Source organism: Tachypleus tridentatus, chromosome 3 (genome assembly GCF_004210375.1).
Source record: "Tachypleus tridentatus isolate NWPU-2018 chromosome 3, ASM421037v1, whole genome shotgun sequence".
Lineage (NCBI taxonomy): Eukaryota > Metazoa > Arthropoda > Merostomata > Xiphosura > Limulidae > Tachypleus > Tachypleus tridentatus.
Window position 1 is genome coordinate 34,275,525 of NC_134827.1, and position 144,179 is coordinate 34,419,703.

At 34.9% G+C, this 144,179-nt stretch overlaps 2 protein-coding genes across 2 annotated transcripts; one reads left to right on the forward strand and one right to left on the reverse strand.

Annotated features, from left to right (window-relative positions):
- Positions 1-3,534: 3,534 nt before the first annotated feature.
- Positions 3,535-36,777, forward strand: LOC143246673 (RCC1-like G exchanging factor-like protein). Its single transcript, XM_076493748.1, is given in 14 exon segments — positions 3,535-3,713; positions 7,455-7,496; positions 9,173-9,766; positions 16,069-16,195; positions 20,466-20,591; positions 22,637-22,755; positions 25,982-26,066; positions 27,337-27,447; positions 29,474-29,544; positions 31,805-31,892; positions 34,027-34,200; positions 34,939-34,995; positions 34,998-35,023; positions 36,544-36,777. Coding segments are annotated over 12 exon segments (1,374 nt in total). The 5' UTR covers positions 3,535-3,713; positions 7,455-7,496; positions 9,173-9,454; the 3' UTR covers positions 36,622-36,777.
- Positions 36,778-37,358: 581 nt separating this feature from the next.
- LOC143246672 (salivary peroxidase/catechol oxidase-like) lies at positions 37,359-106,786 on the reverse strand. Its single transcript, XM_076493747.1, has 15 exons — positions 106,667-106,786; positions 72,673-72,764; positions 70,797-70,905; positions 66,837-67,054; positions 66,579-66,749; positions 56,276-56,443; positions 52,895-52,996; positions 51,434-51,556; positions 50,999-51,240; positions 50,154-50,286; positions 48,496-48,623; positions 47,974-48,176; positions 45,867-46,036; positions 42,262-42,370; positions 37,359-39,280 (listed from the first exon to the last, which is right to left on the reverse strand). The coding sequence occupies exons 1-15, from the start codon at positions 106,696-106,698 to the stop codon at positions 39,193-39,195; spliced, it is 2,088 nt and encodes a 695-aa protein (XP_076349862.1). The 5' UTR covers positions 106,699-106,786; the 3' UTR covers positions 37,359-39,192.
- Positions 106,787-144,179: the final 37,393 nt, after the last annotated feature.

Here is a 144,179-nt window from a genome sequence, read left to right on the forward strand (position 1 = left end):
CATGTTTGGCGCGAACCCGCGACCCTCGGATTACGAGTCGCACGCCTTACGCGCTTGGCCATGCCGGGCTTATATTACGAACTCGGTCTTTCTTCTGTGGTGATTTGGACAGTTGAAACTCGTATAATAGATTTTCATTGGTTCCTTTTGTTTGTTACATAATGCTGCAAAGAAAAAGCTATTTGCGCATGACCGTCCTTACTTAATTTTAAATATAAGGAAGCTGGTGGCGCCGTTAACTCTTCGGCCACTCGTTTCGTGTTCGAATGGTAGGATTTTACTGGTATTAGTAGAGAAGAGAGGATGGGTTTTTCTGGAACAGGACAAGAACAACGAATCGTCGAATTACAAGTCTAAGAACGCCACCGCTAGACTTGGCGATAAGCCACGCCTCACCCATTAAGTTTAGACTTATGTCGCTGTGTACAAGTGTTCGATAAGAAAATGATGAATGCTTATTTAAAACTTACGATGCATTCTGAACATTAGTTAGAAATGTACACTCGCAAAATGGGATGTTCAAAGTGATAATAACGTATGCCGATACATGAATCAGAACTAGATTCACTTTAATTATTCACAACAATTATAAATGCGGATTTTGTTACGTAGAGTGGTAAAGTTGTCAGACATAACGATATGACGCACAAGGTAGGGTAAAATTAGTTGGAAACAGGCACAGGCTTAGAGTTATTTACTAGAACTAATACTACACTAATAAATATATTGAATAAACATTAATGAATTTATATGTTGAAGAAATACCTATAAAGAGCCGTAAGTTATCCCATGACTTACAATTACTTAGTAGAAGTTACAACACAGTAATAAATATATCATAGATTTATTGTTGAAAAAAATGTTTGTGACTTCTTGGACGTTAGAACATGAGTTGTAACTATTTCCTACAACTAAAATTGCACAAATAAACACGAAAGGGGTTGAGCTTAGCTCTGTGAAGTGCTTTACATTTTGATTTCGTAAATTTGAAACGTTCAGGTAATGGAGGCAGAAGAAATGTTTGATTGTGTTAACCTGTCTTTACGAGATCTATAGAATAGTTGTTTTCGTTATCATTGCGTTTAAGGGTCCACAAACAATTAGGAAGCGAGAGAACTTGGACTCTGGATCATAAGTGTTGAGAGACGACGTATGGAGGATAAACAGCCTACAAAACAATCATGATTCATCCTATATGTGCCAAACGGACCTCAATGTACCTGAAGTTGTTATCTGTTAATGCAGTTGAATAATGTGTTCCTTTACTCAAAGGACACGTTGCACCTTGATGATGGCCAGGCTGAGTTTCAGTTTCGCTCTAAGTAAAGACTTTACTCTGCTTTGGAGTTATTATTATTTAGCTGAATGGAGCCACAGCGAGCTCAGCGGAAAAGAAAATGTGGTTGTCAATTGGGAATTCCTTTACCATAAAAATATTTGTATCTTGCTGATCCATTTATTGTAGTGAGGAAGAAGTTGATAACTGTAACGCTTATTTTGATACGGTTTGATGGATGTGGTGTGCATTGTTGGATGCTTATTTAATGTTCTCTAAATATGTGGAACATTCTTGAAAGTAAAAGTTAACGATACTTATTTTACGAAAACGCTAGCGCGTTTTAAAACATTGTTGAAACTTCGAGAAACTCACGTAATTCGTATAAAACCAGCTGAACGAGAGACAGTAATAGAAGAATATTATCATTCAGCTACAGTCAGGCCTCGGAAGTTATAATTGTGGTAAACGCTTATTAATCGGGATAAAAATCTTCTTACCATGAGTATCGAAACCCAATTTCTAATGCTGTACCACTGGGATCTACAGCTAGCAACATTAACATCAATCTACAACAGGTATACCACATTTAAACATAACATAGAGACAAAAACTGGGCGATTTAGTTCTTCAAAGTTGTCTTTGCATTCCATGGTCTATACCTGCTTTTTTTTTTTTCGGGAGTTCACCGATTCCTTTCTTAAACTCGAGTAACATGCTGACCTCCACTGATACCGACGGCAACTCATTTCCTAAGCTAATCTCTCTGTTAAGAAACAAAACTGCCTTAACTGGAGCTCATCCTGTGTTCTTCGTCGTCCTGTCACCTTCATCGTATAACGCAAATAAATCAGAGTCTATTATTCTACCAATATCCCAGTTACTCTTGAAAACTTCGATTAAGCCAAACCTTAACTTTTAGTTAATAATTTAATTTACCCCTACGGTTAACGTCCTCACAGTTATCCTAGTAGCCCTCTAGTAGTAAATAAATGAACATTTTTTTCAGACAAAGAGTATACAGTGTTCAAAGTGAAGCCTAACTAAGAATTTGTATAAATGAAAAATTAAATCTTTTGATTTATAATAAATATTATTATTATTATAAGTATTCTCTACAATTTTATTAATTTTACTGATGGAAATAGACCATTACCTGTTTGGCGTAAATGACTTATCTATCGTTCTTCTAAATTATTTTCTTCAGTCATGGTGTTGAATGAGTTACCATGATGCAAGTTATAACTAAATGTATCATTTCACACCGAAATTTTTCTTGTCCGTAACTTTAATATCTTCTGCTATACCCTGTTCTGTTTTCGTTCCTCTTAAAATATTGCTTCTCAGTGACTCAGCGGTATGTCTGCGCACTTACAACGCTAAAACCCGTGGTGGGCAGAACATAGATAGCCCATTGTGTAGTTTTGTGCTTAATTCAAAAAACTACAACAACTTACAATACTTGTAATGTTATCACTTAATTTTTTTGCTCGCCTTTCAGAAATCTCTTTAATCTCGATGTCAGTATGTTGCATACGGCGCCCGAAAGTCTCAACACCAATGAATTATAAACAAAATTCTTACAATCGTCTGCTTTTAACTCTTATTATAACAAGAACTAAACAATAATAAAATGTTCACTCACAAAATAAATTAATCAAGTAAATGTAAACTAAACAGTCTTTTATCTCATGGCAGGTTAGAATGCTATATTTCAATTTGAGACCAAACTTAAATTATTCTTTACATAATTTAAACATACTTCGATAACACCTTTAGACTGAAATTCACAATTTAACGATAACGATCCAAATTTTCGACTTTCACAGCGAAACATGCTGATTATGTCTGGGCTTGAGATGTATAATTTAATCACAAATTCATAAATACTTATTGATTCGAAATGTTTCTTCATCAAATTAAATCCTATTATCTTGAAGTCATGGTTATCTACCGGCGTTCCACTTGCTCGAGTACATTGATGGATATGCAATTACACAAAAAGAAGTAAAGCCATGAATAACATGATGTAGTTCGATGAGGAAACACTTCGGATGAAGGAGGTTTTATATTTTAGACTACGTGTTTAGGACAAACCGGTCAACAAGGGTATGATTAATTACATGCAAAAATTGCATGGAAATTTAAAGACCTGTTACGTCAATATACCCAAATAAAAACATATCTTACACTATTTATAGGAGGATGAAATTTCACCCGTTATATGCATACAATATAACAAAATATCTTACATTTTAGAGTTAATTAATTTGTGATTATAACACGAAATTTACTTGTGTTGTGGTGCTGCAGTAGTGAACCTGATGCAACATGAATTAACGTTTCAATATTTGAAGTATCTTTAACGTCTTTACAAAATGTGCGGTACAGGTTAACGTGGTTTTTAATACAGTGATGCTGACAGTTTTAATTCCGAGTATTGGTTAAATTTTAAAAATCATTCACACGAATGTTAGATCAGATTTGATAAATTATTGCAATTTTGAGTCTAAATAGGTTAATAATTTCTGGTATTATTATTAGTAATAACTATTAACTGTTACTTTGTGTACTTATACTAGTTAACCCCGGATTAAGGCATGTGGTCATAGGGCTGGAGCCCAAGGCCTGAAACTATGGTAGTAAATGTATTACATGTAGAGGTTTTTTTCAAGGGAACCTCTATAAGTTGAAAAGCCTAGGGCCAATAAAACCCTTAATCCGGCTTTGATACTAGTTATAGTAGAATTATGTTGTGCGTCTGTTACGTTAAGGAGGATTTGTAATTATATAACAAAATTTTTTAAAACTGTAAGTTTTAAGAGTACTGGAACTACAAATTAAAAAAAGGTTTAGTGGCTACGCTTGTAAGTTTTACCAAAATTTCTAATGAATGAAGGTTTTAACGTTGATTTGTTTAGTTATTAAGACACTGGGCAAATATTTTATCGTATTTGTGTTGGAGTGACTCGTTGCTAGAGAACAAAAGATACTATTTTATTTTATGTAGAAATGAGAATGGTTAAATATATGTACTTTAGCATATTGAGGTTATCCTTCCAAACGTCAAAGTTAAATCAACTTAAGTATACTTGTTTACTTGGATATATTCATGTCTGGCAGATTTAAATTTCTCATGATGTGTATTAAAGTAATCCTGATACATGTACCTTTTAAATGAAGCTTTTTCAACTTTATAACTTCACTTATTGGTGTTATAGGTAATCTAATACATCTCAGAAACATTGTTTTTAAAACACTGAAATCATGTCTTTCTAATTCTGCTTTTCTCCAAAACATGTCTCCAAGTTTCAGTTGTTTTTAGGTATGAAAAAAAAAAAGTCACATACTTCTGAGTTCCATTCTACAAAATATACTAACCACTATCAGAATTAATGTTGAAGAAAATTGTGATGAGACTACAGAATAATTAATTAACATGTAATTTATTTCTCCAGTTCACAGCAGGAATATGTACAGGAAAAAGTGTAGCAATCTGCCTATTAAGTTTTTATCTTGTTAACAAATAAAAATTCTTATTTTTGAAGCAAGTGAAATGTTAAATGACCAGCCTTTTGTGGAATGTGTAATCCTTCTCAGTAAAGGAACTGAACAGTTTGGAAAAGTAAACATTTTAGGGAATTCATTATGATTGGATCAGACTATTAAAATAAAAACAAAGTATATTAGAATCTGTTGTTACAGTAATATATAAAAGTCCTTTAAAATTTACTGATCTGTGTGTGGGGTTCTATATTACATAACATGACTGGTTTACAGGTTTGTCAGTTTTAATAAATGATAATAATGTTAAGTAAAATAGTATCATTAAGAAAGAAAATGCATGAAAATTGATGTTTGACAAATATTACAAAATGAAATAATGCTGTGTTATTAATTCCTGTTGTATACATGTGATTGTAAATGATTTAAACTTGGTTACAGTTACAATTTACATAGCAGAAGTTACTGGATGGAAGAAAGCACAAGGTTGTTATAAATGGAGTTTAGTCAAACTGGATTAATATCATAAGTGGGGTACTACAGGGCTCAGTCGTAGGACCATTGGCTGTTTTTAACATAAATTTCTAGATGTTAAGTTCTTGTGTGTTGGTGGCTGTGAAGAGGATACTGCTGCTTTACAAAAGGATTTAGATGATTTAGTAAGTTGGACAAATAAATGGTAGATGGGTCTTAGTTATAATAAATATAAGGTATTGCTTATAGGTTATCAAAATTTGAATTATAAATATAATTTGGATGTGAATAACCTTAACAGTACCATGAAAGAAAGGGATCTTGGTGTAATAATCACTTACTCCAGCTATAACTGAATCAGTAGTCTATGCAATGAACTTGTTTTTGATATATTTATGGACAAAACCTAAAATCCTATCTGTCTTAGCACTAGCAACAGTACATTGGATGACATGATATAAAAAGTAATCACATTGACTTTGAATATTAGTAAACAGAAAACAAAGTATAATTCAATTTATATCTGCCTTCACAGTTTTAAACCTACGTTACGAAAATGCTGAAAGAGAATTTTTTTTATTAACTTGTCTCATGTTACGGTTTTTGCTGTAGGTTTGGTTGTCATTTAGGTGTCTGTGCGAATCCCGCATGCGACGTTTCGTCTCAGTCTCAAAGTCACGGTTTTCAGACGAAGTTTTATTATTATTTTAATAATGGACTGCCAAAATTTTTTATTTCAATCATTTTTGTCCCTCAGTCCAACCATTTGCATCATTAAGTGTGAGAAAAAAATGATGCGTCAGTATTATCAATTCTTTTAACAATTTAACCATCTCAATTAGATCCCATACAACTGAATAGAATATTGTTTTTGTGACTTTAACCTGTTCTTGTATGACAACTTTTCCACCTCGTATCATCCTAATATCCCTTTCAGAACCCTCTCCAATAACTTGGTTTTATTTCTGAGGTAAGGAGCCCAAGACTGAACACAATATTCCAAATGTGGCTAACCAGTGACCTATACAATGACATTATAACCACTTTAGATTTGTATTCAGTATTTCTGTAAATACAACCTAAAATCCTATTGCTCTATAATTACCAACAACATACTACTTGGATGGCTTTAGAGTCTGATCAAAACCATTATACAGAGAATCCTTTCTTTTATAACATTGTTAAGGTTATACCCATCCAACTTATAAATCAAATTGTGATAACCCACATGCATTATCTTGCAACAATTATAATGAAAACCAATCTTCCATTTATTTGCCCAGTTCATCAAGTAATCTAAATCCTTTTATAAAGTAGCAATGTCTTACACACACACACACACACACACACACACAGACCTTAATATTATAAGCAAACTTAAGTAATTTGTTGATCATATGTTTATCATTGATATAAATCAAAAAGGTCTTAAAACTGAGTTCCTCCATTTGTGACATTTGTTCAGTTTGACTGAATGCATAATAAACCTCTTTTTCTTCCATCTAGTCCATTCTCTATCCAATTATCTAACTAATACCCCATACCAACAGAGAACACTTTTAACTATTTTTTTATGTAGCATGTAGGTACATTCTGAAAATTCCAGTTCCAACCTTGTAAACACATTAGCAATAACATTATCTAAAAATGTCTGAAGATTAGCAAGTCAAAATTTTTATCTAGTGGGACTTTGTTGACTCTCTAACAAAATTTTATTAAAGTTTATTAAATAACTATAAAACATGTTTGTGATATAAGGCTAACCGATGGCCTATTATAGGACCAGAGATAATTTTCTTCACTTACCTTCAGAAGAGAAGTAATGTTTGTTAACTTCCCCTCTTCTGGCTTTTACTTTTTATTTAAACTGGTTAATTTTTAATTATGACTAATTTGTTTGGATGAAGATATTTTGATTAGTGTTGTGTATATTTTACTTTGAGATGAGTGCCTTTTAAGTGCTGCACAAAAGATTAACTGGAGGTTTAGGAACTGAGAAAATGCTTATAGTTGATTTGATAGTGGAATGAGTGTTGCAAAATAATCAATTTTCTGGTTAAAAATGTGTCTAATAGGAGTTTAATTAGCAACCTTTGTTACTTATTACTTTTGTATGATTGTAAGTCAAATTCTTCAAAACATTGCAAATAGTAACATAACTGGATACACTGAACTTTTGTATGTCCTTTTTTTTATTTAGAACTTCATGTGGATGTTACAAAAATAAAGAAAATATTTTAAAGTGAGTGGAAAATGGTTTGCTGTGAGCACGTGATTCTTATATGTATGGAATAGTTCAGATTGGTATTTCTGTCAAATGTTTCTGGAAAGTTTAAAAGTAAAAATGCTATTTCTGTAGCTCTTTGTAAATGGAAGAATAATACAATTTGTTGTACTCATTACTGGTTATTTATATTTTAAACTTTTATTTAAGTACACAGTTTGCTCTAAACAAAAGTTAACACTAGTTATTATTTGGAGGCTCAGTTTGAGATTATATTTTGGTAGAACCACCTCCATGTTAAATTTTAAAATTTAGAAACATGTACACATGATGATGTAGTATTTGATGTTAGTTTAAATGTATTTAAACATTAATGTTACCAACATGGACCAAATGACCACAGTCACAGTGCTTGTTTTTACATTCTTTATGGTAGTTGTTGCAATTCTTGCTTTTAATACTCATCTTTGAAAATAGTCCCGAGAGTAGTTTTAGTTCTGAGTTTGACATTTCTTGCTTTTAATACTCATATTTGAAAATAGTCCCGAGAGTAGTTGTAGTTCTGAGTTTGACATTTCTTGCTTTTAATACTCATATTTGAAAATAGTCCCAAGAGTAGTTTTAGTTCTGAGTTTGACATTTTGAAAGAAACTTGAGAAATTTCAGAGTAAACATTTCCTTCTTTGTACAATGAAAACTCTGTCGTCCTTGTATCTAATATGTTAATCAGGCTTAAGACAGGAGAACAAAATGCAGTTAATATTACATAGAAGATAGAGTTACGTGGAAATGTATAGTATATAGAGATTTTATGTGCAATTCAATTAACCGTGATTTTCCAAAGATTATGGAAGTGCATTACAGAATGTGAAGTAAATACTAGAACTGAACATGAATTTAATTGTCTGTAAAATCAACAGCTAAACTGTGAAATATCACACGAGGATAACTCATGTTCAAATAAATACTTTTATTATTAGAAAGTTTGAATTGTTCAAAAATGTCTCTAGTATGTTAACTTTTAGTTGTTTGTAGTGAATCTTGGGTTAAAATCCTGTCTGAACAAAAGTTGAAATTCCCATAAAGGGATGCACTTAAAGCTTTAGAGAATTGTTAATTTGAGGCATTGTGGGAAACATTTCGAGATTCTCTTTACTGCTTCATGTGTTTTTGAAAGTTGCTCCTTATATAAGTAAGAGTTAAAGTAAACATTGGAAGATTTTCAAAAGATAAAAAAATGCAACTTTTTTTTTCCTTCGTTGCATCATTATTTTCCAAGTTTTAGTTTCTGACTTGATGGCATTTTTAAAATTAAAAGTCACAAAAAAAAGCATTCTTTGTTTTATAGCTGTTCAAGTAGCAACTCGGTGTGATACCTCTAACAACTAAAGAATACACAGAACTGACCACCTCATGACGTGTATTTCCTACAGTGTCTCAGTCTTGTTGAGCTTGTATTGTTATATTTCTTCACAATTTTCCTTTTGTCCATGTGATGAAAGAAATGTGAAACAAGTGTGCAGGTGTTAGGAATCACAAATGTCACATTTGTGGTGTTGATGTTTCTTACAGTTTTACGTTAAGTGACCTGTTGAAAGACTTACATGTGTAACAACTCAATATTGTTTGAAAAAGTACGTAAAACTTTTGTTTTTAGATCCATTTATACTGTATTTATATTTTTATAATTTCAGAAGCATATTTATCGTCAAAGAGGTCCTTACCACTGAACTGAGTGAGTTTGTTCTTCAAGAAGTCTGTAATTACAGCTTGTGGATGATTGTTGTGACTTGGCATGTGTAGGAGAGAGAGAAATTATTAAAAACACAATGAAACAAGCTGCACTGAACGTTTTTCAGAGATAATACTTGAAATTTGTTTAGTTTTTACATTTGTTATTCTAACTATTGGTAAATGATTTGTAGATGAGAATTTTTGTGTATCGCGAACCTGTTCGTTTATAGTCGTGAGTGACAATGCATGGAATAAACCTTTGTGGAAAGATGGTTTTGTTTAAATCCTGTGCACTTGGGCAAAATAAAACCTTTTTTCTTACTTGGAGAACACTACAAAGATTTATGGCAACTCGGGCATTTGATGCCTCAAGTGAACTCCCTGTGTTTCAGTACGCAACCGAAAAAACAAGAAGGACAACTCGTGTGTACATGTGGGGACATGCTTCATATGGAGCTTTAGGAAATGCAAATTTTATCAAACCAAAGGATGGAAAAAAAGTTTTAAAACGCCTTTGCCGGCCTTATAGATTAGAATTTGCAGAGACACACAAGGTAAATTTGATATTAAAATAACTTATTATGTGAACATCGTTTCTAAAATTTTATTTAAATAGTCAAGGTTTTTGCATTATGCTTTTTTAGCTTGTTCCTTCAGGAAACACATTAAGAGATGTACAAAAATATTAAAAAGATGAGTCATGTGATTTTATAAAGAGAGAGAAGAAGTAGAGAATAGTTTAATATTAAAACAATTGTGAGGGTTTTGATGAAGTCTTTTCTTAGGTGGTTGGTTTATATTATGTAACTGAGGGTTTTGATGAAGTCTATATTTTATGTGGCCCCTCTGTGTAGATTTCTGTACATGGTAAGGGGACCTTCCAGGGAAGGCTTTGTTCTTTCAGTTTACCTCCTCTGGGATCTAAACATCCACCCACATATTTCTCATGTGTGATGACCTGTGAAGGGGTCACCACATTGGCTTTGAATTTCTATAGATGGGCAGTCTTTGGGTGGTGCCTATAGGGTCAGTTGGCTGGTCCATTTGGGCAATAGTCAACCAAGTACCAGTGTTGGATGTTCTTAACAGATGTTGTGGATATTGTATCTGATGCTGGTGTTTGGGTGTAGTGCTCACAAAACTGTGGTGTTGCTGCAGTGTCCTTGTTTGACATTGTAGTGTGTCCCATCATAGTGCTCCATAATGGATGGGGTCAGTGGATGCTAAAACATTCTTTTTTTTATTATGGATCCCCCTAATAAAACTTATCTAAAATAGTTGAAAAACAGTCCATAGATAAATGATCACATCTTGAAGATTCTGACCAGCAATCTTCAACAATTGTAATGTTTGTGCCTCATTTTCTTATATTACATTCTCTTTCAGACAAATCTGTAGGGTAAATATCTCCCTTTTTTATTCAGAAGGGATTAGAGGACTTGGTGGCTCTCCAGTATCTGTTAAAAAACTTCATTCTGGTGACATATTGGTGGAAACATCCACATCTCAACACAGTGAACTCCTCTTGCATTCGAAGGCAGTTGGGGATATACCTATTGAAGTTACTTCCCATGCTACTTTGAATTCATCACAAGGAGTTATTGTTGAGAGGGATTTAAAGAACATCCCTGAGTCAGGGATTCTTGCTGGTTTCTCCACTCAAGGAGTTTCTGCAGTGAAGCGTATCTCCACTTGCAAAGATAGAATTATGATGCTGACCAATGTCCTCATTTTAACATTTACATCACCTTTGGTCATACCATCACTGTTTGTTCTCTCTGCCTGTCTCCTGAAGAGACACATGATCAATCAAACCTTGATGCTCTCATTGAACAGTTGTCATCTCCCTTTTTAATCCTTGGGGACTTTAATGGACATAATTCCCACCTGGGGAGGTACTGATATTGATAAGAAGGGTCACTTTGTAGAGTGTATACTCTTAGATCTCAATCTTTCTCATTTGAATACTGGTTCTTGTACTTATTTTCATTCATCTAGTTACTTTTATTACTGCTATTGATCTCTCAGTTTGCTCACCTTCACTATTCTCCCACTTTTCATGGAGGGTCAACAATAAACCATGAGGCAGTGATCATTTTCCTATACTTTTGAGAGAGATTGGCTGTGGTCATTGGTACCTGACCTTTTGCTGGGTATTTAGCACTTCTGCTTCATCCTCCACCTTAGCCATCAAGACTAGCAGAGCGATCACCTCTTTCTTTTCAGGCTGATTGTCTCTTTGACTATGATTGCCCCTTTACACTGGTAGAACTCAAACTGGCCCTTCATCTGTCAGACATGATGATACACCATGAGATGCTGCACCATCTGTCTCCTGCTTTTCATACTATTATTCTGATTGTTTTTAACCAGATCTGGCAGGAGAACGTTATGCCTGGTGCCATGCTATTGTCCTACCATTCTCTAAGCCTAGGAAGGATCCCAAGATTCCTTCAAACTACTGTCCAATTGCTTTGACGAGCTGTCTGTAAGACCTTAGAGAGGATAATCAATGCTCATCTTGTTTGGTTACTCAAATCAAACAATATCTTCTCTCCCACCCAGTATGGGTTCCACAACAGTGCTCCATTATAGACCACCTGAATCAACTTGAAATGTCAGTCAGAGAAGCCTCTCTCAAAGGACATCTCGTATCAATATTATATGAACTTGAAAAGGCTTATGATACTACATGGAGGTGTGGCATTTTGCAAGACTTCCATTTATATGGGTTACATAGTCATATGCACATTTTTATTAAAAAATGTTTAATGGACAGGTTTGTTTGGGTTCGACACTTTCCAGTTCTTTTCTACAGGAACTCGGAGTCCCTCTGGGCTGTGTTTTGAGTGTTGCACTTTTCAGAATAAAAATTAATGCCATCAATTAACAACTACCTCTTACTGTTGCAAATGGGCTCTATGTCGATGACTTTCACATCTCATGTCAGTTGTCAAACATCAGGTTTATTGAGAATCAGCTACAGACTGCTCTCAGCTGTTTACTGAAGTGGACCACAGCAAACGGTTTTAACTTCTCTCTTTTTAAAACCGTTTACATGCACTTTTGTTGCCAATGGGGTATTCACCCTGATCCTGAACTCAGTATCAGTGAGGTTGTACTACCTATGGTCCCTGAGACAAAGTTCTTGGGGCTTCTCATTGACCGTAAACTGACCTTTATACCACACCTCAAGCAGATATGAGTCAAATGTACAAGAGCACTGAACATCCTCCGTGCCCTCTCTTTCACTACTTGGGGATCGGATCGATGTTCTATGCTGAAGATATATTGTACTCTAATTCGATCTAAACTAGACTGGTCTGCAGGTCTGCCAGGACCTCAGCCTTAAAGATGCTGGATCCGTTCATCATCGGGGACTTCAGCTCTGCACCAGGGCTTTCTGCACTTCTCCAGTTCATAGCTTATATACAGTCTTATGAACTTTATTGCACCTCTGCTGTTTGCAACTGTCTTTACTGTATGCATTGAAATTCCGTTCCTTACCAAAGCATTCCACCTGGGTTGTGTTTTCCTTCCTTGGTGAGCCATGCTTTTTCAGAGTAGAAAATCTGCCATTGTTCCCCTTGGCCTTTGTATCCAGGTGCAGTTGGATGAAATGGGTCTGTCCAGGATAACACTGCTGTATCCACTGGTTAACCCACCCCACCATGGCTTATTACAGTCCCTAAATGTGACCTATCTTTAAGTCATATGAGAAAACCAGACACTGATTGGAAATACTGTCTGTTATTTGCTAAACTTTTTTGAACCATCATTCCATTCCTATTTATACAGATGGTTCAAAATCAGGTGACTGTGTGGGCTCTTCCCTGGTTTGTTGTGATTCAGTGGTTGTGTGCAGAATCCCCTCTACAGTTTGTGTTTACTGCAGAACTGTATGCCATTTTTCTTTTTACTTCATAAATTAGACCTTTTTTTAATGTGGTTCCTTTTTAAGAATTAAAGTACAACTAGTTCAATTTGAAATTAGAAAATGGATGTAACATCAAATAACTCAAAACCAGGATTGGAAAGCCCAACTTGAGGTGTTTAACACTGATGTTGGTATTTGCCCGTTAGTCATCCTGGTGATTTATGATGATTATAATTATGCTACAGAAAGTCCTTTACAACTTGTATTAATGTAGTTTCTCTTTTACTGCTGCAAACTAGATATAAAAACTGTATTTAATGTTATTTATGTTTTAATTCAAAATATTAAACTTTGTTTTGTTTTACCTTGATTTTCTTTTATGAATTTTAATAATTTTACTTTTAATTTTAACTTTTTTTGCTGGATATTTGGCACAGATAGCCTAGTTGCTTTGCACCATAAAATCTGAAAACAACCAATATTTATGTGGTTGGTTTATATTCTGTTACTGAGCATTTTGATGAAGTCTGCCTCTTTTGTGGTTGGTTTATATTCTGTAACTGAGGGTTTGAAGAAGTCTATCTCTTGTGTAGTTTATATTCTGTTACTGAGCATTTTCGTGAAGTTTGTCTCTTGTGTGGTTGGTTTATATTATACTATCGATGGTTTGATGAAGTCTGTCTCTTGTGTGGTTGATTTATATTATACTATCGATGGTTTGATGAAGTCTATTTCTTGTGTGGTTGATTTATATTATACTATCGATGGTTTGATGAAGTCTATCTCTTGTGTGGTTGATTTATATTATACTATCGATGGTTTGATGAAGTCTATCTCTTGTGTGGTTGATTTATATTATACTATCGATGGTTTGATGAAGTCTATCTCTTGTGTGGTTGATTTATATTATACTATCGATGGTTTGATGAAGTCTATCTCTTGTGTGGTTGATTTATATTATACTATCGATGGTTTGATGAAGTCTATCTCTTGTGTGGTTGATTTATATTATACTATCGATGGTTTGATGAAGTCTATCTCTTGTGAGGTTGGTTTATATTATACTATCGATGGTTTGATGAAGTCTATCTCTTGTGAGGTTGGTTTATATTATACTATCAATGGTTTGATGAAGTCTATCTCTTGTGAGGTTGGTTTATATTATACTATCGATGGTTTGATGAAGTCTATCTCTTGTGAGGTTGGTTTATATTATACTATCGATGGTTTGATGAAGTCTATCTCTTGTGAGGTTGGTTTATATTATACTATCGATGGTTTGATGAAGTCTATCTCTTGTGTGGTTGATTTATATTATACTATCGATGGTTTGATGAAGTCTATCTCTTGTGTGGTTGGTTTATATTATACTATCGATGGTTTGATGAAGTCTATCTCTTGTGAGGTTGGTTTATATTATACTATCGATGGTTTGATGAAGTCTATCTCTTGTGAGGTTGATTTATATTATACTATCGATGGTTTGATGAAGTCTATCTCTTGTGAGGTTGATTTATATTATACTATCGATGGTTTGATGAAGTCTATCTCTTGTGAGGTTGATTTATATTATACTATCGATGGTTTGATGAAGTCTATCTCTTGTGTGGTTGATTTATATTATACTATCGATGGTTTGATGAAGTCTATCTCTTGTGAGGTTGGATTATGTAAATATGCTAATAATGTGTATAAGTATCACTCAGTGTTTTAAGTAGAATTATATGAGATTTTAAACTTTATTATTTGTAAAAAATGAGTTATTGATTCATGACACAATTGTAGCTGTTCTGTACTTAAATATTGTCAGAATAAGTACCAGTAGCAGTATTGTATGATGTAGGGAGGGAGCCTACTTTACGTTCTCATTTGTCCCAGTAAAAATGCATCAAAATGTAGAAAATTACATTCAGGAACACCAGGATAAGTAAAAAGTTTATTCCAAAATCTAAGAACATCCAGGGCTCTGAGGTTAACCTTATATTCTGGAACATAATGGATGCTCCTGTGGTACACATTTCTTCATTTTGACCCTATATTTTGGACATAATGGATGCTCCTGTGGTACACATTTCCTCATTTTGACCCTATATTTTGGACATAATGGATGCTCCTGTGGTACACATTTTCTCATTTTGACCCTATATTCTGGACATAATGGATGCTCCTGTGGTACACATTTCTTCATTTTGACCCTATATTTTGGACATAATGGATGCTCCTGTGGTACACATTTTCTCATTTTGACCCTATATTTTGGACATAATGGATGATCCTGTGGTACACATTTCCTCATTTTGACCCTATATTTTGGACATAATGGATGCTCCTGTGGTACACATTTTCTCATTTTGACCCTATATTTTGGACATAATGGATGATCCTGTAGTACACATTTCCTCATTTTTACCCTATATTTTGGACATAATGGATGCTCCTGTGGTACACATTTTCTCATTTTGACCCTATATTTTGGACATAATGGATGCTCCTGTGGTACACATTTCCTCATTTTGACCCTATATTTTGGACATAATGGATGCTCCTGTGGTACACATTTCCTCATTTTGACCCTATATTTTGGACATAATGGATGCTCCTGTGGTACACATTTTCTCATTTTGACCCTATATTTTGGACATAATGGATGCTCCTGTGGTACACATTTCCTCATTTTGACCCTATATTTTGGACATAATGGATGCTCCTGTGGTACACATTTCCTCATTTTGACCAAATTATCGCATCTCCGTCTTTTCCTCCACTTCTGAGTACTAAACATTGTTTCAAAGTTTAAAGTGAAAGAAGTAAAATTACATTTAGTATAAACAGATGTTTGTTTGATTAAGTTTATGATAAAATGTTGTTTTAATCGTGTATAAGCATCTGTTTGTTTAATCTTATAGTTACCTAAACAGAATAAGATAGTCTGGAAATGTTTGTCATTTTTTCAGCTTTGTGGTTGGTTGTTTTCTACAGGTGTTTGATGTAGCATGTGGATATGGCTTCACTGTTTTGGCAGCATTTAGCAGAGAGTCAAATTATCGGGCATTTGGAACTGGTCTGAATACAGACTCGCAGATTGGTTTCCACATGGTGAGGAAAGGTGAGAGTTTTCTTGGAGAAGTACAATCGGGTTGTTTGGTGTTAAACAGTGATTTTAGTGAGGTGTTTTGAAGTTTCTATGAATTTCTCATTTTGAAATCTAAGAACAATATGGATATATACAGCAGCATTAGTTTATTGTTTCATATTTAACTATTGCTAAAAATATTGTTTGTTTTTGATGATTTAGTGTTTTGATTTAACATTTTATGTTGAGTGCTACTATATTTTAGTGATGACATGATTTTCACAAGTGTTTAGTGTTGGTTCTATAGTAGATACAAGTGTTTAGTGTTGGTTCTATAGTAGATACAAGTGTTTAGTGTTGGTTCTATAGTAGATACAAGTGTTTAGTGTTGGTTCTATAGTAGTTGGTTTGGTTCTATAGTAGATACAAGTGTTTAGTGTTGGTTCTATAGTAGATACAAGTGTTTAGTGTTGGTTCTATAGTAGATACAAGTGTTTAGTGTTGGTTCTATAGTAGATACAAGTGTTTAGTGTTGGTTCTATAGTAGATACAAGTGTTTAGTGTTGGTACTATAGTAGATAGCTTTTTGTATTTTAAAAAATGGAGAAACTTTTCTCACCCATTTATGCAGTAGGTGTATATATATTTGATGTGGGTACTGGTGCTATTATCAGGAGTTACCTCTGATTTTTTAAATCTTTTTAGAAATATATTGTGAGGATATATAATCACATTTCTATAATGGAATTTGGATATCAATATAACCATGTTATATTTATGAATAATTAGTATTGCACTTGTACTAAAGGGCAAAGTTATAACACTAACTTATGCAACACTGAGAGTTACGTTCTGAATGTTATGTTTAATAAAGATAAAACTGATAAAATATTGGTATTACAGTTGGTTATGGGTGTTTCATGTAGCATCTGGAAACAGCTTATAGTTCGTGTAACATGTAACTAATTAATATAATTTTACCTTTGGAATAAATAAATAAATAAACATCATTTTCAAGAATATTCCTGAGCCTGGCTGTTACTTAATGCAGAATATCATAAGCTTTGGAATGACAATAATAAATTTTAATTTGTCTAACCCTTAGAAGGATTTTTAGAACACTAGCAAGTATTCTTCCTACATTCGAGAGAAATTTTGAGTATCAAATCAAAAACAATTCGCTGAATTGTGTGGTAATTTCTCTTTTTAGAATAAGTACGAAACAACATTTTAGTACATTCGGTGTTATTCAGTTTGAAACTGTAACTGTGTGTGTTTATGACTGGTCACAGAACCCGTAACAAATGATTGGTATTATTGTAAGTTATAATCCAGTAATTTACATGTTAAACAAATAGTTTAGGTACCTTTTTAAATACATATATTTTGAAACGTAGATAATCCATATAAAAAGTGTGTATTGTTTTACAGTGGATAAATTAGATTTTGAACACAAATAACATACAGTGAATATGCTTGTTATAATACTTATTTGTCAATTTAGGATATCATGAAATGGTTAAACACTGTAACTAGTCTTAACATTAGTAAGAAAATAGTTCAGTAATAGCAAATAAAATAAGCATCACTTCCTTATTCAAACTAGGCCTAAAATTTTGGATTCATTTGTAACTTTTTAGCACACTTTATACAAACACAAATATCCACATATTAGAGCTAAACTATCTGTGCTATTTATGAATTAGTGGGGTGTAACACATGGCTAATAAGATAAGTTATTTGTTAGATGTTTTGTAATTAGTCCACAAACATGTATATAATCCTGTGTTACCAACCACTATATGATTAGAACTTAGAGATGGCTGCGTTGTTTAATTACAATAAAACTTTCAGTCTAACAATTTGCGAGTGAACTGACAAGAAACAAACATGGCTCGAATGGTTCATCTTATCACTTTGTACACTAATGTATTGTGAAGTTTCAACAAAACCTATGTTAAAATAATCCTTTTATCTAATTTAATATTTATTTTTGTATGTTGCTTTGTTGAAAATCTGATGAATATTACTTGAAATTAAAGCTTGGTAAATAACTTCATATATCATGTTTCTTATGAGCATCTATAATACCACATAAATTAATCAGTTAATCTCTCGAAAAATAAAGTAATTGGTTAGTGTTTCCAGTTATTCCAGTTATCCAAGTAATTCAATTATTGATGCTGTAATTTTTCATTATGTTCGATAATTCAGTTATCCAGTTTCATCTCTGTTTATGTAAATAATCACCAACACAATTAATGTTTACAATTATTAATATTTTTTAATTATTTTAACTTCCAGTAATTTAATTACTAACTGTTATTACTTCTTGTAGCACAACTTCCAGTAATGTTGTGCTTGTACACAATCATGAATGTGAGGGTGTGACTTAGTGTCTGCTGATTACATTACTTGCTAAAGTAATACCAGTTATTTCTGCTTTTATTGTATTCTGTATAAGATTGGTTTTATAAATGTTATGGCTAGTTAACATTCCCTATTTTTTATTCACTCCAAAATGTTCATCACTGAAGAAGATCATTATGGTATAACCATGTTTGTTACAGATTACTATATGTGGACTGAGAATGAAACATCGTTAAGTCAAATCTATTTACATGAACAGGACACAGGACTTGTCTTTCATTTCAACTAGCTCTAGTTAGATAGAAAGCACTGAAATGGAAAACTGAATGTGACTGTTATCATATAAAAATGATTGTTTGTCTTAGTGTTTACTTGAAATGTTGCCAAGTTAAAAATGATTGTTTCTGTCTTGAAAAGTGCTTATTTGAAATGTTGCCAAGTTAAAAAGGATTGTTTCTATCTTAAAGTGTTTACTTGAAATGTTGCCAAGTTAAAAATGATTGTTTCTGTCTTGAAAAGTGCTTACTTGAAATGTTGCCAAGTTAAAAAGGATTGTTTCTATCTTAAAGTGTTTACTTGAAATGTTGCCAAGTTAAAAATGATTGTTTCTGTCTTGAAAAGTGCTTACTTGAAATGTTGCCAAGTTAAAAAGGATTGTTTCTATCTTAAAGTGTTTACTTGAAATGTTGCCAAGTTAAAAATGATTGTTTCTGTCTTGAAAAGTGTTTACTTGAAATGTTGTCAAGTTAATAAATTATTACCATAGTTTATAAAGATATTTTTTGCTATAAAAAATAATTGTATGTGTATGCGTATGTATGCATGTACTTTCTTTTCCCATGTGAACTGCCCCATTTTCCAAATTTTAGGTAAATACTTTTCTGTATACACTTTTGTGTAGACTCAACTGTAGGTGTGTATAGTTGGGTTTAAGTTGTGTTCTTCCCATTTCTGAAATTAATAACAACCAAATAAAATTGAAAGTGTAGAAGTAAATCAGAACTGTGGTGATCAGAGTACTGAACATACCTTTTCAGCCTCTAGGGCATTGTAATGTGATACCCAACACCACTATTAGGTGGTATTGACTATTTTACTCCCTGTTAGTATATCGCTGCTAAATTAAGGATGGCTAGTACAGGTAGTCCTTTAATAACTTTGCAGGAATTAAAATAAGTAAAGACTGAACCATATGATGATTGATATGGCATTAAATAGAAAATTCGGATAATACTAAAATGAATGACATTTTGAATCATGGAATCTTTTGTACTGTTGCAGTTGTTTCTTTTTAAAATGATGTGGAAGCTTTGAGAGCTTTTCCCAAAAATATATTTTTCAGGCTTTTAATGTGAGAGGCCTTGCATGGCCAGATGGTTAAAGCACTCGACTTGTAATCCTAGGGTTACAGCTTTGAATCCCCATCATGCCAAACATGCTCACCCTTTCAGCAGTGGTGGCATTATAACATGACAGTCAATCCCACTATTCATTGGTAAAAGAGTACCCCAAGAGTTGGCAGTGGTTGGTGATGACTAACTACCTTCTCTCTAGTCTTGCATTGCGAAATTAGGGACGGCTAGCACAGATAGCCCTCGTGTAGCTTTGTGTGAAATGAAAACAGCCAAACCAAACTTAAAGTGAGTGCTCATATTTGTATTCAGTAATTGATTTGGACTGTGACTACATTTTTTAAGTTAATGCACAAACTATTGGCTCAATTACCTAAGCCTTCTACAGATGTGAGAAATAGATTAGAACTTGATTCATAACTTTTATATTTTGGTTATGTTAGTATGTGATTCCTGAAAGCAAATAAAGCCTATACCTCATTTATGGTTTTATTTCGCTGACTTTACAAGAATTAGTAGATTAATTAATTCTGGTAACTGTTAGAGTAAGCTTTCGGTTATGTGACGTATCAATCTTTCAGGCCATCCCCTACAGCAGCTAGCTCAACCAGTGCCGATACATCTACCTCTGGAGTATTCTTCAACAAAAGCTGTAAAAGTGGCCTGTGGACGTGCTCATACTGTAATCCTGACCAATAAAGAAGGAAGTAAGTGTTGTTGGTGATTTGGATTCAAATTGAAAAAGTTAATCTTGTTTTTTTTATTATTTATTTGTGTGTGTATTTTAGCACAAACTGGTGCTCACTTGTTATTATTAACTCTACTTTTTGTTCAAGAGTAAATTTAACCTGAACAGCTTTCTGGTGTATTTAGTATTATTGAAGTAATCTTTGTTAACTTAGTATTTTATTAACTACTGATCTATTCTTTATCTAAGTTTATAAATTCTGGCTTGTAACAGAGGTAACAAACAGATTCAGCCACAGTCTGACTGGCAGAGTCTGAAAATACAAAGAAATGGTTAAAAGTGCAAATAGGTAAAACATTAGTGCACAGTTTTTTGACTAGCTGATTCCCATTGAGGTTGCACAAACTTCTAACTTGCATTTTATATTAGTACGAGAAAATATGTTACTGAAAAGTATTCATCCTTGTAATACGTTTTAATGAAAATAATGTTGAATCATTTTTAATCAACTTCAATAATTTGTTATTTTTTTATTTATGTATTTTTAAGTACAGCCACTAATTTTGGTTTTTATTTTTCTTGTATTTTAGTTTAAATTTCACAGGGTTAAACAATAGATTTTAAAATCAAGCATTTCTGCCAAATGTGTGTCTGTGAACATACAAATCCTTTATTGAGACAGTTTAAGTGAAAAGCAAATTTCATGATAAGAATAAAAATCTTACTATTTTCATTTTTTATTGACAAATTCTAGAACCTTACAACTGAATATCAAAAGATCTTTTTTGAGGGGTGGGAACTTTATATCCTATTTCCTCTATCCTAACACTGACTGCAATGAAATCACCAATATACAGTGAAAAGAAAAGTTAAAAATATGGAATAATTTTTTTTCTAGAGTCACTGTAGATTGTAATGAACCATTAGAATTCTTTGTTTTACCAGTGTAAGCTTATAACCTTGTCCCATCTATTGTTTAATATCATGGTTTTATCACTGTGGTTTTTAGGCTTTCTCTCTGCATGAAAAGAAATACATCAGAGTGAGGCATTTCCAATGTAGTTTAGGGTAAACACATGATCAGGTTACAGCCATGTTTATGATTTTAAAGTTGATCCAGCACCTGTTAATTTATAAAAATGAAATTTTAGGTTTGTTATCTGATTTAAAAATTTCTTATTTTACATTTTAGTTACATCTATTATGTCCTATAATTAAGAAATATGCATGAGAAAAATGAACCTGTTTGTATTAGAGTGCTGTGCTGAAGCACTGAGTATTCCTGCTCAGTATGTTGGTTTTACAATAATTAATGTAGCTTTGATCATCTAATTTTGAATGCAAAAGGCACTAAAATAGAATGTTATAAAATTAATGTAATTTGCCTGGCTTGCGAAGTAATATATAAATCTCTTAAATTTTCATAACTGTTCATCACACAATAAGCTTTACTTGTGAACTACCAACTATAAACATTTAATAAAAAAACAATTTAAGATTTTTGTACATCATAATTTTGATTGGTTGTGAAGTGTCCATTAGACAAGTAGATGTGATATAGATAAAGGTTTGAAACACACAGAAAGCTGGGGCTTCTTCACTGGCTTGACAAATTTATTAATGTCTCAACATATCAAAAATGTGTTTTATTATGTGTAGTTTGTGTTTTAATTGGTTATAAGTCTCAGCAATTTCTAATGCTAGGAAATTGTGAAAGGGGAAAATAAAGTTTGGACATGTCACAGGACAAAGAAGAGTGATCACTGAGAATCTTTTTAATGTTTTCTTTTAAAATTAAGAAATTAAAAACTTAGATAATATTAATAGTTGAATTACAAAGTGTGTTTTGATGGTGAATTTATCAATATGCATTTATAGCATAGATATTTAATGATCAGAGAGTCTTCAAAAGCGTGTGAATGTTCACCTCGACCTTGTATGCGTACTGTTAAAGTTACCATTTTGTGAAATCATTCTTGTTTTGTTGGGAAATTAATATTAACTTTAAAGTTCTGTGACTGGTCACAGATTAAAGGTCACTGAAATATTCTTTTGTTATTTTAGTATTTACATTGGGAAATAATGCTTTTGGACAGTGTGGCAGAGTAATAGTCGAGAACGAAGTCTACGAAGGTAGCACAAGAATAAATAAAGTCAGTGGAATTGATGAGGAAGTGACAGATGTAAGATTCATGTTATGAATAAATATATTTTCAGATATCAAAATAACGTGCCCTTAATATAGGAAGTTTTGATGAACGTTTGATTTCTGCCACTTGTACTTGCCGTTACTGTGCTTATTTTTATTTATATGTTTAAAACATTCAATAATAGTGTGTGTTATCTGAAATCCTCATTGTAATAGTCCTACATTTGTGGCCACATGGATTGATTGTGAAGGTGTTGAATCTTAGTTTCAAGTGTTATGTTTATTTTTTAGGGTGGTGTGTAAGTGTGATAAAAATCAAAAGAAAAACAATTTTGTGGGCTGAGTGAAAGATACCTTGTTTATCAAGACACACCATCAAAACCGTAACTGCAATACTAGAATTTTCAGAAAGTTGAAAAGTCATAAATATTAATTTCAATTCTAATTTCTCTAAAAAAAAACTAACGTTTTTTCTTCATCTGTGATACCAAGCAGCAGTTCTATAATCTTACTTATTGAGTCATATCACACCAAACCTATCATCAGAACCATCATTTTAGTTCTCAAGAACTACAAAATTAAATGTTTGTGATATTAAGAAGCTGCTGTAAACCTGGAAAGCCTTTTTTAGAATCTGAGAGGAGGCATCTGATTGGAATTTATATAATTTGCCAATTAGTTTATTATTTTGGCCAATAATTGTTAATTTTTTCTGGTAATACTGCTGTTGGGCTTTCACTAACCCGGTCCTGCTGTCTCCAATCAGACTAAGGATCCATACACATTGGATCTCTAGGATCATACAGGATTGACTGAAAGAAGTGAAGTGTAGCGACTATTTTCTTCAGCACATTTTTCATTTTATGTTGTGAGTGACATAACTGTATAAAATAACATTGCCAAAAGTAACATCATCTCAGCCACTGGTATTATAATAATACATTAGTATTATACAAATTGAAAACATCAGTGCACCCTTTGATAACACTATCAACAACTTTATTACACCTTTTGACATTCTCAAACCTAACCCTTCGATAACACTGTTCTTTCATCAAGTCCAGTGCACCCTTTGATAACACTGTTCTTTCATCAACTCCAGTGCACCCTTTGATAACACTGTTCTTTCATCAAGTCCAGTGCACCCTTTGATAACACTGTTCTTTCATCAAGTCCAGTGCTTTATCCAACTTTATTACACCTTCAAACAACTTTAACATTGTTCCATTATGTTCTTTCATCAAGTCCAGTGCACTTTGATAACATCAACTCCAGTGCACTCTTTAACACTGTTCTTTCATAACCAGTGCACACTGTTCCATCATAACACTCATCAAGTGCACCCTTCAATAACATTGTTCCATTATTAACAACTCCAGTGCACTCTTTGATAACACTGTTCCATTCATCAACAACTCCAGTGCACCCTTTGATAACACTGTTCCATCATCAACAACTCCAGTGCACCCTTTGATAACAGTTCCATTGTCAACAACTCCAGTGCACTCTTTGATAACACTGTTCCATCATCAACAACTCCAGTGCACTCTTTGATAACAGTTCCATCATCATCAAGTCCAGTGCACCCTTTAGTAACAGTTCCATTGTCAAAAACTCCAGTGCACCCTTTGGTAACACTGTTCCATCATCAGCAACTCCAGTGCCCCTTTGGTAATGCTTTTACATCATCAACAACCCAACTCCAGTGCACCCTTTGATAACATTGTTCTATTGTCAATCTTGGAGACTAATGATTAGAGAAGTATAGCAAATAATGAAACCTTTATTTAAAATGCACAAAATAAACCTAAAAACTGAAGTTAGTAATAGTCATCTACATGACTCATTCCCAGCTGATGGAGCAAACTTGCCAGTAGATGTGGACAGTGATAGCAGTGTAAAAAATCAATTATCAGAAATAGTTCTTGAAAATCTACAGAATCCTTCTCTTGAATTAGAAGAAAGGTGATGACATTTCAGTGAATATTATTACAAACAAACTAAAAGTGAAGATAAAGTTCCCAGGAAGTGGTTGTGTTGTTTTATTGAAACTGTGTAGTGCATTTTGTAAACTATGTCGGCTGTTTGGAGATCAGAAACATGTCTCTCACTGAGATATTTTTAGTTAGAATAAGAGATAGGCAAGACATTTCTTGAAGAATTAAAGGACATGAAATGATGCATTCATACTTAGCCATCTGTGTCACTTATGACACGTGAAAAAATAACGAAACTTGACCCAAATTTAGATGCAGAATGCTAAAAACAGCTGAGTTATTGGACACAAATTTTAATGAGAAATATTGATGTTGCTCTTATCTTGGCTATTCTCCATCTGGTTATTTTTAAGACACTGAGAAAAAAAATAGGAGAGAAATGTGATCCCCTTGTAAAACAGTCAGTTTAAAAGGACAACAAAGTGAAATATCTTAACCCACAAATACAGAATGATTGAGGAAGTGATGTAAAAAACATTATAGGAATTAAAGGAGGTTGGTCTTAATCTCTTATTGTGGACAATGCAAGATATAGAAAAGGAAAACCAGCTTAGCCAAGTTTTCTTTTCTGATACAGATGTTAATGAAATTACAATAGAATTGAAAAGAGTGAGGACTTTTTGATTTTGTGGGTTTCTGTAACATCTTAACATTGATTTCAATAAAGAATTAGGAGTTTGTATATTTAGCTGAACTAGACCACCAAGGATCAGCTACTAACACAAAATAACAGAGACTTCTGTAGAGAAATGAGTTTGTGTAACTAGCTGATCAAAACCAATACAGTAGAAATAAAAAGTGTTAACAGAAACATTCTTACAAAAGCCAGCAGCTCAAGTGACCAAGAATCAACCAGATATTTATTTTAAAAAAAAAAGCCTTTGGTTCAGAAATCTTAAGTTAATAGATTCTACCAAGATAAAAAACACCAACCTTGTAACTGTGAGCTGCTTAACAAAACACAAGTCTTAGTATGAGATTCAAGTTAGTTGGCTGAAAGGTTTAGTCTTTCTTCTATTCCTCTAGCAGACTGTCCTTTGTTAGTATCAGATATGACCCTTGCACAGTGTCATGTTAGAAACTTGAATGTGTTAGTACACTTTGAAAAATAGACTTAAGATAACAGTAAACTGTGATGGATTTTATCTTTCTACTGTTGTCTCCTCTCTTATATATCTGAATACTTTTTCTTATTATAAACAAGCTGAGATTAATAGTTAGCAGTGAGCAGAAGTTAACCCTTAATTTCTCTTTGTCTCATAGGTTGTTTGTGGTCAAGATCACACACTTTTCTTAACAAAAGAAGGCAGAGTGTACAGTTGTGGATGGGGAGCAGATGGTCAAACAGGTATGTGCACATTTGGATATTGTAAATAGGATGTTACCATCCTTCATGTATTTAGGTTAAAGGAATATGGTCAGAAACTATTGTACATATTTCTAAAATTTAGTTTCACTCTCCCAGAGTAATTGAGTATGTTTTCATTACAATCCAGATCTCAAGAAATAGTTATCACAATTTCTAAGTCATTCCACTATTTATTAATCTTTTATGGCACAATAGGTGTTGCCTCAGATCCTTCAATGGCATCTCCTGCTTTTATGTAAGGGGATTGTTCCTATTCTCCTGTTTAGTGGTGAATCTCTGAAAGTTCTTTACACTTGTGTTGTGGGTTTGAGTATATCTCTTATCACCATCTTACAGTTAATGTTTCTGCTGTTTTCTTCCCCATTTATGTACTAATTTAATCTCATTTCATACCAGATATTAACATTTTAACTTAACATAAAAATTAATATAATGTTAAGTAGATTTAGTGTAGAAGCACAGGTATTATAACATACTATGTAGTTACTGGTCTAGATGAAACTCGCCAGGATAGACTAATTCCTGTGGCATCAGGTCTGTTAAAACAAAAACTACAGTTGACTCATAAAAATATCAAGATATTTGTCTGTCCAAATACTTGGATTAGATGACAAGTGTTACTAAATATGCAGTAGTATCTTGTGTGAACATAAGTCACACCAAGAGTTCTGGTGAGGCATGACATTTGAAACACCACAGAACTTTTGATAAGTACAATTGTGGCACTGAATTGTGAAGAGGTCTGCATCCATTGGTTTCCTGATGGAATTTGTATCATTTGATACATTATGTAAGTGGTTCTCAGAAAAATGTTTGATTAAGATCATAAAATGGGAGATTAAAGGTAAAAGAGAAGTAAAATAATGTCTTAAGTTTTTCAAAACATAAAAATAAAAATTAGGCCAATATTGGTAGAAATATCTGTGAATTTCTTCTTCATCCTCAGATGTTCTGTAAAGAACAGATAAAGTCACTCAAACATGTGGATGTGTAATGAAAACCCCAAGAAGTGTTAACTTCTGAAGTATATGAATAATTTTTGTGAACATAGGATAAAAATATTTTCCGGTTATTAACTATATTTTTTAAACAAGAAAGTGCATTTTACGTCAGCTATATTTAAAATACAAAACAAATTGTTTGTTGTAATACAATGTGGTTATGTACAGCATTTACTGTGAATAACCCAGATCTATTAAAGAACAGACATGGATTAAACTGTGTTTTTGTATTTTAATGTTTTTTTCAGGTCTAGGCCACTACAACAGTCAAGGAAAACCATGTCTGGTGAAAGGAGATATTGAGATGGAGAGAATTGTAAAATTATCTACTTCTGTCGATTGTGTGTTAGCTGTGTCGGGTAAGCAATAGAATTCCAAACAGATTCTAGATGTTTGTCTGAATTTTCAGTGCTACAGATGAAATGTCTTTTACATAAATACAAAATGTTTTAAAAATTTTTTTTCATTTTTGGAATGATGATGAATTTGTGACTGTTGATAAATCCAGTTAAATTATTTTTTTTCATTTGACTTACATGGAGTAAATATAACAATATTTTTATATTATTACATAGTTGTATTATTATCAAACTAAGCCAGTTTCACTGTATGTTACATATAAATGTAGCAACTGAATAAAGTAATTAGCAACTAGGGTTCTATCAGTTAGAGAAAAACCTAAAACCTACTGATCTAGAACAGGAGCCATTGAGTAAACAGTTGTATTATTTTTAGTATTCCAATGTCGGGCCTATATTAGCACTGAGCAAGTATATATATAAGTGCCTTAACCACTTGACTCGTAATCTGAGGGTTACAGGTTCAAATCCCCATCACACTAAATGTGCTTGCCCTTTCAGCTGTGGGGAATTATAATGTGATGGTCAATGCTACCATTTGTTGGTAAAAGAGTAGCCCAAAAGTTGGCAGTGGGTGGTGATGACTAGCTGTCTTCTCTCTAGTCTTACGATGCTAAATTAAGGATGGCTAGCACAGATAGGCCTCGTGTAGTATTGCTTGAAATTCCAAACAAACTGAACCAGTCGTAATAACAGTGAATTTTTTTCTTTCTCTTTAATATATAGATATAACTTGTTTCAGTGTAATGTAAGATTTGTGACATTAAGAGACTAACATGTGATTTTGGTACATCATAACAAAAGATTTGTGACATTAAGAGACTAACATGTGATTTTGGTACATCATGACAAAAGATTTGTGACATTAAGAGACTAACATGTGATTTTGGTACATCATGACAAAAGATTTGTGACATTAAGAGACTAACATGTGATTTTGGTACATCATGACAAAAGATTTGTGACATTAAGAGACTAACGTGATTTTGGTACATCATGACAAAAGATTTGTGACATTAAGAGACTAACATGTGATTTTGGTACATCATACCAAAAGATTTGTGACATTAAGAGACTAACATGTGATTTTGGTACATCATGACAAAAGATTTGTGACATTAAGAGACTAACATGTGATTTTGGTACATCATGACAAAAGATTTGTGACATTAAGAGACTAACATGTGATTTTGGTACATCATGACAAAAGATTTGTGACATTAAGAGACTAACATGTGATTTTGGTACATCATGACAAAAGATTTGTGACATTAAGAGACTAACATGTGATTTTGGTACATCATGACAAAAGATTTGTGACATTAAGAGACTAACATGTGATTTTGGTACATCATGACAAAAGATTTGTGACATTAAGAGACTAACATGTGATTTTGGTACATCATGACAAAAGATTTGTGACATTAAGAGACTAACATGTGATTTTGGTACATCATGACAAAAGATTTGTGACATTAAGAGACTAACATGTGATTTTGGTACATCATGACAAAAGATTTGTGACATTAAGAGACTAACATGTGATTTCAGCACAAGAAGGTGGTATTAAGGTTGAATACCACTAAAATAATATAATGAAATGTTAACATGATTCCAGAAGTTGTAGTTAATCCTGTACATGTTATCTATAGTTAAAGTTGTACAAGTTCCTTGATGGTGGCTTGCTCCAAAGTTGCGCTTTATGAAATATAAGGAAAGTGATATTATTTTCTTCTGCAGGATATGAAATCAATTCTTGCAGATGGAGCAATTAGAGTGCATCACCTTTGTGCTCCATGGAGGACTTTATCATTGAAACTTCAAGGGTGCAAAGCTATCCAAAATCAACCATCGTATTTTACATTCCACTTCTATCATCAGCTCAAACAGATAAAATCAATGCTCAGGAATACAGGGCTTGAACAGTCTCTGTACTTAGATGAAAAAATATCTTTAAAATAGATTCAAGTGGTTTATTTATTACTATAAACATGTGTATTAAAAGTTTTGTTTTTGTTCTCAACAGATAATGGTGATTTGTTTGGGTGGGGGAATTCTGAATATCGTCAGCTCAGTAATATTACAGATGCGTTACAGGTGAGTTGATATTAGTTGGAGTTAAACATACATCTTGTGGAATATTGTTTCTAATTTTTATACCTGAATTTGTGTGTGTGTGTGTATTTTTAGAAATCTGTAACATTTGTTTATTGAACAATATATTTCTACAGGGTGGCCCGTAAGTCCCTACCCATCTATATATCTTATGTATCCAGTGTATCTGTGTGCTGTCCCTCATTCTCGCTGCATAATATTATGCAACGCCATGTTCTGTGAGACATTTTCAAGTGTAAATGGGCTTACATCGGCTATATTTCTCTGAAAAAAACAAATTTATAATACATGCGTAATCGAATATAACATAATAACATATGGATGGGTAGGGACTTACGGTTCACCTTGTACATTAGATTGTCTTCCTAGGTTCAGGTATGGTCTGGTCTAGTAGTTAGCCTATGAATCTAATGATTCGTGATTCAAGACACAGAGTACTTTACACTTGAAGCCATGATGTACAGATCTTATTCTTCAGTTAAATGTGAGTAACCCAAGATTTGGCAGATGGTGCTTTTAACTGTGTGCCTTCCCTCCAGTTCCACGTTTTGCAACCTTTGTAATATTTTCTTACACCATTTCTGATCCTCTTGGTTACAATTGTGGTTTATACATGACTGTTCTGTCAGTTTGTGGTTTACGCATGACTGTTCTGTCAGTTTGTGGTTTACGCATGACTGTTCTGTCAGTTTGTGGTTTACGCATGACTGTTCTGTCAGTTTGTGGTTTACGCACATGACTGTTCTGTCAGTTTGTGGTTTACGCATGACTGTTCTGTCAGTTTGTGGTTTACGCATGACTGTTCTGTCAGTTTGTGGTTTTTGCATGACTGTTCTGTCAGTTTGTGGTTTACGCATGACTGTTCTGTCAGTTTGTGGTTTACGCATGACTGTTCTGTCAGTTTGTGGTTTGCGCATGACTGTTCTGTCAGTTTGTGGTTTACGCATGACTGTTCTGTCAGTTTGTGGTTTACGCATGACTGTTCTGTCAGTTTGTGGTTTACGCATGGCTGTTCTGTCAGTTTGTGGTTTACGCATGGCTGTTCTGTCAGTTTGTGGTTTACGCATGGCTGTTCTGTCAGTTTGTGGTTTACGCATGACTGTTCTGTCAGTTTGTGGTTTACGCATGACTGTTCTGTCAGTTTGTGGTTTACGCATGACTGTTCTGTCAGTTTGTGGTTTACGCTGTTCTGTCATGTGGTTTGCTGTGTTCTGTCAGTTTGTGGTTTACGCATGACTGTTCTGTCAGTTTGTGGTTTACGCATGGCTGTTCTGTCAGTTTGTGGTTTACGCATGGCTGTTCTGTCAGTTTGTGGTTTACGCACGCTGTTCTGTCATGTGGTTTACTGTTCTGTCAGTTTGTGGTTTACGCATGACTGTTCTGTCAGTTTGTGGTTTGCGCATGACTGTTCTGTCAGTTTGTGGTTTGCGCATGACTGTTCTGTCAGTTTGTAGTTTACGCATGACTGTTCTGTCAGTTTGTGATTTACGCATGACTGTTCTGTCAGTTTGTGGTTTACGCATGACTGTTCTGTCAGTTTGTGGTTTACGCATGACTGTTCTGTCAGTTTGTGGTTTACGCATGACTGTTCTGTCAGTTTGTGGTTTACGCATGACTGTTCTGTCAGTTTGTGGCTTACGCATGACTGTTCTGTCAGTTTGTGGCTTACGCATGACTGTTCTGTCAGTTTGTGGTTTACGCATGACTGTTCTGTCAGTTTGTGGTTTACACATGGCTGTTCTGTCAGTTTGTGGTTTACACATGACTGTTCTGTCAGTTTGTGGTTTACGCATGACTGTTCTGTCAGTTTGTGGTTTGCGCATGACTGTTCTGTCAGTTTTCGCTTCTTTTTCCTGAAATTTCATTGACCATCAAGATGGCTCTGATACAATGGTGTCAGTCGGCAGATTGGTGGTTGAAAAACTCTACTTTAGCCTATTAGTTCAAAATTGTGAACACCTATGTGAAGGTGGTCCTTATTGTGTAGCTCTAATGTAAGTTATATGATATATATAGAAAGTTCTACCAAGAACAGTGTGGCTTTTGTGATTAGAGTATTGTTACAGTAGACTTGACCAAACTGTGTATTGTGTTAATAGTACATATAAAAAACATTTTTTTTCATAGATTTTCAGTTTGAAATAACATTTGAAAAATGATTTAAAGAATGAAATATTAATATTATGAAACTAATGTTTAAAAATGTTCTTGTAATTGACAATTTTTTTTCACATTTGTGTAGATTAATGTGCCGAGACATGTGCCATTAAGTAATATAGGGAAGATAGTGGATGCTGCTGTAGGTGGAACCATGTGTGCCATTTTAAATGGTAATTACATGTTCTCTTAATAGTTTACTTTGTATCTAACAAAACATTAAAATCCTCAAATTCTGTTTTCATTCACTCTCTCCTTTTGTGTTTCTTTTTCCAATTCTACCAATTTTGTGATTTCAAATGTCGCATTTCAGGCTATAATTTTGCAGGTAAACCAAACAGAAATAAAGTGAATGCAATTCTTATATAAATCAAATATGTTCAAATTTAAATTAGTTTAACCATTGACTGTGGCTGCCCTAAGCATGCTCAGAATGACTACTGCAAACCCTACACCATAACGTTTGCATTCAATTACCAGAGGTGGACTATACTCTGTACATTGAATCAGCTGTCAGTTGGTCAAGCTTGTCATGTATATATATATATATATAGACTTTTCCTTTTCTTTCATTTATCATTTTTCTATTGATTAAAACTATTTTAATTATAATTCATCATGTTATTATACAAGAGTAGATTAATTCCATCATCTTTAACAATGTAATACACAATATACCTTCTTTATCTACTTTAATGTCCATCTTCTGATTTCTAGTAATAGTTTTTACCATTGCAAGTAATGTAACTGCTGTTACTCCTCTCCTCTTATGTCTGCCTATTAAAAATGGTGCCAAAACATTTGTGAAGCATTTTTTAAAAATTAATCTTTGTGCTTTAAATTACATTACCTTAAAGGGAATACATGAAAATATTGTTCGTACTGGAATTTAAATTTCTTTAAATTACATTCATTGAAACGTTTGTTTAGGATGTAGTGGGTTTTCTTTTTTCCTCCCTTGGATTTCTAACATGGAATTTTCATAAATTCATCCTTAATATTAAATCACGTGTTTCACCAACACAAAATTCATCACAATGACACAGTTGTAAATATATGTTACATTTCTAGAATTGTAAATAAGTACATTTTTAATGAAAAACAAAATGTTTTATTAGTTTTGATAGAACATAAATTACATAAAGTTCTTTTTCCCAGCTGAAAATACTTTCAACATAAAAATTTTTTTTGGATGGCATAATTTTATTATCTTTGAAAACATGTTTTTGTTTTCTATCTATTAAGTAAGATGTGTATACTTGGACGATAAATCACTAAAAAATGTGTAATTTTCTCTTTAGGCTTATAATCTCATTATTTAGGGTTTTTTTATAAAAAAAATTCTTATTACTTTCAAAACTTCTTACTACTTTCAGGATAGTGATACTGTCCTAAAAACTGTTTTAGTTCCAGTTGTTTTTTCATTGGAAACTAAATTATATATTCTACTGATGGGTATTGAACTTAGATTCAGTAAGAGGTTTTACACAGTAGAAAAAATGAAAATTATTCTGACACAGACAATAAAAATACGTCAGTCAAGCAATTACGATGGTATGAAATCAGTAATGTTTCAATGTTAATTTTTTTACACACAAATACATGTACTTAGCTTTGTGATGTTAACTCTTAGGGTTAGAACCAGGTGTCAAATTTTAACGTTTGCTTTTCAAGTGAAGCAAGGTACATGTTATCTAGTTTGGTGATACTGAAATCTTAGATGGAGAGCCAGGTGTAACATTTTAATATTAGTTACCTACAAAGTTTGTTTTGTTTTTTGAATTTCGCACAAAGCTACTCGAGGGCTATCTGTGCTAGCCATCCCTAATTTAGCAGTGTAAGACTAGAGAGAAGACAGCTAGTCATCACCACCCACTGCCAACTCTTGGGCTACTCTTTTACCAATGAATAGTGGGATTGACCGTCACATTATAACGCCCCCACGGCTGAAAGGGTGAGCATATTTAGCTAGACAGGGATGCGAACCTGCGACTCTCAGATTAAGAGTCGCACGCCTTAACACACTTGGCCATATCTACAAAGTACAAGTAAGTGTATATAGGTTTAGAATATGAAATCTTTGGTTCAGAACTGGTCTAAGCTAAGGTTTTAGTTCTGTAGAAAGGAATTTTTGCCCATAATTGTTAATGTTTGAAACAATTATTTTCTGAAGCTGTGTAATATTGTTTTAGGACCACTTGTAAGAATTATGTTAGTAGATTAGGAAACAGATGATTTCTCTTCATATGTTACAGCATTTTAGTTGAAGACCAAATGGTCATTGTATAATGCCTATTTTTCTTTCAGATAAAGGTCAAGTATTTGTCTGGGGTTATGGAATCTTGGGTCAAGGCCCACAAGTAGTACAGTTGAACTCACCTACACTTCTTCCTGAAGAGCTCTTTGGACGAAATGAATTTAATCCTGAGGTCAAAGTGGCACACATAAATTGTAACCTCAGTCAGTTTGCAGCCATTACCAGTAAGTACTGTACTCGACCTCTGTGTCTGAATACTAGGTGTAGTTGGTTCAAGAACTTTATTGGATTGTAACTCTGTTGAAAGAAAATGGGTAAGGTGATGATCTAGGTTCTATACTGAGTTGTTATTCATATAAAGAAGTCAAAACTTCTTATTGTCATTCAACAGACAGTTTCAATCTATCAGTTTTCAGATCTAGACATAACCATTAATAAGTTATTTTGTGATCTTATAGAAAAGTTAAAAGTTGTTTTCAACCTTAAATACCCACAAGGAAATGTTTTGATGTAATTTTATCTCAGACCTGAGTGTTTGTTTCTTGATATTTACCAAATGTAACCGGTATGGTTTTGATCGCTTAAAACTCTGCTTTCTAACCATACAGAAGTAAGATTGATAAAATTAGCAACATCTCAGGAAAATGTTTTTATCAAATAAAGTTTGTGGAATCTCTTTGAAGTATCAACTGCATGAAATTCTCCAGTGTTTTGAGATGCTCACTTGGCTTTTGATTAAACACGTTTTAATGAAGTAAATTTATCTGTACTAAAGGAAACATTATACATACTTGTGTGTTAGACATTTTGAGAAACTTTAGGATTTCATGACAAGTTCAGTGGTAGGTTTTATAAAACCTTTGAACAGAACGTATTAAGTTGACATTTTTGTCGTGACTGCCTTTTCCGGAATGTACTTTTTTAAGTAGTTTTAGTAACTGTGAATATCTTGTTTCCTTCAGATCAAGGTGATTTGTATATGTGGGGAAGAAACAGAAATGCCTGTCTTGGACTTGGCCATAAAATGACCAGTATTTTCCTTTCCGAGTAAGTGGCTTTTTGTAATTAATTAGGTTTAATGAAAGAGTTGCATTTCTTGATATTAATTAAAATCCAGTGTTACAAAGTACTGAATTGTCAGTGTATCAAAGGATACAAAATTATAGTTTGTGTTCAATGAAACTTGTTTTGACACCAATTAAAATTTAGTGCTACAAAATCTGTAAAGGCAATGTTGTGAAATCTTCACCAGAATATTACATAATTCTCACCAAAACAAAGCAGTGCTACAAGAAAATGCACAAAATAAATTGTTACAAAATAACAGTTACAGAGGCTGTGCTAGATTGTTACACAAAATTTATACCAAATAGCCAGGACTAAAAAATACTGTTTAAAAGTCAGAACTGTAGAGAACTTGTTAAAAACCAGTGCTACAAGTACTTAACTTAAAGATAAAAGATTCATAAAGATATTGTTATAAGATGTATTTGGCCTGGTGGTTAATACATTCGACTTGTAATGTGAGAGTCGTGGGTTTGAATCCCCTTTACACCAAACATGCTTGCCCTTTCAGCCATTGAGGCTTTATAATGTGATGGTCAATCTTGCTTTTCACTGGTAAAAGAGTAGCCCAAGAGTTGGCAGTGGGTTGTGATGACCAGCTGCCTTCCCTCTAGTATTACAGGGCTAAATTAGGGATGGCTAGCACAGATAGCCCTTGTGTGAAATTCAAAACAAATAAGATGTATTTTTTAATATTTTAATTTAGATGATTTAGGGAGCTGCTAATTGTGATGATGGTGTAATCATTAAAAACTTTAACTAGTATCTATATAAAACTTTAACTAGAATCTATATCACATTAATTATAAATATGAGCAAGGAAGGAGCAGTTAGTTCGGTGACTGATGTTTCAGTATGTGAAAGATGGAGTTTGAAGTGAGAGAAGATTGTTCAAGTAAAATTATTTGGTGAGTGTTAGGCTTACTTCTGTATGTTAACCAACTTTTGTTATCAGTCATTGAAATTTCTGTTAAATGTTGTTGGCATATTAGGCCTACAATATTATCAGATTTTGTTAACTTTGACCTACATCTTGCATCAAAGTAATCATAGTATTATTGAATGAATGAGTTATTGCTACATGGAGTGCATTCAACATTATTTTTGCTAAGTACTCCAATTAGAATAAACCCAGTGATAAAACATGTTACGTGAAATGTCTATAAATTTGTTTAGTTTCTTGTCAGTGTAAAAACCATCTCTAATTGGTTTAGGTAAAATGTAGTTGAGAAACACGTAGGTTGAAGAAGTCTGGACAGAAATGAACCAGAAACTCTATAACCCAAGTGATTTTGAAAGATGGACCCTTCTTCTTTCGGGGTAAACTGGGAGTGTGATTTGTTGCTCAGTTAATGCTGAATGTTCAAAGATAATGGTTTGTCTCTGAAGAAAGGTCTGCCTGTAAAAGTGCTCAGGTTATAGGTTTCTATTTTATTTCTATCAAAAGTCTGATAATGTTACTATTTAGCATGCAATTGATGCAGGTTTCTGTTGTAACTTAGGTTTCAGTTCCTGCCCAAGTATTGAGTGTTAGCCTAGGAGTGGATCACACAGCTGTTCTATGTAAATCATTCAGTTAATGTGTAGTGTAAAATTTGTACTTTTAGAGAAGAACAAACTCCAAGTTAGTAAAAAAAATACTGAAAACAAATGTTATACAGGGAAAGAAAGAATAAAACTACATCTGTACATTTAATAAACTTTAGTGAACACTGAAATAAATGTTAGTTACTGTACGTTTTTATTGTTGTTTTTTCCTAATTATTTTAAAACTCAAAGATGTTAATTTTGTACTACAGGTCGTATTACAACTTTGATAAATTTATGTGTTTGACTAACTAGTTGTATAAATAGAGCTTAGCAGTTAGTGCTTTTATAAACCGTGTAAAAATCTCGTTCAGTAACAGTGAAATACATTTAGTGATAATACGAATTCATTATTGTGAAAAATGAATTGTATGTGACTTCACACAGGAAAGAAACTAAAAATAATTCGTCTGCACGAGGAATTTCTTAAGAAGATTCATTACTTGTCCAAAGTTTGAAAAACACAGGTTTATACTATTTAAATAGCTGCTTACACTGAATAGTCAAACATTCAGTTTGTTACTTTAATTAATTAAATAAAAAAATCTCTCTTTTGGTTGGTCTTTTGTTAATTTCATTTTAACAAAATCACAGAAATGTAAACAAATTATTTATAGTCAATTTACTATGATACAATCCATGGAAAAACGACAACTGTGAAGTGATTTTGATAAACTGTTGTTTAACTGCTGTTGTTAATCATGTAAACAACTGCATCATGAGAAAAAAGTTGTTTTTCTAAAGGACACAAAGTCCCAGACTTTATTTAAAAACCACACAATTCATCCAAGAACAGTGCACAGACTGAATGGATTTCTATCGTCACCTGATGGGCTGGCGACTTAGTAATGGTATGTTACACTCCAGAAATAAAAAGCTATGGGTAAGTGGGCTTCACAAAATGTAGACACTGACAACGTACTAAATATCCGTACGTGTGTGTATATATTTAAAAATATGCAACCGTATTTTAATATTGATGTGTTTTGTTTATGGCTTAAAAATTTATGGTTATATATACACGTAAACGGTACAAAATTTGAACTATTTGATCAAGTATTTGCTAATCCTAAAATTATAGTTTACCTAGAAGTTATTAAATAAAGATATGGTGACATATTGGGTCGCCTGACGATTAAAATTTTTTTTTCAGTGTAAACGTAATAAGTAACGTAACACTTGAAAGCTGCACACAAGTCAGAACATGAAATAAAAAAACAATTTTTTTTTTGTATCGGAATTCTTTATTTTCCAGTTTTTGGTATTACCAGAAATAATTCGACATAGAAAACTTTGCAAACAAATACACCACAAGTATCTTCAGAAAAGAAATGATAAAAACTAAAGAATTATTGTGATTTTCTTTCAGTAGATTGGTGTAAATTATGTATTACGACACTTTTAGAGGTGAATACATGTTAACATAAAGTTATGATTTTGAAGGAGGGAACAATAGTTACCTGAGGGGGGTGGTGGGGGCTAAAGCACATGTGAAACATGAAAATAGTAATACTATAGGGTCAGGGGGTTTAACTCTCCTCAAAATATGACATTTAAACAGTTTGGATGTAGTAACTCCTTAAATCCAGATTGTAAAACACAGATATCGTATTTTTAATAGACATAAATCTATCCCCCGTCATAGTTAACTTCTGTCGCTTCCTTCGCATATGAGTGATTAATATAAATATATATATATACATTAAAGTTAAAGGACTTAACCTGTATGTGAAATTAATTATAGTACAACATGAACTAACGGTGTTTAAACAAAAACAACGGGACACGTCCAAAAATCTTATTCGAAGGTGTCAGTATAGCAGACGAATTGTCACCCCTTTTCCATGCAACAGAGTCTAAGTTAAAGTTTTACTTTGTTTCGTTTTGTGAATAGAAGCGCTAAAACACGCCTATGGCACTATTAACTTTAGTACAGTCCTCAGGAATTTAAAACTCAAATCGCATTAATCAGTTAAGTCGTTAATAGACGTATATTTCCCGATCAATAAAACAGTTTCGAAGAAATATAACTTCGTGACATTTATGGACGTGTATTAAGTTGTGCTTGAATAATTATTACCTAAAAATCAAAATCCTATTTTCTGCTTCACAATGTGATAAAGATGTTAATAAATGGCGTGATCTGATATTTATATATTAATTATAAATGCACAAGGTGAGTCAATAGTATAATGTAGTACCATGGTTACGAGTAGGTAATAATAAATTCAATATTTAGTTAACCCTAACACCTCAATTTTCTAATATTGATAAATGCACAATTCAACTTTCCTATTTAATTGTGATAATTAGTAATGTATTCATTACTTTCGTAATCCTAACACTTATTTTTTTCTTATGATGATGGTAAATGCAAAATTTAGTGTTTTTGTAAAGTGGTGTGAATTATTAATACATTACGTACTGAAGTAACGGTAAGCCTACTTTTGTTAACAACAGCGTTCATGTTTTCTTTTATGTTGGGAGTAAATTATCTAATACATTAAACTGAATGTATTTTTAAAAGATAAATTTGTACGGTGTTTTCTTGTCAAACGGTCAGCTTACTTCCTGCTGAAGTGGTTGACATCAGCCCATTTAGTAAGATCAAGGTGGTTTATATTGTTACCTTGACAATTTACACGTGGATTTCTGGAAATAATAAATATAATATTAAATTATGATTTTACAGAAGCATTCTTGAAAACGAAAAGCATATAAAATTATACGTTAATATATTTTCACTTAAGAGTTTTGACTTGTTACTGGAACATTAGTCTGCTAACAACTGTTAGGGTTAGCCAGTGAAGGTTGGGGTGATAGGAACAAAGTTCGTAAATAAAATTATTTTAATGTAGAAAAAAACTCCGTGTATAATATTTACTTAAGTTATAAGTCTTAAAAATAATATATATGATTTATTGTTTTAATAATTTAATATCAAATGTATAACGCTAATATATAAAAATAAGATCGTCAGTGAACTTATACGAAACTAAAAGTAAGAAACGTAGGTGTTAATTCTAAGTTGACAGTACTGCAAGTTCCACACAACACTTCACAGTGCATATTAATTTCTCAGCTCTTCTATCATATAAACATATTAAATGTATTTACATAGTTCTTTGCTAAAAAACACACACGTAGAGTTGCCTTTTTTTATAGCTTATTTCAAAATTTCGGGCAAAACCGGAAACACGTCATTATTTTGTTTCGAACAAAGTTAGTCATACCTCTGTAAATTAAAACTAATGTTTTAATTATCTGTGTGGGGGGGAAAAGGCCCGGTTAAGGCACTCGAGTCGTAATCTGAGTGTCGCGGGTTCGAATCCTCGTCACACCAAACATGCTCGCCCTTTCAGCTGTGGGGGCGCTATAATATTACGATCAATCCCACTATTCGTTGTTAAAAGAGTAACCGAAGAGTTGGCGGTGGATGGTGATGACAAGCTGCCTTCCCTCTAGTCTTACACTGCTAAATTGGGACGGCTAGCACAGATAGCCCTCGTGTAGCTTTGCGCGAAATTCAAAACAAACCAAAAACAGAAGAAAAAGGTCATAATTTAAGAATTTGACGTATAACACATTTCATTTCAATAAAGATCAGTGTATTTGGTTGGTTGCAAGACTAAAATCGTAAGCTAATATTGTTTGTTTAAATATTTTCAACACTGACTATAGCTAACATCATATGTATGTTTTATATTACATGCGATTAGTGAAGTTATATGTGTAAAACATTATATGATTACTAAAATTAACAGAGATAAAATGTCAAATAAATAAACTTTCTTTTTGTTTCAGTTGAATATAATATAATGAGCCGAAAAAATTAAGTACAGCGTTTTAGATTAATTCATTCACGACATCTAGTGAATAAAGAGCTGATTTATTTTAATTTTTGCGAAAAACTACTAGAGGGCTGTTTGACAACGAATAGTGGAATTAAACTTCATATTATGAAGCCCTTAAGGCTGAAAGGGCGAACATATTCGGTGATGGGTATTCGAACCCCAGATTGCGAGTGTGACAACGAATAATACGAACGCCCCCATACATAATGTTTGTAATTTTAACGAGGATCAGCCTCGAGGATTTTCAATAACAAATTATCAGGTCATCCCTTAAGTAATGTCCAATTTTAGGTTTAGAAAAAGAGAAAGGATTTCAAACACTTTTAATGTTATTTAATCAATAATGGACGTTCCATTGTTATTAATTACTTCCTGCCAACGACTCACAAGCTTCTGGATGCCACTTCCGTAAAATTATTGGTGTTTTGGAGGAAAAAAATGTAAAGAGGGTAGTTTTGACATCTTCATGTGTTCCAATCTCTTTTCCATCAAGATCGTTCTGCAAACTTTGGAATAGATGATAATCAGATGGGGCAAAGTCTGGAGAATAAGAAGAATGTGGAAGTTTTTCACAGGCTAGTTCTTCAGTCTTTACAGATGTGATCCTTGCTGTATGGGGTCGTGTATTATCCTGGTGTTACACAGCACCTGTACGATTGATCAAAGCAGGCCTCTTTTCTTTTAGTCCAACATTCAAGCATTGTAACTGTTGACAACAGAAGCCTGATGTAATCATTACATTGAGTGACAGCAACTCAAAGTGGATCACACCAATAATATCGTACCAAACGCTTAACAAGAATTTCCTAGGGTGGAGGTCCATTTTGGGCTGTGGTTTAGCCAGTTTATCTGCAATGAACCAATGTCTGCGGCGCTTAACATTTTTATAAGATATCCATTTCTCGTCTCCAGTCACTAACCTGTCTAAAAAAGATGAGTAACGTTCATGAGAGTGTAGAGAAGTGTAAATGTCCACTCTTGTTCTAACGTTGGTTTCTGTCAAATCATGTGGGACCCATTTTCCAAGTTTTGACACCTTTCCAAGCTGTTGCAGATGACGGTGAACTGTTGAATGGGTTGAATTAAGCTTCTGTGCTAGTTCTTCAACTGTTACAGCACAATTTCCATCAAGTGCAGCCAGCAGCAAGTCATCATTAAACTCAACAGGATGACCTGAATGTGGTGCATCACTTAAGCTGTAGTCACCTGATCTGAACTTCTAAAACCACCTTCGACATTTTTTTTCATTGAGAGACTCCGCACCATAAACACCTTGAATGTTTCGTGTAGTTTCTGCTGCACTATTACCTTTTGTAAACTCATAAATCATTATATGTCTAATGTGCTCCTCAGACACATCCATCTTTATAAGGGTTTATTTGATTAATGATTTGAAAAAGTAGAGTTGGGTTAGTTTGTTTTATTTGTCTGAACATTTTTATACATGTTGTACTACATATTTTAGTCATTAAAACCTTCTACAAAGACAGAAATGATGATGCACTTTCTGTATTAAATATTTGGACATTACTTATGGGATGACCTGATATATATGAAAATGTCACAGTAGTGATGATAGAGGGCGTGGTTCTCCTTTTAGTAAAAGTTGAGCAATTTAACGTTTTTTTTTTTTTTTTTTTCAAGTAAGATGATTTACTGAAACATGGATACCAGAGTCTGTGATAACGTTCATTCAAAAATCTAAAAACAACTGTAGAATATTAAGACTTCAGTCGATCGCATTTGATCTATCAAACAAAAATTCAAATTATTGTTTACCCCTGTGGATGTGCAGTCTTAAAGGCTTCCAGCTGAATGGTATCCATTTCATCAGCATTGTCACACAAGACTCTACAGAGTCGTACGTTACGGATCTCCTGAAGTTGTTCTGAAAAACACGAATCACTTATTTTTAAAACGTTTTGCAGCAAACAAGCATGCAGGTTTGGAGTTGTATTAACGAACTAACTAATGAATCAAGAATGTAAACATTTTCTTTATCATGTAAAGATAAACTAAATATAAGGCACTAATTTTGTTAAGCCTAAAAGTACAAATTGGGCTATATGTATTCTGTCAACCACGGGTATAAAAACTCGATTTGCAGCTGACCAATCCGGAGGCCATTTTAAGGTAATACCATAATTTACTGAATTATTCAGTCTGTATAAAACTTAAACGATACCACTGAATAACAAAATGATAACCATTATAAAATATTACTGATCCAGAAAACCCTGGAAGTCAGCCAGGGTTTTCGTTGGTAAAGGAGTAGTTCAATAGTTGGCGGTGGGTGGTGATGACTAACTACCTTCCCTATAGTCTTACACTGCTAAATTAGGGACGGATAGCGCAGATAGCCCTCGTGTGGCTTTGGCGAAATTCAAACAAACCAAGTTTAAGAGGATTAACGTTTGAAATTTTTATTCAGTTAGAAAATCTAGTAGAGGGCGTGACAAGTTAAGAAAGGCTAACCTGGTTTTAGTTCGGCTAAGCTCTACGAAGAATAAAACAATGAAAGTATTTTTAAGCTCTCAAAAAAATGAACTAATTTCTATTTAATGTCAAGTAAACCCGAGAAGAAATAATAGATACTGTGCATTTTTTATTTCAATTAACGTCCGAAATACTCCATAATTTAAATTTCATTAAAACAAAAAACATTAATCGAAAGAATATCTGATGTAAAACCGTATTCTAAATGTCAGAAAGCCGAGTCAGTGAAGTTTCACTGTGTTGGTATTTGGGTATTGATGTCAAATACTCAGGAGGGTCAGGTACATTTGACCTCTTCCTCCCTCCCGAACGATTATAGCGTCTGTCTTTAGGGTTTTTTTTGTTGTTTTTTTAAAGCTTTGGGCCAGAGTCAAAGTATAACATCATACTCAGGCCCATTTTGGGGCACAGTCCATGCATGGACGAACAAGAAGTTTTTTTTTCTTCTTTCCTTTTATTATTTCTCTTGTGTTTTTTTTCTTCATTTTTTTATTTTTTTGTATTTTCATATATATATATATTTTTTGTATTTTTCTCCTTTTTCTTCATAGAGAGAATGCGACTACTACTTGTAGTAACACACACACACACACATAATAATTCTTATTATTACTCAATATTATTCAATACTTGAATAATAATTCAATAAGAGAAAAAAAAGTAATAATGATTAAAAAAAGAAAAATAATAATTATAATAATAAAAAGAAACAAGGACTAAGTGTCTAGTGCATAGTGGCCAGCTTGTGTTACATTTCTTAAATACATGTTAAAAGGGGAGAGGTATTAGGACTATTTACATCATGTACGTGATATCTGTCGAGATCACACGTTAAGTCATTTTTATGCCAATTCTTATTGAAATATTTTAGAGAATTATGCAAGAGTCTTTCAGATATTGTGTCTATGTTTGCATACTTGTGCATGAATGTGGTTGAGGTGCTACGTGGTACTTTATATGCTGAAGTTAGTACTGAATTTTGTATACGTAGAAGTTTCTGTACATGTGTGGGTGCTATGTTAATCCAGGCAGGTGATGCATATTCTATTGTTGGTCTAACGTACGTTTTGTAGATTTTAAGTATGTTGTCTGGTTATGTTCCTTGGATTTTACCTGAAAGACTTCTTGCATAGTTTGCTCTTTTCCAGATTCGTATCAGTATATTTTTAATATGTGGTAACCACGTTAATTTTGAATCATAGGTTAGACCTAGAAATTTAGCAGAAGTAGCAGTCAGTAAAAGTGATCCATTCATATAGAGTTTTGGTGGATCTTTTTTCAGCTTATTCAGTCTGCTGAATAATATGACTTGGGTTTTTGGAATATTGATTTTGATTCTATATTTTTGGCAGTATTCTTCGATGTTATTTAGGACTGGTTGTAGGTTCGTTGCTGCTATTGACGGAGTGGGGGCACATTGAGTGCTTCGGGTGAAAAGGACCCTGAGTGGGCCCCATTTACATTTACTTAACACATTCTGTTTTCCGGGAAGTTGGACAGCCAGCGAATAGTTTCCTGGAGTAATGCCATTTCAAGTAATCTATGTCGTAAGCCGTTATGCCACACTGTGTCAAATGCTTTCTCAATGTCGAGAAAGCAAGCTACAGTGCATTCTTTTTTGTTGAAGCTGTCGGTAATTGATTCTGTATGTCGAATCAGGTGGTCTGTAGTTTGGCGGTTTTTTCGAAATCAGTTTTGAATTTCTGGTAATTTTGAATTTTCTTCTAAGTAAACTGACAGACGATTACTAATTATCCTCTCTAATACTTTGCCAATACAACTGGTTAAGCTAATCGGGCGGTAGTTGTTTGGTTTATTCGCTGGCTTTCCTTCTTTCTGGAACATTAATATTATTGCTTCCTTCCAAGAAACGGGGATATATCCTGCTGATAGTGAGAGATTAAATAACGCTGTTAGGTGTTCATATGATCTCTGAGTGCCTTGCTTTAGGAGGATAGCTTGAATATCATATTCTCCAGGGGCTTTGTTTTTTGTGTTGTTAATAGCAGTTACGACTTCTGTTACAGTGATATGTTTTATCAGTTGATGAGTGCTCCAGTCTTTTGTTTTTTCTTGGTGTGTAATAGTGTTGACTGGAAATTTAGGTGTAAAAATGCTTCTGTTTTGATCAATAAAGTCAGTGAACATTCAACTTCAGGTATGTGTTCAAAAAGCGACATCTATTAGACAATAATGTAATCAGAAAACAAATTATGCGACAGTCTATTTCATTATTCGGAGATAAAATGTCAGAATAGAAATGATAATTTCTTATTAAAATTGTTAAGTTTATTATTTTTCTGGTAGTGTTTTACATCTTATAAATAATGCAATGAAGCATATGTAACTGTATTTTCACGTTTTAGTTCTTATCAAGTTTTGTATTTCGTAATAAGTTGTTTCCTTGACATAGATGGGCAACAGATGTGAAAAATATTTTAAATTAGTTAAATATTGATAAACCATTATACTGATCACTTGGAATGATGAATATCATTGGCCCCTACTCCATATTTTGCTAACACTAGTTTCTATTTTATTTTTCTACGTAGTCGGCTGACTTTACCAGTAGAAGTGAATATGAAATGCTTTGGCAAATTCAACTGGTCGTTATACGAAACGTTCGTATTGTCTGACTTAAGATTTTGTAGTACACAGCAAACAATATAATTTGTATTTTCTACATTTTTGTGTGTCACGACATAGTATTTGTTACTGTGTGGAACTGTTTCATTATATTGATCGCCAGACAAATTTTTTATCCATTTACGACTGCTACTGCTCAGTGTTTTGTACGTTCTACCGGGCCTGATTTTAGAATGAAAGACCGAGATACGAGAAGTGAACTATTCAAATAATATTAAAACAACACAGACACCACATCTTACCAGGGCGAAAAGAAGAAGGCCAGCCACTGTTTTCATACCAGAAACGATCACCTCGCCTTATATTTGAAAACTGGTCAGCTATAAGACAAGCTAAAGTTGGGCCTACAACGGCGTCAGGTAGGTGATACTCAGAAATACCAGCACTCCACAGGTCGATGTCGTCAACATGTCTGTTCATGTGGATTATATATTATTATCAAATAAAAATAGTTTTAATATTAACTGGAAATTTTCAACATTTTATTTTTCCTTTTGCTTGATTAAATACACTTAAAAGAACTCAAGGTACTACGTAGATTAGAGGTGTAAGCGACAAATTAAAAGTAGGATTAGCGAGATTTATTTACACAGTGAACCGAGATAATGTGGGACACTAGCGCCCTCATTAGGGCTAGCTTTACAACATTGAAAGCTCCTGGATTCTGAATTACATTCTGAGCATTGTGTCTCATAGTTTTATTGAAAACAATTTTTTTTTTCTAATTTTGATGCATTTTGAGAACAACAGATTTAAAGAGGGCGTGTTTTTCCTATGTCACTCTACATATACATAAAACAGAAAAAAACAATGTGGAAAATTGATGGACGCAGAGCTTAAAAACTGTTTAATTTAAGACATAAGGGTAACTGATTTGAGATTTTTTTTTGAGTCAATAGTTGCTACACAGCAACAAACACCACAAGGGTGAATTTAAATATCCAACAGTTATTCCTTCACTTCAGTATACAGACTTCACCCATGACTTACAAGCATTTATAGTGTACTCGCATAAATGTATCAAAACACAAACAGTAGTGTTAACAGTTTTAGGGCACTAGAGTTGCTATCTAACCAGAAATAACAAAACACAAAGAGTAACGTGTAGCAGATTTAGTGTTATACATTTATTTTGATACCTACGTGTGTTTCTGATGTATTACATATATTATTACACGTGTGTTGTGCAAGTCTCGCCTGATCTATAAATTTGTAGAAGAATTCTCGAGAGCAAGAATAAACTATGTTGTTTATAAAAACACTAGGTTGTCTTCCAACATTGTTAAACGTTCGAGAATCTCACGTGTGTGTTCAAATTTGTTTGTTCGTTTGTTTATTTTTGAATTTCGCGTAAAGCTACACATGGACTATATGTTCCAGCCATCCATAATTTAGCAGTGTAAGACTAGAGGGAAGGCAACTAGTCATCACCATCCACCGCCAACTCTTGGGCTACTCTTTTACCAACTAAACGTCACATAATAACGCCCCCACAGCTGAAAGGGCGAACATGTTTTGATGTGACTGGGATTCGAACCCACTTCCCTCAGATTACGGTTGGTTTAACCACCTGGCTGTGCCGGGCCTGAGTATATAAAAGCAAGCCATCACAAGACGTTAAGAGATAATATTTATTTGATCGCTAATTTCAATATACTGTAAGATTCGGAAGCTATAATTGTGATTAACGCTTATTAATTGGAAATTACAGAATTTGCCCAGGAACGTATATAAATTTCAAAGATTACAAATCATTCAACATCAGTGAATTAACTTCGCATGTTAGTATTCTTACGAGGATATTACATATTGTAAGTTTAGCACGAAAAGAGTGTTTGTCAGTCTTGTTGGCAAATGTCATAAAGTTGATAAATAACAAAAGTATTTTAACTTCGAAATTCAAATTAAAATTCCTGACTATTTGAAATCGTAATACATAACATTCGTTATGTAATAAATTAGAGACGCGTCCGAAATAAATTATAACACGTAACAATAAGGGCCGGCATAACCAGGTGGATAAGACACTCGATTCGTAATCTGAGGGTCGCGGGTTCGAATCCCCGTCACACCACCCATGCTCACCCTTTCAGCAGTGGGGAGCGACATAGTGTGACGGTCAATCCCACTATTCGTTGGTAAAAAGAGTAGCCCAAAAGTTGGCGGTGGGTTGTGATGACTAGCTGCCTTCCCTCTAGCCTTACACTGTTAAATTAGGGGCGACTAGCGTAGATAGCCCTCGTGTAGCTTTGCGAGAAATTCAAAAACAAGCAAACAAACAGCATCTTTCAAACGACGTTTCTCTTGGAGATCAGCTATACCGAAGTACGTCTTTTTGACACTACCTACCTGTATAGTTGGGCATATCTCTGTATTGTGATGTTGGGCATGATTCCCGCCAGGTCATAGAAGTCTCGAGCTTTTGGAAGACCACAGTATTCCCTGTAGTAGTTGTAGCCAGGGTTACCGTGTTCTCGAGAACGCTGGATATTGATGGCTGCCAGATCCATGCCGAATCTCTCACCGGGCTTCTCGAACAGATGATTGGTTACCTGTTAACAATAAAAGCAGATGATTGGACACCTACTTACAGTAAAAGTAGCTTTATAACAGACGATTGGACACCTACTTACAATAAAAGTAGTTTTATAACAGATGATTGGACACCTACTTACAATAAAAGTAGTTTTATAACAGATGATTGGATATCTATTTACAATAAAAGTAACGTTACAATAGATGATTGGACACCTATTTACAGAAATGTAAACACAGAATAAAACTATTGTAACCATAATGATCACTTAATAATATATGAACAAAAAATCTAAAATTTTTCAGGTTGATGGAAAAGTGAAATGGTTAACGAACTTCAGTGGTCACTTCAGGGTCCATCCTGTTGGATTCCTGGTTTACTAAACCCATCAGGAAACTGTCGATAATACCTGGTTTGTAGAGATCATAAGGTCGACGTAGTTGCATCGAGAGGCGGATGGCCTCTAAAGGGAAGAATAGAATTTTCTATAAGCAATGTTTCTTATGTCTTTATATACGTCACTGCTTTAATTCTAGTCTCAGTGTATAACTTTAAACTTCATCATTTGTGACTGTGTATTACCTGCCGCTTTTTAAATCTTTTATTTCTTTAAATCTCTCTGTTTTAAGTTTAGTCTTAAGTATAAATTAAAACCCGAACTTTTTAAGTTCAGTCTTAATTATTAATTAAAACCCGAACGTATCTATTATCTGTGACTGTTTTAATATCAGACTTCAGTATTTATTGTCATTTAATTACATGAGGCTGTTTGAACTCTGAACTTGTTTTTAACACTGGACTTAACCGTAAATGTCCGCGTACAGAGCGCACGTTTTTCAATACTTCTCTGCTCAAGCATGAAGTTCTTTACTACGCGAAGAAAAACCGTTTCAGTATTTTTGTGGTGAAGTTTTTAGTCGCAATGTTGACTCAACGTATATTCTGAAATAATTATTGTTTATCTGTCGGATCACCAAATGTAAAACCAAACAAACAACCACAATGCCAAAGAACGAACACCATGTTAATCACAAATAGATATCTTAGATGCTCTGTTTCATTTATTCCACAGCAACTAAAGCATGTATTTCTGCAAAAATTATCGTTTCATGTGTCTTATGTATTTTTCCCACCTCATCTCGAACGACGGGCGATCTCCTAGTGATATTTTAAGTCTTTCCTTGCGTACAGATGGCAGCACCTCTGAGTGACGTCAGACTAATCGACACGATACATCTTTCGCTGCACAAAGACTAATTACGTCTGAGAACTGCTCTGAGTAGTATGCGCGGGCAATATTGATTTTCCGTGGTATACGAGAGCAAATAAACCTAATGCGCACTATGCGCGGGCACTTTCGGTAGGTGTTTGTAAATTTGATATACGTCACTGTTTTAAATTTGAACTTCAGGAAACACTGGACTTAACGAAATTAGTTGTTTATTTTCTAGAAACTTGAAAAATATACTAACTTTTAAAACAGAATTAACTGACGTCATTCAACATAGGTTGTTTTATCAAGTTTTAAGTAGCCCGTAAAGAAGTGGAAACTGATGCTTTTGTAGGTTAATAAACTAAGTATTTATATTTTGATCCTATAGAACGAAATGTAGCTTAGAGAAAAGCCTCTAACAGTGAATAACAAAACGTGCATTTTGGAATAAAAGTTGTAAGCTTCGAAAGACGTGTAACTTAGAGCAAAACGTTTTGACTGTGAGCTCGAAAATACGTGTAGCTTAGAGCGAAACGTTTTGACAGTGAACTTAGAAATACGTGTAGCTTATAGCAAAATGTTTTGACTGTGAGCTTGGAAATACGTGTAACTTAGAGCGAAACGTTTCGACTGTGAGCTCGGAAATACGTGTAGCTTAGAGCGAAACGTTTTGACTGTGAGCTCGGACATACATGTAGCTTCCAGCAATATCATTTATTTTGTAAATGCTAAAACCGTATAACACGAAGATCATTTACTAAAGATCTTAAAAACACACACCAAGTTTTTCGTGGAACTTGTTGTATCTGTCAGTAGCATCAGGTAGCAAGCTATGGCCGAAACGGAAGGCGGACGTTTGGAAGGCTGATTGTATACCAGAGTTGACCTTGGGGTTATAACCATCATAATAACCCTAGAAATATATACAAGTTTATTTCACTACTTAATAATTCAGACTGGTTGGACAGTAGCAAAAGATCTTACACTTATTTGTAAAAAAAAACGCAAACGTGTGTGATAATTCTTTTACGGAATCATATATAGGTATGCATGAATATATGTAAGTGAAACATGTATATAATTACTTAGGTTTCAAAATCTTATCGGCGGTTGCTAGTTTTATTACGTAAGAAACAAACTAGTGGATGCAAAAATACTGAGAATTAATCTTTGTACTTTATCTAATTATTCACTAATTTGGTGTTTTTCTCAAAATGGCTGCCACATTAAAAAGCTACAAATATATTTCCAATTTTATAAAAATGCCTCCAAAAAAGTCTAAAATGAGGGTGATTCAGGTTTTGAGGGATACCATGATTATTTTAAGCCCTACACTTTGCATTTTCACATTTATAAAGTCCCAACTGGAAAATTATTTTAAACGTTGTTTGTTACACGTTCTATGAATGTTGGGTTTACGGCCGAAAACGTCTTTAACAGTCAGGATACTCAACTGATGAAACTATGCATTCTAACTTTGGTGTAAGAACGGACAAAAAGTGTATTTAATTAGCTACACTCGTTACCAGGTTGATTTTTAATCTCAAGTAGGTGACTTGTTCGGACTAGATGTTAATACTAAATGTCTCACTGTATCAACTGTTGAGATACGACGAAGTACGCACGTGGGGAAGGAGTTGCAGACCGTACTTTCTTATTGTTTCAGTCCCGAGGATCATGGGAAGGAACTCGTTAAAGGTTATGTGCTGCAGCTCAGCTATGACGACATGACGAGTTTCTTGGTAGAGGGTTTCGTCGTCCCAGTGAGGGTTAATCTGCCCTAGGGCTTCGGCGATTCTGTTGTGTTCTCTCATCCATACTGTGTGCATCACAGTCAACACCAGCTGCTCATTCACTCGTTCGTCACCTGACGAAATACTGACGTCAGTTGTTGCTAAATATTGAAGATAATTTCTAAACACTGTTAGTTGTTTTTTTTTAAATGACTCCAGTAAACTTTACTTTACGTGACAGGATACGGAAACGAGGAGTTACATAAACGTATTTTAAAGAAAATAAGTGAATGGAAATTTGTTGTAACCAAACAAAGCGACACCTACCGGCATCGAAACAATACGCATTTCTTGGCCTCGCGATACAACCAACGTCGGGGTCAACTGTCTTCATCGGAAGAAGGTCCTTGAGGCCGAGTTCTCTGTACAGGGGCGCGGTTTGCAAGAACCCTGAAAACTTACATTCGTTTAGAAATTGTTTAGATTGGGTTTTTCTGACAAGTTCCTCATGCTGTATTAATATTTATAATGAAACGGGCGACATATTTATTGCTATATTCAAGATACTAAAAAATCACGTAACGTAAAGAAATATGTAAGTTATAAACCAAGACACCAAATAACCAGAACACTTTCAGAAGGTAGACCTACTTTATTAAAAAGTTTTATACCGCCTCTAAACATCTAACACAGGACTCAGACAAGACAATAAACTATAATGATTTAAACATTTAACACAGGACTCAGACAAGACAATAAACTATAATGACTAAAACATTTAACATAGGACTCAGACAAGACAATAAACTATAATGACTTAAACATTTAACATAGGACTCAGACAAGACAATAAACTATAGTGATTTAAACATTTAACATAGGACTCAGACAAGACAATAAACTATACTGACTTAAACATTTAACATAGGACTCAGACAAGACAATAAACTATACTGACTTAAACATTTAATATAGAACTCAGACAAGACAATAAACTATAGTGATTTAAACATTTAACATAGGACTCAGACAAGACAATAAACTATAATGACTTAAACATTTAACATAGGACTCAGACAAGACAATAAACTATAGTGATTTAAACATTTAACATAGGACTCAGACAAGACAATAAACTATAATGACTAAAACATTTAACATAGGACTCAGACAAGACAATAAACTATAATGACTTAAACATTTAACATAGGACTCAGACAAGACAATAAACTATAGTGATTTAAACATTTAACATAGGACTCAGACAAGACAATAAACTATACTGACTTAAACATTTAACATAGGACTCAGACAAGACAATAAACTATACTGACTTAAACATTTAATATAGAACTCAGACAAGACAATAAACTATACTGACTTAAACATTTAACATAGGACTCAGACAAGACAATAAACTATACTGACTTAAACATTTAATATAGAACTCAGACAAGACAATAAACTATACTGACTTAAACATTTAACATAGGACTCAGACAAGACAATAAACTATACTGACTTAAACATTTAACATAGGACTCAGACAAGACAATAAACTATACTGACTTAAACATTTAATATAGAACTCAGACAAGACAATAAACTATACTGACTTAAACATTTAATATAGAACTCAGACAAGACAATAAACTATACTGACTTAAACATTTAATATAGGACACAGAGAAGACAACAAACTATAATGATTTAAACATTTGAAACAGGACTCGGACAAGACATAAACTTGATAAATCGAGTATCACGGGAAAGTTGAAAGATTCGAACCTCCACGGAACTGCCTAAGTCTCTGCGCATCTTTCTGTTGGCTGCCATAAATGAAATTACCGTCAATAAAAGATGATACCTGGTTGATCTGGAACCTTGGACCTAATTATGAAAAGAATAAAAGTCAAGGAACACGATTGGCAAATTTATTCAACGTCACACAGTTTGTGATTAAAATATTGAGTTTTATATGTATTATATCAATTACTGTTGTTTTTGCTAGACTATGGAAATGTTACTGTTGGGATTACAGTATATAAACAGTACGTTAGTTACTGTTGATGTTACACTATATAAACACTACGTTAGTTACTGTTGTTGTTACACTATATAAACACTACGTTAGTTACTGTTGATGTTACAGTATATAAACACTACGTTAGTTACTGTTGATGTTACACAATATAAACACTACGTTAGTTACTGTTGTTGTTACACTATATAAACGCTACGTTAGTTACTATTGTTGTCACACTATATAAACAGTACAGTAGTTACTGTTGATGTAACACTATATAAACGCTACGTTAGTTACTATTGTTGTCACACTAGATAAACAGTACAGTAGTTACTGTTGATGTTACACTATATAAACACTACGTTAGTTACTATTGTTGTCACACTAGATAAACAGTACAGTAGTTACTGTTGATGTTACACTATATAAACACTACGTTAGTTACTATTGTTGTCACACTACATAAACACTACGTTAGTTACTGTTGTTGTCACACTACATAAACACTACGTTAGTTACTGTTGTTGTTACACTATATAAACACTACGTTAGTTACTATTGTTGTCACACTATATAAACACTACGTTAGTTACTGTTGTTGTTACACTATATAAACACTACGTTAGTTACTATTGTTGTCACACTATATAAACACTACGTTAGTTACTGTTGTTGTCACACTACATAAACACTACGTTAGTTACTGTTGTTGTTACACTATATAAACACTACGTTAGTTACTGTTGTTGTTACTCTATATAAACACTACGTTAGTTACTGTGGATGTAACACTATATAAACGCTACGTTAGTTACTATTGTTGTCACACTAGATAAACACTACGTTAGTTACTGTTGATGTTACACTATATAAACACTACGTTAGTTACTGTTGTTGTCACACTATATAAACACTACAGTAGTTACTGTTGATGTAACACTATATAAACGCTACGTTAGTTACTATTGTTGTCACACTATATAAACACTACGTTAGTTACTGTTGATGTTACAGTATATAAACACTACGTTAGTTACTGTTGATGTTACAGTATATAAACACTACGTTAGTTACTGTTGATGTTACACTATATAAACACTACGTTAGTTACTGTTGTTGTTACACTATATAAACACTACGTTAGTTACTGTTGTTGTCACACTATATAAACACTACAGTAGTTACTGTTGATGTAACACTATATAAACGCTACGTTAGTTACTATTGTTGTCACACTATATAAACACTACGTTAGTTACTGTTGTTGTCACACTATATAAACACTACAGTAGTTACTGTTGATGTAACACTATATAAACGCTACGTTAGTTACTATTGTTGTCACACTATATAAACACTACGTTAGTTACTGTTGATGTTACAGTATATAAACACTACGTTAGTTACTGTTGATGTTACAGTATATAAACACTACGTTAGTTACTGTTGATGTTACACTATATAAACACTACGTTAGTTACTGTTGTTGTTACACTATATAAACACTACGTTAGTTACTGTTGTTGTCACACTATATAAACACTACAGTAGTTACTGTTGATGTTACACTATATAAACACTACGTTAGTTACTGTTGTTGTTACACTATATAAACACTACGTTAGTTACTGTTGTTGTTACACTATATAAACACTACGTTAGTTACTGTTGTTGTCACACTATATAAACACTACATTAGTTACTGTTGTTGTTACTCTATATAAACACCACGTTAGTTACTGTTGATGTTACACTATATAAACACTACGTTAGTTACTGTTGTTGTCACACTATATAAACACTACATTAGTTACTGTTGTTGTTACACTATATAAACACAACGTTAGTTACTGTTGTTGTTACTCTATATAAACACTACAGTAGTTACTGTTGTTGTTACACTATATATAGACTACAATAGTTATTGTTGTTGTCACACTATATAAACACTACAGTAGTTACTGTTGATGTTACACTATATAAACACTACGTTAGTTACTGTTGTTGTCACACTATATAAACACTACATTAGTTACTGTTGTTGTTACACTATATAAACACAACGTTAGTTACTGTTGTTGTTACTCTATATAAACACTACAGTAGTTACTGTTGTTGTTACACTATATATAGACTACAATAGTTATTGTTGTTGTCACACTATATAAACACTACATTAGTTACTGTTGTTGTTACACTATATAAACACAACGTTAGTTACTGTTGTTGTTACTCTATATACAGACTACAATAGTTATTGTTGTTGTTAGACTATGTAAACACTACAGTAGTTACTGCTGACGTTACACTATATAAACACTACAGTAGTTACTGTTGATGTTACACGATATATACACTACACTACTGTTGTTGTTACAGTATATAAACAATACGTTAGTTACTGTTGTAATGCTGTATAATATGGATCGTGGTTACACATTCATTGAATTAAACTGGTCGTTGGGAGCGCTATTCTCGTTATTTTAGGGTCTCGTGTTCGAAACCCTCTCACCTTGTTATGTAGTTGCCGACTGGCTTACAGAAATACTGCCCGTCCCGAAAATAGTTGGGGTTAACGAAAAAAAAGTATATATTCCTAGAACCATGAAGGTTATGTAACTTATGTGATGTAATTTTATATAAACTTATATGGCATCAGATTTCTTATGTAAAATATGCACTGTGTCCATACAGGTATACATATCAGCAGAGAACTTTGAATCTAAATTGTTAACTGATCTGCTGTGGTGTAATTGAAATTAATAGTTTAAAAAAATGTTACCTTGACGTAATAGTACAAATAAACAACCTTATAAAACGAGAATGTCGTTTTTTTGTCATAATTAGACACTCAAAGTTTCGCTTTAGTTCTCCTTTAGGGGCGTTCTCTAAATCACAAACCTAAACTGAGAGCGTAGAGCTCCAAGTAGTTTAAATAATGAATTCTATTCGGGTCCAGACATGCATTTGGAGAGCGTGCTTTTGACATATTAAGTGAACACTCTGAGAAAGCTGAAAAGGAAAACGTTGAGTGTCTAATTACCTGAAAACAACAACACTTTGGTGTTATAAAGTCATTTATTTCTGGTATAAATGTGTTATACACTAATACGCAGTACAGAAATTAAGTACACGTGACTTACCTAAAGTACATCCGGGTCTCATCCCAGGTAGAGTGCGAGCAAAGTCCATACATTTCTTGTTGAAGAATTTGTAGAAGGGGTCGTCATGGGGTATAGCTATGGGCATGCAATTAGGATGGCGTTGTTGGGGTGGGTACTTACAGCATTCTATATCCATACGTCTTTCGTCTGGAAAAAAACAACAACAAAAGTATTCCAATTTGGTGGTCGTAAACGGAATTAATTTCTGTCTTAGCGGTTAGGGTTGTTGACTCGTAACCTGAGGTCGGTGGGTTCGAATTTCTTCCCAAATATTTTTGTTATTTTCTGTGTCTCAGTGGTTAGGGTTGTTGACTCGCAATCTGAGGGTCGCGGGTTCGAATCTCTTCCCGAATATTTTTGTTAATCTCTGTCTCAGTGGTTAGAGTTGTTGACTCGTAACCTGAGGGTGGCGGGTTCGAATTTCTTCCCAAATATTTTTGTTAATTTCTGTGTCTCAGTGGTTAGGGTTGTTGACTCGTAACCTGAGGTCGGTGGGTTCGAATTTCTTCCCAAATATTTTTGTTATTTTCTGTGTCTCAGTGGTTAGGGTTGTAGACTCGCAATCTGAGGGTCGCGGGTTCGAATCTCTTCCCGAATATTTTTGTTAATCTCTGTCTCAGTGGTTAGAGTTGTTGACTCGAAACCTGAGGGTCGCGGGTTAGAATCTCTTCCCGAATATTTTGTCCTCTTAACCATGGGGTGTTATAATGTGACGGTAAGTCCTATTATTCTTTGGTAAAAAGAGTAGCCACAGAGTTGGCGGTAGGTAGTGTTGACTGCTAAGTTTGGGACGGATAGCGCAAAAAGCCCTCGTGTAGCTTTTCGTGAAATTCCAATCACACAAAATATAACGTATTTTTATTTCTTCACAGTATTTACAATTTTTGAACTAAGTGTGTTCATTTGAAGTAAACTTCCAAACGTTTTCCCTGTATCCGAAGAAGTGTTTTTACGCAACAAACCAATATAACTCTGACAAGACAACTGTAAAATGTTATCATTACATATCAGTGGTTACGTAAAATTCTACTTTGTATTAACTCATTCGAATGAAATCTATATAAATATAATAGTATTGTCTGTTGTGGGTTATCTGTATAAGTATTATATATTGTCTGTCGTGGGCTGTCTATATAATATAATAGTACTGTCTGTCGTGGGCTGTCCATATGAATATATCGCTATTGTCTGTCGTAGGTTATCTATATAAATGTAACAGTATTGTATGTTGTGGGCTATCTATATGAATATAATAGTACTGTCTGTCGTAGGTTATCTATATAAATGTAACAGTATTGTATGTCGTGGGTTATCTATATAAATATCATAGTACTGTAACTATGAGGTTTATTAGGTCCATGTGGGAAAACATAAGCATTTTCAGTTCCACGTTTTACGTTTTTTACAATTCTGTGTAAGGAAAACAAACTGAATGCTACGTCCGCCAAATATCTAGGACTAACTTAAGACTCGAAACTCACACGGACATAACAATTAAATAATACTAGACCCAAAATCTGGCAAAGAACAGACTGTGCTCGAAGTCTAACTGGTAAAAACAGTGGAGCGACAGTCGACAACATATTAAAACTATACAAAACATACATCCGACCTCTAACTGAATATGTAACCCTAACATGGATACGTGTAGACTTAAAACTAGTACAAAATAAACTACAAACATTACAAAATTCACTACTTACAAAAATACACAAAGTCCCAGAACAACCTTCTGGATTTCACGCCCCAGTATACTTAAACACAAAAACAGTAACAGAGAGTTGCATACATATTACACTAAATTACTTTGAGAAAAACTGAAGAAATAAATTGATTCTACAGACACTGGGTACATGGTGGTAATAATCATAAACAGCTCTCTCAAGACCAGGTGTTTAGAGATCAACTCGTAATATGAGTATTGTGGGTTTGAATCCCCGCCACACCAAACATTCTCGCTCTTTCAGGGACGTTATAAAGGTACGGTAAATCCCAGTATTCGTTGGTAAAGAGTAGCCCAAGAGTTGTCGGTTGGTGGTGATGACTATCTGTCTTCCCTCTAGTCTTACACTGCTAAATTAGGGACGGCTAGCGAAGATAGCCCTTGTGTAGCTTTGCGTGAAATTCCAAGAAGAACAAGAACAGCGGAAGTGGCGTTTGAAACATCTGGTATCTATATATATATACTGCTGGCCAAAATCTTAAGGCCAATAAACATAAAGAACAAATATGCATTTTGCGTTGTCAGACTCAACCACTTATTTGAGTAGAGTTTCGAAAGATGAAAATAAGAAAAGGAAAAATAAAAATAAAAATTTTTTTCAGCATTTAATAGGGAAAATGTGAACACTATGAAATTAGTCTAAATACTAGCTGGTCAAAAGTTTAAGACCATACTGAAACAAAGCGTTAATTGGTAAGGATGTAACGAAATTTAGTCATTTGTGTTCAAGCATTAGCGTTGTCAATATCTCCCGTTGACATCTCCTGTGTTACATTGGGTAAAATCATGGCAAAGGTTAAAAAGTTGATAGAGTTTGAACATGGCAGAATTGTCGAGCTGCAAAAGCAAGGTCTCTCTCAACGTGCCATCGCTGGTGAGATTGGACGTAGTAAAACTGCTGTTGTAAATTTCTTAAAAGACCCTGAGAGATACGTAACGAGAATTTCAAGTGGTCGGCTCAAGAAACTTTCGCCGCCGTTGAGCAGGAAGATTCGACGGGTTGTCCGGCAAGACATCAACCGATCGTCGAACCAGATAAAAAGCCCTTACGGACGCAGAACGCAGCTCAAGAACAATAAGACGGCATCTACGAGAGAAAGGCTTTAAAAATCGTAAACGTCTTCAAAGGCCACGCCTCCTTCCACACCACGAAACAGCTCGGTTAAACTTTGCTGAGAAGCACCAAACATGGGATGTAGAAACGTGGACGAAGGTTTTGTTCTCTAATGAGGAAAAGTTTAACCTGGATGGTCCAGATGGCTTCCAACGTTACCGGCACGATAAGGATATCCCACCGGAGATATTTTCTACACGACACAGTGGAGGAGGTTCCATCATGATCTGGGGTACTTCTCCTTCCATGGAACGATGGAGCTTCAGGTTATACAGGGGCGTCAAACAGCAGCTGGCTACATTGGCATGTTGGAGAGAGCATCCTTATTGACTGAAGGCCCTTGCTTGTGTGGAAACGACTGGATCTTTCAGCAGGACAACGCTGCAATCCACAATGCCCGCAGAACATAGAACTTTTTCATGCCAAATAACGTGATTCTTTTGGACCATCCAGCGTGTTCGCCCGTACTGAACCTCATTAAAAAATGTTTGTGGGTGGATGGCAAGGGAAGTCTAGAGAAATGGACGTCAATTCCCAACAGTGCATGATCTTCGTGAAGCCATCTTCACCACTTGGAATAACATTCCACCCAGTCTTCTGCAAACGCTTATATCGACCATGCCAAAGCGAATATTTGAAGTTATTCGCAATGACGGCCGTGTAACTCAATACTGAGACCTCTTGTTGGGCATTTTCTACCCTGATTAGGACTTCTTTTTGGTATGGTCTTAAACTTTTGACCATCCAGTATTTAGGCTAATTTCATGGTGTTCACATTTTCCCTATTAAATGGTAAGAGTTTTTTATTTTTATTTTCCCTTTTCTTATTTTCATCTTTCGAAGCTCTACTCAAATAAGTGGTTGAGTCTAACAACACAAAATGCGTATTTTTTCTTTATTTTCATTGGCCTTAAGATTTTGGCCAGCAGTGTATAAAGAGGTTATACAATCCCGAACACACAGATTATTTCACTGTTACGCCCAAACTCGCATTACACAAAGCTGTTGGACTGCATAAATGCCCCACAATAAAGTGTGCTTCATTGAAAGATGGAGTTTCAAACTGGGCATGTTTACACCATTTTGCCCCAAATATCTATACATTTTATAATCTTCACCATAGGAAAATGTATTAAACTAAATTTCAAGACAACAAAGCATTTGCCAATTTTTTTATATACTTTTTGTTATTCTAGTATTTAAACTTCAGTGTTGGATATTTTTGTAACGAGGATCGTGAGTTACAATGGTGAAATTATTTTTTGTTGGCTCATAATTTACGAACTTATAACACGGTATTTTAACTTTCTATTATGTACGCAGCCACCAAAGGTCGTGCGTAAAAAATAGGTTAACCAACACTGTGGCGTGACATAGATAACGGAACTGTTTTCTTACATTACATGCTAGTTATCCCTAACATACCCCAGCTTTCGATAAAAAGAAACACCAGTGACGTAGGACGTTGTATATGAAACCTCAATGAACAAGAATGACGAAAGGGAGGTACAATGAACGTTCTTCAAGATCCTATACTTTAAACAAGTAATTTTTAAAAATAAATCACGAAATGATACGGAGGGGGTAGTTCGTGTTTCCTTGACTGACATACACTTCCCTAATGTACAATGAAATCGTAACGTACAGAATCCTAGATGACAATCGTGTCTAATGCTCAGATGGCAGAAAGAAATAGGACCTGACTGTAAGATTATGAACGAGGCATTCTTCAGGTCCGTGGAGCCATGTTAGTTTTAATAAAAACGTAAACTACTTTTCTAGTTCTGGATTTTTAAATATGATATACAGGTAGCTTAACTATTGAAAGATTTTTCTTATATATGACGACATAAAAGCCTTTATTACAGTGAGGTCGTACATCGATTTTAATAAAAATAACAGTACATCTTTGGTGAGAGAGGAGTAAAAAGTGCTTTTATTATAATCCACTAGATGGCGCTCCCATTGAAAGATATCAGAGACTACACAATGTAAGCGGTTTATTAAAGAAGCTTCATGTGTATTATTCAAAAGATAATTGCACTTAACAGAATTTGAGTTAAGATGGTGGGACTTATTTATCAATGTTACTTAATGAAATAGTGTTGTTAAAAAGTGTTATGTGAGGGTAAATCAGCGTTGAAAAGAAATCTGAGCTACGTACATTTTTAATAATCCTTCAGTCTTTGCTTCTTTCAGAGCAAAGCCACAGTGGGCTATCTGCTGTGCCCATTGCGGATATAAGTCCCGGATTTCATCGCTGTAGGTCCGTAGACTTACGACTTACCTCTATTCTGTCGGGTTACCGCCCTTACACTTAGACTGAAATATTAGCTACATTATCACAGATACAAAATATTCATAATGATCGGTATCTGTTTCGTTCAGGAGTTATTGTTATTAGTAACGTGTTGCTGTGATCATTTAAACACATATAGATTTAAATAAATACTGTACATGGATAATGCAATACTAAAAACTGGCTTCACGACGATATAAACCTTCACGAGTTACCTGAACAATAGCTTACTATCCGAAAGATGGACACATTTAACATTTTGTAAATAAAGTATGCGGTGACCTTAGCTGGACATTTATTGTCTGATACACAATTTTGTTATTTAAATAAAATAATTTTGTTAGTTCAAAGAAGAAAATACAACCACACGTAGTACACTTCATCTCAATAGACTATTGTGTACCTAAACCAACTCTCAACTGTAGTGTTATACTGTGACGAGATGTAAGTTGTGTTGTCAAGTACAGCGTGTAGAACGTCCTGTTGTCATATTGTGACGAGATGCAGGTTGTGCAGCGTGTAGAAAGTCCTGTTGTCATACTGTGACGAGATGCAGGTTGTGCAGCGTGTAGAAAGTCCTGTTGTCATATTGGGACGAGATGCAGGTTGTGCAGCATGTAGAAAGTCCTGTTGTCATACTGTGACGAGATGTAGGTTGTGCATCATGTAGAAAGTTCTGTTGTCATACTGTGACGAGATGTAGGTTGTGCAGCGTGTAGAAAGTCCTGTTGTCATACTGTGACGAGATGTAATTTGTGTTGTCAAGTACAGTGTGTAGAAAGTCCTGTTGTCATACTGTGACGAGATGCAGGTTGTGCAGCGTGTAGAAAGTCCTGTTGTCATACTGTGACGAGATGCAGGTTGTGCAGCGTGTAGAAAGTCCTGTTGTCATATTGGGACGAGATGCAGGTTGTGCAGCATGTAGAAAGTCCTGTTGTCATACTGTGACGAGATGTAAGTTGTGTTGTCAAGTACAGTGTGTAGAAAGTCCTGTTGTCATACTGTGACGAGATGCAGGTTGTGCAGCGTGTAGAAAGTCCTGTTGTCATATTGGGACGAGATGAAGGTTGTGCAGCATGTAGAAAGTCCTGTTGTCATACTGTGACGAGATGCAGGTTGTGTAGCATGTAGAAAGTCCTGTTGTCATACTGTGACGAGATGTAAGTTGTGTTGTCATACTGTGACGAGATGCAGGTTGTGCAGCATGTAGAAAGTCCTGTTGTCATACTGTGACGAGATGTAGGTTGTGCAGCGTGTAGAAAGTCCTGTTGTCATACTGTGACGAGATGCAGGTTGTGCAGCATGTAGAAAGTCCTGTTGTCATACTGTGACGAGATGTAGGTTGTGCAGTGTGTAGAAAGTCCTGTTGTCATACTGTGACAAGATGTAGGTTGTGCAGTGTGTAGAAAGTCCTGTTGTCATACTGTGACAAGATGTAGGTTGTGCAGCATGTAGAAAGTCCTGTTGTCATACTGTGACGAGATGCAGGTTGTGCAGCGTATAGAAAGTTCTGTTGTCATACTGTGACGAGATGTAGGTTGTGCAGCGTATAGAAAGTTCTGTTGTCATATTGTGACAAGATGCAGGTTGTGCAGCATGTAGAAAGTCCTGTTGTCATACTGTGACGAGATGTAGGTTGTGCAGCATGTAGAAAGTCCTGTTGTCATACTGTGACGAGATGTAGGTTGTGCAGCGTATAGAAAGTCCTGTTGTCATATTGTGACAAGATGCAGGTTGTGCAGTGTGTAGAAAGTCCTGTTGTCATACTGTGACGAGATGTAGGTTGTGCAGTGTGTAGAAAGTTCTGTTGTCATACTGTGACGAGATGTAGGTTGTGCAGTGTGTAGAAAGTTCTGTTGTCATACTGTGACGAGATGCAGGTTGTGCAGCGTGTAGAAAGTCCTGTTGTCATACTGTGACGAGATGTAGGTTGTGCAGCGTGTAGAAAGTCCTGTTGTCATACTGTGACGAGATGTAGGTTGTGCAGCGTGTAGAAAGTCCTGTTGTCATATTGTGACAAGATGCAGGTTGTGCAGTGTGTAGAAAGTCCTGTTGTCATATTGTGACAAGATGCAGGTTGTGCAGTGTGTAGAAAGTCCTGTTGTCATACTGTGACGAGATGTAGGTTGTGCAGCGTATAGAAAGTCCTGTTGTCATATTGTGACAAGATGCAGGTTGTGCAGTGTGTAGAAAGTCCTGTTGTCATACTGTGACGAGATGTAGGTTGTGCAGTGTGTAGAAAGTTCTGTTGTCATACTGTGACGAGATGTAGGTTGTGCAGTGTGTAGAAAGTTCTGTTGTCATACTGTGACGAGATGCAGGTTGTGCAGCGTGTAGAAAGTCCTGTTGTCATACTGTGACGAGATGTAGGTTGTGCAGCGTGTAGAAAGTCCTGTTGTCATACTGTGACGAGATGTAGGTTGTGCAGCGTGTAGAAAGTCCTGTTGTCATATTGTGACAAGATGCAGGTTGTGCAGCGTATAGAAAGTCCTGTTGTCATATTGTGACAAGATGCAGGTTGTGCAGTGTGTAGAAAGTCCTGTTGTCATACTGTGACGAGATGTAGGTTGTGCAGCGTGTAGAAAGTTCTGTTGTCATATTGTGAAGAGATGCAGGTTGTGCAGCGTGTAGAAAGTCCTGTTGTCATACTGTGACGAGATGCAGGTTGTGCAGCGTGTAGAAAGTCCTGTTGTCATATTGGGACGAGATGCAGGTTGTGCAGCATGTAGAAAGTCCTGTTGTCATACTGTGACGAGATGTAGGTTGTGCATCATGTAGAAAGTTCTGTTGTCATACTGTGACGAGATGTAGGTTGTGCAGCGTGTAGAAAGTCCTGTTGTCATACTGTGACGAGATGTAAGTTGTGTTGTCAAGTACAGTGTGTAGAAAGTCCTGTTGTCATACTGTGACGAGATGCAGGTTGTGCAGCGTGTAGAAAGTCCTGTTGTCATACTGTGACGAGATGCAGGTTGTGCAGCGTGTAGAAAGTCCTGTTGTCATATTGGGACGAGATGCAGGTTGTGCAGCATGTAGAAAGTCCTGTTGTCATACTGTGACGAGATGTAGGTGTGTGCAGTGTGTAGAAAGTCCTGTTGTCATACTGTGACGAGATGCAGGTTGTGCAGCGTGTAGAAAGTCCTGTTGTCATATTGGGACGAGATGCAGGTTGTGCAGCATGTAGAAAGTCCTGTTGTCATACTGTGACGAGATGCAGGTTGTGTAGCATGTAGAAAGTCCTGTTGTCATACTGTGACGAGATGTAAGTTGTGTTGTCATACTGTGACGAGATGCAGGTTGTGCAGCATGTAGAAAGTCCTGTTGTCATACTGTGACGAGATGTAGGTTGTGCAGCGTGTAGAAAGTTCTGTTGTCATACTGTGACGAGATGTAGGTTGTGCAGCATGTAGAAAGTCCTGTTGTCATACTGTGACGAGATGTAAGTTGTGTTGTCATACTGTGACGAGATGCAGGTTGTGCAGCATGTAGAAAGTCCTGTTGTCATACTGTGACGAGATGCAGGTTGTGCAGCGTATAGAAAGTTCTGTTGTCATACTGTGACGAGATGTAGGTTGTGCAGCGTATAGAAAGTTCTGTTGTCATATTGTGACAAGATGCAGGTTGTGCAGCATGTAGAAAGTCCTGTTGTCATACTGTGACGAGATGTAGGTTGTGCAGCATGTAGAAAGTCCTGTTGTCATACTGTGACGAGATGTAGGTTGTGCAGCGTATAGAAAGTCCTGTTGTCATATTGTGACAAGATGCAGGTTGTGCAGTGTGTAGAAAGTCCTGTTGTCATACTGTGACGAGATGTAGGTTGTGCAGTGTGTAGAAAGTTCTGTTGTCATACTGTGACGAGATGTAGGTTGTGCAGTGTGTAGAAAGTTCTGTTGTCATACTGTGACGAGATGCAGGTTGTGCAGCGTGTAGAAAGTCCTGTTGTCATACTGTGACGAGATGTAGGTTGTGCAGCGTGTAGAAAGTTCTGTTGTCATATTGTGACGAGATGCAGGTTGTGCAGCGTGTAGAAAGTCCTGTTGTCATATTGTGACGAGATGCAGGTTGTGCAGCGGATAGAAAGTCCTGTTGTCATACTGTGACGAGATGTAGGTTGTGCAGCGTGTAGAAAGTTCTGTTGTCATATTGTGACGAGATGCAGGTTGTGCAGCGTGTAGAAAGTCCTGTTGTCATACGAGTGACGAGATGTAGGTTGTGCAGCATGTAGAAAGTCCTGTTGTCATATTGTGACGAGATGCAGGTTGTGCAGCGTGTAGAAAGTCCTGTTGTCATACTGTGATATGTAAGTTTTACTGTCAAGGGTTTCACGTTTACCAAGTACTGTTAGTTTCTGTGTGGCATGTAACAACATTCTGCAACTTGTAACAACACTTTCCTTTATTACTGCACTAATTAGTCATTCTATTAGTAAACATTTCAGTGTACTAGTGAAGAACAAAAGGTCACGTCTGGAAAGCGCTCAGGTTATAAGGTGTTTATCATTGTATATTTCTTTGTAGTATAGGCTTGGAAACCTTCAATAAAAAAACATTTTTACTGATAAATCACTAAACACCTTTCTACAGTTCATGGTTTCTCTGTGAAAGACTACATATATAATTAAAAAACACAACACTACGAACCCTGAGAGAACTGAACAATACCATTGTTTAACTATATATATATGGAAAACAAAGTTTCTCTTAAAGTTCCAAACAATAACGTTGTTAATTTTAACTTGCAACAGTTCACTGAGTTCTTTCACGTCTAGTTAGGTCCTCCGCTGTTACAGCGGTAAGTTTACGGGGTTACAGTGGTAAAATCAAGGGTTCGATTCCCCTCGGTGGACTCAGCAGATAGCACGATGTGGCTTTGCTTTAAGTAAACACACACACACATCTAGTTTGTTTGTTTTTCGTTAAACGTAAAGCTCCAAGAAATAATAAAACGTTATCTGTGCTTTACTTATAGGACGTATCGAACGCAAGATTTCAACGTTACAAAACCTCAAGCCTCACAGTGGCTGGTGATTTTCATGAAATTACGGTGATTGTAACGAAAACGTGGTCTTAGTTAACTTACAGTGTAATAGTATATTCTATTCTACACACGAGACCGGGAACTGGATATCAGTCGTGAATTCACGTCTTACCTAATGTTTGGGAAGCTAATGTCAAGTCGTGGTCGATCATCTGACCCCAAGCAACGAGGACGTTACATAGCTGTTGGTCGTGTTGGCTGACGTCATGGTGCATAATAAAACTAATGGCACGAGCAGTGGGAAGTTCAGAACCATCTACAGCTCGCCTGGGGACGGAAATACCTATAACAGAAGTAGACGTGGTTATTTTCAGAACTTTTAATAAACCTACGTCTCTACACTTTGGACGAGGAATACATCATAACTTACCATCGCCGTAAGCTGGGGGAAGATACCTCAACATGGCTGACCGTGCACTACCCCACGATGGGTTCTCGAGGTTGTTACACATTCCGGTCAGTGTCCGATAACGGCTCAATTCACACTTTACAGGCTTCAGTAACGTGGGACAGACCTGTTTAACAGCTGTGGTGGAAGTTTCTATTCGAGGCAAGCCGTTAACAATAGCATCATAATTCAACTTATATCTATACAGAGAGAAAACAGAGAAACGTGTCACGAAATATAACATTTAATTGTGTAGTTAAATATGCTCAATAACTTTACAATGATATTCTAAAATATAGAATATTTATAATCACAGTAAAACGTTCACAATGATACGGCAAAATATGCAGTATTTGTAATCAGATGTTAAAATTGGTTAGATCTGTGTACAAATTTACATTGTTGTTAGATCAAACAAAGGAAAATGAATTCAATATTACAATACTGCAAGTAAAAACCATTAATAAAATCATTGTTGTACTAACTCCGGTTAGCCCTGACTTCCTGTGGATATGTATGGTACACACTGTTCCCTGATGACGTAGCCGTTTAATCCTATATTATACATTACATAGTTGAGTGACTGGAGCCCAGTGTCTTGGGTAAGGTTAACAACACGTCGTGGGCAAGTCTCAAACACGCAAGCTATCAACTACAAGTCCCAACTATTGACCATTAGGGCACGCCAGACTCACATCTCTAGAAACACAAATATGCTATAACTTATGTCATATTAAACCCTGGGTAATACAGTTCTCTGCACATACTTCTGTAACTTTGTAAGTTCGATCATTACCGTCCACAAACAATGCAAAGTGTCTACATCTGTATTACAATACTTTACAGTTATACGAATCAACGTGTTTTCAAAACCTAAATAACAGCTGGGATGTACACTTACGAGATTCCTGAATACGGCAGAACCGTACAATAACAAACATTTAACAAAGTAAGAGAAACGTATCTGCATATTGTAGTCAATACAAAAAAAATATAAAGTTCCACACTGTGGAAACTTTGAGTCTAGGGCTTTTCTCAAACCACAAACGAAACAAATGTAGTTATTGTAGTTGAGCAATATAGTAAATCATTAATATACTTTAAGTATAGCAATTGTTGTACAATGTAGAACTATATAAATGATGGACATCATACATATGACTGTTGTTGACATGGAGCCACGTAAATGATGGACATCATACATATGACTATTGTTGACATGGAGCCAAGTAAATGATGGACATCATACATATGACTATTGTTGACGTGGAGCCACTTAAATGATGGACATCATACATATGACTATTGTTGACATGGAGCCAAGTAAATGATGGACATCATACATATGACTATTGTTGACATGGAGCCAAGTAAATAATGGACATCATACATATGACTATTGTTGACGTGGAGCCAAGTAAATGATGGACATCATACATATGACTATTGTTGACGTGGAGCCAAGTAAATGATGGACATCATACATATGACTATTGTTGACATGGAGCCAAGTAAATGATGGACACCATACATATGACTATTGTTGACATGGAGCCAAGTAAATGATGGACATCATACATATGACTATTGTTGATGTGGAGCCAAGTAAATGATGGACATCATACATATGACTATTGTTGTTGGAGAGCCATGTGCATACACACACACATTTGAAGAAGAAGAGAGGAGAAAATAGAATAAAAACATTGAAGAAGCAACTGGTCGGACAAAGAAGCAGTTTAATGAGTCTTCTGAAGAACGTTTATTAGAACGAGTAGAAGTTAATGGAATAAATACTATTGAATTAATTTCTGTGCCAATTGAAGCTAAAACATTATATATATAAAACGATAACGAATTTTGTAAAGATACAATCATCACATGTCTATAGCGTTCGTACGAGAACAACATTTCTGTCTGTATAAACTTCACTTAGCCTACTGATCAATGAATAGTAATACAGCTATCTGTGGTCAGCCGAATAGTAATACAGCTATCTGTGGTCAGCCGAAGAGTAATACAGCTATCTATAATCAGCCGAATAGTAATACAGCTATCTGTGGTCAGCCGAATAGTAATACAGCTATCCGTGGTAAGCCAAATAGTAATACAGCTGTCCGTGGTAAGCTGAATAGTAATACATCTATCTGTAATCAGCCGAATAGTAATACAGCTATCCGTGGTCAGCCGAATAGTAATACAGCTATCTGTAATCAGCCGAATAGTAATACAGCTATCCGTGGTCAGCCGAATAGTAATACAGCTATCCTTGGTCAGCCGAATAGTAATACAGCTATCTGTAATCAGCCGAATAGTAATACAGCTATCTGTGGTCAGCCAAATAGCAATACAGCTATCCTTGGTCAGCCGAATAGTAATACAGCTATCTGTAATCAGCCGAATAGTAATACAGCTATCTGTGGTCAGCCAAATAGCAATACAGCTATCTGTGGTCAGCCGAATGGTAATACAGCTATCTGTGGTCAGCCGAACAGTAATACAGTTGTCTGTGGTCAGCCGAATAGTAATACAGCTATCTGTGGTCAGCCGAAGAGTAATACAACTATCCGTGGTCAGCCGAATAGTAATACAGCTATCCGTGGTCAGCCGAATAGTAATACAGCTATCCGTGGTCAGCCGAATAGTGATACAGCTATCTGTAATCAGCTGAATAGTAATACAGCTATCTGTGGTCAGCCGAATAGTAATACAGCTATCTGTGGTCAGCCGAATAGTCATACAGCTATCCGTGGTCAGCCGAATAGTAATACAGCTATCTGTGGTCAGCCGCAGATATTTCTGTTTTTTATTTCCTTGAATGTTTGTAGTTAAGCACAACGTTACACTATGGGTTATCTGCGCTGTGATGTTTCTACAACGAGTTTCGAAATCCAATTTCTAGCGTTATAAGCCCTCACTCTTATAGCTGTGCCTCTGGGAAGGGGCGAAACTTTTACCAAAGATTGAAATTACTAAACAGATAAATTCCACGTAACTTTACAAAGAACAAAATTTATATTTGCTGGCCATACACAAAAGATTTCTTCAGAATTAGGAAGCAGGGTTAAGAAGTAAGGGTCTTTGGTCCACAGGTATTTAAAATAATGTTAACTTAAAAGAGTAGGCTTGTATCTACCTCAGGGTTAAGATAAATAACATTTTGATTAAGTGGTATTTATAATAACATTTTGATTAAGTGGTATTTATAATAACATTTTGATTAAGCGGTATTTATAATAACAGTTGGGTAAAGAGGAACATGGAATTGTTTGACAAGATTCCTGGTTCCTTAATCACATGAGATTTCTTTCAACTGCTGATAGACGTGAGCGTGTTGGATTCTCTAAGAATTGGAACCTAAGACTGTCTTATCATAAAGGATTTATAGCTAAAGCTACCAGTGACCTGAATGCAGAAATATTTGATTTCGTATGGATTAATCTCTAAGATTCGTTGATCAATTGAACTTTATATATGTGTCTAATAATAGCTTTGGTACGGAAATGTTTCATTTTCTAAAGGATTTACATCTTACAGCTATCAATAACTTGGGTGAAAAGAAAAATGTGATTACTAAAATGTAGGATCTAAACCTATTTGCCCCCAGGTGGCGCAGCGGTATGTCTACGGACTTACAACGCTAGAATCCCGATTTCTATACCCGTGGTGGGCAGAGCACAGATAGCCCATTGTGTTGATTTGTGCTTAACTTCAAACAAACTAAAACTATTTACTAAATCACGACTTGCATATACAACGATTAACGACATGAGTCTAAAAGTATTTTATAACTAACTTTCACTCAACTGGGATTTATATCTAAAGTTATTATCTGGTCGTAGAGGAATTTAATTAAACAAACTTTAGGATCAAAGTATCTTTGATCAGTTACGACTTATATTGTTAGCTAGTAATAATTTAGGTATGGAAGTGTTTTCTTACCGCTGGGCTAGGATTCTGGTGGCTTCTTCTATTATTAAGGCGGCTGCAGCAATGTGTTTAGGCTTAGGTAGGTCGGACGACAGCTCGTGAATTTCTTGTGGAGGTCGACCTAAAAATGTTATATATTTATATTGTGGTTAGTGTTCACAATTAAAAGTTAAGTACTAAACACACGTGATTAATTTCATTTCAGTAAGCACCAAATACACTGTTTTAAAATTCTTTAACATTTCTAAGAGTTCGTGTTTCTGACTTTGGTATATTTCTTATTAATTTGAAGACAACCGGTGTTTTTTTTCAAAAACAAATCAAAATAATAGTCCTTTAAAGGAATCAGAAAGAAATCAAACATACAATTCAGTCGGCACAATGTTCAACAAACACATTTTGTACAAAACATACAGTTCAGTAGACACAACGTTCAACAGATACATTTTGTACAAAACATACAGTTTAGTAGACATAACGTTCAACAGACTCATTTTGTACAAAACATACAGTTCAGTAGACACAACGTTCAACACTCACTTTGTACAAAACATACAATTTAGTAGACACAACGTTCAACAGACTCACTTTGTACAAAACATACAGTTTAGTAGACATAACGTTCAACAGACTCATTTTGTACAAAACATACAGTTTAGTAGACACAACGTTCAACAGACTCACTTTGTACAAAACATACAGTTCAGTAGACACAACGTTCAACAGACTCACTTTGTACAAAACATACAATTTAGTAGACACAACGTTCAACAGACTCACTTTGTACAAAACATACAGTTTAGTAGACATAACGTTCAACAGACTCACTTTGTACAAAACATACAGTTTAGTAGACATAACGTTCAACAGACTCACTTTGTACAAAACATACAGTTTAGTAGACACAACGTTCAACAGACTCACTTTGTACAAAACATACAGTTTAGTAGACATAACGTTCAACAGACTCATTTTGTACAAAACATACAATTTAGTAGACACAACGTTCAACAGACTCACTTTGTACAAAACATACAGTTTAGTAGACACAACGTTCAACAGACTCACTTTGTACAAAACATACAATTTAGTAGACACAACGTTCAACAGACTCACTTTGTACAAAACATACAGTGTAGTAGACACAACGTTCAACAGACTCACTTTGTACAAAACATACAGTTTAGTAGACATAACGTTCAACAGACTCACTTTGTACAAAACATACAGTTTAGTAGACATAACGTTCAACAGACTCACTTTGTACAAAACATACAGTTTAGTAGACATAACGTTCAACAGACTCACTTTGTACAAAACATACAGTTTAGTAGACATAACGTTCAACAGACTCACTTTGTACAAAACATACAGTTTAGTTGACACAACGTTCAACAGACTCACTTTGTAGAAAACATACAGTTTAGTAGACATAACGTTCAACAGACTCACTTTGTACAAAACATACATTTCAGTAGACACAACGTTCAACAGATACATTTCTACAGAACATACAGTTCAGTAGACACAACGTTCTATAAACATATTCTGTACAAAATACACAGATCAGTATACACAACGTTTAACAGACACATTCTGTACACAACAAACGCTTTAGTAGACACAATGTTCAATAAACATATTCTGTACACAACACACAGATCAGTAGACACAACGTTCGACAGACACATACTGTACACAACACACAGATCAGAAGACACAACGTTCAATAAACATATTCTGTACACAACACACAGATCAACAGACACATCCTGTACAAAACACACAGATCAGTAGACACAACGTTCAACAGACGCATCCTATACAAAACTCACAGTTCAACAGGCATAACATTAAACAATCTTCAGAGAACAAAAGTTAAACTTACCCACACGTCTACGCGCTTCTTGGACGGCATTGGTGACGTCATCAAAAGTAATACATATCTGACCAGGAATTCTTCGTTGTACTGACTTCAGGCTGTAAAATTTTGTTTTCGCACATGAACACCGTCTGTTTATAATCATTAATTTGCTAGACTGTATTTATGTTAATAGTTACCTTACGACTCAGATCTTTAACTTTCAAAATATTATATTTTAAAGCCAGTTTGGTTTGATAGTTGAAAACTCTGACTATACGTTAATTATACAGTTATTGTTTCTTATATAAACGTTTGTAATAGAACGTCTTGTAAATTAGTGGCAATACGTGAAGTGTTGTTATGCTAATATTAAGACGTTCCATTCACATCAACAAAATCAATATAAACTGTTGTTTAGCTTCAAATAATAGCATTAAATTCTTAACAATTTCACAACGTTGTGACGCTCAATTCTGTTTGTTATTAGTTGGTTAGTGGGCGCTTTGTACAGCTTCTAGTAACCTTTCCAACCCAGTAATTAAGATTAACTCACTTCATCATCTTAATGAATATGGTTGTGTAAGCTACATTTAACTTGTTTCTTTACTGCAACATTTCCTGTAATCCAGTGATATCATTTATGGTCAAGGAAACAATGGTAGCATTTACATAAACAAAAGACAGCAGGTTCACTTAGCAACAGAAATCAATGTTAGTATTCATAGAGACACACTACAGGAGGGTCACTTAGTAACAGAAATCAATGTTAGTATTTATAGAGACACACTACAGGAGGTTCACTTAGCAGTAGGAATCAATGTTAGTATCCATAGAGACACACTACAGGAGATTCACTTAGCAACAGAAATCAATGTTAGTATTCATAGAGACACACTACAGGAGATTCACTTAGCAACAGAAATCAATGTTAGTATTCATAGAGACACACTACAGAAGATTCACTTAGCAACAGAAATCAATGTTAGTATTTATACAGACACACTACAGGAGGTTCACTTAACAACAGAAATCAATGTTAGTATCCATAGAGATACACTATTGGAGGGTCACATAGCAACAGGAATCAAAGTTAGTATTTATACAGACACACTACAGGAGGGTCACTTAGTAACAGAAATCAATGTTAGTATTTATACAGACACACTACAGGAGGGTCACTTAGTAACAGAAATCAATGTTAGTATTTATAGAGACACACTACAGGAGGTTCACTTAGCAACAGGAATCAATGTTAGTATCCATAGAGACACTCTACAGGAGGTTCACTTAACAGTAGGAATCAATGTCAGTATCCATAGAGACACACTACAGGAGGTTCACTTAGCAACAGGAATCAATGTTAGTATTCATAGAGATACACTACAGGAGATTCACTTAGCAACAGAAATCAATGTTAGTATTCATAGAGACACACTACAGGAGATTCACTTAGCAACAGAAATCAATGTTAGTATCCATAGAGACACACTACAGGAGGTTCACTTAGCAACAGGAATCAATGTTAATATTCACAAACTGCCTGATGTTTCCGACTAACAACAGGATCTAATTGTGTGTTTCACTAGAGATATACTGAATGAGGTTTTCATGTAGTAACACCTCCAATTTTTGTGTTATAATATTAAATATTTATTTAACTATCCTGGTTTCGAACTCGCAGATCTCGATTCGAGCGCTCTAACCACTAGGCCACGTTAATATATTGCACAGAGATTGTATAACCTGACGTTATCAGGTAGTTTGTTCACGAATGTCAACTGTACACTCACTTTGGGACGAAGTTAGCTATGTACTGCAAACCTTCACTGCCTGCATTGTTTGGACCCCTCTTGAAGAACGGACAACGAGGGCACAGCCAGGCTCGTTGAGTGGGTTCAATGGTGCCTGTCTCTGGGTAGGAAATACTATCCCGGGCTGTCCAACGGCCAACATGGACGTTACTAACACAATAGATCTACATGCACAAAATGAAACAAATCAAATTACCTACATGTTAGATTAAATCAAGGAAGGTCAAGTGATCTGGTATATATATATACACTAAGGTCACGCTAGGCTGCTACTAACATTTACCACTCTTTATCAAATTTTTTAGGCCTAACGAGCGTCATTACATCACCAGCTTAAATGTTTTACGTTGACGACAAAGATGTAGGAAAACACAGACTATAACAAAACACTTATGTGTCGATTAAAGGATTTCGTTCTAACAATATCTGTAAACAGAATCACAGTTCATCAGAAGCAAGAGTAAACGTTCACATGTTTTAAAAGGTTCGTAGTATTTTCACAATGAGCTATCTGTACTATGCTCACCTTGAGTATCGAAACCGGTTTTTGTGTTGTAAGCCAACAACTTTACCACTGAACCACTGGGAAATTGATGGATTTCGGTAATCCACGTGTTTAATGGGATGATCCACTTATTTATCAACTAGATTAGTTAGTCTTGAGTTCATTGCTTATTTATCTAATTTACTGAATTTGTTCACTTACACTTAACCAAAATTAGTCCTAGTTTAATGACGTTCACTTACTCTTTGCCAGATCAGCTATAGTGTAGTAATATTCACTTATACCGTAACTATCTATTTGTAGTTTTACAAGGGTGACGAAACCACGGTATCTCATTTGGAGGACAGAGCTTCCAGTAAAACGACATGCTAGTTTCTCTAGTTTAACATAACTATAGTGCGGTTAATTTCATCTGTTATGTAATACTTGTAATTTGATTTTCGAATGTGAAACATCAGAAGTCAGTACCAAGAACTCACACTAGGTGAACCAGGTAGGAGCGAAGTGGCTCTTGTGAGTGAAAAATGACCCAACAGAATTAGTACAACAAAAAAGGGTGGTCTTCATCACATGGATGTGGAGATTCTTCTTTTTTTATAGTTTCCAATCCTCTTAAAGGCATATTCTTTTTGAGCGTGCTGACACTAGCAATCAGATTTTTAAAGTTATATGAAATATAACAAAATAAACATAAACAAACCTTGAAGTCGCTCTAACACTTATCAAAAGTTTTATACCAGATACTTAGAATAGAGTACTAGATTCCCCAAAATTAGATGTTCATTCAGCATTTACGGATACTATTCTACATTTAAGGATAAGTGTGATACATCCAGGATCTGATGTTTAACACCAAGACAAAGTGGTTAACTCTAACATTAAGTGTTCAATCAACATTTAGGATGGCTATTCGATGTTGGAGTAAATAAATAAATACATATGTATAGCCACTCACGTCATCCTTGACGAAGTCGTTATAAAGAAATTGTTCTTTGACAGTCGTTTCAGACTCCTCTTAATACAACACATCAATGCCAGACTCTCGAACCCACAATCGGAAGTACCGTGATGTTCGCCTTGGTTCTCATTCTCTATCGTGACTGCCACCTTTTCCACCTCTTTTAGAGGAAACTCAGAAAAGAGGCCAAGAGAACGCTGGAAGGCAGCATCTGGTCGTGATTGGCCAGAGGCCAGTCTTTACTGCCTCTGTAGTCTTTCTTGCATCATGGCTAAGTTCGGGATAACAGCGAGTATGAAGGCCAATGTAACGTCAGACGGTTTCAAAGAAGCGTTCTTAAAGAGGACATGTTAAAATTGGCAGAAGATTCCGTGGAAGAGATGTAAGAAAATTTGTCTAGCTTTATTCATCCAGCAATAAATTCTTCAAGAACACGTTGGGATAGGTTCGTAGCACTGAGGTTATTTTTCATTCATTCACCAAGTTTTATTTTCAATTACGTCTTCAGGGTTGACGTCACTAGGATTGAAGTGAATTTCTTCCACAAGTAACTATTATCGTATCCAACTTGTGAAGGGTTGGGAGGAACTAAGGGAGGACACTTTATTTTATATCAAACGTATGTAAACTACCCACAAAGAAACACAACAGTCCTGTCACATCTACAAGAAACTCCGATAAACTTTACTGACGTCATTAAAAGAATAAATAACAATAACTACAAGAGCTCCAGTCAGTTTTAGCGACGTCACTACAGGTGTAACAGAATCAATAACAACATCCACAAGTGCTCCAGTCAGCTTTAGTGACGTCACTACAGGTGTAACAGAATCAATAACAACATCCACAAGTGCTCCAGTCAGCTTTAGTGACGTTACTACAGGTGTGACAGAATCAATAACATCCACAGGTGCTCCAGTCAGCTTTAGTGACGTCACTACAGGTGTAACAGAATCAATAACAACATCCACAAGTGCTCCAGTCAGCTTTAGTGACGTCACTACAGGTGTAACAGAATCAATAACAACATCCACAAGTGCTCCAGTCAGCTCTAGTGACGTCACTACAGGTGTAACAGAATCAATAACAACATCCACAAGTGCTCCAGTCAGCTTTAGTGACGTCACTACAGGTGTAACAGAATCAATAACAACATCCACAAGTGCTCCAGTCAGCTTTAGTGACGTCACTACAGGTGTAACAGAATCAATAACAACATCCACAAGTGCTCCAGTCAGCTTTAGTGACGTTACTACAGGTGTAACAGAATCAATAACAACATCCACAAGTGCTCCAGTCAGCTTTAGTGACGTTACTACAGGTGTAACAGAATCAATAACAATAACTACAAGAGTTCCAGTCAGTTTTAGCGACGCCACTACAGGTGTAACAGAATCAATAACAACATCCACAAGTGCTCCAGTCAGCTTTAGTGACGTCACTACAGGTGTAACAGAATCAATAACAACATCCACAAGTGCTCCAGTCAGCTTTAGTGACGTTACTACAGGTGTAACAGAATCAATAACAACATCCACAAGTGCTCCAGTCAGCTTTAGTGACGTTACTACAGGTGTAACAGAATCAATAACAATAACTACAAGAGTTCCAGTCAGTTTTAGCGACGCCACTACAGGTGTAACAGAATCAATAAAAACATCCACAAGTGCTCCAGTCAGCTTTAGTGACGTCACTACAGGTGTAACAGAATCAATAACAACATCCACAAGTGCTCCAGTCAGCTTTAGTGACGTTACTACAGTTGTAATAGAAAAAAGTCTGTATATTTTCATTGGTGATCAAATATTTCTTGTTTAAACTCTAGATATTTCATATTTCACCGCAGAAGATATCTTAAATATTCTAAACGGTCAGTGCCCTCTGCTGGGTATAACTGATAGCATCCTTTGTAAATTATAGAGAAATTAACGACCAATAATAAACTGTTCTCTAAAACTACTGTTCAAACAGAAGTTTTGTTTTTGTAACACCTACTGTGTTACAATCAGAACTTTGGTTCTTACATATAAAAATCTTACCTAAAGTCGCCATTATTTAAAAAGTAATTATTAATAAATCTACCTATCCGCTAGATGGCGATAAACTTGAGTATAATAAGCAAGATACTCCATGTTTCTGAAGAGGAAAACAGCAGCAGCTGCCAAATCTATCCAAGGCTTTGATTTTAATTAATAACAGTTAGTGATGTCGAGAAAACCCACTTGTTGAGAAATTTATATGTAAAAACGGCTCGTTAGGGTTAAGAAAATATTTTACATGGAGGAGTGAAGAACGTTTCGACCTTCTTCGGTCAGGTGAACCTATATAATAACAGTCAGGGAAAAAAACGACTCATAAAGGAAAATTTTATTGATGGTGGCACATACAACAAGTTTTTACAGAACACAGTCTTCTCCAGGTATAACCTCTATTAACTAATCTAATGTTTACATATCGTTACAAAGACAACTGAAGATTAACTGTAACGGAAGTCTCGTGAAGAGGTGACAGAATATCGGTGAAGGTCATATTTGGTCAAGTGTATGAACGGTGATGTTGCTTGGGTCATTATCACGATTTAGTGAGAGATTGATTTATTGTTTCTAAACGGTCTGTTTCTTTTTTTAGTTTTGAGTTGATACTGGCGAATAAGTTAATCCCAAACTATTCTGTGACATGTTTCAAGTTAATGACACGTTAAAGCAGATATCTGCAATTTAATTCTACGCACGTGACCTTGGTATTCTTTGCGTCACGTTTCTAAGAGACGTGACGTTTGTTTTATTTACTCTTTACATATTCACGTTGGACACTGTAAATGCCGCGTTTTGGTTTTTTCGACAGGGATTATTTCGTGTTAGGTAGTAAGACGTTAGTTTCACGTAAGGCATGAATACAGTTTTTGCACCAGTGTTCAAACTGTTAAACAAAAGCTGATAATTTTGTAAACAAGTTTCGGCACAAAAGCTACTTTTATCGATATCTTGATTTAGTTTTATAATGCTTTCTCTCAACACTGTGTTTCAGACGAATATTTATGTCGTAATGAAATAAGAAAGAATAAGACAATTAATCTTATTAAATAAATAATTTCTTCTTATTACGGTCACAAATTTTCTCGTATGCGTTAAAAGGATGAATTCCGTTCTTTCCCCATTTTAAATGAAAAGCTTTGTAAACCATGACAATTGTCAAGCCTAACATCACTCTCTTACAACGGATGATGTTCGAATCTCAACCCTGTAACGAACCTTATCGTCCCCCTTAAGTGAAAACCGCGTGCTAAGTGTAAGAAGACGGAAGCCTCGTTATGAATACCACGTGTTATTTCTGTTTGTTTTTTTTGTTGTTGTTTTTTTTAATTTCGCGCAATACTACACAAGGGCTATCTGCGCTAGCCGTCCCTAATTTTGCAGTGTAAGACAAGAGAGAAGGCAGCTAGTAATCATCACCCACCGCCAACTCTTGGGCTACTCTTTTACCAACGAATAGTGGGATTGACCGTAACATTATAACGCTCCCACGACTGAAAGGGCGAGCATGATTGGCGCGACAGGAATGCGAATCCGAGACCCTCAGTTTACGAGTCGCACGCTTTAATACGCTTGGCCATGTCGGGCCATTTCTGGTTTGTTCTTCACGTGTTATTAAAATTAAAAGTTGAAAAACAATCCCTTTACGGTCTCGATAAGAATATATTAAAACTGGTGACTTCTCTACGTTACCTTAAAACAGTCATGTTCTAATAATAAACATCTTACTAACACACAAACCTACAGTATGTTATTACAAACAGTCATGTTCTAATAATAAACATCTTACTGACACACAAACCTACAGTATGTTATTAAAACTGGTGACTTCTCTACGTTACCTTAAAACAGTCATGTTCTAATAATAAACATCTTACTAACACACAAACCTACAGTATGTTATTAAAACTGGTGACTTCTCTACGTTACCTTAAAACAGTCATGTTCTAATAATAAACATCTTACTAACACACAAACCTACAGTATGTTATTACAAACAGTCGTGTTCTAATAATAAACATCTTACTGACACACAAACCTACAGTATGTTATTACAAACAGTCATGTTCTAATAATAAACATCTTACTAACACACAAACCTACAGTATGTTATTACAAACAGTCGTGTTCTAATAATAAACATCTTACTAACACACAAACCTACAGTACGTTATTACAAACAGTCATGTTCTAATAATAAACATCTTACTAACACACAAACCTACAGTATATTATTACAAACAGTCATGTTCTAATAATAAACATCTTACTAACACACAAACATACAGTACGTTATTACAAACAGTCATGTTCTAATAATAAACATCTTACTAACACACAAACCTACAGTATATTATTACAAACAGTCATGTTCTAATAATAAACATCTTACTGACACAAAACCTACAGTATGTTATTACAAACAGTCATGTTCTAATAATAAACATCTTACTGACACACAAACCTACAGTATGTTATTAAAACTGGTGACTTCTCTACGTTACCTTAAAACAGTCATGTTCTAATAATAAACATCTTACTAACACACAAACCTACAGTATGTTATTACAAACAGTCATGTTCTAATAATAAACATCTTACTAACACACAAACCTACAGTATGTTATTACAAACAGTCATGTTCTAATAATAAACATCTTACTAACACACAAACCTACAGTATGTTATTACAAACAGTCATGTTCTAATAATAAACATCTTACTGACACACAAACCTACAGTATATTATTACAAACAGTCATGTTCTAATAATAAACATCTTACTAACACACAAACCTACAGTATATTATTACAAACAGTCATGTTCTAATAATAAACATCTTACTAACACACAAACCTACAGTATGTTATTACAAACAGTCATGTTCTAATAATAAACATCTTACTAACACACAAACCTACAGTATGTTATTACAAACAGTCATGTTCTAATAATAAACATCTTACTGACACACAAACCTACAGTATATTATTACAAACAGTCATGTTCTAATAATAAACATCTTACTAACACACAAACCTACAGTATATTATTACAAACAGTCATGTTCTAATAATAAACATCTTACTGACACACAAACCTACAGTATATTATTACAAACAGTCATGTTCTAATAATAAACATCTTACTAACACACAAACCTACAGTATATTATTACAAACAGTCATGTTCTAATAATAAACATCTTACTAACACACAAACCTACAGTATATTATTACAAACAGTCATGTTCTAATAATAAACATCTTACTAACACACAAACCTACAGTATGTTATTAAAACTGGTGACTTCTCTACGTTACCTTAAAACATTCATGTTCTAATAATAAACATCTTACTAACACAAAACCTACAGTATGTTATTACAAACAGTCATGTTCTAATAATAAACATCTTACTGACACGCAAACCTACAGTATATTATTACAAACAGTCATGTTCTAATAATAAACATCTTACTAACACAAAACCTACAGTATGTTATTAAAACTGGTGACTTCTCTACGTTACCTTAAAACAGTCATGTTATAATAATAAACATCTTACCAACACACAAACCTACAGTATGTTATTACAAACAGTCATGTTCTAATATCTAAAACTTGGACTAAAAGTCTTTAAAACGTTCTGCATTTCTCTCATGACTAATTATCATCTTGAAACATGTAACCTCTCCACGTTCAGGGGTCTCTAGTCTCAGTTATAAGTAAGTTTAAGGGACTCCTGGAATATATTCTAGTAATTACGAGGTTTCCAGAAAATATCCTTTTTACCTCTTCGAGTTAGGGGATATCTAGAATAAGCCATAGTCTTATCTTGATTTTACTTTTGTTCAATATGCCATTATAAAATGTTTTTAGCTAATCTCTACGTGTTAAGGGATTTCTGGAAAATCTATTTAACTAAGTTCTACATATCTAAAGATGTTTGATAGGGTGTATTACCCCTTGTATACATTGTTTTCTAATTAACATATTTTATAAACATATCCTAAGCTAGTATTAGGGAATTTCTAGAATAACGGTATTAATTATTCAGAATATTTCTTATTTCACTTCTTATTTTTCAAAAGTTAAGTTAATAAAAAGTGAAATTGAAATAATTCCCCTTTTTACTGAGGTTAATCACATAAGTTTCAAATGAATTATCAATGTGTGTATTCAAATCTTCTAAACACTGTAATTTTTAAATTTGTCATAGAAAGTGGTAGATTAACAATGCCCTAAAGTATTACATTGATATGATGTGAGATTTCCTTACTTATATTTGAAACGAGAAAATATGAATGAGTAGAGAGCATTTAAACTCATCTTATTCTCAATTCGCAACCTGAGGTCGCAGGTTCGAATCCTATCACCTTCCAACCATGGGTATGTTATGTCACGGTAAATCTCACTATTTTTTGATAAAAAATTGTCGAAGAGATAAACATTAGGTGGTACTGACTAGCAGCCTTCTCTCTAGTGTAACACTTCAAAATTAGGGAAGATAGCTCTTGAAGAGCTTTGCGCAAAATTTGTCAAAACAAACATTCTAACACCACAAACACATACACAATACCCTCCACAGATCATGCTAGTGAATGGGGAGATAAACTATATATTGTTTTTCTTGAAATATCGTATAAGAGCGAGGCATAAACGATATGAAGTGTTTCGTCCATGGAACAAATAAACCCTTTCGCTATGAGCTCGGTTGGTATGACCGAGTTCGTAACCACAAAGTACCCATCAAAGTTTCCTCACTACATTTGGTTTTATATTGAATTATATGGTTTAATGCCTTTGATCCGTGTCTATCTAACAATCCAGCCACACAAGTTGTAAATCACTCAGATAAAGTGTACTAGATGTTCATAAATATGTTTAGTGAAGAATTTGTATTGTTAGTTTTCATTGCCTTATCTTTCATGATAGTGAAGAAAGAAAGCACAAGAAAAACGAAAAATAATATACCCAGTTTTGAAACTCCTCCTCCCCACAAACACAATTCAGTTACTGGTTATAAGATATTATTAATGTTACTAAAAAAATGGTTATTTGTATATAACAAAAGTTGGGGTCATATATTTCTAACAGGAAACATATGGTCTATTAGCGTTTTTATTTTATTTTTTGATAATTTTCTAATAAAAATATAACAACTTTCTCTGTGGAATCACACGTCTTTTCAACCCCTACACGAGATTGCTCTTTTACAGCAAAATGAATAAAATGTTATTTTTTTTACAACATTGCAAATAATGCTCCAAAAATATAATAAAATCAGAGTTTCTCATATCCTTTACTATTTAAAATATTCTCTTTAGGACATGAACCCATACCATACCGATGATTGTATAGTACATTATCAAATAATTATTACTTAACTTTTTTAGGTAATAATTCGAACTAGTCAGACTCTGCTAAATTGTTTTGATAATGAAGCTACAGATTAATTACCAGCCATATCTAAAGGTAATGAATCGGTAACTTCAAACTTATGTGACCCACACTCACCATCAGGCCACCAATTTTAGAAGTGGTTGACATTTAACCAGTCATATTCTCAATTTAATAGTGTTTATAGTCAACGGTGAACCAGAACTGATCTGATCTACACCCATCACCTGGGCACTTCCTTTAAATGTTGCTAACAATTAGCTGTTAGCCTGAACCGATTTGATCCACATTCATCATCCAGGCATCACTTTTGATAGTGGCAGAAAGTCAATTCAATGTATAACCTCAAACTGATCCGACCCACCCTCACCATCAGGTCATCACCGTCAGAAGAGCTTACAATCAATTGGTAACTTGAAAATGATCCACACTCATCATCAGGTCCTATCTTAGATAGTATACTACTTGTTATATAAATAGAGATTTGTAGATTTGTATACATGGTGTCGGATTCTTTACAATAAGTGTGATTTGATAGCGATAAATTTCAACAATAAGCAGATAGCACATAATCCACTTGTTTTAAAATAATATATATATTCGAAACAAGTCAAAAATATGTTAACAAAATTTTACACTATTGTTTTTCATAATTAAATCTGGAGCTTTAAATAATTAAAGTTTTCGTTAAAAGTTCACACGGGTTGGTTGATATATCTTAGAAACAAATTGACAAGAAGAGTTATTTCTTTATCACAATACAGTTAGTGATAAATTAACTTAAGTTACCCCATGGGTTACCATAGTTGTAGCTAGAGCTTTAGATAATTATCTTTTTCGTCAAAAGTTCATTTAGGCTGATTCAGTTACTTTAGAACCCAATTCACAAGACGAATTCTTCTTCTCTATCTTTGTTGTTACAATACAAACTGTGAGACTTTCGTTTTAGAAATCGTCCATTACAACTAAACTGACAATCACGCAGTCTAACTTTATTTTCGATTACTTTCTTCTATACTAACTTAATTCCATTCTCATTTAAATTCTTTTGCTCGATGTATCTGCACGTATTTTAAACACGCAACCGAAAAATCTAGAATTATCTAGTTCTCTAGCAACAGTAATGTTAAACATAGTGAGAAAATTTAGATGCTTTAAGTAAAATTACGTCAACAATATTACGAAAGCCTGGTGCAACAATTAAACTATACACACGACGTACGACTGGTACAGTGTTACATAACGAAACTTGTTATGACTATCACTTTAAAAATAATTAACTTTTAACACTATTATTAAGGAAACTAAATAAGCTATACAGAAATGTTAAACTGAACAGTTTGTGTATTCGAAAATAAACTCTTCTTCAAGAAAAATATTTACAATATTTTTTACGCTATAACAGAACATAATGTTTCAAGACAACATGAGATCTACTGGTTCATCTCGCCAATTCTATCCTTTCAACTAAAGTAAAACTATTAACTGTTGTTATTTAAAGTTTAGCATAAAGTTACACGATGGGTTATCTGTGCTCTGCCCATCACGGGTATCGAAACCTGGTTTCTAGCGTTGTAAGTTCACAGACATAGTGCTTTGCCACTGGTGGTGGTGAAACTATTAATAAGTTAATTTAAAAAAAATTAAAGCCAGCCTTTGTCATTCATACACTTATCAAGCTTTCTGTTAAACTTACACTTACTGCTTCTACAAGATCTGAAGGTAACCCATTCCAAAGGCCAATTGCCCTGTTAGAAAAATAAAACTGTCTTAATTGAAGATGGCTAATGCCCTGACAAAATTTATATTTGTGTCCCCCTGGTGTTACTATTCTCAATATTAAATGTGAAGAAAAGATGATTCATCAACACTATGAAATCCCTTCAGAATCCTAAACATCCCCATCAGATTCCCCAAACGTTTCTCTTTGAAGAGAAAACAACTTGAGAGGTTTCAGCCTCTCCTTGTATGACAACTTCTCTGAACGGTTTCCAACAATTCAATGTCTTTCCTAAGGTAAGGAGCCCAAGATTAAACACTAATCTCACTTCATACACGAAGTTTCCTCATATGGTCTGCATCAACATTTACAGTTGGTATCTCTTCATAGAGGGGATCAGATCAGAGTAAGCAGCTCGAAAATATCTCGGAACTGAAAAAAAAGCACTCCTCTGGAATCTCCAAGTGAAACAATTAATAAATAAAAAACAATGAAACTGAACGAGTCCTAACTGCCTAACTACCTAGTGAATCTACACTAAGTACCATTCAACATATATGCTGTTTACTAACGTTCTACCAAAGCGACTTTAAAGATTTCTATAGACGTTTATAACGAGTTCCCCCTCCCACTGTCACAGCGGTTTATCTATGGATTTATGACGCTACGAACCGAATTTCGATACCCCTGGTCGGCAGAGCAAAGATAGCCTTTTTTTGTAGATTTGTGCTTAACTACAAACGAACCTTAATGAAGGGCAGGTTAACACTTGCACTACAGTAGTTTACAACAGCGCCACTTTTATATCAAAGTGCAGAGAACTCCACACGAAAATTATCTTTCACGTCCCAGTCTGTTCTGTATGAATAATAGTACTTTTTTCCTTTTAAGCAATTTCTGAACTTTAAAATGCCTCAAATAACAGTAAAAGATATATTAAGATAATAGGGTATTGGAAGTTATTGTTGCAGGATAATAGATCCTTCTAATAATAATCACAGATAACAATGAATGAGCCGTAGACAACAGATATAATTTGGGGTCAATAAAGCAGGATGTAATTCAAGTTATTATGAGCTTTATTGTAGTACAACGTAACATATATAATAACTAGATATAATTCATGTTGTTTAGTGCTCCAGTTTTCCTCGTCTAAAGTCGAACAATACAATTTGTACTCGCACGAAGTCTGTTACTATAACACAAGTGTGGTTTCCCCATAACTGGGCATAATTTCTCTGTTATTTCTCAGCTTTTGTACACCCATGACTTACAAACTTATGTACGTGAGTTTAGGAACTGAAAGGAAGTGCACGACTCAACACTTCTAATATCTATTCCTTTGTGTTTTTGAGTTAACTTTCTTGGACACAAAAGTTTTTGATGGGATTAATTCTGTATTTGTATTCAATAATAACGTCAACAGAAACCGTTTGTCTGAGAGCCATCAGTAGCAGAAAGCTAAGAATTTAGTAATAACGTAAACAGAAACCGTTTAGCTGTGAGCCATCAGTAGCAGAAAGCTTAGAATTTAGTAATAACGTAAACAGAAACCGTTTATCTGTGAGCCATCAGTAGCAGAAAGCTAAGAATTTAGTAATAACGTCAACAGAAACCGTTTATCTGTGAACCATCAGTAGCAGAAAGCTAAGAATTTAGTAATAACGTCAACAGAAACCGTTTATCTGTGAACCATCAGTAGCAGAAAGCTAAGAATTTAGTAATTATGTAAACAGAAACCGTTTATCTGTGAGCCATCAGTAGCAGAAAGCCAAGAATTTAGTAATTATGTAAACAGAAACCGTTTATCTGCGAGTCATCAGTAGTAGAAAGCTAAGAATTTAGTAATAACGTCAACAGAAACCGTTTATCTGTGAACTATCAATAGCAGAAAGCTAAGAATTTAGTAATTATGTAAACAGAAACCGTTTATCTGTGAGCCATCAGTAGCAGAAAGCTAAGAATTTAGTAATAACGTAAACTGAAACCGTTTATCTGCGAGTCATCAGTAGTAGAAAGCTAAGAATTTAGTAATAACGTCAACAGAAACCGTTTATTTGTGAACCATCAGTAGCAGAAAGCTAAGAATTTAGTAATTATGTAAACAGAAACCGTTTATCTGTGAGCCATCAGTAGCAGAAAGCTAAGAATTTAGTAATAACGTCAACTGAAACCGTTTATCTGCGAGTCATCAGTAGTAGAAAGCTAAGAATTTAGTAATAACGTCAACTGAAACCGTTTATCTGCGAGTCATCAGTAGTAGAAAGCTAAGAATTTAGTAATAACGTAAACACAAACCGTTTATTTGTGAGCCATCAGTAGCAGAAAGCTAAGAATTTAGTAATTATGTAAACAGAAACCGTTTATCTGTGAACCATCAATAGCAGAAAGCTAAGAATTTAGTAATTATGTAAACAGAAACCGTTTAACTGTGAGCCATCAGTAGCAGAAAGCTAAGAATTTAGTAATAACGTAAACAGAAACCGTTTATCTGTGAGCCATCAGTAGCAGAAAGCTAAGAATTTAGTAATAACGTCAACAGAAACCGTTTATTTGTGAACCATCAGTAGCAGAAAGCTAAGAATTTAGTAATAACGTCAACTGAAACCGTTTATCTGTGAGCCATCAGTAGTAGAAAGCTAAGAATTTAGTAATAACGTCAACAGAAACCGTTTATCTGTGAACCATCAGTAGCAGAAAGCTAAGAATTTAGTAATTATGTAAACAGAAACCGTTTATCTGTGAGCCATCAGTAGCAGAAAGCTAAGAATTTAGTAATTATGTAAACAGACACCGTTTATCTGCGAGTCATCAGTAGTAGAAAGCTAAGAATTTAGTAATAACGTCAACAGAAACCGTTTATCTGTGAACCATCAGTAGCAGAAAGCTAAGAATTTAGTAATAACGTCAACTGAAACCGTTTATCTGCGAGTCATCAATAGTAGAAAGCTAAGAATTTAGTAATAACGTAAACAGAAACCGTTTATCTGTGAGCCATCAGTAGCAGAAAGCTAAGAATTTAGTAATAACGTAAACATAAACCGTTTATTTGTGAGCCATCAGTAGCAGAAAGCTAAGAATTTAGTAATAACGTCAACAGAAACCGTTTATCTGTGAACCATCAGTAGTAGAAAGCTAAGAATTTAGTAATAACGTCAACAGAAACCGTTTATCTGTGAACTATCAGTAGCAGAAAGCTAAGAATTTAGTAATTATGTAAACAGAAACCGTTTATCTGTGAGCCATCAGTAGCAGAAAGCTAAGAATTTAGTAACTATGTAAACAGAAACCGTTTATCTGCGAGTCATCAGTAGTAGAAAGCTAAGAATTTAGTAATAACGTCAACAGAAACCGTTTACCTGTGAACCATCAGTAGCAGAAAGCTAAGAATTTAGTAATATCGTCAACTGAAACCGTTTATCTGTGAACCATCAGTAGCAGAAAGCTAAGAATTTAGTAATAACGTCAACTGAAACCGTTTATCTGCGAGTCATCAGTAGTAGAAAGCTAAGAATTTAGTAATAACGTCAACAGAAACCGTTTATCTGTGAACCATCAGTAGCAGAAAGCTAGGAATTTAGTAATTATGTAAACAGAAACCGTTTATCTGTGAGCCATCAGTAGCAGAAAGCTAAGAATTTAGTAATTATGTAAACAGAAACCGTTTATCTGCGAGTCATCAGTAGTAGAAAGCTAAGAATTTAGTAATAACGTCAACAGAAACCGTTTATCTGTGAACCATCAGTAGCAGAAAGCTAAGAATTTAGTAATATCGTCAACTGAAACCGTTTATCTGTGAGCCATCAGTAGTAGAAAGCTAAGAATTTAGTAATAACGTCAACAGAAACCGTTTATCTGTGAACCATCTGTAGCAGAAAGCTAAGTATTTAGTAATTATGTAAACAGAAACCGTTTATCTGTGAGCCATCAGTAGCAGAAAGCTAAGAATTTAGTAATAACGTCAACTGATACCGTTTATCTGCGAGTCATCAGTAGTAGAAAGCTAAGAATTTAGTAATAACGTAAACAGAAACCGTTTATCTGTGAGCCATCAGTAGCAGAAAGGTAAGAATTTAGTAATAACGTAAACACAAACCGTTTATTTGTGAGCCATCAGTAGCAGAAAGCTAAGAATTTAGTAATAACGTCAACAGAAACCGTTTATTTGTAAGCCATCAGTAGCAGAAAGCTAAGAATTTAGTAATAACGTCAACACAAACCGTTTATTTGTGAGCCATCAGTAGCAGAAAGCTAAGAATTTAGTAATAACGTCAACAGAAACCGTTTATTTGTGAGCCATCAGTAGCAGAAAGCTAAGAATTTAGTAATAACGTCAACAGAAACCGTTTATCTGTGAACCATCAGTAGCAGAAAGCTAAGAATTTAGTAATATCGTCAACTGAAACTGTTTATCTGTGAGCCATCAGTAGTAGAAAGCTAAGAATTTAGTAATAACGTCAACAGAAACCGTTTATCTGTGAACCATCAGTAGCAGAAAGCTAAGAATTTAGTAATTATGTAAACAGAAACCGTTTATCTGTGAGCCATCAGTAGCAGAAAGCTAAGAATTTAGTAATAACGTCAACTGAAACCGTTTATCTGCGAGTCATCAGTAGTAGAAAGATAAGAATTTAGTAATAACGTAAACAGAAACCGTTTATCTGTGAGCCATCAGTAGCAGAAAGCTAAGAATTTAGTAATAACGTCAACAGAAACCGTTTATTTGTGAGCCATCAGTAGCAGAAAGCTAAGAATTTAGTAATAACGTCAACACAAACCGTTTATTTGTGAGCCATCAGTAGCACAAAGCTAAGAATTTAGTAATAACGTCAACAGAAACCGTTTATCTGTGAGCCATCAGTAGCAGAAAGCTAAGAATTTAGTAATTATGTAAACAGAAACCGTTTATCTGCGAGTCATCAGTAGTAGAAAGCTAAGAATTTAGTAATAACGTCAACAGAAACCGTTTATCTGTGAACCATCAGTAGCAGAAAGCTAAGAATTTAGTAATATCGTCAACTGAAACTGTTTATCTGTGAGCCATCAGTAGTAGAAAGCTAAGAATTTAGTAATAACGTCAACAGAAACCGTTTATCTGTGAACCATCAGTAGCAGAAAGCTAAGAATTTAGTAATTATGTAAACAGAAACCGTTTATCTGTGAGCCATCAGTAGCAGAAAGCTAAGAATTTAGTAATAACGTCAACTGAAACCGTTTATCTGCGAGTCATCAGTGGTAGAAAGCTAAGAATTTAGTAATAACGTAAAGAGAAACCGTTTATCTGTGAGCCATCAGTAGCAGAAAGCTAAGAATTTAGTAATAACGTAAACACAAACCGTTTATTTGTGAGCCATCAGCAGCAGAAAGCTAAGAATTTAGTAATAACGTCAACAGAAACCGTTTATTTGTGAGCCATCAGTAGCAGAAAGCTAAGAATTTAGTAATAACGTAAACACAAACCGTTTATTTGTGAGCCATCAGTAGCAGAAAGCTAAGAATTTAGTAATAACGTCAACAGAAACCGTTTATTTGTGAGCCATCAGTAGCAGAAAGTGAAGAATTTAGTAATAACGTCAACACAAACCGTTTATTTGTGAGCCATCAGTAGCAGAAAGCTAAGAATTTAGTAATAACGTCAACAGAAACCGTTTATTTGTGAGCCATCAGTAGTGGAAAGCTAAGAATTTAGTAATAACGTCAACAGAAACCGTTTATTTGTGAGCCATCAGTAGCAGAAAGCTAAGAATTTAGTAATAACGTCAACACAAACCGTTTATTTGTGAGCCATCAGTAGCACAAAGCTAAGAATTTAGTAATAACGTCAACAGAAACCGTTTATCTGTGAACCATCAGTAGCAGAAAGCTAAGAATTTAGTAATAACGTCAACACAAACCGTTTATTTGTGAGCCATCAGTAGCAGAAAGCTAAGAATTTAGTAATAACGTCAACAGAAACCGTTTAGCTGTGAACCATCAGTAGCAGAAAGCTAAGAATTTAGTAATTATGTAAACAGAAACCGTTTAACTGTGAGCCATCAGTAGCAGAAAGCTAAGAATTTAGTAATAACGTAAACAAAAACCGTTTATCTGTGAACCATCAGTCGCAGAAAGCTAAGAATTTAGTAATTATGTCAACAGAAACCGTTTATCTGTGAGCCATCAGTAGCAGAAAGCTAAGAATTTAGTAATTATGTAAACAGAAACCGTTTATTTGTGAGCCATCAGTAGCAGAAAGCTAAGAATTTAGTAATAACGTAAACACAAACCGTCTATTTGTGAGCCATCAGTAGCAGAAAGCTAAGAATTTAGTAATAACGTCAACAGAAACCGTTTATTTGTGAGCCATCAGTAGCACAAAGCTAAGAATTTAGTAATAACGTCAACAGAAACCGTTTATCTGTGAGCCATCAGTAGCAGAAAGCTAAGAATTTAGTAATTATGTAAACAGAAACCGTTTATCTGCGAGTCATCAGTAGTAGAAAGCTAAGAATTTAGTAATAACGTCAACAGAAACCGTTTATCTGTGAACCATCAGTAGCAGAAAGCTAAGAATTTAGTAATATCGTCAACTGAAACTGTTTATCTGTGAGCCATCAGTAGTAGAAAGCTAAGAATTTAGTAATAACGTCAACAGAAACCGTTTATCTGTGAACCATCAGTAGCAGAAAGCTAAGAATTTAGTAATTATGTAAACAGAAACCGTTTATCTGTGAGTCATCAGTAGCAGAAAGCAAAGAATTTAGTAATAACGTCAACTGAAACCGTTTATCTGCGAGTCATCAGTGGTAGAAAGCTAAGAATTTAGTAATAACGTAAAGAGAAACCGTTTATCTGTGAGCCATCAGTAGCAGAAAGCTAAGAATTTAGTAATAACGTAAACACAAACCGTTTATTTGTGAGCCATCAGCAGCAGAAAGCTAAGAATTTAGTAATAACGTCAACACAAACCGTTTATTTGTGAGCCATCAGTAGCAGAAAGCTAAGAATTTAGTAATAACGTAAACACAAACCGTTTATTTGTGAGCCATCAGTAGCAGAAAGCTAAGAATTTAGTAATAACGTCAACAGAAACCGTTTATTTGTGAGCCATCAGTAGCAGAAAGCTAAGAATTTAGTAATAACGTCAACACAAACCGTTTATTTGTGAGCCATCAGTAGCAGAAAGCTAAGAATTTAGTAATAACGTCAACGGAAACCGTTTATTTGTGAGCCATCAGTAGTGGAAAGCTAAGAATTTAGTAATAACGTCAACAGAAACCGTTTATTTGTGAGCCATCAGTAGCAGAAAGCTAAGAATTTAGTAATAACGTCAACACAAACCGTTTATTTGTGAGCCATCAGTAGCACAAAGCTAAGAATTTAGTAATAACGTCAACAGAAACCGTTTATCTGTGAACCATCAGTAGCAGAAAGCTAAGAATTTAGTAATAACGTCAACACAAACCGTTTATTTGTGAGCCATCAGTAGCAGAAAGCTAAGAATTTAGTAATAACGTCAACAGAAACCGTTTAGCTGTGAACCATCAGTAGCAGAAAGCTAAGAATTTAGTAATTATGTAAACAGAAACCGTTTAACTGTGAGCCATCAGTAGCAGAAAGCTAAGAATTTAGTAATAACGTAAACAAAAACCGTTTATCTGTGAACCATCAGTCGCAGAAAGCTAAGAATTTAGTAATTATGTCAACAGAAACCGTTTATCTGTGAGCCATCAGTAGCAGAAAGCTAAGAATTTAGTAATTATGTAAACAGAAACCGTTTATTTGTGAGCCATCAGTAGCAGAAAGCTAAGAATTTAGTAATAACGTAAACACAAACCGTCTATTTGTGAGCCATCAGTAGCAGAAAGCTAAGAATTTAGTAATAACGTCAACAGAAACCGTTTATTTGTGAGCCATCAGTAGCAGAAAGCTAAGAATTTAGTAATAACGTCAACACAAACCGTTTATTTGTGAGCCATCAGTAGCAGAAAGCTAAGAATTTAGTAATAACGTCAACAGAAACCGTTTATTTGTGAGCCATCAGTAGCAGAAAGCTAAGAATTTAGTAATTATGTAAACAGAAACCGTTTAACTGTGAGCCATCAGTAGTAGAAAGTTAAGAATTTAGTAATAACGTAAACAGAAACCGTTTATCTGTGAGCCATCAGTAGCAGAAAGCTAAGAATTTAGTAATAACGTCAACAGAAACCGTTTATCTGTGAACCATCAGTAGCAGAAAGCTAAGAATTTAGTAATATCGTCAACTGAAACTGTTTATCTGTGAGCCATCAGTAGTAGAAAGCTAAGAATTTAGTAATAACGTCAACAGAAACCGTTTATCTGTGAACCATCAGTAGCAGAAAGCTAAGAATTTAGTAATTATGTAAACAGAAACCGTTTATCTGTGAGCCATCAGTAGCAGAAAGCTAAGAATTTAGTAATAACGTCAACTGAAACCGTTTATCTGCGAGTCATCAGTAGTAGGAAGATAAGAATTTAGTAATAACGTAAACAGAAACCGTTTATCTGTGAGCCATCAGTAGCAGAAAGCTAAGAATTTAGTAATAACGTCAACAGAAACCGTTTATTTGTGAGCCATCAGTAGCAGAAAGCTAAGAATTTAGTAATAACGTCAACACAAACCGTTTATTTGTAAGCCATCAGTAGCACAAAGCTAAGAATTTAGTAATAACATCAACAGAAACCGTTTATCTGTGAGCCATCAGTAGCAGAAAGCTAAGAATTTAGTAATTATGTAAACAGAAACCGTTTATCTGCGAGTCATCAGTAGTAGAAAGCTAAGAATTTAGTAATAACGTCAACAGAAACCGTTTATCTGTGAACCATCAGTAGCAGAAAGCTAAGAATTTAGTAATATCGTCAACTGAAACTGTTTATCTGTGAGCCATCAGTAGTAGAAAGCTAAGAATTTAGTAATAACGTAAACACAAACCGTTTATTTGTGAGCCATCAGCAGCAGAAAGCTAAGAATTTAGTAATAACGTCAACACAAACCGTTTATTTGTGAGCCATCAGTAGCAGAAAGCTAAGAATTTAGTAATAACGTAAACACAAACCGTTTATTTGTGAGCCATCAGTAGCAGAAAGCTAAGAATTTAGTAATAACGTCAACAGAAACCGTTTATTTGTGAGCCATCAGTAGCAGAAAGCTAAGAATTTAGTAATAACGTCAACACAAACCGTTTATTTGTGAGCCATCAGTAGCAGAAAGCTAAGAATTTAGTAATAACGTCAACGGAAACCGTTTATTTGTGAGCCATCAGTAGTGGAAAGCTAAGAATTTAGTAATAACGTCAACAGAAACCGTTTATTTGTGAGCCATCAGTAGCAGAAAGCTAAGAATTTAGTAATAACGTCAACACAAACCGTTTATTTGTGAGCCATCAGTAGCACAAAGCTAAGAATTTAGTAATAACGTCAACAGAAACCGTTTATCTGTGAACCATCAGTAGCAGAAAGCTAAGAATTTAGTAATAACGTCAACACAAACCGTTTATTTGTGAGCCATCAGTAGCAGAAAGCTAAGAATTTAGTAATAACGTCAACAGAAACCGTTTAGCTGTGAACCATCAGTAGCAGAAAGCTAAGAATTTAGTAATTATGTAAACAGAAACCGTTTAACTGTGAGCCATCAGTAGCAGAAAGCTAAGAATTTAGTAATAACGTAAACAAAACCGTTTATCTGTGAACCATCAGTCGCAGAAAGCTAAGAATTTAGTAATTATGTCAACAGAAACCGTTTATCTGTGAGCCATCAGTAGCAGAAAGCTAAGAATTTAGTAATTATGTAAACAGAAACCGTTTATTTGTGAGCCATCAGTAGCAGAAAGCTAAGAATTTAGTAATAACGTAAACACAAACCGTCTATTTGTGAGCCATCAGTAGCAGAAAGCTAAGAATTTAGTAATAACGTCAACAGAAACCGTTTATTTGTGAGCCATCAGTAGCAGAAAGCTAAGAATTTAGTAATAACGTCAACACAAACCGTTTATTTGTGAGCCATCAGTAGCAGAAAGCTAAGAATTTAGTAATAACGTCAACAGAAACCGTTTATTTGTGAGCCATCAGTAGCAGAAAGCTAAGAATTTAGTAATTATGTAAACAGAAACCGTTTAACTGTGAGCCATCAGTAGTAGAAAGTTAAGAATTTAGTAATAACGTAAACAGAAACCGTTTATCTGTGAGCCATCAGTAGCAGAAAGCTAAGAATTTAGTAATAACGTCAACAGAAACCGTTTATCTGTGAACCATCAGTAGCAGAAAGCTAAGAATTTAGTAATATCGTCAACTGAAACTGTTTATCTGTGAGCCATCAGTAGTAGAAAGCTAAGAATTTAGTAATAACGTCAACAGAAACCGTTTATCTGTGAACCATCAGTAGCAGAAAGCTAAGAATTTAGTAATTATGTAAACAGAAACCGTTTATCTGTGAGCCATCAGTAGCAGAAAGCTAAGAATTTAGTAATAACGTCAACTGAAACCGTTTATCTGCGAGTCATCAGTAGTAGGAAGATAAGAATTTAGTAATAACGTAAACAGAAACCGTTTATCTGTGAGCCATCAGTAGCAGAAAGCTAAGAATTTAGTAATAACGTCAACAGAAACCGTTTATTTGTGAGCCATCAGTAGCAGAAAGCTAAGAATTTAGTAATAACGTCAACACAAACCGTTTATTTGTGAGCCATCAGTAGCACAAAGCTAAGAATTTAGTAATAACATCAACAGAAACCGTTTATCTGTGAGCCATCAGTAGCAGAAAGCTAAGAATTTAGTAATTATGTAAACAGAAACCGTTTATCTGCGAGTCATCAGTAGTAGAAAGCTAAGAATTTAGTAATAACGTCAACAGAAACCGTTTATCTGTGAACCATCAGTAGCAGAAAGCTAAGAATTTAGTAATATCGTCAACTGAAACTGTTTATCTGTGAGCCATCAGTAGTAGAAAGCTAAGAATTTAGTAATAACGTCAACAGAAACCGTTTATCTGTGAACCATCAGTAGCAGAAAGCTAAGAATTTAGTAATTATGTAAACAGAAACCGTTTATCTGTGAGTCATCAGTAGCAGAAAGCTAAGAATTTAGTAATAACGTCAACTGAAACCGTTTATCTGCGAGTCATCAGTAGTAGAAAGCTAAGAATTTAGTAATAACGTAAACAGAAACCGTTTATCTGTGAGCCATCAGTAGCAGAAAGCTAAGAATTTAGTAATAACGTCAACACAAACCGTTTATTTGTGAGCCATCAGTAGCAGAAAGCTAAGAATTTAGTAATAACGTCAACAGAAACCGTTTATTTGTGAGCCATCAGTAGCAGAAAGCTAAGAATTTAGTAATTATGTAAACAGAAACCGTTTATCTGCGAGTCATCAGTAGTAGAAAGCTAAGAATTTAGTAATAACGTCAACAGAAACCGTTTATCTGTGAACCATCAGTAGCAGAAAGCTAAGAATTTAGTAATATCGTCAACTGAAACTGTTTATCTGTGAGCCATCAGTAGTAGAAAGCTAAGAATTTAGTAATAACGTCAACAGAAACCGTTTATCTGTGAACCATCAGTAGCAGAAAGCTAAGAATTTAGTAATTATGTAAACAGAAACCGTTTATCTGTGAGCCATCAGTAGCAGAAAGCTAAGAATTTAGTAATAACGTCAACTGAAACCGTTTATCTGCGAGTCATCAGTGGTAGAAAGCTAAGAATTTAGTAATAACGTAAAGAGAAACCGTTTATCTGTGAGCCATCAGTAGCAGAAAGCTAAGAATTTAGTAATAACGTATACACAAACCGTTTATTTGTGAGCCATCAGCAGCAGAAAGCTAAGAATTTAGTAATAACGTCAACAGAAACCGTTTATTTGTGAGCCATCAGTAGCAGAAAGCTCAGAATTTAGTAATAACGTAAACACAAACCGTTTATTTGTGAGCCATCAGTAGCAGAAAGCTAAGAATTTAGTAATAACGTCAACAGAAACCGTTTATTTGTGAGCCATCAGTAGCAGAAAGCTAAGAATTTAGTAATAACGTCAACACAAACCGTTTATTTGTGAGCCATCAGTAGCAGAAAGCTAAGAATTTAGTAATAACGTCAACAGAAACCGTTTATTTGTGAGCCATCAGTAGTGGAAAGCTAAGAATTTAGTAATAACGTCAACAGAAACCGTTTATTTGTGAGCCATCAGTAGCAGAAAGCTAAGAATTTAGTAATAACGTCAACACAAACCGTTTATTTGTGAGCCATCAGTAGCACAAAGCTAAGAATTTAGTAATAACGTCAACAGAAACCGTTTATCTGTGAACCATCAGTAGCAGAAAGCTAAGAATTTAGTAATAACGTCAACACAAACCGTTTATTTGTGAGCCATCAGTAGCAGAAAGCTAAGAATTTAGTAATAACGTCAACAGAAACCGTTTAGCTGTGAACCATCAGTAGCAGGAAGCTAAGAATTTAGTAATTATGTAAACAGAAACCGTTTAACTGTGAGCCATCAGTAGCAGAAAGCTAAGAATTTAGTAATAACGTAAACAAAAACCGTTTATCTGTGAACCATCAGTCGCAGAAAGCTAAGAATTTAGTAATTATGTCAACAGAAACCGTTTATCTGTGAGCCATCAGTAGCAGAAAGCTAAGAATTTAGTAATTATGTAAACAGAAACCGTTTATTTGTGAGCCATCAGTAGCAGAAAGCTAAGAATTTAGTAATAACGTAAACACAAACCGTCTATTTGTGAGCCATGAGTAGCAGAAAGCTAAGAATTTAGTAATAACGTCAACAGAAACCGTTTATTTGTGAGCCATCAGTAGCAGAAAGCTAAGAATTTAGTAATAACGTCAACACAAACCGTTTATTTGTGAGCCATCAGTAGCAGAAAGCTAAGAATTTAGTAATAACGTCAACAGAAACCGTTTATTTGTGAGCCATCAGTAGCAGAAAGCTCAGAATTTAGTAATAACGTAAACACAAACCGTTTATTTGTGAGCCATCAGTAGCAGAAAGCTAAGAATTTAGTAATAACGTCAACAGAAACCGTTTATTTGTGAGCCATCAGTAGCAGAAAGCTAAGAATTTAGTAATAACGTCAACACAAACCGTTTATTTGTGAGCCATCAGTAGCAGAAAGCTAAGAATTTAGTAATAACGTCAACAGAAACCGTTTATTTGTGAGCCATCAGTAGTGGAAAGCTAAGAATTTAGTAATAACGTCAACAGAAACCGTTTATTTGTGAGCCATCAGTAGCAGAAAGCTAAGAATTTAGTAATAACGTCAACACAAACCGTTTATTTGTGAGCCATCAGTAGCACAAAGCTAAGAATTTAGTAATAACGTCAACAGAAACCGTTTATCTGTGAACCATCAGTAGCAGAAAGCTAAGAATTTAGTAATAACGTCAACACAAACCGTTTATTTGTGAGCCATCAGTAGCAGAAAGCTAAGAATTTAGTAATAACGTCAACAGAAACCGTTTAGCTGTGAACCATCAGTAGCAGAAAGCTAAGGATTTAGTAATTATGTAAACAGAAACCGTTTAACTGTGAGCCATCAGTAGCAGAAAGCTAAGAATTTAGTAATAACGTAAACAAAACCGTTTATCTGTGAACCATCAGTCGCAGAAAGCTAAGAATTTAGTAATTATGTCAACAGAAACCGTTTATCTGTGAGCCATCAGTAGCAGAAAGCTAAGAATTTAGTAATTATGTAAACAGAAACCGTTTATTTGTGAGCCATCAGTAGCAGAAAGCTAAGAATTTAGTAATAACGTAAACACAAACCGTCTATTTGTGAGCCATCAGTAGCAGAAAGCTAAGAATTTAGTAATAACGTCAACAGAAACCGTTTATTTGTGAGCCATCAGTAGCAGAAAGCTAAGAATTTAGTAATAACGTCAACACAAACCGTTTATTTGTGAGCCATCAGTAGCAGAAAGCTAAGAATTTAGTAATAACGTCAACAGAAACCGTTTATTTGTGAGCCATCAGTAGCAGAAAGCTAAGAATTTAGTAATTATGTAAACAGAAACCGTTTAACTGTGAGCCATCAGTAGTAGAAAGTTAAGAATTTAGTAATAACGTAAACAGAAACCGTTTATCTGTGAACCATCAGTAGCAGAAAGCTAAGAATTTAGTAATTATGTAAACAGAAACCGTTTATTTGTGAGCAATCAGTAGCAGAAAGTTAAGAATTTAGTAATAACGTAAACAGAAACCGTTTATCTGTGAACCATCAGTAGTAGAAAGTTAAGAATTTAGTAATAACGTAAACAGAAACCGTTTATCTGTGAACCATCAGTAGCAGAAAGCTAAGAATTTAGTAATTATGTAAACAGAAACCGTTTATTTGTGAGCAATCAGTAGCAGAAAGTTAAGAATTTAGTAATAACGTAAACAGAAACCGTTTATTTGTGAGCAATCAGTAGCACAAAGCTAAGAATTTAGTAATAACGTCAACAGAAACCGTTTATCTGTGAACCATCAGTAGCAGAAAGCTAAGAATTTAGTAATAACGTCAACACAAACCGTTTATTTGTGAGCCATCAGTAGCAGAAAGCTAAGAATTTAGTAATAACGTCAACAGAAACCGTTTAGCTGTGAACCATCAGTAGCAGGAAGCTAAGAATTTAGTAATTATGTAAACAGAAACCGTTTAACTGTGAGCCATCAGTAGCAGAAAGCTAAGAATTTAGTAATAACGTAAACAAAACCGTTTATCTGTGAACCATCAGTCGCAGAAAGCTAAGAATTTAGTAATTATGTCAACAGAAACCGTTTATCTGTGAGCCATCAGTAGCAGAAAGCTAAGAATTTAGTAATTATGTAAACAGAAACCGTTTATTTGTGAGCCATCAGTAGCAGAAAGCTAAGAATTTAGTAATAACGTAAACACAAACCGTCTATTTGTGAGCCATGAGTAGCAGAAAGCTAAGAATTTAGTAATAACGTCAACAGAAACCGTTTATTTGTGAGCCATCAGTAGCAGAAAGCTAAGAATTTAGTAATAACGTCAACACAAACCGTTTATTTGTGAGCCATCAGTAGCAGAAAGCTAAGAATTTAGTAATAACGTCAACAGAAACCGTTTATTTGTGAGCCATCAGTAGCAGAAAGCTCAGAATTTAGTAATAACGTAAACACAAACCGTTTATTTGTGAGCCATCAGTAGCAGAAAGCTAAGAATTTAGTAATAACGTCAACAGAAACCGTTTATTTGTGAGCCATCAGTAGCAGAAAGCTAAGAATTTAGTAATAACGTCAACACAAACCGTTTATTTGTGAGCCATCAGTAGCAGAAAGCTAAGAATTTAGTAATAACGTCAACAGAAACCGTTTATTTGTGAGCCATCAGTAGTGGAAAGCTAAGAATTTAGTAATAACGTCAACAGAAACCGTTTATTTGTGAGCCATCAGTAGCAGAAAGCTAAGAATTTAGTAATAACGTCAACACAAACCGTTTATTTGTGAGCCATCAGTAGCACAAAGCTAAGAATTTAGTAATAACGTCAACAGAAACCGTTTATCTGTGAACCATCAGTAGCAGAAAGCTAAGAATTTAGTAATAACGTCAACACAAACCGTTTATTTGTGAGCCATCAGTAGCAGAAAGCTAAGAATTTAGTAATAACGTCAACAGAAACCGTTTAGCTGTGAACCATCAGTAGCAGAAAGCTAAGGATTTAGTAATTATGTAAACAGAAACCGTTTAACTGTGAGCCATCAGTAGCAGAAAGCTAAGAATTTAGTAATAACGTAAACAAAACCGTTTATCTGTGAACCATCAGTCGCAGAAAGCTAAGAATTTAGTAATTATGTCAACAGAAACCGTTTATCTGTGAGCCATCAGTAGCAGAAAGCTAAGAATTTAGTAATTATGTAAACAGAAACCGTTTATTTGTGAGCCATCAGTAGCAGAAAGCTAAGAATTTAGTAATAACGTAAACACAAACCGTCTATTTGTGAGCCATCAGTAGCAGAAAGCTAAGAATTTAGTAATAACGTCAACAGAAACCGTTTATTTGTGAGCCATCAGTAGCAGAAAGCTAAGAATTTAGTAATAACGTCAACACAAACCGTTTATTTGTGAGCCATCAGTAGCAGAAAGCTAAGAATTTAGTAATAACGTCAACAGAAACCGTTTATTTGTGAGCCATCAGTAGCAGAAAGCTAAGAATTTAGTAATTATGTAAACAGAAACCGTTTAACTGTGAGCCATCAGTAGTAGAAAGTTAAGAATTTAGTAATAACGTAAACAGAAACCGTTTATCTGTGAACCATCAGTAGCAGAAAGCTAAGAATTTAGTAATTATGTAAACAGAAACCGTTTATTTGTGAGCAATCAGTAGCAGAAAGTTAAGAATTTAGTAATAACGTAAACAGAAACCGTTTATCTGTGAACCATCAGTAGTAGAAAGTTAAGAATTTAGTAATAACGTAAACAGAAACCGTTTATCTGTGAACCATCAGTAGCAGAAAGCTAAGAATTTAGTAATTATGTAAACAGAAACCGTTTATTTGTGAGCAATCAGTAGCAGAAAGTTAAGAATTTAGTAATAACGTAAACAGAAACCGTTTATTTGTGAGCAATCAGTAGCAGAAAGTTAAGAATTTAGTAATAACGTAAACAGAAACCTTATATTTATCGGAAGTTTCATTATACGGATATACTTTATTAGGGAAACTGTGACAAAATTATCCAACCGTATTCTACCCATGGTAACATTACACTGTTACTCAACCGGCCGGATTCCCCACTGGTACAGCGGTAACCCTAAGGATTTATTACGCTAAAATCAGGGGTTCGATTCCCTTCGGTGAACTCAGCAGGTAGCCCAATGTGGCTTTGCTATAAGAGAAAAAAACACAAATGGCCGGGGAGTGCCCTGAAATAAACATAAATGTACGGTGCTAAACACGAGTTCCACCAAAGCTTGTAATTGCAGATAAACATCACTATAATAGTTTATAGAAATTAATTTTAAGAAGATGACCCCCTCTGTGGAAATTATTACATTAAGGGGGATCATTGCAAAAGTTCCATTTATATGTCGTTTTATGAAACACTAGCTTCTATTTTCTAAAATTATTTTGTTTTCCGCGAAATACGAAAGTGGAAATACGTTTGTTTGTTGTTAAAACAAAGAAGATCGATGTGTTATCTGAGGCAGTTGTGCACAAGAAACAAAGATATAAAGTTTTATTTGTTGTGTATGGTGTTTCAGTTTATCTTTTACAAGAGAAGAATCATTTTTTGTTTGTTCTTATATTCATGTTTAAACTCGACCTTTAACTAAAGAGTGAAGCTGCAACCACAGTTGACTTGAGCAGTGTAGGATTTAAACCACAGTCGACTTGAGCAGTGTAGGAGTTAAACCACAGTCGACTTGAGCAGTGTAGGATTTAAACCACAGTCGACTTGAGCAGTGTAGGATTTACACCACAGTCGACTTGAGCAGTGTAGGATTTAAACCACAGTCGGCTTGAGCAGTGTAGGATTTAAACCACAGTCGACTTGAGCAGTGTAGGAGTTAACCCACAGTCGACTTGAGCAGTGTAGGATTTAAACCACAGTCGGCTTGAGCAGTGTAGGATTTAAACCACAGTCGACTTGAGCAGTGTAGGAGTTAAACCACAGTCGACTTGAGCAGTGTAGGATTTAAACTAGAGGGAAATTAGAAGCGATCCCAAAAGACAACAAATAAATCATATGACCCGAGCGGTATACATCTATATGACCTCTCCTAGTGTCAGCACTAAATGATAAGACTGAAAGTAAGTCGTTCAGTGTCATTGTCAGTGTCAGCACTAAATGACAGCACTGGAGATAAGTCGTTCAGTGTCAGAACTAAATGACACCACTGGAGATAAGTCGTTCAGTGTCATTGTCAGTGTCAGAACTAAATGACACCACTGGAGATAAGTCGTTCAGTGTCATTGTCAGTGTCAGCACTAAATGACAGCACTGGAGATAAGTCGTTCAGTGTCACTTTAAATGATATTCAGTTCAGTGTTAAAAATGAATCTTATTCTTTAGAATTATTTGACTCTTTCTGTATATCAACTTCATATCGTTTAGAATTACATTATTATTAAGGCGCACACTAATTAACTAACAATATTCAATTTAACAAGGTTATAATACGTAACTTACATGTTATTGTCTTGCAGTTTATGGGCCACTTCAAATGCTACTGTAAAGTGTCCCCAGGGACCATTGACCTTTATTTTAGAAACAAATAAACTCATCATAGACTTTAAGGACCCCTGAGGTTATCATTCCATTTTTGGATCTGTCTTGGTATGTACTTTATTTCTATTGGGTTGAGGAATAATTCGTGAGCGTTTTTTCAAGTTAAACAAATATATTCATAAATGAAACGCTTTCGCAAAATATTTCATGTCATTTGGTAGATAATTTTTTGCTCTAATAGATGGTGTGTTTGATTTTCATATGTCTTTAGTTTTTGCTTTCATTTTCAGCTCATTAAATGGACTGTCAAGTGGACAAAATCGAGCATTTTCGACACCATCTGCTTTTCGCATTTAATTTCTTGCAATTTCGTTTAAAACAATGCATACTATATACCTAGGTATTACATGAAATAAAGTATCAAAATAAATGTTTTGGGTGTAATGTGTTCATGCATTGAAGTATTGTATAGTCTTGCATGTAATGCTTGAATGAAATTATTTAAAAACGCTCAACCTAATAATTATGCAGCAAGGGATCCCGCTGGATTAAATATATTAGTTTTTATTCGTTTATGTTTCAATTAGTTCTATGTTTTCAGCTGCTTCAAAGGTGTTAACCTTACTTCTAATCGGTCAATTACTTTTAAACATCACGATGAAAAAAAGAAAAGAAATTAAGAGATTCCATTTCAGTGGATGAGCCCGGCGTGGCCAGGTGGTTAAGGCACTCGACTCGTAATCCGAAGGTTGCGGGTTCGAATCCCCGTCACATCAAACATGCTCGCCCTTTCAGCCGTGGAGACGTTATAATGTGACGGTCAATCCCACTATTCGTTGGTAAAAGAGTAGCCCAAGAGTTGGCGGTGGGTGGTGATGACTAGCCTGCCTTCCCTTTAGTCTTACACTGCTAAATTAGGGACGGCTAGCGCAGAGAGCCCTCGAGTAGCTTTGCGCGAAATTCAAAACAAACAAACAGTTCAGTGGCGCCACGCCGTCTACGGCTGGTATGACTGTATGTATTTCCTGTAATTATTTCTACAGCATTACCCAGTGACGACAGTGTCCACTGTGGAGCACCTTAAAACGTTTTGTTATTTCTTTAATGACTGAATTTGTCCCTGTATTCGTAAATTCGTGAAACCTAAATTACTTCATTCACGTGTTACATGTCCCAAAAATTATTAATAAGTGGGTCGTGGGGATCTTTTTGCGTGCAGGTGTCGCTAATCGAGCTTTGCCTTTAGCCAATCAGCAGTAGCAGATGATTTAGTGTGAGGGTGACAGAGATAATATTCATTACAACATTGTTACTTCACGTAAGCCTAACGGAATTTCAAACACATCCTGAAGCATTACGTCTTTCCACACCACTACGGTTTTCTATATACTGACCTTCTTACCTATTTACTGTGTTGTTGACCTTGAAAACTAACACACATACAGACAAACGTATGATATACCTGGACTGAGTTTAAACACACATTTTCACTTACAAATCTTATATAAAAATACAAGGGCGAAAAGTACAGAATATCTTTCAATTTAAATTTAAGATGGAGACAGAACGCCCGTTATTTTAACTTATTCCAACATATCCATTTAAAGACAAATACCAGTTCTATATTACAATTAGAAGAATTGGAAGTTGTGAAGAAAACTATATACGTTTACCAATAAACAGGACATCTGTACAAACTACAAGATAATGTTTTAACTGGAAAGACTCTATCAAAACGTAAGAAAACAACCAACGAAGCATATTTTCCATAATACCTTCAAAGTGATTTTATAAATTCGGAAACAAAAAACAGTTAGGACGTAGGGAATGCAAGTAATATGAAACGATAACATTTTTAGTAATAAACCAGAGTTTTCGATTTTTTTTAAATTTCGTGCAAGGCTACACGAGGGCTATCTGCACTAGCTGTTCCTAATTTAGTATTGCAAGCCTAGAGGGAAGGCAGCTAATGATCACCACCCACCGCCAACGTTTAGACTACTCTTTTACCAAAGAATACTGGAATTGATCGTAACTTTATAATGCCTCTAAGGCTGAAAAGGCTAGCATGTTTTATGTGACGGGGATTCGAACCCGCGACCCTCTGACTACGAGTGAAGCACCCTAACCATCTGGTCATGCCAGGCCTATTTTAGAAATTACTTCTACACTTGAGCCAGCTCGGCATCTTAACGTGGTTTCAAAATCACTTATTCGAAGATATCCGAATCCACTTGGCATACCAGCTGGATCTGCAATTCGCCAAGTGATTACTGCATTGAGAGCGAAACATGTTATCTTCAAAATAGGGGATTGGATTCATATAAGAGAAACCACTAGTTTCAGTACTGTGTGAAACTAACGACACAGTAAAGTCAGATATACAGTGTTGAAGTTGAAACAAATACAAGATGCATTACAATATTATTTCTGTAGCGATTCTCAAACTAAAAATGTCATTTCTGTAATGAACAGTAAATATAAAAAGGATCATATAATGCCCAGTACTGTACCATCATAGTATAATCCATATAGACTTCGCCATGTCATGTTTTTATTAATTTTTTTCGTTTTATTCATTAAGTTCTATGGAATCCCTGGTTTCCAGAATCTACCCCTCTCCCTTGTTGACCATCTTAGGCTCAGTACCAAAATATGCTTGGGCTTGCTCGTGCAGCAGATGGTAATATATAAAAAAAAAGTTTCTGCAAGGCCTATCTTACTTAGGGTATTTAGTAAAGCTGTTTTAACCTGCTAACTTCGCTAAGACCTGGGCCACTTATTAATAGACCTGATTTTCTTCAATTTTTTTAAAGTAGTCCCTTCACTAAGACCAGTGTTGTTTATGAATTTAATTTCTCTAGATCATAACCTTTAGCTGGACATGTTTCTCCATATCTTATTCAGGCTATAAACTTTACTGCGACTTCAGATATTTTGGTACGAACCAACAGTTCAGTCGACATCTTTAATTCTATCGGAGCTTCGTGATTAGGCACTCGACTCGCAACGTGGGCTTCGCGAATTCACATTCTGTCACCGAACATGTTCGTCATTTTGGTGATTGGTACAAAATAGCCATCGCTTTTAAATTAGGCCCTCGAATAACATTGTGGGAAATTCAACAAACAAACGGAAATTTTAATACGATTCAATCTTCAATTGCAAACAGGAGATAAGAAACTTATAGCTCGAGACGCTAACAATAAACGGTACCAAGTTTTTTGATCAAATAAGGAAAAGAGAAAATGAGGATATTAAAAAAGGGGAAAGACAGTGGAAGCGAAGATACGCCATAAATTATTAACAAATCGTAAGTGAAGTCGTCGAAGTTTTAACTGGTTAAGTATGCAAACTTTCAATAAACAAAATAATCTTAATAACGATTGGACTAATAATACATTTAACACTTACATGACAAAACAAATCCTTGTCTCTACCAGCATTCTGTTTCGTCTCGGCAATTCACAGATTCCACAACTATGCACTCATTGGAAAACCGCGCGTTCACTAAACCTAAGCCTCTTTACTTCGGTGTCTTGCGACCTCAGTAGTTATTAAACGCTGTTTTTATTTTACGCCAGGGGGAAAAGATGGTCCTAGTGTTCTAATTCACTAGTTCTACTTGTCTGTGTATGCTGTTATTTTTTATGTTTTCTCAGTGACCTCAATACCGGATTACAATAGCACGTGAAAGATCCTTTAGATGGTGGCGGTCAAGTTACACCTAATATTACCATGCACTAAGGAGAGGTGTATTTTATTCAAACAGACTAAGTTTCTACATATGAATTAGAAATAATTTGATTTTAATGGGAAATTTACCTATCGTCATGGGTTGTACACCTCAGGTTTCACTAACAGAGATAAACCAAACACATTGAAATAAACTGAAAATAAAATAAGTGCATCGCCCTCTGGTAACACAGGAAATGTAGCTTGTTATTTAGCTAAACCATATTTAGCTCCGGAAATAGGAAGATTTACTTGTTAAATAAACAACTGAGGTATGAAAATAATCAGAGGTGTGTATATATATATATATATATATGTGTGTGTGTCGAACCCCTGATTTTAATATTATAAATTCGGAGACTTACCGCTGTACTAGCAGGGGACATATTATATTTATAACAAAATTAAGGTAAGAGATTGTCTTCCAATGTGGCTTTCATTTGACTTTATAAAGTTAACGAGAATTTAATTTAACGAAATGTGTTTATTTCTACAGCACACTTTTGCCTCTCCAGTGGTACAGCAGAATGTCTGTGGACTTAAAACGCTAGAAATTGGGTTTCGATACTCGTGGTGAGACCACTGTATACTTTGTGCTTAACTTTATACAAACGATTGATTGATTTAAATTAAGCACAAAACTACGCAATGGGATATCTGCGTTCTGCCCACCACGGCTATTGAAATCCGATTTCTAGCGGTGCTAGTCTGCAGATATATTGTTGTGCCACTGGAGAGCACAAACAAACATAAGTACGTATAATAACGTTATGACGATGTAATTATATTTATATCACAACGTCAGAAATAAACAATCACTCTTTTTAGTATGTGGAGCATGATGTTTCTAACAAGTTCTTGTTTAAAAAATTTTCGTTTTGGGTACAAATCGATATCCCGCCACTAATACTGGAGTTTACCTTATCATTTTTATTATAATTCAATTTTTAATCCAGTCCGTATAAAAATAAAATCGTTATTATAAAATATTATTATAATAATTTTGACACAATTTTTCAAAATAGTATAATACTATACTAGGGAAATAAACAGATAGCATTTTGAGGTATATTTGTAACAACAACATAGGTCCTTGGAATGGTTACAAATATACCTCAAAATGCTATCTGTTTATTTCCCTAGTATAGTATTATACACATACTATTGAGTATGTAGTATAACAACCTAAATAAACATTAGGCCTAAATGTGTAATGGTTTCACGTTCAATTTTCGGGATAACAGTCTCTAGTTTTACTTTATCGTCTAATGCAATTACTATTTGCTTAAAATGTCAACCGACAACAAGTTTTTGTTGTAACATCAGGTGAGTGTTTAATGTATGTATTCTCGTGTACTTTAGATTTACTGACAAAAGTTTAAAACATAATTTAGATTTAACACACTAACGTATGTTATGGCTATTTTGCTCAGTTACGTTAACTTACTTTAGGCCTATTTTGTACGTATATTGTTTTGTAGTCCTAGATCATGTTAACTATGCTAGGCTTATTTTGCATTCATGTTTTGTAGCGCCAAGTTACGTAAACTTAAATTAAGCCTATTCTGTATGTATGCTGTTTCGTAATGCTAAGGCACATTAATTTATGTTTAGATTATTTTGTTGGTAAGCAGTTTTGTAGCGCTAGGTCATGTTAATTTAGGTTCGAAATATTTCGTTTTTATGTTGTTTTGTATTGCTAGGTAAATATGTTAAAATTATTTTGTATTTGGGACTGAGTGGTAAATCTGAGGCCGCAAAACGACAAAAAAATCGAGTTTTGCTATTCATTGTGCTTGATAATAAAAATTCTTCGTAATGCTGTTTTGGAATATTTTGTAATTATATCGCTTTGTGATGCTAGGTCTCATGAACATGTGTAAATATTGATTACTCAATGAGTGTATTGATCGACCTATTTGTCACTGTAAAAAAAAAAAAAAGTATTTTCCTCGTATGCCGGTTTCAACAGTTTTATTTGTTAAGTTATATATATATATATATACAGGTTCCGGGATTAATATGCACGTTTGTGAAGTGATCACCTAGAATAACATACCGTTTAATGTCTCATCTCACTGGGTTCTAAAATCCACCTATTTAGAACAATAGATTTCCACATTCTGAGTTCATTGTCATGTATCGGATATAGTGTTTGTCGCTCTTTTGATCTGGTAGTAACTTTCCACAATGTAGATTAGAAGGACCTCTACGTTTGATGTATCTTGATCAGGAGATCTTGACCCAATTCACTATTTTTTGCTCTGTTTAGTCTTAAATGTTACATTATTTTTACTTGTTTTAAATCATTAGAGTAATGTAAGCACAATGGGAAGGAAGTGTTGTTTTATTAGTTATTACTCGTTCTAAATCATTGTAAATGTTTTTTGATCTTACGTAAAACAGTATTATTGAAAATTATTAAAAATTCATAGTAATAAAATTACAAAAGAACAATCACCATACGTTATTATTGTGGCTGTATTTATAACAAATGTGTGTAGAAGTGTTTATTGTGACATACAGAAACAAAATATTGCTAGAAAAAGAAATCAGTGTTAGGTTACAGCATTGCTCCACGATAGATCAGATTAACGGGTTTAATAATGATAAAATTCTTGGTTCAATACTCGTTGTGGGCATAACTAGTAGCGTAACAGAGTTTGATGATGCACCCTCTTCCATGATAAATCTTACAAACAAAGAAGAACACTATTATATAACTGACACTATCCATTTTCTCCTGCCTTTTTTTCTATCGCAAACTCATCTGTGATGACGTCTAAGTCAGTACTTCTAGAATTTTCCTTGCCACGCTAAATACTGGCAGGTCAGAAAGACGATCTTGAGATATAGAGGTCCTCACGTAAGTTAAAATGAGCTTTGACTTGCTGAGCGACCTCTCACGGCTAGCAGTGGACATACTGACCATCATCAATATCTTTAACGCTATCTTGATTTTGTAGCAAGACGTCTTCATAAAACACGAGGAATTCAGTAAGCTTCAAAGGTGGCTATGAATGAGGGTCTTTCGGAGTACGTAAGATTGTTTGGTTTGGTTTGAATTTCGCGCAAAGCTACACGAGGGCTATCTGCGCTAGCCGTCCCTAATTTTGCAGTGTAAGACTAGAGGGAAGGCAGCTAGTCATCACCACCCACCACCGACTCTTGGGTTACTCTTTTACCAACGAATAGTGGGACTCACCGTCACGTTATAACGCCCCCACGGCTGAAAGGACGAGCATGTTTGGAGTTATGGGGATTCGAACCCACGGCCCTCAGATTACGAGTCGAGTGCCTTAACCACCTGGCCATGCCGAAGCCAAGGGTACGTAAGAAGAAAGTCGTTCATATTTTGTTACATGAGGAAAGACGAGTAGAAAAATAAAGTCGGTAACCTACCTTGAATTTAAATTGAGAAAATCTTGGTTATGGCTCGTTAGATAACTTGTTTGTTTGTTTAGATTTTTTACACAAACTACACAATGATGCCGTACAAAATAACAAAAAAGTGGAGGGAAAGCATCCAGTCAATGATATCTAAAGTTAAATCTTGTCCGGAGTTATTCGAAAAACAAAACTTAAATTCTAGTGAATTTTTTGAAAAATGTACTTACCATATATTGGTTTATCGAGAATATAATTTACGTGCGAAATGTTTTCACAAAAAAAAAGAAAATATTTTTAACAAATGTATTAAAAATTTCTTTTTAATAGGTGTTATAAATCATATTATTAAAATATATTTAAACCAAAAGAGTGTATGTGTGTATGTTTTCTTATAGCAAACCCACATTGGGCTATCTGCTGAGCTCACCGAGGGGAATCGAATCCCTGATTTTAGCGTTGTTAATCCGAACATATACCGCTGTACTAGGTGGGGGTAAATCAAAAGAGGTCAGGTAGTTAGGGCGCTCGACTCATAATCTGAGATAACGAACTCGAATCCCCATCACACCAAACATGCTTGCCCTTTCAGCCGAAGGAGGTCATTATGTGACGACCAATACCACTATTCGTTATTAAAAGAGTAGCCTAAGAGTTGGGGATGGTAGCAGTGAGTAACTGCTTTCCATCTAGTGTAGCTTTGCGCGAAACTCAAAACAAACAAATTAAATCAAAAGAGTCTTTCCACACATCCTAGCTAAAAGGTGCTAGTTAATACATTTCTTAGGCCTGCCAGATATAAGTAAATAGGTAACTTGTTTGCAAGCCTGTAGGTAGATCTCGGTGTTTATATTTTATTTAAAAATAAAGTGAAATATTGGAGATGGACTTAAAGATCGGTGTGGAGTTAAGAGTATGTATGGTAGTTCAAAATGCGATCCTCTTTCAAGGTGTTCTCTCTCTATGTTAGTGGACACAACACAGCACATAGTGTAATAGTTTAGTGATCAAACACCAACAATAAAAACATAACTATTGATAATGGAATACAAAAATAACAATTAAACAAAGAATGCCAGTGTAATAAGCATACCAGTAAAATTGAAAAATAGCTACATAACTTAGGTAAGATAGAAAATAGACGAGATACAACAACAGCAAAGAAACAAACAAACGTTTTCTGTTTGAAACATAATTAAGGGTCTATAACGCTAAATTCGGGCTTGATCCGTGTAGTGGGCACTTATAACAAAAATAAACAGATAAAAAATATAATGAAACCGAGTCTTAACACAAGAACAACAAGATGTTAGCACTTAACATGAACATGAATTAATCCAGCAGGTGGCTTGGCATGGCCTGGTGGTTAGAGAGGTTGACTCCTAATCTGACGGTCGCGAGTTCGAATCCCCATTACGCTAAACATGACTGCTCTTTCAGCCGTGAGGGTATTATAATGTGACGATCAATCCCACTATTCGTTGGTAAAGGACTAGCCCAATAGTTGGTGGTGGGTGGTGATGATTAGCTGACTTCTTACACTACTGAGTTAGGGACAGCTAACGCAGATAACCCTCGAGTAGCTTTGCGCAAAATTAAAAAAAAGAAATAAACCGAACAGGTAGATATGTTGTCCTTTACAAAAACATGAATTAAGCCAACAGTTGGGTCTGCTGACCTTTTCAATATTATTAATTTAACCCAACAAGTAGGTCTGTTGATCTCTATAACAGTATTTGTTGAACCAACAGGCAGAGCTGTTGAATCAACCGGTACATTTGTTAACCGGTTTGAGTATTTATGTTGAGTTTAATGAAGAAGCATGTCTGATTTCGCATCAATCGAGATTTTTAAATGCACAATTACATAAATTCTTTACTACAAAAACACCTGCTACGTTTCTGTGTCAGTTAACCTCTGCCAATTTGTACCATATACCAACGTATAAAGTAATATCTCTCAGAACAAATCTAATTCATCAGAGAATTTGGGGAGTCCATTTAGATAGAAAAAAATATAAGCTGGTTATAACACGAGCTCTCTGTATTACCTCTCACTTAAAGAATCTTAGTTCATGCTTTTCGTAATGCACAGAAATGTCTAACTAAGTAGATGTAACCCAGAGGGTGAGGGGCTGAAGAAACAATATTTAGACCAGTAAAAGGAAAGACTGGGGACGTAACCTGGATGGTGATGGGTGAAAAAATAATATCTAGACTAAGAAGAGGAAATACTATGGACGTAACTTGGAGGGTGAGGGGCTGAAGAAATAATATCTAAACCAGGTAGAGGAAAGACTGAGGACGTAACTTGGAGGGTGAGGGCCTGAAGAAATAATATCTAGACCAGTAAAAGGAAAGACTGGGGACGTAACCTGGATGGTAATAGATCTGAGGCTGAAGAAATCATATCTAGACCAGTAAAAGGAACGACTGGGGACGTAACCTGGAGGGTAAGGGGTTGAAAAAATAATATCTAAACCAGGAAGAGGAAAAATTAGGGACGTAACACGGAGAGTGAGGGGCTGAAGACATAATATATAGGCCAAGAAGAGGAAAGATTGGGGACGTAACACGGAGGGTGAGGGGCTAAAGAAATAATATCTAGACCAGTAAAAGGAAAGACTGCAGACGTAACCTGGAGGGTGATGGGTGTAAAAATAATATCTAGACCAAGAAGAGGAAAGACTGAGGACGTAACACGGAGGGTAAGGGGCTGAAGAAATAATATCTAGACCAGGAAGAGGAAAGACTGCAGACGTAACCTGGAGGGTGATGGGTGTAAAAATAATATCTAGACCAAGAAGAGGAAAGACTGAGGACGTAACACGGAGGGTAAGGGGCTGAAGAAATAATATCTAGACCAGTAAAAGGAAAGACTGCAGACGTAACCTGGAGGGTGATGGGTGTAAAAATAATATCTAGACCAAGAAGAGGAAAGACTGAGGACGTAACACGGAGGGTAAGGGGCTGAAGAAATAATATCTAGACCAGGAAGAGGAAAGACTGGGGACGTAACACGGAGGATGAGGGCGTGAAGAAATAATATCTAAACCAGGAAGAGGAAATACTAGGGACGTAACTTGGAGGATGAGGGGCTGAAGAAATAATATCTAAACCAGGAAGAGGAAATACTAGGGACGTAACTTGGAGGGTGAGGGCCTGAAGAAATAATATCTAGACCAGTAAAAGGAAAGACTGGGGACGTAACCTGGATGGTAATAGATCTGGGGCTGAAGAAATCATATCTAGACCAGTAAAAGGAACGACTGGGGACGTAACCTGGAGGGTAAGGGGTTGAAAAAATAATATCTAGACCAAGAAGAGGAAAGACTGAGGACGTAACACGGAGGGTAAGGGGCTGAAGAAATAATATCTAGACCAAGAAGAGGAAATACTATGGACGTAACTTGGAGGGTGAGGGGCTGAAGAAATAATATCTAAACCAGGTAGAGGAAAGACTGAGGACGTAACTTGGAGGGTGAGGGCCTGAAGAAATAATATCTAGACCAGTAAAAGGAAAGACTGCAGACGTAACCTGGAGGGTGATGGGTGTAAAAATAATATCTAGACCAAGAAGAGGAAAGACTGAGGACGTAACACGGAGGGTAAGGGGCTGAAGAAATAATATCTAGACCAAGAAGAGGAAATACTATGGACGTAACTTGGAGGGTGAGGGGCTGAAGAAATAATATCTAAACCAGGTAGAGGAAAGACTGAGGACGTAACTTGGAGGGTGAGGGCCTGAAGAAATAATATCTAGACCAGTAAAAGGAAAGACTGGGGACGTAACCTGGATGGTAATAGATCTGAGGCTGAAGAAATCATATCTAGACCAGTAAAAGGAACGACTGGGGACGTAACCTGGAGGGTAAGGGGTTGAAAAAATAATATCTAAACCAGGAAGAGGAAAAATTAGGGACGTAACACGGAGAGTGAGGGGCTGAAGACATAATATATAGGCCAAGAAGAGGAAAGATTGGGGACGTAACACGGAGGGTGAGGAGCTAAAGAAATAATATCTAGACCAGTAAAAAGAAAGACTGCAGACGTAACCTGGAGGGTGATGGGTGTAAAAATAATATCTAGACCAAGAAGAGGAAAGACTGAGGACGTAACACGGAGGGTAAGGGGCTGAAGAAATAATATCTAGACCAGGAAGAGGAAAGACTGAGGACGTAACACGGAGGGTGAGGGGCTGAAGAAATAATATCTAAACCAGGTAGAAGAAAGACTGGGGACGTAACCTGGAGGGTAATAGATCTTTGGCTGAAGAAATTATATCTAGACCAGTGAAAGGAAAGAATGGGGACGTAACCTGGAGGGTAAGGTGTTGAAAAAATAATATCTAGACCAGGAAGAGGAAATATTAGGGACGTGACACGGAGGGTGAGGGGCTGAAGAAATAATATCTAGACCAGGAAGAGGAAAGACAGGACGTAACACGGAGGGTAAGGGGGTGAAGAAATAATATATAAACCAGGAAGAGGAAAGACTGGGGACGTACCATGGAGGGTGAGGAGCTGAAAAAATAATATCTAAACCAGGAAGAGAAAATACTAGGGACGTAACCTGGAGGGTGAGGGGCTGACGAAATAATATCTAGACCAGGAAGCGGAAAGACTGAGGACGTAACACGGAGGGTGAAGGGCTGAAGAAATCATATCTAGACCAGGAAGAGGTAAGACTAGGAACGTAACTTGAAGGGTGAGGGGCTGAAGACATCATATCTAGACCAGTAAAGGGAAAGACTGGGGACGTAACCTGCAGGGTGAGGGGCTGAAGAAATAAAATCTAGACCAGTAAAAGGAAAGACTGAGGACGTAACCTGGAGGGTAAAGGGTTGAAGAAATAATATCTAAACCTGGAAGAGGAAATACTAGGGACGTAACGTGGAGGGTGAGGGGCTGAAGAAATCATATCTTGACCAGGAGGAAGAAAGGTCAGTGAAGTAAAGTGAAAGGTGAGTATTTAAAAAAAAATCGAATATAGTTAAGCGTTTCATGGATACAAATAAAGCAGAATTTTCAAGAGTAAGAAACTGAACATGTTTTATAAGTTGATTACAAGTTATATAAGCTGTCATGGTTCTTCAAAAAGTTGAAGATAATATATTATAAATTGTAAATGAACAAAAACTGCACGTGAAACTGTCAAGTTTTTCTCTATATATATTGTTTCAAAGATTTCTACAGTTACCATGATAGATATTTTTCTCTTGTACACCATATAAATGCCATTTGTCTTAATAGCAACATGTTATTGATCATTATAAAAGAACAATATAGCAAGTTTCTCGTCCCTTGTAACAGTCTATATAACGAATATAATATAGTTATTAACACATGCATTGTCATTAAGAACTTTCATCACATTGATTAAACGAAATTAATGGTCAATGTGGCTAAAGAAAAAATAAATTCAACAATTGACAACAAAAGTTGCACTTAACAATAATCAAGAGAAATAAATTCAACAATTGACAACAAAAGTTGCACTTAACAATAATCAAGAGAAATACATTCAACAATTGACAACAAAAGTTGCACTTAACAATAATCAAGAGAAATACATTCAACAATTGACAACAAAAGTTGCACTTAACAATAATCAAGACAAATAAATTCAACAATTGACAACAAAAGTTGCACTTAACAATAATCAAGACAAATTCAACAATTGACAACAAAAGTTGCACTTAACAATAATCAAGAGAAATAAATTCAACAATTGACAACAAAAGTTGCACTTAACAATAATCAAGACAAATAAATTCAACAATTGACAACAAAAGTTGCACTTAACAATAATCAAGACAAATAAATTCAACAATTGACAACAAAAGTTGCACTAACAATAATCAAGACAAATAAATTCAACAATTGACAACAAAAGTTGCACTTAACAATAATCAAGACAAATAAATTCAACAATTGACAACAAAGGTTGCACTTAACAATAATCAAGACAAATAAATTCAACAATTGACAACAAAAGTTGCACTTAACAATAATCAAGACAAATAAATTCAACAATTGACAACAAAAGTTGCACTTAACAATAATCAAGACAAATAAATTCAACAATTGACAACAAAAGTTGCACTTAACAATAATCAAGACAAATAAATTCAACAATTGACAACAAAAGTTACACTTAACAATAATCAAGACAAATTCAACAATTGACAACAAAAGTTGCACTTAACAATAATCAAGAGAAATAAATTCAACAATTGACAACAAAAGTTGCACTTAACAATAATCAAGACAAATAAATTCAACAATTGACAACAAAAGTTGCACTTAACAATAATCAAGACAAATAAATTCAACAATTGACAACAAAAGTTGCACTTAACAATAATCAAGACAAATAAATTCAACAATTGACAACAAAAGTTACACTTAACAATAATCAAGACAAATTCAACAATTGACAACAAAAGTTGCACTTAACAATAATCAAGACAAATAAATTCAACAATTGACAACAAAAGTTGCACTTAACAATAATCAAGACAAATAAATTCAACAATTGACAACAAATGTTGCACTTAACAATAATCAAGACAAATTCAACAATTGACAACAAAAGTTGCACTTAACAATAATCAAGAAGAAATAAATTCAACAATTATCAAGAGAAGACACACTTAACAATAATCAAGATAAACTGTGTTAAGATTTATATCTCACATTTTACGAACGTTTTTGTTTTACATTTAACCATGTGGGTTTACGGTCACAATGTCAATAGGTGAGTGCCAATAGGCTAATATTTCTCAAGAAATTAGAGCACAGTATTTCTTCAAGCACGCCCTCTATAATAATGCTGTTGTTAAGTGTAAAGTAGGTGTTTATTTCCTTTATGAAATTGGAACATTGTTCCACAAGCATATGCTAAGTTAAGTAACTTGTCAGCAACGATTTATATAGAGTGGGTCTTATAGACTGAAGACCTGTTTTAAAACTTCGTTTCAGAAAATCACAAGACAAAATACATTTATGATAATAGGGTGATGAAAACCGAAAACAGAGGCAGGCCTCATGCACGTGGTAAACACGTTTCTCTCTGTCAGATATTGTTTGCATTCTGACATTCTTCAAGTAAAGAACTTCCTGTACGTTGATAACTTACTATCTGTACGTTGATAACTTACTATCTGTACGTTAATACCTTACTGTCCGTACGTTAATACCTTATTTCTGTACGTTTAAACCTTAGTCTCTGTACTTGGTTCGTAATTAGTGTCGTAATTGGGTTTGTGACAATGTCTATTTCTGAACATCTTGTAGGGTGATGATAACTTGTCAGTTAATTCTTGTCTTGAATCGTTTTGAACAGTTATAACGAGTTTAATATCCGAGTTAGATCTATTCGTATTTTTACCCGCTTTTCTTTTCATTTAAAGCATATCGTCACATGGTGGCTGAATTATAAAACAACATCACATATTAATGAGAATAAGTCCATTAGACGCTTTAATAGATATAGACGCCACGCTCACGTGTATGAACCACTGCTATGTTTTATATGGGTCAACATTTGTGAAGATTTAGATCATTTAATAAGCAGAAATGTGACTGGTTAGTTACACTTGAGGTTGCTTTTTAGGGGCCACTACTATGTTTTATCTGGGTCACCCTTTGTTAAAACCTTGATAAGTTAATACGCAGAAACGTGGCTAGTTACACTTGAGGTGGCTTTTTAGGAGCCACTACTATGTTTTATCTGGGTCACCCTTTGTTAAAACCTTGATAAGTTAATACGCAGAAACGTGGCTAGTTACACTTGAGATTGCTTTTTAGGGGCCACTACTATGTTTTATCTGGGTCACCCTTTGTTAAAACCTTGATAAGTTAATACGCAGAAATGTGACTAGTTACACTTGAGGCTGCTTTTTAGGGGCCACTACTATGTTTTATCTGGGTCACCCTTTGTTAAGAACTTAATAAGTTAATACGCAGAAACGTGGCTAGTTACACTTGAGGTTGCTTTTTAGGGGCCACTACTATGTTTTATCTGCGTCACCCTTTGTTAAAACCTTGATAAGTTAATACGCAGAAACGTGGCTAGTTACACTTGAGATTGCTTTTTAGGGGCCACTACTATGTTTTATCTGTGTCACCCTTTGTTAAGAACTTGATAAGTTAATACGCAGAAACGTGGCTAGTTACACTTGAGGTTGCTTTTTAGGAGCCACTACTATGTTTTATCTGGGTCACCCTTTGTTAAAACCTTGATAAGTTAATACGCAGAAACGTGGCTAGTTACACTTGAGAGTGATTTTCTGCTGAAATAATAGTTATTTGTTTTAAAATACAAGATTTTAATTTGAAATTTCTATTACTGTTTAACAAGAAACGAACAACCGTAAAACAACTGGTGAATAGACTTGTAGGTTTTATTATTTCGATGCTGACATTAAAATATATAATTCAATTGGATGTAGATGCTTCCTATAAAACCGCTAGCAGTGACAAACAAATAAGAACAATGTAGTTAAGTTTTTACTTGTACCAAACAAAACCAAGTTTCAGAAACTCGTTATTTTATAATATAAATAACGCTGTGTGTGATAAACAGTTGTTAAATTTGTACATTGATGTAGATTGTTTAAAAATACATAAAGACACGTTAAGATATATCTAAAAAAACAGCTTATGGTTTGTAACTTAAAATGTTAGATCTAAAAGTCAGCGTCTGGTTTGTAACTTAAAATGTTAGATCTAAAAAACGACTTCTGGCTCGTAACTTAAAATGTTAGATCTAAAAGACAGCTTCTGGCTTGTAACCTAAAATTTGAGACTTAAAAGTCAGCATCTAGCTCGTAAGTTAACATGTTAGATCTAAAAGACAGCTTCTTTCTGGCTTGTAACTAAAAATATTAAATCTAAAAGACACCTTTTGGCTTGTAACTTAAAACGTTAATCTAAAAGTCAGCGTCTGGCTTGTAACTTAAAATGTTAGATCTAAAAGACAGCTTCTGGCTTGTAACTTAAAATGTGAGACTTAAAAGTCAGCGTCTGGCTTGTAACTTAAAATGTGAGACTTAAAAGTAGGCATCTGGCTTGTAACTTAAGATGTTAGATCTAAACATTAAATATATTTTTTTCTTGTTATTAAACATATTTATTTGTTAATTCGAGCTTCACCAATGGTTTTCATTAATAACGTTTAATTACGTACAACCTATTTTGTGTCTTGTATCACTACTTGATCAGAAACTCCATTGCTTCGACTTAATCTTACCACGATTTCCCAACTCACCTGAACATACTGTCGTTTAAAGTCTCGTCAATCGGACTCTGGCTGTGAAGAAAATCGACGTTACACAAAGTTGCAGAACAATCTAATCGTTACTGTACAATTCTTTTGTTGGATAGATGCGTGGGGGAATCGCGTCCGTATGAAAAATTAAAGAGAAAGTAAATACTAGTGGACCTAGGGCGGTCTTGTCTTATATACCATGTCACGTATAATATATAGTCCTCTTGTCCCAACCTACCTGTACCTCACGTCCCACTTTTGGGAGCTTTCAAAATTACATGACCACGGTGACGAAGGAAAAATATACAGTTTAAGTTTTGAACTGTTTCGTTTGTTACATTTCTCGTTATCCTGAAAAAAATTAAAAAAAGGTCTGGCATGGCTAGGTGGATAAGGCACTTAATCTGAGGATCGCGGGTTCGAATCTCCGTCGCACCAAACATGCTCGCCCTTTCAGCCTGGGGGACGGTATAATGTCACGATCAATCCCACTGTTCGTTGGTAAAAGAGTAGCCCAAGAGTTGGCGGTGGGTGATGATGACTAAGTAGCTGCATTCTCTCTAGTTATACCTTGCTAAATTAGGGACATCTATCGCAGATAGCCCTCGTGTAGCTTTGCGCGGGATTCAAAAAACAACAAATCGATCGTGTCAAAATGTAAACGTTGAATATCGTGTTTTTTATTTCTAACTTTTTGATTGAGTGCAAAGTGTTTCACCAACAAAACAAATACAGTGGGTTGGGTACGTTGTACTAAAACACTTTTGGACGTTAACCACGTCGTTCTATCCATGTCACTACATCCGATCCTGCTGTATCTGACAACCATGCATCCTGACAATAGTCCCGCAGCGTCGATTCTAGTGCAAAAGGCACGCTCGTGAGTCTTTCATGTTCAAAACAGATATTTCTCATGCACCTTTGTGGGAAAACAAATATATAAACGGTATCAGGTATGTTTGTACTAGCAACGTTTTCACTTTGATTCAGACACACATAAGGTCAGAAACTTACGTGGCCCGTTTGAACATTTATTTTATCAAACTATGGGTATGAACAGCATTATGCTTAATAAAATAATTAAACAACACGCAGAACTTGTGGGTACGTGCTTTATAACAGCAGGATAGTTGTAGTAAATACTCTTGTTGATGATGTGGATATTAACTTAACGTGAGTTTTAATATAATTGTAATGACATTGTTAACGTGAATGTGTCCCTATGTGAGTATTAATATAATTGTTATGACATTGTTAACGTGAATGTGTCCCTCTGTGAGTATTAATATAATTGTAATGACATTATTAACGTGAATGTGTCCCTCTGTCAGTGTTAATATAATTGTAATGACATTGTTAACGTGAATGTGTCCCTATGTGAGTGTTAATATAATTGTAATGACATTGTTAACGTGAATGTGTCCCTATGTGAGTGTTAATATAATTGTAATGACATTGTTAACGTGAATGTGTCTCTATGTGAGTATCAATATAATTGTTATGACATTGTTAACGTGAATGTGTCCCTATGTGAGTATTAATATAATTGTAATGACATTGTTAACGTGAATGTGTCCCTATGTGAGTATTAATATAATTGTTATGACATTGTTAACGTGAATGTGTCCCTATGTGAGTATTAATATAATTGTAATGACATCGTTAACGTGAATGTGTCCCTATGTGAGTATTAATATAATTGTTATGACATTGTTAACGTGAATGTGTCGCTATGTGAGTGTTAATATAATTGTAATGACATTGTTAACGTGAATGTGTCCCTATGTGAGTGTTAATATAATTGTTATGACAATGAAAGTATAATTACTTTTTCAACACCAAGGTGCTAGAATTTTTTTAAAAAGCTTTGATTTCATATTCTTTCTGTTTTAACTTTCAAAAGGAAAGCATCACAGGATTCTGAGGTAGAAAAAAAAGTTCAATATGGAAGACACGTTACCACCTGCATGACAGTTTGAGTGGTAATAACAGAAAGTGGATGTTTCAGCCTCTTATATTACGTCTTTGCTTCTTGCCGGTTGTATATATATTTTATTCTGTTGGTTCGTTACTTGTTCTCTAATTAATAAAAAATGTTGTTAGGCTCAGTCCTGGTTATTTAACTAGTTATGTTGATCAGTTAAGGGTGCGTGGATTGTTCTTCTTTTCACGACTTCTGTTTGACTTTTCTATCTTTTACTATCTGCAATGAGAAACCTAAATTCTCAACAGTAACGCATTGTTAGTTGATAAATAAACTGTAGGTGGTTATCCATCAGGAAACCCGGCCAAAGAAGCAAGGGTGCATCGCAACTTACCCAGTTTATTCGAAAAGAAATATATGTAATACGGCTATTATGTCGAGTTAAAATGTCGCCATCTAGTGGCTAAAAAGTAATTACTGTGGCTTATAACCCGTTGGGTAGAGAACATATAGCTCATTTTGTTGCTTTGTGTTTAACGGTAAAAGAACAAGCAAAATCAAACTGTCCGTAATGCGAGTCATATGGAAAACATTCTGAAGCGTACTTTCAAGTATTTGTACAAATAGTCACATGATTAAAAATACATGTGTCTGTACTGACATTGTCCTCAATAAACAGTAATATATGTATATATACTTTTTTTTACGTTAAGGAACTGTATTGAGCCATATAAGCCGCAAACAAAAAAACGTCTCAACAGATCACTTGGAAATAAAATTATAAAACAAGCATCAGTGCAGGGATGATAAAATATACTCCTACTGAAAAAAGTAGGACTCATAGAGCAGTGGTTTGTTTGTTTGTTTTGGAATTTCGCACAAAGCTACACGAGAGCTGTCTGCGCTAGCTGTCCCTAATTTAGCAGTGTAAGACTAGAGGGAAGGCAGCTAGTCATCACCACCCACCGCCAACTCTTGGGCTACTCTTTTACCAACGAATAGTGGGATTGACCGTCACATTATACGCCCCCACGGCTGGGAGGGCGAGCATGTTTAGCGCGACGCGGGCGCGAACCTGCGACTTTCGGATTACTAGTTGCACGCCTTACGCGCTTGGCCATGCCAGGCCGTGAGCAGTAAGGATACAACGTTTATAAAATTTAACATTTATTCGAACTTCATGTGCTTAAAAGAGAAAGCAAACACTAGGAACAGTGTATGTGTTTACTTATAGCAAAGCCACATCGGGCTATCTGCTGAGTCCACCGATGGAAATGGAACCCCTGATTTTAGCGTTGTAAATCCCTAGTCTTACCGCTGTACTAGTGGGAGCATACTATGAACAGGTATAGGTGCTAAAGTCTACAAAGTCCTACATAAAAAGAAAATCGCCGTCTGGGGAATCGAACCCCTGAGTTTAATCTTGTAAGTTCGTAAACTTACCGTTGCCTCACTGTAAGAGGACCATAACAAAATCTGAACTAGAATACCTGAAAGTTTAAAACTCACTTTTTTCAATATCAAAATACAAGTATCTAGATATACCTCGTATACGATCCTTGGAAAAGTACTCGTCAGTAAGTTTCCAATCGTTGTCTTCCAAGAGCATTGGGAACAGTAGTATATGACAGTAACGAAGAAATGGAAGCTAGTTAAAATAAATACTTTCTAGAAATTATATAGAACGCTTTCACGACATCAGTTCCCGAATAATCGAATTAAGTGGAGAAGTTAACTGAATTAATGCTATCCTTGGTTAATCAAATTAAGTGGAGAAGTTAGTTGTGTTAATGTTATCCTCGGATAATCGAATTAAGTGGAGAAGTTAACTGAATTAATACTATCCTTGGTTAATCCGATTAAATGATAACTCTATTAATATTATTCTTGATTAATCGAATTAAGCAGAGTTAACTGAATCATTGCTATCCTTGGTTAATCCCATTAAGTGGAGAAGTTAACTGTGTTAATGTTATCCTTGGTTAATCCAATTAAGTAGTTAAGTTTAGTGGATTAGTTCTATTATTTTCTAATCCACCTAGGTTGCAGGCTTAATGGATTAACCAAGTATGGTACATAAAGGTTTATCTCAACCCAAATCATTTCAACTGATTAGTTGTGATATGTGAAAAGATCAGGTAAGTTTATTCGTGCCTGCGTTAGGGATATTCCGTGACGACAATAGTTGTGAAACTCTTAATAAAGCAATACGGAAGAAAAATGTGAGAGTGATACTGGATCAGTGAAACATTTAAAGGGATAGTAATGTTCTCACCAGGGTGAATCACAGTGATTAGCAATGCATCAAAATAACTCAGAACGAGGCGTGTGATATACGTATGTTCATGTGCTGAATAATTGAGTGACATTGTGCTTAATAGATACGTTCGTGAACTATTAAGACACATTACTTGACCTGATTTACGCCGATGACTTTTAAATATTTATAGTTTGTTTATAATTAAGTACGATGCACAGTTGGCTGTCTGTGCTCTGCCCACCACGGGTATCGTACCCCGGTTTTCTGCGTTGTAAGTCCCCAGACATGGACATTGTTTTCTTAGAAATAAAGAAGGTATTTGAATATACAAAATTATAAAGACGTCTTAAAGTCTGTTTAAACAATAAATGAAATTCCCATTGAACAAGAAAATCTATTTCAAAAAATTTTAGTATGAATTAAGTATGACCTCTCAAAAATTAAAATTTCCATATTTCACTCACTTGTTAACAACGTTTAGTGTTAAACAATAGTTTAAGATAACTTCGTCTTTTAGAAGCGGACATTAACATATACTATTTAAAGAACCTTAAGTTTCTGGTGTTGTCTGAAGAGAAGTGTTTGTGTGTGTGTTTTTCTTTTAGCAAAGCCACAAAGGCTATCTGCTCAGCCCACCGAGGGGAATCGAACCCCTGATTTTAGCGTTGTAAATCCGGAGAAATACCGCTGTACTAACGGGGGGCTGAAGAGAAGCAAATATTAAGAAATAAAGATTTAAACGAATTGAGTTTCTGGTGTTTTCTAAATTGAAGTGGAAACCGACTGAAGCGAAACATGTATTAAATATGGACCATGCATGTTGCGACCGTTACTACGTGATAATAGGAGTGAACTTGCAAGACAAAAGTGTCGTATTCATTTGTCCTCGGCTTGGTCGTATGACCTGTGTGGAGGTACACATTTCTGCATAATTCTCGGGGAAAGTCTCGCCTCATTCTTACACAGATATTCGTCGGAACGTCGTCTCTATTTGCTATTTCATGACGATGTTAAACATTATCGTCTTTTAACTTGGTAAAAGTCGAAACACGTAGGGTCCACTTATTAGAAAATGACGTCATACGAGTCAGTGTTTGAGTTTCAGGTATTGATTGAGAACATTGTAGACGTTACTTTTGTTTCAGCTTTATGACTAAAAATTATTTTGTTTACGATGAAAACTACAAATCATATTGTTAAACTTTCTGTGTTAAGATGTCACAACAACTTTGTTTTTGGTGTTACAATATGGACAAAAAATTCCAAATGCTTTGTTTGTTTTTGAATTTCGCACAAAGCTACTCGTGGGCTATCTGTGCTAGCCGTCCCTAATTTAACAGTGTAAGACTAGAGGGAAGGCAGCTAGTCATCACCACCCACCGCAAACTCTTGGACTACTCTTTTACCAACGAATAGTGGGATTGACCGTAACGTTATAACGCCCCCACGGCTGAAAGGGCGAGCATGTTTGGCGCGATGGGGATGCGAACCCGCGACCCTCAGATTACGAGTCGCACGCCTTAACACGCTTGGCCATGCCGGGCCTTTCCAAATGCTAAGAGAGAGAGCAATCCCTGGTCAACAAAATTCGATACTGTTGAATCATATATTTTAGACAAGCAACATTTTATATTATTAGCAAAAACAGGTTAGGTCACTCGTTTCTCAACCAGCTGATTTCTTTTACAAGATATAATCTCGTCTCAGTGTTGCTTAAAACTATTCTAGAATGCGCTTTATATAGAATTTGAATCTTTGTAGCCAAAGACGACGATTATTGTAAATATTGTGCACTTCTCTATTATCTTGGTTCAATCAACTATCGACTCGCTTGCGTTGGTCAACTTAATATTCTAGCCTGTTCTGTTCTTCTCAATTTCACTCTTGTCTACGCTGCCTCTTACCTCGAGTATAGTACGGTCAATCTTTTTCAACTAAATATTATCCATTCTGACAAACTTAACTCTAGTCTACCTTATTCTGACAAACTTAAACCTAATTTCTTATTATTTAAATTGAATTCATTCGCGAAGAATATTAAATTAATATTAACGTGTGTTATCAATTCATACCATTACAGAAATTCATATTAACGTGTGTTATCAATTCATTCCATTACAAAAATTAATATTAACGTGTGTTATCATTTCATTCCATTACTGAAATTAATATTAACGTGTGTTATCATTTCATTCCATTACTGAAATTAATATTAACGTGTGTTATCAATTCATTCCATTACAGAAATTAATATTAACGTGTGTTATCAATTCATTCCATTACAAAAATGCTAGAGAGTATATTTAAATGTTCCTATCCAGATATGCTAGTGCATATTTAAATGTTCCTATCCAGATATGCTAGTGTATATTTAAATGTTCCTATCCAGATATGCTAGAGTGTATATTTAAATGTTCCTATCCAAATATGCCAGAGTGTATATTTAAATGTTCCAATCCAGATATGCTAGAGTGTATATTTAAATGTTCCAATCCAGATATGCTAGAGTGTATATTTAAATGTTCCTATCCAGATATGCTAGAGTGTATATTTAACTGTTCCTATCGAGATATGCTAGAATGTATATTTAAATGTTCCTATCCAGATATGCTAGAGTGTATATTTAAGTGTTCCTATCTAGATATGCTAGAGTGTATATTTAAATGTTCCTATCCAAATATGCCAGAGTGTATATTTAAATGTTCCAATCCAGATATGCTAGAGTGTATATTTAAATGTTCCTATCCAGATATGCTAGAGTGTATATTTAACTGTTCCTATCGAGATATGCTAGAATGTATATTTAAATGTTCCTATCCAGATATGCTAGAGTGTATATTTAAATGTTCCTATCCAGACATGCTAGAGTGTATATTTAAATGTTCCTATCTAGACATGCTAGAGTGTATATTTAAATGTTCCTATCTAGATATGCTATAGTGTATATATATTTAAATGTTCCTATCCAGATATGCTAGAGTGTGTATATAAATGTTCCTATGCATATATGCTAGAGTGTATATTTATATTTTACTATCTAGATATGCTAGAGTGTATATTTAAATGTTGCTATCGATATATGCTAGATTGTATATTTAAATGCTTCAATGTAGATATGTTAGTGTTTATTTAAATGCTCCTATCTAGATATGCTAGAGTGTATACTTAAATGTTTCTATCCAGATATGCTGGAGTGTATATTTAAATATTCCTATCCAGACATGCTAGAGTGTATATTTAAATGTTCCTATCTAGATATGCTATAATGTTTATTTAAATGTTCCTATCGAGATATGTTAGAGTTACCAGATATTTAAAAGTTCCTATCTCGGTATACTAGAGTGTGTATTTAAATGTTCCTATTCAGATAAGCTATAGTGTATATTTAAATGTTCCTATCTGGATATGCTAGAGTGTACATTTAAATGTTCCTATCTGGATATGCTAGTGTGTATATATAAATGTTCCAATCAAGATATGCTACAGTGTGTATTTAAATATTCCTATCCAGATATGCTAGAGTGTATATTTAAATGTTCCTATCTAGAAATGCTATAGTGTATATATATTTAAATGTTCCTATCCAGATATGCTAAGGTGTGTATATAAATGTTCCTATGCATATATGCTAGAGTGTATATTTAAATTTTACTATCGATATATGCTAGAGTGTATATTTAAATGTTCCTATCCGGATATGCTAGAGTGTATATTTAAATGTTTTTATCCAGATATCCTATAGTGTATATTTAAATGTTCCTATCTAGAAATGCTATAGTGTATATATATTTAAATGTTCTTATCCAGATATGCTAAGGCGTGTATATAAATGTTCCTATGCATATATGCTAGAGTGTATATTTAAATTTTACTATCGATATATGCTAGAGTGTATATTTAAAGTTTTTTTATCTAGATATGCTAGAGTGTATATTTATATTTTACTATCTAGATATGCTAGAGTGTATATTTAAATGTTCCTATCGATATATGCTAGATTGTATATTTAAATGCTTCAATGTAGATATGTTAGTGTTTATTTAAATGCTCCTATCTAGATATGCTAGAGTGTATACTTAAATGTTTCTATCCAGATATGCTGGAGTGTATATTTAAATATTCCTATCCAGACATGCTAGAGTGTATATTTAAATGTTCCTATCTAGATATGCTATAATGTTTATTTAAATGTTCCTATCGAGATATGTTAGAGTTACCAGATATTTAAAAGTTCCTATCTCGGTATACTAGAGTGTGTATTTAAATGTTCCTATTCAGATAAGCTATAGTGTATATTTAAATGTTCCTATCTGGATATGCTAGAGTGTACATTTAAATGTTCCTATCTGGATATGCTAGTGTGTATATATAAATGTTCCAATCAAGATATGCTACAGTGTGTATTTAAATATTCCTATCCAGATATGCTAGAGTGTATATTTAAATGTTCCTATCTAGAAATGCTATAGTGTATATATATTTAAATGTTCCTATCCAGATATGCTAAGGTGTGTATATAAATGTTCCTATGCATATATGCTAGAGTGTATATTTAAATTTTACTATCGATATATGCTAGAGTGTATATTTAAATGTTCCTATCCGGATATGCTAGAGTGTATATTTAAATGTTTTTATCCAGATATCCTATAGTGTATATTTAAATGTTCCTATCTAGAAATGCTATAGTGTATATATATTTAAATGTTCCTATCCAGATATGCTAAGGCGTGTATATAAATGTTCCTATGCATATATGCTAGAGTGTATATTTAAATTTTACTATCGATATATGCTAGAGTGTATATTTAAAGTTTTTTATCTAGATATGCTAGAGTGTATATTTAAATGCTCCTATCTAGATATGCTAGAGTGTATATTTAAATGTTCCTCTCTAGATATGCTATATTTTATATTTAAATGCTCCTATCTAGATATGCTAGAGTGTATATTTAAATGTTCCTATCTAGATATGCTATATTTTATATTTAAATGCTCTTGTGTAGATATGTTAGTGTTTATTTAAATGCTTCTATTTAGATATGCTAGAGTGTATATTTAAATGTTCCTATCTAGATAAGCTAGAGTGTATATTTGAATGTTCTTATCTAGATATGCTATAGTGTATATTTAAATGTTCCTATCTAGATATGCTAGAGCGTATATTTAAATGTTCCTATCCAGATATGCTAGAGTGTATATTTAAATGTTCCTATCTAGATATGCTAGAGTGAATATTTAAATGTTGCTATCCAGATATGCGATGGTGTATGTTTAAATGTTCCTATCGAGATATGTTAGAGTTACCAGATATTTAAAAGTTCCTATCTCGGTATACTAGAGTGTGTATTTAAATGTTCCTATCTAGACATGCCAGAGTGTATATTTCAATGTTCTTATGCAAATATGCTAGAGTGTATATTAAAATGTTCCTATCCAAATATGCTAGAGTGTGTATTTAAATGTTCCTATCCAGATATGCTAGAGTGTATATTTAAATGTTCCTATCCAGATGTGCTAGAATGTATATTTAAATATTCCTATTCAGATAAGCTATAGTGTATATTTAAATGTTCCTATCTGGATATGCTAGAGTGTACATTTAAATGTTCCTATCTGGATATGCTAGTGTGTATATATAAATGTTCCAATCTAGATATGCTAGAGTGTGTATTTAAATATTCCTATCTAGATATGCTTGAGTGTATATTTAAATGTTCCTATCCAGATATGCTAGAGTGTATATTTAAATGTTCCTATCCAGATATGCTCGAATGTATATTTAAATGTTCCTATCCAGATATGCTAGAGTGTATATTTAAATTTTCCTATCCAGATATGCTAGAGTGTATATTTAAATGTTCCTGTCTAGATATGCTAGAGTGTATATTTAAATGTTCTTGTCTAGATATGCTAGAGTGTATATTTAAATGCTCCTATCTAGATATGTTAGAGTGTATATTTAAATGCTCCTATCTAGATATGTTAGAGTGTATATTTAAATGTTCATATCGAGATATGCTAGAGTGTATATTTAAATGCTTCTATCTAGATATGCTACAGTGTATATTTAAATGCTCCTATCTAGATATGTTAGAGTGTATATTTTAATGTTCCTATCTAGATATGCTAAAGTGTATATTTAAATGTTCCTATCTAGATATGCTACAGTGTATATTTAAATGTTCCTATCGAAATATGCTATAGTGTATATTTAAATGCTCCTATCTAGATATGCTAGAGTGTATATTTAAATGCTCCTATCTAGATATGCTAGAGTGTATATTTAAATGTTCCTATCGAGATATCCAATTATAGGGAAATAAATGTAGGGGTCTATCGTCTGTAGTTGCGCCACCGATTCAACAACAACGTATTTATGGTCTCACGTTTTTACACTTAAATTCTCTAAGCCTATTTCGTTCTCGAAACTAGTACGTTTGTAAGAGAAAAAAAAACAAAAACAGTTTCGATGAGTAATGGTTTTATTCTTTATGTAAGACGATTTGACCCCAAAACACAAAATTACGAAAGCAAAATATTTACTGTCATTACAAGTATTTACATTATTGCTATTGATGTTACGCCCTCTGGCTGTACTAAGATCAAATGAACTGGAAAAACCCGGGTAAAAATATTCAACTCACTTCTTTGAAAAGTCCTATTCAGTTATAATATAAATAATTTATAATTACATAATAAGTAGCATATGAATTTCATTTCATTTTGAGTTTATTTAACGATTAGAAGTATTTTATTATAAGTTGGCATCTTACAGTCACGAAGGTTATTTTCAGAACCGATAAGACTTTTGGATCATTGGTATGATCATTTCCAAGTATACAAGTTATAGCAATAAAGAATGTTTTAATATTTAAAACAATATTTAACAATAAATTAAAATATAAATACTGATAAATATGAAGTCTAAAAACTTCTTTATTAGTGAGTGAAACGTCGTGCCTGTTTAAAAAATATTATTTCTTAGTGTAAAAGGTGGAACTTGTATCAAGATAAAATTTCGTTTCGTTCCCCATAACTAAACAAGATGGTAAATCACTTGATGATGACTTGTTGGAATCATTTTCAGCTTTTAATTAACTGATTCCTAAATAACAGACGATGTTTTTCAACCATAGTTACATCTCTTTTTAAGAAAACGCCAAATCTGTTCTTCAGTTGCATTTGTTTTACTGACAGGAAAGTAAATTACATTAAAAAGGCACAACATCACACTTTTTAACCATACAGTTCTACTGCTTACAGTGTAAGTGTGGGTATCCGTGGGGACACAACCAATACAATTATATATCTGACTGTGTGTAGGGACTACTAACCATACAGTTCTACTGTTTACAGTGTAAGTGTGGGTATCCGTGGGGACACAACCAATACAATTATATATCTGACTGTGTGTAGGGACTACTAACAATACAGTTCTGCTGCTTACAGTGTAAGTGTGGGTATCCGTGGGGACACAACCAATACAATTTTATATCTGACTGTGTGTAGGGACTACTAACCATACAGTTCTGCTGCTTACAGTGTAAGTGTGGGTATCCGTGGGGACACAACCAATACAGTTATATATCTGACTGTGTGTAGGGACTACTAACCATACAGTTCTACTGCTTACAGTGTAAGTGTGGGTATCCGTGGGGACACAACCAATACAATTATATATCTGACTGTGTGTAGGGACTACTAACAATACAGTTCTACTGTTTACAGTGTAAGTGTGGGTATCCGTGGGGACACAACCAATACAGTTATATATCTGACTGTGTGTAGGGACTACTAACAATACAGTTGTACTGTTTACAGTGTAAGTGTGGGTAACCGTGGGGACACAACCAATACAATTATATATCTGACTGTGTGTAGGGACTACTAACCATACAGTTCTACTGCTTACAGTGTAAGTGTGGGTATCCGTGGGGACACAACCAATACAATTATATATCTGACTGTGTGTAGGGACTACTAACCATACAGTTCTACTGTTTACAGTGTAAGTGTGGGTATCCGTGGGGACACAACCAATACAATTATATATCTGACTGTGTGTAGGGACTACTAACAATACAGTTCTACTGCTTACAGTGTAAGTGTGGGTATCCGTGGGGACACAACCAATACAATTATATATCTGACTGTGTGTAGGGACTACTAACAATACAGTTCTACTGTTTACAGTGTAAGTGTGGGTATCCGTGGGGACACAACCAATACAATTATATATCTGACTGTGTGTAGGGACTACTAACAAAACAGTTCTGCTCTTACAGTGTAAGTGTGGGGTATCCGTGGGGACACAACCAATACAATTATATATCTGACTGTGTGTAGGGACTACTAACAATACAGTTCTACTGCTTACAGTGTAAGTGTGGGTATCCGTGGGGACACAACCAATACAATTATATATCTGACTGTGTGTAGGGACTACTAACAATACAGTTGTACTGTTTACAGTGTAAGTGTGGGTATCCGTGGGGACACAACCAATACAATTATATATCTGACTGTGTGTAGGGACTACTAACAATACAGTTGTACTGTTTACAGTGTAAGTGTGGGTATCCGTGGGGACACAACCAATACAATTATATATCTGACTGTGTGTAGGGACTACTAACAATACAGTTCTACTGTTTACAGTGTAAGTGTGGGTATCCGTGGGGACACAACCAATACAATTATATATCTGACTGTGTGTAGGGACTACTAACCATACAGTTCTACTGCTTACAGTGTAAGTGTGGGTATCCGTGGGGACACAACCAACACAATTATATATCTGACTGTGTGTAGGGACTACTAACAATACAGTTCTACTGTTTACAGTGTAAGTGTGGGTATCCGTGGGGACACAACCAATACAATTATATATCTGACTGTGTGTAGGGACTACTAACAATACAGTTCTGCTGCTTTACAGTGTAAGTGTGGGTATCCGTGGGGACACAACCAATACAATTATATATCTGACTGTGTGTAGGGACTACTAACAATACAGTTCTGCTGCTTACAGTGTAAGTGTGGGGTATCCGTGGGGACACAACCAATACAGTTATATATCTGAATATGTGTAGGGACTACTAACCATACAGTTCTGCTGCTTACAGTGTAAGTGTGGGTATCCGTGGGGACACAACCAATACAATTATATATCTGACTGTGTGTAGGGACTACTAACAATACAGTTCTGCTGCTTACAGTGTAAGTGTGGGTATCCGTGGGGACACAACCAATACAATTATATACCTGACTGTGTGTAGGGACTACTAACCATACAGTTCTGCTGCTTACAGTGTAGTGTGTGGGTATCCGTGGGGACACAACCAATACAATTATATATCTGACTGTGTGTAGGGACTACTAACAATACAGTTGTACTGTTTACAGTGTAAGTGTGGGTATCAGTGGGGACACAACCAATACAATTATATATCTGTTTGTGTAGGGACTACCAACAATACAGTTGTACTTCTGACTACGTGTAGGGACTACCAACAATACAGTTGTACTTCTGATTACGTGTAGGGACTACCAACAACACAGTTGTACGTCTGACTACGTGTAGGGACTACTAACACTACAGTTGTACGTCTGACTACGTGTAGGGACTACCAACAACACAGTTGTACTTCTGACTACGTGTAGGGACTACCAACAACACAGTTGTACTTCTGACTACGTGTAGGGACTACCAACAATACAGTTGTACTTCTGACTACGTGTAGGTACTACTAACCATAACATTTGTACGTCTGACTACGTTTAGGGACTACTAACAATATAGTTGTACTTCTGACTACGTGTATGGACTACCAACAACACAGTTGTACGTCTGACTACGTGTAGGGACTACCAACAATACAGTTGTACTTCTGACTACGTGTAATTTACTAACCATAACATTTGTACGTCTGACTACGTTTAGGGACTACTAACAATATAGTTGTACTTCTGACTACGTGTATGGACTACCAACAACACAGTTGTACTTCTGACTACGTGTAGGGACTACCAACAACACAGTTGTACTTCTGACTACGTGTAGGGACTACCAACAATACAGTTGTACTGTTTACAGTGTAAGTGTGGGTATCAGTGGGGACACAACCAATACAATTATATATCTGTTTGTGTAGGGACTACTAACAATACAGTTCTGCTGCTTACAGTGTAAGTGTGGGTATCCGTGGGGACACAACCAATACAATTATATATCTGACTGTGTGTAGGGACTACTAACAATACAGTTCTGCTGCTTACAGTGTAAGTGTGGGTATCCGTGGGGACACAACCAATACAATTATATATCTGACTGTGTGTAGGGACTACTAACAATACAGTTGTACTTCTGACTACGTGTAGGGACTACTAACAACACAGTTGTACGTCTGACTACGTGTAGGGACTACCAACAACACAGTTGTACTTCTGACTACGTGTAGGGACTACCAACAATACAGTTGTACTTCTGACTACGTGTAGGGACTACCAACAATACAGTTGTACTTCTGACTACGTGTAGGGACTACCAACAACACAGTTGTACGTCTGACTACGTGTAGGGACTATTAACACTACAGTTGTACGTCTGACTACGTGTAGGGACTACCAACAACACAGTTGTACTTCTGACTACGTGTAGGGACTACCAACAACACAGTTGTACTTCTGACTACGTGTAGGGACTACCAACAATACAGTTGTACTTCTGACTACGTGTAGGTACTACTAACCATAACATTTGTACGTCTGACTACGTTTAGGGACTACTAACAATATAGTTGTACTTCTGACTACGTGTATGGACTACCAACAACACAGTTGTACTTCTGACTACGTGTAGGGACTACCAACAACACAGTTGTATTTCTGACTACGTGTAGGGACTACCAACAATACAGTTGTACTGTTTACAGTGTAAGTGTGGGTATCAGTGGGGACACAACAAATACAATTATATATCTGTTTGTGTAGGGACTACTAACAATACAGTTCTGCTGCTTACAGTGTAAGTGTGGGTATCCGTGGGGACACAACCAATACAATTATATATCTGACTGTGTGTAGGGACTACTAACAATACAGTTCTGCTGCTTACAGTGTAAGTGTGGGTATCCGTGGGGACACAACAATACAAATTATATATCTGACTGTGTGTAGGGACTACTAACAACAGTTGTACTTCTGACACGTGTAGGGACTACCAACAACACAGTTGTACGTCTGACTACGTGTAGGGACTACCAACAACACAGTTGTACTTCTGACTACGTGTAGGGACTACCAACAATACAGTTGTACTTCTGACTACGTGTAGGGACTACCAACAATACAGTTGTTCTTCTGACTACGTGTAGGGACTACCAACAATACAGTTGTACTTCTGACTACGTGTAGGTACTACTAACCATAACATTTGTACGTCTGACTACGTTTAGGGACTACTAACAATATAGTTGTACTTCTGACTACGTGTATGGACTACCAACAACACAGTTGTACGTCTGACTACGTGTAGGGACTACTAACACTACAGTTGTACGTCTGACTACGTGTAGGGACTACCAACAACACAGTTGTACTTCTGACTACATGTAGGGACTACCAACAATACAGTTGTACTTCTGAGTAAGTTTAATGATTTCTAACAATATAGATGTACTTCTAACATCGAGTATTGACTAATAACGCAATGGTTGTTATCACTTTACTTGTATTTACAACTTTGGAACAGCCGAGTGTAGTCACATGGTTATCACTTCCATATTAGGAGTCCGAGTGTTACTCGTTTCGACCTAATATTGGTGATATCAGCCAGTATTCATGACGACGAGGAATCCACTAGAAGTAAAGAGACATATAGTAAAGACGGCTGATATTGGTATTAAAACTTTTATTTGAAACACAAAGCAACGTATAAAATTCCTTTGTTCTACATCACCATAAGAGTGAAATTCAGAAAAACGTAATAGTTACTGATCAAGTTCCGATATTAATGATAGATCGAAGAATATAAGGGGTGATATATATATATATATATATATGTCTAATATCTAACATTAATAAATAGTACGTAAGAGTATAAAAGTGTTCCCTGGCGTTGGTTCGATGTGGGTCTAAGATCATGTGTTTTAAACTTTGTGAGTTTACTTTCGTTTTTTAATATGTTAATGTTTTCTACGTTTTTATTGTCCTTGAAAGACAATATGCAAAAGAATGGGAAAGTTGTCTAGTAACAGTAGTAAGTATACACTACAGTCTGTAATTCTAGTAACAGTAGTAAGTATACACTACAGTCTGTACTTCTAGTAACAGTAGTAAGTATACACTACAGTCTGTCTTCTAGTAACAGTTAAGGTATACTACGGTCTGTACTTCTAGTAACAGTAGTAGTATACACTACAGTCTGTAATTCTAGTAACAGTAGTAAGTATACACTACAGTCTGTACTTCTAGTAACAGTAGTAAGTATACACTACAGTCTGTACTTCTAGTAACAGTAGTAAGTATACACTACAGTCTGTACTTCTAGTAACAGTAGTAAGTATACACTACAGTCTGTACTTCTAGTAACAGTAGTAAGTACACGTACAGTCTGTACTTCTAGTAACAGTAGTAAGTATACATTACAGTCTGTACTTCTGGTAACAGTAGTAAGTATACACTACAGTCTGTATTTCTAGTAACAGTAGTAAAGTATACACTACAGTCTGTACTTCTAGGTAACACACCACAGTAGTAACAGTATACACTACAGTCTGTACTTCTGGTAACAGTAGTAAGTATACACTACAGTCTGTGCTACCTTCTAGTAACAGTGTAAGTAAGTATACAACACAGTCTGTACTTCTAGTAACAGTAGTAGTAAAGTATACTGTCTGTACTTCTAGTAACAGTAGTAAGTACACCTACAGTCTGTACTTCTAGTAACAGTAGGTAAATTATACACTACAGTCTGTACTTCTAGTAACAGTAGTAAGGTATACACTACAGTCTGTACTTCTAGTAACAGTGAGTAAGTATACACTACAGTCTGTACTTCTAGTAACAGTAGTAAGTATACACTACAGTCTGTACTTCTAGTAACAGTAGTAAGTATACACTACAGTCTGTATCTTCTAGTAACAGTAGGTAAGTATACACAGTCTGTACTTCTAGTAACAGTAGTAAGGTATATACACTACAGTCTGTACTTCTAGTAACAGTAGTAAGTATACACTACGGTCTGTACTTCTAGTAACAGTAGTAAGTATACACTACAGTCTGTACTTCTAGTAACAGTAGTAAGTATACACTACAGTCTGTACTTCTAGTAACAGTAGTAAGTATACACTACAGTCTGTACTTCTAGTAACAGTAGTAAGTATACACTACAGTCTGTACTTCTAGTAACAGTAGTAAGTATACACTACAGTCTGTACTTCTAGTAACAGTGGTAAGTATACACTACAGTCTGTACTTCTAGTAACAGTAGTAAGGTATACACTACAGTCTGTACTTCTAGTAACAGTTGTAAGTATATACACTACAGTCTGTACTTCTAGTAACAGTAGTAAGTATACACTACAGTCTGTACTTCTAGTAACAGTAGTAAGTATACACTACAGTCTGTACTTCTAGTAACAGTTGTAAGTAAGTATACACTACAGTCTGTACTTCTAGTAACAGTAGTAAGTATACACTACAGTCTGTACTTCTAGTAACAGTGGTAAGTATACACTGCAGTCTGTACTTCTAGTAACAGTTCTAAGTATACACTACAGTCTGTACTTCTAGTAACAGTAAGTATACACTACAGTCTGTACTTCTAGTAACAGTAGTAAGTATACACTACAGTCTGTACTTCTAGTAACAGTAGTAAGTATACACTACAGTCTGTACTTCTAGTAACAGTAGTAAGTATACACTACAGTCTGTACTTCTAGTAACAGTAGTAAGTATACACTACAGTCTGTACTTCTAGTAACAGTAGTAAGTATACACTACAGTCTGTACTTCTAGTAACAGTAGTAAGTATACACTACAGTCTGTACTTCTAGTAACAGTAGTAAGTATACACTACAGTCTGTACTTCTAGTAACAGTAGTAAGTATACACTACAGTCTGTACTTCTAGTAACAGTAGTAAGTATACACTACAGTCTGTACTCTAGTAACTAGTATACACTACAGTCTGTACTTCTAGTAACAGTAGTAAGTATACACTACAGTCTGTACTTCTAGTAACAGGTGAGTAGGTATACACTACAGTCTGTACTTCTAGTAACAGTCACTACAGTCTGTACTTCTAGTAACAGTAACAGTAAGTATACACTACAGTCTGTACTTCTAGTAACAGTAGTAAGTATACACTACAGTCTGTACTTCTAGTAACGGTAGTAAGTATACACTACAGTCTGTACTTCTAGTAACAGTGTATACACTACAGTCTGTACTTCTACGGTAGTAAGTATACACTACAGTCTGTACTTCTAGTAACAGTAGTAAGTATACACTACAGTCTGTACTTCTAGTAACAGTAGTAAAAGTATACACTACAGTCTGTACTTCTAGTAACAGTAGTAAGTATACACTACAGTCTGTACTTCTAGTAACAGTTGTAAGTATACACTACAGTCTGTACTTCTAGTAACAGTAGTAAGTATACACTACAGTCTGTACTTCTAGTAACAGTAGTAAGTATACACTACAGTCTGTACTTCTAGTAACAGTAGTAAGTATACACTACAGTCTGTACTTCTAGTAACAGTAGTAAGTATACACTACAGTCTGTACTTCTAGTAACAGTAAGTAAAGTATACACTACAGTCTGTACTTCTAGTAACAGTAGTAAGTATACACTACAGTCTGTACTTCTAGTAACAGTAGTAAGTATACACTACAGTCTGTACTTCTAGTAACAGTAGTAAGTATACACTACAGTCTGTACTTCTAGTAACAGTAGTAAGTATACACTACAGTCTGTACTTCTAGTAACAGTAGTAAGTATACACTACAGTCTGTACTTCTAGTAACAGTTGTAAGTATACACTACAGTCTGTACTTCTAGTAACAGTAGTAAGTATACACTACAGTCTGTACTTCTAGTAACAGTTGTAAGTATACACTACAGTCTGTACTTCTAGTAACAGTACACTACAGTCTGTACTTCTAGTAACAGTTGTAAGTATACACTACAGTCTGTACTTCTAGTAACAGTAGTAAGTATACACTACAGTCTGTACTTCTAGTAACAGTGGTAAGTATACACTACAGTCTGTACTTCTAGTAACAGTAGTAAGTATACACTACAGTCTGTACTTCTAGTAACAGTAAGTATACACTACAGTCTGTACTTCTAGTAACAGTTGTAAGGTATACACTACAGTCTGTACTTCTAGTAACAGTAGTAAGTATACACTACAGTCTGTACTTCTAGTAACAGTAGTAAGTATACACTACAGTCTGTACTTCTAGTAACAGTTGTAAGTATACACTACAGTCTGTACTTCTAGTAACAGTTGTAAGTATACACTACAGTCTGTACTTCTAGTAACAGTAGTAAGTATACACTACAGTCTGTACTTCTAGTAACAGTTGTAAGTATACACTACAGTCTGTACTTCTAGTAACAGTAGTAAGTATACACTACAGTCTGTACTTCTAGTAACAGTAGTAAGTATACACTACAGTCTGTACTTCTAGTAACAGTGTAGTAAGTATACACTACAGTCTGTACTTCTAGTAACAGTTGTAAGTATACACTACAGTCTGTACTTCTAGTAACAGTTGTAAGTATACACTACAGTCTGTACTTCTAGTAACAGTAGTAAGTATACACTACAGTCTGTACTTCTAGTAACAGTTGTAAGTATACACTACAGTCTGTACTTCTAGTAACAGTTGTAAGTATACACTACAGTCTGTACTTCTAGTAACAGTAGTAAATTGTAGTATACACTACAGTCTGTACTTCTAGTAACAGTAGTAAGTATACACTACAGTCTGTACTTCTAGTAACAGTGGTAAGTATACACTACAGTCTGTACTTCTAGTAACAGTAGTAAGTATACACTACAGTCTGTACTTCTAGTAACAGTAGTAAGTATACACTACAGTCTGTACTTCTAGTAACAGTAGTAAGTATACACTACAGTCTGTACTTCTAGTAACAGTAGTAAGTATACACTACAGTCTGTACTTCTAGTAACAGTTGTGAAAGTATACACTACAGTCTGTACTTCTAGTAACAGTAGTAAGTATACACTACAGTCTGTACTTCTAGTAACAGTAGTAAGTATACACTACAGTCTGTACTTCTAGTAACAGTAGTAAGTATACACTACAGTCTGTACTTCTAGTAACAGTATACACTACAGTCTGTACTTCTGGTAACATATACACTACAGTCTGTACTTCTAGTAACAGTAGTAAGTATACACTACAGTCTGTACTTCTAGTAACAGTAGTAAGTATACACTACGGTCTGTACTTCTAGTAACAGTAGTAAGTATACACTACAGTCTGTACTTCTAGTAACAGTGTTGTAAAGTATACACTACAGTCTGTACTTCTAGTAACAGTTGTAAGTATACACTACAGTCTACTTCTAGTAACGGTGTAAGTATACACTACAGTCTGTACTTCTAGTAACAGTTGTAAGTATACACTACAGTCTGTACTTCTAGTAACAGTTGTAAGTATACACTACAGTCTGTACTTCTAGTAACAGTTGTAAGTATACACTACAGTCTGTACTTCTAGTAACAGTTGTAAGTATACACTACAGTCTGTACTTCTAGTAACAGTAGTAAGTATACACTACAGTCTGTACTTCTAGTAACAGTTGTAAGTATACACTACAGTCTGTACTTCTAGTAACAGTTGTAAGGTATACACTACAGTCTGTACTTCTAGTAACAGTTGTAAGTATACACTACAGTCTGTACTTCTAGTAACAGTTGTAAGTATACACTACAGTCTGTACTTCTAGTAACAGTTGTAAGTATACACTACAGTCTGTACTTCTAGTAACAGTTGTAAGTATACACTACAGTCTGTACTTCTAGTAACAGTTGTAAGTATACACTACAGTCTGTACTTCTAGTAACAGTAGTAAGTATACACTACAGTCTGTACTTCTAGTAACAGTAGTAAGTATACACTACAGTCTACTAGTAACTTAAGTATACACTACAGTAACTTCTAGTAACAGTAGTAAGTATACACTACAGTCTGTACTTCTAGTAACAGTAGTAAGTATACACTACAGTCTGTACTTCTAGTAACAGTAGTAAGTATACACTACAGTCTGTACTTCTAGTAACAGTAGTAAGTATACACTACAGTCTGTACTTCTAGTAACAGTAGTAAGTATACACTACAGTCTGTACTTCTAGTAACAGTTGTAAGTATACACTACAGTCTGTACTTATAGTAACAGTAGTAAGTATACACTGCAGTCTGTACCTCTAGTAACAGTAGTAAGTATACACTACAGTCTGTACTTCTAGTAACAATAGTAAGTATACACTACAGTCTGTACTTCTAGTAACAGTTGTAAGTATACACTGCAGTCTGTACCTGTAATAAGAGTAGTAGGTGTACACTACAGTCTGTACTTCTAGTAACAGTAGTAAGTATACACTACAGTCTGTACTTCTAGTAACAGTAGTAAGTATACACTACAGTCTGTACTTCTAGTAACAGTGGTAAGTATACACTACAGTCTGTACTTCTAGTAACAGTTGTAAGTATACACTACAGTCTGTACTTCTAGTAACAGTTGTAAGTATACACTACAGTCTGTACTTCTAGTAACAGTAGTAAGTATACACTACAGTCTGTACTTCTAGTAACAGTAGTAAGTATACACTACAGTCTGTACTTCTAGTAACAGTAGTAAGTATACACTACAGTCTGTACTTCTAGTAACAGTTGTAAGTATACACTACAGTCTGTACTTCTAGTAACAGTTGTAAGTATACACTACAGTCTGTACTTCTAGTAACAGTAGTAAGTATACACTACAGTCTGTACTTCTAGTAACAGTAGTAAGTATACACTACGGTCTGTACTTCCTAGTAACTAGTAAGTATACACTACAGTCTGTACTTCTAGTAACAGTAGTAAGTATACACTACAGTCTGTACTTCTAGTAACAGTGGTAAGTATACACTACAGTCTGTATAGTAAGAATTATGCACACAGTACTTCTAGTAACAGTGGTAAGTATACACTACAGTCTGTACTTCTAGTAACAGTAGTAAGTATACACTACAGTCTGTACTTCTAGTAACAGTAGTAAGTATACACTACAGTCTGTACTTCTAGTAACAGTAGTAAAAGTATATACACTACAGTCTGTACTTCTAGTAACGGTAAGTATACACTACAGTCTGTACTTCTAGTAACAGTGGTAAGTATACACTACAGTCTGTACTTCTAGTAACAGTAGTAAGTATACACTACAGTCTGTACTTCTAGTAACAGTGTAAAGTATACACTACAGTCTGTACTTCTAGTAACAGTTGTAAGTATACACTACAGTCTGTACTTCTAGTAACAGTAGTACACTACAGTCTGTACTTCTAGTAACAGTAAGTATACACTACAGTCTGTACTTCTAGTAACAGTTGTAAGTATACACTACAGTCTGTACTTCTAGTAACAGTAGTAAGTATACACTACAGTCTGTACTTCTAGTAACACTACAGTCTGTAGTAACAGGTATACACTACAGTCTGTACTTCTAGTAAGTATACACTACAGTAGTAACAGTTGTAAGTATACACTACAGTCTGTACTTCTAGTAACAGTAGTAAGTATACACTACAGTCTGTACTTCTAGTAACAGTTAAGTATACACTACAGTCTGTACTTCTAGTAAGTGAGTAAGTATACACTACAGTCTGTACTTCTAGTAACAGTAGTAAGTATACACTACAGTCTGTACTTCTAGTAACAGTAGTAAGTATACACTACAGTCTGTACTTCTAGTAACAGTTGTAAGTATACACTACAGTCTGTACTTCTAGTAACAGTAGTAAGTATACACTACAGTCTGTACTTCTAGTAACAGTTAGTAAGTATACACTACAGTCTGTACTTCTAGTAACAGTTGTAAGTATACACTACAGTCTGTACTTCTAGTAACAGTAGTAAGTATACACTACAGTCTGTACTTCTAGTAACAGTTGTAGTCTGTAAACAGTATACACTACAGTCTGTACTTCTAGTAACAGTTGTAAGTATACACTACAGTCTGTACTTCTAGTAACAGTTGTAGTAAGTATACACTACAGTCTGTACTTCTAGTAACAGTAGTAAGTATACACTACAGTCTGTACTTCTAGTAACAGTAGTAAGTATACACTACAGTCTGTACTTCTAGTAACAGTAGTAAGTATACACTACAGTCTGTACTTCTAGTAACAGTAGTAAGTATACACTACAGTCTGTACTTCTAGTAACAGTAGTAAGTATACACTACAGTCTGTACTTCTAGTAACAGTAGTAAGTATACACTACAGTCTGTACTTCTCTAACAGTAAGTATACACTACAGTCTGTACTTCTAGTAAGTAAGGTATACACTACAGTCTGTACTTCTAGTAACAGTAGTAAGTATACACTACAGTCTGTACTTCTAGTAACAGTAGTAAGTATACACTACAGTCTGTACTTCTAGTAACAGTAGTAAGTATACACTACAGTCTGTACTTCTAGTAACAGTACTTCTAGTAACGGTAGTAAGTATACACTAGTCTGTACTTCTGTAACAGTAGTAAGTATACACTACAGTCTGTACTTCTAGTAACAGTAGTAAGTATACACTACAGTCTGTACTTCTAGTAACAGTAGTAAGTATACACACTACAGTCTGTACTTCTAGTAACAGTTGTAAGTATACACTACAGTCTGTACTTCTAGTAACAGTAGTAAGTATACACTACAGTCTGTACTTCTAGTAACAGTAGTAAGTATACACTACAGTCTGTACTTCTAGTAACAGTTGTAAGTATACACTACAGTCTGTACTTCTAGTAACAGTAGTAAGTATACACTACAGTCTGTACTTCTAGTAACAGTACAGTCTGTAAGTAACAGTATACACTACGGTCTGTACTTCTAGTAACAGTAGTAAGTATACACTACAGTCTGTACTTCTAGTAACAGTTGTAAGTATACACTACAGTCTGTACTTCTAGTAACAGTTGTAAGGTATACACTACAGTCTGTACTTCTAGTAACAGTAGTAAGTATACACTACAGTCTGTACTTCTAGTAACAGTTGTAAGTATACACTACAGTCTGTACTTCTAGTAACAGTTGTAAGTATACACTACAGT

What these genes read in the sequence shown, in the direction of transcription:
- LOC143246672 (XM_076493747.1), bottom strand. Translation starts at nt 106,698, where the DNA reads ATGCTGGTAGAGACAAGGATTTGTTTTGTCAT. An exon ending in ATTAGCTTCCCAAACATTAG is followed by an intron (nt 56,444 to 66,578) that starts GTAAGACGTGAA and finishes GTTTTTTTCCAG; the next exon opens with ACGAAAGACGTATGGATATA. An exon ending in ACTTAGGCAGTTCCGTGGAG is followed by an intron (nt 51,557 to 52,894) that starts GTTCGAATCTTT and finishes GTAAGTTTTCAG; the next exon opens with GGTTCTTGCAAACCGCGCCC.